The sequence below is a fragment of the Oryctolagus cuniculus genome, chromosome 18, assembly GCF_051225735.1.
Source record: "Oryctolagus cuniculus isolate XC-2025 breed Fujian yellow rabbit chromosome 18, ASM5122573v1, whole genome shotgun sequence".
NCBI classification, from domain to species: domain Eukaryota; kingdom Metazoa; phylum Chordata; class Mammalia; order Lagomorpha; family Leporidae; genus Oryctolagus; species Oryctolagus cuniculus.
This window is the reverse complement of record NC_142884.1, coordinates 4,776,138-4,899,101: the sequence shown is the minus strand read 5'-3', so window position 1 is coordinate 4,899,101 and position 122,964 is coordinate 4,776,138. Positions and strand designations below refer to the sequence as shown.

The 122,964-nt window shown below is 60.1% G+C and overlaps 5 protein-coding genes across 10 annotated transcripts; all 5 read left to right on the top strand.

Moving 5' to 3' along the window:
* Positions 1-25,000: 25,000 nt before the first annotated feature.
* Positions 25,001-32,200, top strand: MYADM (myeloid associated differentiation marker). Of its 4 annotated transcripts, none has more exons than XM_070061836.2 (3): positions 25,001-25,363; positions 28,626-28,713; positions 30,025-32,200. In XM_070061836.2, exon 3 carries the CDS (start codon positions 30,027-30,029, stop codon positions 30,990-30,992), a length of 966 nt encoding a protein of 321 aa, XP_069917937.1. In that variant the 5' UTR covers positions 25,001-25,363; positions 28,626-28,713; positions 30,025-30,026; the 3' UTR covers positions 30,993-32,200.
* A 3,079-nt stretch (positions 32,201-35,279) lies between these two features.
* On the top strand, positions 35,280-50,399 carry PRKCG (protein kinase C gamma). The gene is given in 18 exon segments (NM_001082273.1): positions 35,280-35,492; positions 36,319-36,350; positions 37,107-37,189; positions 39,812-39,923; positions 40,012-40,143; positions 40,481-40,637; positions 41,788-41,922; positions 42,189-42,276; positions 42,565-42,594; positions 44,344-44,496; positions 44,781-44,969; positions 45,792-45,883; positions 45,976-46,038; positions 46,137-46,275; positions 48,049-48,129; positions 48,905-49,012; positions 49,687-49,827; positions 50,006-50,399. Coding segments are annotated over 18 exon segments (2,094 nt in total). The 5' UTR covers positions 35,280-35,322; the 3' UTR covers positions 50,195-50,399.
* A 952-nt stretch (positions 50,400-51,351) lies between these two features.
* CACNG7 (calcium voltage-gated channel auxiliary subunit gamma 7) lies at positions 51,352-72,970 on the top strand. 3 transcript variants are annotated; one of them, XM_051828026.3, is made up of 6 exons: positions 51,352-52,159; positions 54,435-54,674; positions 55,297-55,383; positions 55,944-56,084; positions 71,541-71,686; positions 71,844-72,970. In XM_051828026.3, the coding sequence occupies exons 2-6, from the start codon at positions 54,479-54,481 to the stop codon at positions 72,099-72,101; spliced, it is 828 nt and encodes a 275-aa protein (XP_051683986.1). In that variant the 5' UTR covers positions 51,352-52,159; positions 54,435-54,478; the 3' UTR covers positions 72,102-72,970.
* Positions 72,971-87,691: 14,721 nt separating this feature from the next.
* On the top strand, positions 87,692-103,000 carry CACNG8 (calcium voltage-gated channel auxiliary subunit gamma 8). Its single transcript, XM_051828028.3, has 4 exons — positions 87,692-88,135; positions 95,937-96,020; positions 97,678-97,818; positions 99,328-103,000. Exons 1-4 carry the CDS (start codon positions 87,955-87,957, stop codon positions 100,101-100,103), a joined length of 1,182 nt encoding a protein of 393 aa, XP_051683988.2. The 5' UTR covers positions 87,692-87,954; the 3' UTR covers positions 100,104-103,000.
* A 1,074-nt stretch (positions 103,001-104,074) lies between these two features.
* CACNG6 (calcium voltage-gated channel auxiliary subunit gamma 6) lies at positions 104,075-116,486 on the top strand. Its single transcript, XM_002723346.5, has 4 exons — positions 104,075-105,168; positions 108,668-108,742; positions 109,623-109,760; positions 115,886-116,486. The coding sequence occupies exons 1-4, from the start codon at positions 104,856-104,858 to the stop codon at positions 116,122-116,124; spliced, it is 765 nt and encodes a 254-aa protein (XP_002723392.1). The 5' UTR covers positions 104,075-104,855; the 3' UTR covers positions 116,125-116,486.
* The last annotated feature ends 6,478 nt before the right edge of the window (positions 116,487-122,964 follow it).

The window sequence follows — 122,964 nt, the reverse complement described above, 5'->3', positions numbered from 1 at the left end:
TGATAACATCCCAAAACTCTGCAGGTTGGCACGTACACCCCCGTAGCTCAGACCCTGTACTTTCGCCAATCAATTTAAAAGGCGTCAACCCCAAAGCCATCCAACCACCTTTACTAGGTCCATTCCCACTGCTGGATGCACTAATCAGGTGTTTTTTTTGTTTGTTTGTTTGTTTGTTTGTTTTTACAGGCAGAGTGGACAGTGAGAGAGAAAGACAGAGAGAAAGGTCTTCCTTTTGCCATTGGTTCACCCTCCAATGGCTGCTGCAGCCGGCGCGCTGCGCTGATCCGATGGCAGGAGCCAGGTACTTATCCTGGTCTCCCATGGGGTGCAGGGCCCAAGGACCTGGGCCAATCTCCACTGCGCTCCCTGGCCACAGCAGAGAGCTGGCCTGGAAGAGGGGCAACCGGGACAGAATCCGGCGCTCTGACCAGGACTAGAACCCGGTGTGCCGGCGCCGCAAGGCAGAGGATTAGCCTAGTGAGCCACAGCGCTGACTTTTTTTTTTTTTTTTTGACAGGCAGAGTGGACAGTGAGAGAGAGAGAGAGACAAAAAGGCCTTCCTTTTGCCATTGGTTCATCCTCCAATGGCCACCGCAGCCAGTGTGCTGTGGCCAGCGCACCACACTGATCCGATGGCAGGAGCCAGGTGCTTCTCCTGGTCTCCCATGGGGTGCAGGGCCCAAGCACTTGGGCCATCCTCCACTGCACTCCCTGGCCACAGCAGAGAGCTGGACTGGAAGAGGGGCAACCGGGACAGAATCCGGCGCCCCGACAGGGACTAGAACCTGTTGTGCCGGCGCTGCAGGCGGAGGATTAGCCTAGTGAGCCGCGACACCGGCCACTAATCAGTTTTTCAAGATGTTCTTTGCGTTTCCTGCGGAATGAGATGATTTGCTGAATGGTGCTATAATGTATAGAATGTCTCTGAAAACCCTATAAAACCCCGTTAACTGAAGAGTCGGGGCTCTCAATTCAAATCCGTTGTGTCGGTGACGGTTGAGAGTCTAGACCCGGGCCTGTAATAAAACTCTCATGTTTTACAGTGGTATCGGCTCCTTGGTGGTCTTTGGGGACAATCGAACTGGGCATAACAGCTCCTGACTTCAGATTGGCCCAGCTCTGGTCATGGTGGCCATCTGGGGAGTGAACTCTCTCTCTCTCTCTTTCTCTCTTTCTTTCTCTCTCTCTCTGCCTTTCAGATAAATAAACAAATCTAAAGAAAAAAAGGAAGCAATGTATGCCCCAAGAAGCAGGAGCAGGCAGGCACAGAGGCACAGCTCCTGCAGATGGCCACTCAGCACCCCAGAGCCGCGGCCGCAGCCTGCTGCTGCCCTCACTGCCCAGGGCGCCACCCCTCCGGGTCACAGCCGCACCCTCGCCAGGTTCGGCCCAGGGCTTGTGCAACTTCCTCCCCTGTGATCTGTGTCCTCACCCTGACCGCAGACCCTGGCAGGAAGCTCCCGCCTGGCGCCCCTCCCCCATCACTCTAGGGACAGAGCCCAGTCTCACCCCCAGGCTCCACCCTGCCCTAATCAATCAGGAGAACTCAGCTTCTTGTGGATAATATTGAGGTTTTTTTTTTTTTCTTATCCTTTTTTTTTTTTTTTTTTTTTTTTTTTTTTTTTTGACAGGCAGAGTGGACAGTGAGAGAGAGACAGAGAGAAAGGTCTTCCTTTGCCGTTGGTTCACCCTCCAATGGCTGCTGCAGCCAGCGCACCGCGCTGATCCAATGGCAGGAGCCAGGAGCCAGGTGCTTTTCCTGGTCTCCCATGGGGTGCAGGGCCCAAGCACTTGGGCCATCCTCCACTGCACTCCCTGGCCACAGCAGAGAGCTGGCCTGGAAGAGGGGCAACCGGGACAGAATCCGGCGCCCTGACCGGGACTAGAACCCGGTGTGCCGGCGCCGCTAGGCGGAGGAGGATTAGCCTAGTGAGCCACGGCGCCGGCGAGGTTTTTTTTTTTTTTTTTTTTTTTTTTTAATATAAATTTATTTATTTGAGAAGCAGAGCCAGAGATAGACAAGTCTTCCATCTGCCGGTTCACTCCCCAATTGGCCGCAACAGCCGGAGCTGCACCGATCCGAAGCCAGGAGCCAGGAGCTTCTTCCTTGTCTCCCACATGGGTGCAGGGGCCCCAGCACTTGGGCCATCTTCTACTGCTTTCCCAGGCCACAGCAGAGAGCTGGATCAGAAGAGGAGCAGCTGGGACTAGAACTGGCGCCCACATGGGATGCCGGCACTGCAGGCAGAGGTTTAACCCAGTTCACCACAGCACCAGCCCCATAATATTGAATTTTTAAAAAAGATTTTATTTATTTATTTGGAAGACGGATTTACAGAGAGGCAGAGGCAGAGACAAAGAGAAATCTTTCATCTGCTGGTTCACTCCCTAGATGGCCACATGGCCAAAGCTGCGTAGATCCCAAGCCAGGAGCTTCCTCCAGGTCTCCCATGTGGCTGCAGGGCCCCAAGCACTTGGGCCATCCTCTATTGCTTTCCCAGGCCACAGCAGAGAGCTGGATCGGAAGTGGAGCAGCCAGAACTTGAACCAGCGCCCATATGGGATGCCAGCACTGCAGGCTGCGGCTTTACCCACTACACCACAGCACCAGCCCCGCCAATATTGAATCTTAACACCTGCTGTGGCCTGGGAAAGCAGAGGGAGATGGCCCAAGTCACTGGGCCCCTGCACCCACATGAGAGACGCAGAGGAAGCTCCTGGCTCCTGGCTTTGGATCAGCTCAGCTCCAGCCATTGTGGCCATCTGGGGAGTGAACCAGCAAATGGAAGCCCCCTCTCATTTCTCTCTCTCTCTCTCTCTCTGTAACTCTGCCTTTCAGATAAATAAAATAGACCTTAAAAAAGAAAACCCAGCAAGTTAAGGGCTATAGAAAAATGGAGAGGACAGTACAGGACCGCAGCCCAGGTCCCCTGCACCGGCGCATCAGTGTGGGCCATTACAGACGGGGAACCAGCATCTGCATTGCTGTTGGCTAGAGCCCGCGGGTGTCTCAGTTCCGATTTCACCTGACGTCCTCTGCCCCAGGATGCCCCTCCATCCGTGGCCGTCTCCTTGGGGGTCCTCTCGGCTCTGTCAGTTTCTCAGACCGCCCTGCTTCTGATGGCCTTCATGGTTTTGAGGCCACGCCCCCGGGACCTGTGGCTGTTGACCTTGACCCTCCGGCTGTCAAGTTTCCACCAACACCTTTGCCATCAGCTGTTTTCTTCTCTGTATTCAAGCATGGGTAAAAATAGCCTCCGTTGAAAAGCGCAGTGAGATGAGAGCAGTAGCGACCCCTTCACTGGTGCATCTGAGAGGCAAGCGCTGCCTCACTGCCGGCCATCTGGGGCCCAGGCAGTGGACTGGTACGGGGGCAGGGGGGCCTCTGCAGGGGTGACCCCTTCATGGCAGGCACCTGCCCCCTATGCACTGCAGAGGCAGGTGCAGGTACAGGTCGGTGCACAGCGGGCGCTGTGGCGGAGGAAGGAGTCTTAGAGTTGCCTGATCCATGGCCTGTTTTTTTTTTCTTCTTTTTTTAAAAGATTTATTTATTCATTTGAAAGGCAGAGTTACAGAGAAGCAGAGAGACAGAGAGAGATTTTCCATCTGCTGGTTCACTCCCCAGATGGCTGCAGGGCCAGAGCTGCGCTGATCCGAAGCCAGAAGCCAGGAGCTTCTTCCCTGTCTCCCACGAAGGTGCAGGGGCCCAAGGACTTGGGCCATCTCCCACTGCTTTCCCAGGCCACAGCAGAGAGCTGGATGGGAAGAGGAGCAGCTCGGACTTGAACCAGCGCCCATGTGGGATGCTGGCACTGCAGGCGGCGGCTTTACTCGCTACGCCACAGCGCTGGCCCCATGGCCTGGGTTTTCCACAAACAGGACACACCCTTGCAGCCAGCATGCAGATCATGGATAGCGCAGGACCTGCAGCCCAGGACCCCTAGGGTCACAGACTGCCCCCCAGAGTCACAGAAGGCACCCAGAAGAGAGTTGGGGTGTGGGCCAGCATGTGAAGCCAGCATGAGATGCCAGTTGGAGTCCCAGCTGCTCCACTTCCCATCCAGCTCCCTCTAATGTGCCTGGGAAAGCAGCAGATCATGGCCCAAGTGCTTTGGCCCCTGCACCCACATAAGAGACCTGGATGGAAGTCCTGACCCCCGACTTTGTCCTGGGCCGGCCCTTGGTTGTCACAGCTATCTGGGAAGTGAGCCGATGGGTAGAAGATGTCTCTGTCACCCTGCCTCTCAAATAAAATAAATAGCATGGGCCCCTCATTGCATATTTCAAAATAGCTAAGTAGAGGGGCCGGCACTGTGCTATAGTAGGTTAAACCTCTTCCTGCAGTGATGACATCCCATATGGGCACCGGTTCGAGTCCCAGCTGCTCTTCTTCCGATCCAGCTCTCTGCTATGGCCTGGGAAAGCAGTAGAAGGTGGCCCAAGTCCTTGGGTCCCTGCACCTGCGTGGGAGACCCAGAAGAGGCTCCTGGCCATTGCAGCCATTTGGGGAGTGAACCAGTGGATAGAAGACCTATTTCTTTCTCTCTCTTTGTAACTCTGCCTTTCAAATAAATCTTAGAAAAGTAGCTAAGTAGAGAGGGTTCTGAATGTTCGCACGGGCTGGAGGGACAGCTGGCTGATCGCAGGTGCTGACGGCTGTGCTGTGGCCGAGCCTGGGCTGGTGCTGGCGGCACCATGCCTTCCCCTACACACACATCCCTGCCCCGGAACTGCTAACGTGTGAAGACACAGGTGTTTTAGGAATGATTACCTGAGGCGTGGAGTTCATGAATGTGAAATTTCTAAATACAGATGCTTGCTGTGGGATTTGTTTTACTGTCTGGGATCCCTGCGGTAGCTCCCTCCCTGTGTTAACCAAATAGAAAACCAGAGTCCAGGCGGTTAGCCAATGAAAATAGAGAAAAGTTCACAAGCAGTCCTAGCTGTTTAAGATGTGTTTGTTTTATTTATTAGGGAGAGAGAGCGCGCTTTCACTCGTCATCCACAAATGCCTGCAATGGCTGGGGCTGGACCAGGCCAGACCCGGGAGCCAAGAATTTGATCTGTGTTTCCCACCTTTGGGTGGCGGGGACCCGAGCGCCTAAGCCATGCACTTTAGCATGGAGCTGGGCTTGAACCAGGCACCCTCTGATGTGCGATGCAGGCCTCTGGGGTGGCGTCTTGAGCTCTGTGTCGAACGCCCGTTCCGAGGAGTTGCTGTTTGAATGGTGGCTTCCGTGGATGGTGGGGACCAAATTCGGAATGATTTTCTTCCGGGAGGGTGCGAGGCTGACCTCTGTCTCCAAGGTCCTCCGAGAGCTGGCCTGTGGCTGCAGGGGATATGTGAGCCCACTAGAGGGCGCTAAGATACCAGACGAAGGATCAGGGCGCTGGGAAGCAGAGAAGGTGCTGTTCATAAGCATTTTTTGATTCATTTTATTTACTCATTTTTTTTATTTGAAAAGAAAAGTAACAAAGAGGGAGGGAGAGATCTTGCACTCACTGGTTCACTCTCACAACGGTGACTGCTGATCCCGGCCAGGAGCCAGGAGCTCCATCTGGGTCTCCCATGAGGGAGGCAGGAGGACTTGGGCCATCTTGCAGGTGGGTTAGCAGGGAGCTGGATGGGAAGCGGAGCAGCGGGGACTCGAACCAGACACTGAGAGCTGTTTCACGCCATTGGATGGAAATGCCTTTAACTGCTCGTGGAAGGAAGACGGGGAGGGAATCCTGACCTCGAGACTAATTTCCCGGGAGTCAGTCACAGGCAGAGACGGGGTTCAGGACATGCTACCCCAGAGCATCCTCCCGGGGTCTCCACAAGCACCGTGCGTACAGCTGTATCCAGTACATGATGCTTGGGGCTGATCACAAACAACAGCGTGCTTAGCCTACTATTCATCACTATTCAGCTCTCGCTCCTTTACCCCAGCCCAGCATGCCAGCCGCAGCCACACACGGAGAGGCCGTGTCTACGCTGTCCCAGTCTGTGTCTGTGCCCTCTGTGACGGAGTCGCTGTGGGTGCATTCTTAGACACCGTCCTCGCTGTCCAGTGACCCACGGGGTCCCGGGTGGGTCTCCTCGGACACACCACATCTGCACTCAGCCGGCCAGGGAGTCACAGCCCGCGGGGCAGCATTTGGCCGAGTGGCTAAGACCCGCATGTCCCACACCAGAGGGCCTGGGTTCAAGTCCTGGCTCCGCCCCTGACTCCAGCATTTCTGCTAATGTTCATTCCGGGAGGCAGCAGGTGAGGGCTAAGATATCTGCCCACTACGTGGGAGACCTGGATTCAGTTCCGGGTTCTGGACTTCAGCCTGGCTGCGGCAGGCATCTGGGGAGTGAACCAGCAGGTGAGAGCCCCCTCTTTAAACCTGCACCTGTTACCTCCCAGGAGGCTGGGTGGGAAGCGGACCTGTGCCTTAAGTCAGGTAGTGTATGTGGGACACAGGTGTCCCAAGCAGTGTCTTAACTGCTGTGACACACGCTTTGCCCCCTTTTTTTTTTAAGTATTTATTTGAAGGGTAGGGTGTGAGAGAGAACAAGGGACAGACCTTCCACCCACTGGGTCACTTTCCAAGTGGCCGCAACAGTGGTCCAGGCTGAAACCAAGAGTCCGGAACTCCAGTCGGGTCTCCCATGTGGGTTCAGGGACCAACCACTTGGGTCGTCTGTCGATACTTTCCCAGGTGCATTAGCAGGGAGCTGGATTGGAAGTGAAGCAGCTGGGACTCAAACCGGTGATTATATGGGATGCTGGCATCACAAGTGGTGGCTTAACATGCCAGCCCCCCAAATATATGTATTTTAAAGAAAGTATATGGGGCCGGCACTGTGGTACAGTGGGTTAACGCCATGGCCTGAAGCACCCATATGGGTGGCATCCCATATGGGCACCAGTTCAAGTCCTGGCTGCTCCACTTCCGATCCAGCTCTCTGCTATCGCCTGGGAAAGCAGTGCAAGATAGCCCAAGGGCTTGAGCCCCTGCACCCGCATGGGAGACCCAGAAGAAGCTCCTGGCTCCTGGCTTCAGATCAGCGCAGCTCCGGCCATTGCAGCCAATTGGGGAGTGAACCAGCAGATGGAAGACCTCTCTCTCTCTCTCTCTCTCTCTGATTCTCCTTTCTCTCTGTAACTCTGCCTTTCAAATAAATAAATAAATCTTGAAAAAAATAAAGTATAAAGAAAATAGTATCTTAATCTATTATATAAAATAGGATTATTTATGGTAATTAAGCCAATCCAATTCCCTATGTGATTAGATTATGTTCAATCTAAGATGTTTTGAAGGAATTGATAAAAACGTAGATCATCACTTTGCAAGAGTTTGTTAATCCTTCAGTTTGCGATTATCTTTAAGGTTTATTTGAAAGGCAGACTTACTGAGAGGGAGGGAGAAAGGGAGGGAGAGGGAGAGAGAAAGAGAGAGAAAGAAAAAGAATCTTCCATCCTCTGGTTCCTTCTCCAAATGGCTACAACAGCTGGGGATGGGCTGGGCTGATCCGAAACCAGGAGCCAGGAGCTTCCTCTGGGTCTCCCACAAAGGTGCAGGGGCCCAAGCACTTGGGCTATCTTCTACTGCTTTCCCAGGCACATTAGCAGGGAGCTGGATCAGAAGTGGAGCAGCCGGGACTCAAACCTGTGCACTTATGGGTTGCAGGCACTGCAGGCGGTGGCCTGGAGACAAAGGATTTTATTGCCCATGGCACAGCAGGCAGTACTGGTGTCCCTTGGCCCCCACATCCCACCTGGTGGACACAGGAGGGCCCAGAAGGATTCTGGGTATCCGGCTGCTGGCATCCCAGCTGAAGAACCCTACACGTGGGTGGCTCCACGGCTTCCACAGCAGGCCCGCTGTACCCTAGAGGGGACACCCTCTCATCTACCCGGTTTGCTTGTGGCAAACCCCACTCCAAGAAACAGCGCATCAAGATTGTTGGGACCAGGAGTGTCCAGGGCCCATGACAGAGTTCCCTTCCCAGCAGGTGCACCCTAGACACTTGCCTCCCTGGGCAGAGGGAGACCTGGTCGTGCACACCTGAAAGTCATCGAGAGACCTGACGATCGTGCTCGGGGGACGCTGTCACCCTCGGTTCCCAGATGGATCTGAGCTTCCCGGGCTGTCTGCAGCCCCTCCTGTCTGCTCTCAGAAACGACCTGAACGGCAGACCTGAGTTTCTCCCGGCTCCGGGGGAGCTGGGCAGTCAGCGTCTGACAAGGACCCTTCCCCGTAGACCAGGCTTTCTCGCTGCCTGGCTCTTGGAGTTCCTTTTAAGTGGGCAAATCCCAATCTTGGGGGCCCTGCCTCCTCCCCAAAGGCCCCACCTCTCCATGCTATCACACCAGGTGGGAGAGGGGGAGATTCAATTTCAACACATGAGCTTGATGGCGAAGCCCCCACACCACTCCCCTGGCTCCCCCAATCCTAGCAGCTCCACCCAGTACCAACCAGCTCCCCCAACAGGACTCGCCACCCTTGAATGTGTAGATGGCTATGTACCTCTCAAAACACGAGTCGGGGGCCTCGCCCTCCACAGCCTGAGTGGCAGCTGTCAGCTCGCTCGCCCCATCACACAGTTGCTCACGGCAGCCCGGGTGGGGCTCTCTGGGCTCCAGATTCCAACTACCTTTCTCCCGGCCGCTGCCAGTTCTCCCGTCTCGCTCTTCCCCCTTCTGCTCGCTCTCTGCCTGTTTGCTCCTCTGAGAATCGGCCAAGCTCCCTCGTCCCCAGGCAGCAGAGACTCCACCCAGCCAGGCTCAGGACCAGTGATGCAAGGATGTCACTTCCTGTCCTCCCCCCAGCAAGACTCAGGAACAGAGGTCCGATGATGTCGCTTCCTCTTTGAAAGCCTCTGCTTCCCTCTCCACGTAGGACAAGAGCCAGGCCCTTGACCGCAGCCGCCGACGCCCTCCGCCCTCCGTGGCCAAGCCCCATCTCACCGTCTCTCCCCATGAGCTGTCGGGGTCCTTGTCGTATGTGCAGGCAGAATTCCCTAACGCAGGCCCTTGGCCGAGTCTTCCTCTCGGCCTTTAGAAGCCTGGCTCGTGCCGGCGCCACGGCTCACTAGGCTAATCCTCCGCCTAGCGGCGCCGGCACACCGGGTTCTAGTCCCGGTCGGGGCGCCGGATTCTGTCCTGGTTGCTCCTCTTCCAGGCCAGCTCTCTGCTGTGGCCCGGGAGTGCAGTGGAGGATGGCCCAGGTGCTTGGGCCCTGCACCCCATGGGAGACCAGGAAAAGCACCTGGCTCCTGGCATCGGATCAGCGCAGTGCGCCGGCCGCGCCGGCCATTGGAGGGTGAACCAACGGCAAAGGAAGACCTTTCTCTCTGTCTCTCTCTTTCACTGTCCACTCTGCCTGTCAAAAAAAAAAAAAAAAAAAAAAAAAAAGAAGCCTGGCTCCTTCTCATTCTTCATTCTCAGCCTAAATGTCATATTTCAGCATCCTCGAAAGGGTAAAAATAGAACAGCTGGGGGGATCCAGCAACCGCACTGCTGCGTTTGGATGGTGCAAAGACAATAAACTCCATCTGCCGAGGTCTGCGCACCACGTTCACGGCCGAGCCGCTCACCCCCCCTCCCCCCGCCCCGTGCCTGTCAGCACAGGAGTGGATCGGACAGCAGCTACAGCTCAGCCTTCACAGTGCGATTCGGTCATTGGCAACTACACAGACTCAGAGGATAAGTGAAATAACCTGGGCACAGAGAGGCAAATACTGCCCGAGCTCACTTCCATGTGGAGTGGGCTACGCCTCCACCTGCAGTGCCAGCATCCTGTAGGAGTGCCCGTTCGAGTCCTGGCTGCTCCACTTCCAGTCCAGCTCCTTGCTAATGCACCTGGGAAGGCAGTGGAAGATGACTCAAGTCCTTGGGCCCCTGCACCCATGTGGGAGACCTGGAAGAAGCTCCTGGCTCCTGGCTTCAGCCTGGCCCAGCTCTGGCCACTGTGGCCATTTAGGGAGTGATCCAGAGGATGGAAGATCGATCTCTCTCTCTCTCTCTCTCTCTCTCTGTCTTTCTCCCTGTCACCCTGCCTTTCAAATAAATAAAATAAATCTTAAAAAATAAAGATGAAAACACTGAGTTGAATAGTGGTTACCAGAGGATGGCGGGAGGGGCGATTGGGGAGATGTTGGGGAGAGGATGAAAAATTTCAGCTGCGCTGGGGGTTATCATACAACACTAAAATATTTTAAATACCATGTACGCCATAAAGAAACACTTTAATTTTCAGTTAAAAGTCTGCTAAGTCAGTAGGAAAACTTATCCTAGAAGCAACAATCATTGCCTCCCACGCCCCTCCCCCACCCCATCAGTCTGCAGCACCCCGGACCCCACCCAGGGTGCTCCCCCGTTTGAAAACGTCTTATTCCCGGGTTTGCTTATTCACTTTCTCTCTCCCCGCAGGGAGTCCCGTCTGTCTCACCCACTGCCTTGCTCCCTGCACCTGCGCCATCCCCACGCAGAGCCCGTAAGTAGTTGCCGAATGAAAGGAGAATGATTGGCATTACCACAGTCGGGGCTGATTGCAGTTCCCATCACAGCCCCTAGAGGGAGACCTCAGCACACGGGAGCTCCCGGAGTGGGAACCAGCAAGAAGCAAGCAGAGGGTGGACAGGGCACAGGTTGGTTAGGAGGAAGGAGCCAGTTTGAGACGGACTGCACAGCAGGTGACTGACTGCGGCCAGCGAGAATGTGTCTTCCGTCTCCTTTTTCCAAGACTTACTTATTTAATCATTTAAAGACAGAGTTACAGAGAGAGCCCCTCCACCTGCTGGTTCACTCCTCCAGATGGCCACAATGTCTGTGGCTGGCCCAGGATGAAGCCAGGAGCCAGGAGCTTCATCCGGGTCTCCCACGTGGGTGCAGGGACCCAAGCACCTGGGCCATCTTCCTCTGCTTTCCCAGGTGCATTAGCAGGGAGCTGCATCAGGCAGAGCAGCCGGGATTCGAGCCGACACCCATGTCAGCGGCTTAACCCATTGCACCACAACGGTGGCCCCTGTATCATATATGTTGAAGTAGCTGACAGACTAAACTGCAAATGCCTCGCTACAACAAAACAGTCAGCAAATGAGAGGATAGATATGCTAATTAGCCTTAATTAATTAAGCCATTCCATATGATATACATATGAGGGATCTTCAACAAGTTCTTAGAAAATGGGTATAATGAAAAATCTACGTGTAGATTTCAATTTTTAAAAGATTTATGTATTTTTTTTTGACAGGCAGAGTGGACAGTGAGAGAGAGAGACAGAGAGAAAGGTCTTCCTTTGCCGTTGGTTCACCCTCCAATGGCCGCCGCGGCTGGCGCGCTGCGGCCGGCGCACCGCGCTGATCCGATGGCAGGAGCCAGGAGCCAGGTGCTTTTCCTGGTCTCCCATGGGGTGCAGGGCCCAAGCACTTGGGCCATCCTCCACTGCACTCCCTGGCCACAGCATTTAATGAGAAAGTTAAGAGTTACAGAGAGGGGGAGGCAGAAGCTGAGAGAGAGAAATCTTCTATCCATTGGTTCACTCCACAAATGGCCACAACAGCTAGGGCTGGGCTAGGCTGAAGCCAGGAGCCGGGAGCTTCTTCTGGGTCTCCCTTGTAGGTGCAGGAGCCAAAGCACTTGGGTCATCTTCCACTGCTTTCCCAGGCCACAGCAGAGAGCTGGATCAGAAGTGGAGCAGCCAGGACTCAAACCGGTGCCCGTATGGGATGCTGGCACCGCAGGCGGCAGCTTTACCTGCCACACACAGCTCTGGCCACAATCTCAATGTTTTTTTAAAGATTTGTTTATTTATATGAAAGAGTAGCAAAGAAGACAGACAGAGAGGGGTCTTCCATCTGTTGCTTCACTCCCCAAATGGCTGAAATGGCCAAGGCCAGGCCAAAGCCAGGAGCCAGGAGCCAGTAGCCTCTTCCGGGCCTCCTTGCTATCAAAGCATCATGTTTTATCCCGTAAATATATACGGTTGTGATTTGTTCAGTTAAAGTAGTGTTAACAAAAAAAGAAAGAAAACCTTTGCCTGGTTTGGGTCCCCAGTGGAACGCTCCTGCTTTGGAGCAAGGTGGCCCGTGCTGGCTCAGAGGATACAGCAGCGTGAGAGATGTGACAGGTGGCGCAGGGCTCGTGGCACAGGGAGTAAGCTGCCACCTGCGATGCCGGTATCCCATAGCAGTTCGAGTCCCAGCTGCTCCGCTTCAGATCCAGCTCCCTACTAATGCACCTGGGAAAGCAGCAGAAGATGACCCCAGTGCGTGGGTCCCTGCCACCCATGTGGGAGACCCGGATGAAGCTCCTGGCTCCTGGCTTCAGCCTGGTGCACCCCTGGCTGTTGTGGCCATTTAGGGAGCAAACTAGAGGATGGAAGATCTCTATCTGTCACCATCATCATCACATCATCATCATCATCATCTCTATTTTTTTGTGAAAGACGGAGTTACAGAGAGAGGTAGAGACAGAGAGAGGTCTTCCATCTGATGGTTCATTCCCCAGATGGCCGCAACGGCCAGAGCTGTGCCGATCCGAAGCCAGGAGCCAGGAGCTTCTTCCAGGTCTCCCACACGGGTGCAGGGCCCAAGGACATGGGCCATCTTCCACTGCTTTCCCAGGCCATAGCAGAGAGCTAGCTAGATTGGAAGTGGAGCAGCCAGGACTAGAACCAGCACCCATGTGGGATGCCGGCGCTTCAGGCCAGGGCGTTAACCCGCTGTGCCCACAGCGCTGGGCCCTATCATCTCTATCCATATATGTATGTATATTCCCTCTCTACCTTTCAAATAAACTAATCTCTAAGAAATAAACCGAAACCATGGGAGCCTGCATTGAAGTGAGGGTGCTTGGGGGGGGGATCACGTGGTGAGACAGGAAGCCAGAGAGAGACTGAGGGGCCAGGCTCGCTGTTTTTGTGACACCCTCCTGCCTCTTAGGAACTAACCAGGTTGCACAAGAACTACCTCCAAAAGACGGCACAGCCAGCCGGCATCGGCACAGGCAGCGTCCAGGGTGGCCGGCAGCCGCGGCGGCTCCCCAGCCCGGCTGTGGCTGCACGGGGCTTGAGGAACATTCTCTCTGCTGTCTGCTCCTGGCTCCCTGCCACATTCCTGGGCCTGCTTCCCAGCCTCCCTGGGTCTTGTCCTTCAGCGCAGCGCCCTCAGCTTGGGGATCCAGAGGCGGAGCCACAGCAGGCAGCAGCTGGCAGGGCCACGACAAGGACGCAGGAGACCCTCGGGGACCGCCCCCCCCTTCCTGCCGGCAGGGGCGGCTTCCTCTTCCTCACGATGCATTGCATTAACAGATGGTGACTTTTGTCATCCCGAAGCAACTCGGGCTGCAGTCTGCTGTTTTGCAGACGTGGGCTGCATTGGGGGTGGGGGAGTTAAGGAAGGAAATCTGATTTGTAAAAACTCCCCTGCCGGGGGCTCACTAGGCTAATCCTCCGCCTAGCGGCGCCGGCACACCGGGTTCTAGTCCCGGTCGGGGCGCCGGATTCTGTCCTGGTTGCCCCTCTTCCAGGCCAGCTCTCTGCTGTGACCAGGGAGTGCAGTGGAGGATGGCCCAGGTGCTTGGGCCCTGCACCCCATGGGAGACCAGGAGAAGCACCTGGCTCCTGCCATCAGATCAGCGCGGTGTGCTGGCCGCAGCGCGCCGGCCACGGTGACCATTGGAGGGTGAACCAACGGCAAAGGAAGACCTTTCTCTCTCTGTGCGTGGTTTTATAAAAGGATTGAGAAACCCATCCTGAGAAAAATGCCCAGGGTACAACCCTCAGTGAGAAAAGCAAGTTGCAGGATGGTTAGTGAGGATGGGAGCTTTTGTGTGAGAAACACACAAATATTTATTCCTGTTCTGTGGATTTTCGTGTGTGTGAACACTGGAAGGATACACAAGAAGCGCCCGGGCAGGAGGAGATGTGGGGATGAAGGCTTGTATTTTGAAAAGATTAGTGTACTGCCTGCTTGAAATTTTATCCAGGGGCCAGCACTGTGGCGTAGCAGGTAAAGCCGCCACCTGTGATGCCAGCATCCCCTGTGAGTGTTGATTCTGATTCTAGCTGCTCTGCTTCCAATCCAGCTCCCTACTGATGCGCCTAGGTGCTTGGGCCCATGCCATCCAGGTGGGAGACCTGGATGGAGCTCCTGGCTCCTGGCTTCTGGATGTTGCAGTCACTTGAACCAGCAGATGGAAGATCTCTCTGTGTGTCTCTCCCTCTCTTTCTGTCACTCTGCCTTTCAAATAAATGAAAATCCTAAAAAAAATGAAGATTGTTTAAAAAATGTAAAACTGGGGCCAATGTCGTGACATAGCAAGTGAAGCTGCCACCTGTGATGCCAGCATCCCATGTGGGTGGGCACTGGTTGGAGTCCCGGCTGCTCTGCTCCTAATCCAGCTCCATGCTAATGGCCTGGGAAAGCAGTGGAAGGTGGCCCGAGTGCTTGAACTCCTGCTCCCTCGTGGGAGACCTGAAGGAAGCTCCTGGCTCCTGACTTCAGCCTGGCCCAGCCTCAGCTGTTTCAGCCATCTGGGAAATAAATCAACGGGTGGAAGATCTCTCTGTCCCTCCCTCCCTCTCTCCTTCCCTCCTCCCTCCCTCTATATATCTCTCTCTGTGCAACTCTTTCAAACAAACTAATCTCTAAAAAACCCCCACTATTATCTATACATATATTATATGACACAATGCATTAAAAATACATAGAAAAATGTCATATACCAGTGCATGCTATTATACACATTCTGACGTGTGTGTGTGTGTGTTTGTGGATATTTCTAGAAATACACAAATCAGTAGAACGAGGGGAGGGTTACTGGGCAACTGGGATGGATGAGATTCCACTGCATCCCCTTAAATACATTACCAAGTCAAAACACGTAACCGAAAAAAACCCAAAAGCAGCAAACTGAAAAGCCCACATAACTTGGTGTGTTTTAATGAGCCTCTCACAATCTGCCAGCAAGCAGTCTTACCACAACAAATGAACATCACAGACACCCCCAGCCACAGGTTCGCCTTCCGCGGCTTCAGTCACCAGCAGTCAATCCCCGTCTGAAAATACTTCACGGAAAATTCCAGAAACAGCTCCTAAGTCTTCATGGCAAAGAAGCTGAGTACGAGATGCTACCTCACACCATCCCACCCTGTCCCACCCGGGACAGGACCCACCCTGCATATGCCGACGGCTGTCACAGTCCCTCATTGCTGACTTCTCATAATCCCCATCCCAAGCAGAGAAGCAGGCACACTGGTGATCTCAGTGTGCTGAAGAGAAGCCCTAAAGTGCTTCCTTTCAGTCTCATCTCACGTGACAAGGATGGTGAGTGCATGAGGCTGGCATCCCATAGCAGAGCGCCAGTTCCCATCCCGGCTGCTTCCCTTCCACTCCAGCTCCCGGCTCGGGAAAGCAGCAGATGATGGACCAGTGCCACCCACGTGGGAGATCCAGGTGGAGCTCCAGGCTCCTGGTTTCTGCCTGACCCAGCTCTGACCATTGTGGCATCTGAGAGGTGAGCCAGCAGATGTCAGATCTTTCTCTCTCTCCCCCCTCTCTCTTTCTTATTCCACCTGTCAAATAAATAAATACATATTCACATAAGTTCTATTGCAGTATATGGTTGTAATTGTTCTATTTCATTCTCAGTTATTGTCCATTTCTAATATGCCTCACTTATACGTTCATCTTTTTTTTAACGATTTTATTTATTTTTGAGAGGCAGAGTTATAGACACAGAGAGGGAGAGACAGAGAAAGAAAGATCTTCCATCTGCTGGTTGACTCCCAGATGGCCACAATGCTGGAGCTGGGCCAATCCAAAGCCAGGAGCCAGGAGCAGGTGCAGTAACCCAAGGACTTGGGCCATCTTCTACTGCTTTCCCAGGTGTATTAGCAGAGAGCTGGATCGGAAGTGGAGCAGCCAGGACTTGAACCGGCGCCCATATGGGATGCCGGCACTGCAGGTGGTGGCTTTACCCACTACGTTACAGTGCCAACATAAAGTTCATCATTTTTTTTTAAAGATTTATTTTTTATTTGAAAGAGTTACACAGAGAGAGAGATACAGAGGGATGGAGTGAGGGAGGGAGGGAGAGAGAGAGAGAGAGAGAGAGAGAGAGAGATCTTCCATCGTTGATTTATTTCCCAGATGGCTGCAACAGCTGAGGTTGGGCCAGGCTGAAGCCAGGAGCCAGGAGCTTCCTTCAGGTCTCCCACTGTGGGTGCAGGGGCCCAAGCACTCGGGCCACCTTCCACTGCTTTCCCAGGCCATTAGCATGGAGCTGGATTAGGAGCAGAGCAGCCAGGACTCCAGCTGGCACCTAAATGGGATGCCAGCACTGCAGGCGCAGCTTTACCCACTATGCCACAGCACCAGCCCCACCAACTTCATCTTTTATTTTTCTTTTAAGATTTATTTTTAGGAGCTGGCTCTGTATTGTAGTGGGTGGAGCCACCGCCTGCAGTTGCTGGCATCCCATGTGGGCACCGGTTTGAGTCCCAGCTGCTCCACTTCCGATCCAGCTCTCTGCTATGGCCTGGAAAGAAGTGAAAGATGGCTCAAGTCCTTGGGCCCCTGCACCCACTTGGGGGACACAGAGGAGGCTCCTGGTTCCTGGCTTCAGATCAGACTCCAGCTCCAGCCGTTGCGCCATCTGGGGAGTAGTGACTCAGCAGATGGAAGCCCCCCCACAACTCTGCATTTCAAGTAAATAAATAAATCTTAAAAACGAAAATATTTATTTTTATTTATTTGAAAGGCAGCATTACAAAGACAGACAGGCATCACCCATTGGCTGGTTCACTCCTAAAATGGCCACAACAGCTAGAGCTGGGCCAGGCCAAAGCTAGGAGCTCCTTCTGGATCTCCCACATGGGTGCAATGACCCAAGGACTTGGGCCATCCTCTGCTGCTTTCCCAGGTGTGTTAGCAGGGAGCTGGATAGGAAGTGGAGTAGTGAAGTCATGAACTGGTGTCCATATGGGATGCCAGCACTGCAGGTGGAGGCTCAACCTATTGTGCCACGGAAAAGGTTTGTCTGTATGGGGAAAGCTTAGTATGCCTGGGGCTCCGTGCTCCTCATGGTCTCAAGCTTCCCTGGTGGTACAGGAAGGACCCCGGGGGCTCCTCTGGCCGACTCTGCTAACCAACTGACCCTCGTCTCTCATTGTGAGCCTCTTTCACAAGGAAATCAGCCCGGCCAGCGAGAGATCCCTCCCCGTGAATCTCCACACCACCATCTTGCTCATAGCCCTGCAAAGAAGCCTGCTAAGCCGAGCCAGACCCCTCAGAAGCTGTGGGATAAGAAAGGCGTGTGGCTTTAAGCCACTCCGCCTGCATAGCTGGTTACACAGAAACAGATAAGTCAGACTGTTTTCTTGGTTCTATAAAAAGGAAGACAGGAGAGTGATCACTGGGATGTGCAAATTAGCGGGGGGAGCCTTGCAGGATCTGTTTCTTTCTAAAGGGGAGACTATTAAAATATTGAAAAGCCAATGAAATACATTTCCACTCATTTGTGGCACCTAGAGTAGTCAAATTAATAGGGACAGAAAACAGACAGTGGTTTCCTGGGGCTGGGGGGGTGGGGGCTGGCGGAGTTATTATTGTATTGGGACAGGGTTTCAGTCTTGCAAAATGCAAAACGTTCCCGAGACAGATGGTGGTGATGGTTGCATAATAATTTGAATATACTGCATGCCACAAAACTATAGAGTCCAAAACAATGAAGAGGGTAACTTGTAGGGTACGTGTATTTCACCACAGCTAAAAATAAACAGATTTTTATTTTTATTCATTTATTTGAGAGGAAGAGAATTCCCATCCATTGGTTCACTCCCCAGATGCCTGCAATGGTGAAGGCTGGAGCCACAGCCAGGAGCCAGGAGCTCCATCCAGGTCTCCCATGAGGGTGGCAGGGACCCAGCTGGCTGTGCCAACACTTGCGGCCTTCCAGCGTGTGTGTTAGCAGGAAGCCAGAGTCAGGAGCCAGGGCTGGGATTCAAACTCAGGGCTCTGATGTGGGATACAGGTGTCTTAACCCCTAAACGCCTGCCCATCAATCTAAACAGCTGATGAAGTGTTCTTTGGTAGACACCGGCTCTCCAAACAGGGAGAGCGATAGCAGTAATAAGGTTACCAGAAGAAGCTTCTCTATGAAAGAGCAGGGGCCAGCACTGTGGCATAGCGGGTAAAGCTACCACCTGCGGTGCCAGCATCCCATATGGGCGCCGGTTTGAGTCCTGGCTGCTCTACTTCTGATCCAGCTCTCTGCTATGGCCTGGGAAAGCAGCAGAAGATAGTCTAAGTCCTCGGGCCCCTGCACCCATGTGGGAGACCCGACAGAAGCTCCTGGGTCCTGGCTTTGGATTGGTGCACCTCTGGCCATTGTGGCCAACTGGGTTGTGAACCAGGGGATGGAAGACACCTCTCTCTCTTTCTCTCTCTCACTCTCTCTCTCTGCCTCTCTGTAACTCTGCCTTTCAAGCAAATAAGTAAATCTAAAAAAAAAAAAAAAGGATCAAAAAGACACAGAGGAGTGTGTGGAAAGAACACAACTTCTCTCTGGTTAGAACAATCCTGGAGATGCAGGCGGGCTTGTGGTCCAGGAATGGCAAAGTGGGGGCTTCCCAGTTGAGGGTCTGTTCTCCCTCTAAATAAAGAGGGCGGGTCACAGGGTGAGAATGACAAAGGTAGATGAAATCAAAGGTTGAGGATGAAAAAAAATAATAGAAGGGTGAGTGGCCCTTATGTGAAATGCACGGGACCAGAAGTGTTTCAGATTTCAGATTGCGTAATGAGGTATCTTGGAGGCCGCCTAAGGCTAAACACAAAATTCAGTTGTGCTTCCCCTTGGCTGAGGAAGCTGACCTGATACAATGTTTCTCACGGTTTGTTCGTGAAACAAAGGGTCCCAGGCTGGCACGGACTTCCACCTGGTGGTCGGTGGCACACTCAGGAGGGTCCTGTTTTTGGAGCTCCGGGGATTAGGAATGTTCCGCCTGTGCCTGCCCTTGGGGAAGGGGTTGGGCGGCGGATGGCCCAACCAGTGCCGAGTGCCCCTCGCCGGGAGCGCTCAGCGGCTTATGGGATGGGGGCTGCTGCTTGTCCAGTACTGGGGCAGAACAGAGGCGTGGAGCGTCCTGTTCTCTGGCGAGGCCAGGGTGCTACTGACTTCTGAGTCCTGGGGCGCAGTCGAAGTCAGGAGGAGAATGAGGACAGGAGAGGGCTGAGGACGGTGGGGAGGGGGCGCTGTCAGAGGAGCACAGGCCCCCAGGGAAAGCTGCTCAGAAAGCGAGGCGGGCGGAGTGGCAGGTGTGTGAGCACTGGTGGTGTGCAGTGGAGGGCGACAGCAGCCATGACCACGGCTCTCCTAAGTCAATGGCTTCCAGACTTTCTCGTGTCCTGGGGCAAAGGGAGACATGGTGAGACTGACAGCACATGGAGTATATGGATGATGAGACCACCAGCCTCACCTGTGCCCCGCTCACGGCACATCGGTCGGGCAGGTCTCGGGGGAACTGCAGTCTGGGGACAGCAGGGGCAAGTGGGGTCAGCAGGTGGGACTGGTGCTGTGGACCAGCTGCTGTCTAAGACATCTCACATCAGGGTACTGGTTTGAGTCCCAGCTGCTCCACTTTATATATATATATATATATATATATATATATATATATATATATAAAACGGATATATTTATTTATTTGAAAGTCAGAGTTACACAGAGAGAGCTTCTATCCACTGGTTCTCTCCATAAATGGCTGCAATGGCCAGGGCTGGGCCAGACAAAGCCAGGAGACAAGAGCTCCAGCCTGGTCTCCCACGTGGGTGGCAGGGGCCCAAACTCTTGGGTCATCTGCTGCTGCTTTCCCAGGCCATTAGCAGGGGCTGCTCCACTTGTGATCCAGCTCCCTGCTAATGCACCTGGGAAATAGCAGAAGATGGCCCAAGTACTTGGATCCCTGCAGCCCACATGGGAGACCCAGATGGAATTCCAGGCTCCAGGAATCCAGCTGGCCCAGCCCTGGTTGTTGTGGTCTTTCGGAGAGTGAACCAGCAGACAGAAGATCTCTGTCTGTTTTTCCTCCTCTCTCTGCCACTCTGCCTTTCAAATAAATAAAATAGACCCCTTTTTAAATATTTATTTACTTGAAAGGCAGAGTGACAGGGAGAGACAGAGAGAGAACTTCCATCCATTGGTTCACTCCCTAAATGGCCAGAGTGGCCAGGGCTGGGACAGGGCCAGGCTGAAGCCAGGAGCCAGGAGCTTCTTCCGGGTCTCCCAAGTGGTGGCAGGGGCCCAAGCACTTGGGCCATCTTTTGTTCTTTCCCAGGCACATTAGCAGGGAACTGGATTGGAAGTGGAGCTGCCAGGACTCAAACCAGCGCTCATATTGGATGCTGGCACTGCAGGCCATAGCTTTAACCCACTGAACCACAACATCTGCATAAACCATTTTTTAAAGTATTATGGCCCAGAAAAATACCCTTTTCAATAAAGGCAAATGGAAAGAGGAACTCTTAATAAATTGCTTTTTTTTTTAAAGAAAGATTTATTTATTTGAAAGGCAGAGTGGCAGAGAGAGAGAGAAAGAGAGGGAGGGAGGAGAGAGATCTTTCAGCCACTGGTTCACTCCCCCAGATGCCTGCAATGGCCAGGGCTGGGCCAGGCTGAAGCCAGGAGCCAGGAGCTTCATCCAGGTCTCCCATATGGGTGCAGGGCCCAAACAATTGGACTATTCTCCGCTGCTTTTCCCAGGCCATTAGCAGGGAGCTGGATTGGAAGTGGAACAGCAGAGACACAAACCAGCACCCATAAGGGATGCTGGCGTGGCAGGCTGCAGTTTTGCCCTCTACGCCGCAATGCTGTCCCCAAGAACTTGCTTTTCTGGGGAATTTCTTGCTGATTCTGGTGCAGTTCAGAGCTAGAGAGCAAGGGCTTCTGCAGACAGCAGCGAGGAGCTGAAGCAGGTGGGCGTGGAGACTGGGCGTCGGCTTCCAGCTGGAGTCTCCCTCCCTCTGCAAGGCATTGCACAAGCTCCTCCTCCAACTCCGCAGGAAACTCAGCCTCCCTGGGAGAACGGAGACTGGACAAGGAGGAGTCCTCTCTCAGAAACCCTCCCCCTTCCGCTGGCTTGGGACACCAGCGAGGTCACTCCAGATGTGGTCTCCTTACAGGAAGACGTCAGCCCGGTCCTGGGCGTCTGGCATGTGTCTCTGTCACAGAGAACAGAGGAACAGTCTGCCTTCCCCTGGGATGGGCAGTGCACTGAATGCCCGCCCCAAACATGTGTCCAGGGGCAGGCGCCGTGGTGCGCTGGGTTAAGCCCAGGTTTGCAATGCCTAGATCCCATATGGGAGTGCCGTTCAAGTGCAGGCTACTCCACTCCGTGCTAATGTGCCTGGGAGGCAGCAGATGATGGCTCAAGTGGTTGGGCCCCTGCCAGCCCCATGGGAAACCTGGATGGAGCTCCTGGCTCCTGGCTTTAGCCTGGCCCAGCCCCAGCTGTTGCAGGCATTTGGGGAGGTGAACCAGCAGATGGGAGATTTCTCTCTCCCCCTTTCAAGTAGGTGAAGACAAAACAAAACCCAGCTGTTGCCTCGTTTGCAAAAAGAGTCTTTGCAGATGTAATTAAGTTTAGGATCTCCAGGAGATTTTTATGGAATATTCAGGTGGACCCTACATCAAATGATAAATATCTTAAGGCAGGGATGAAGAGAGATTTGAGATACAGATGCACACAGAGGAGCAGGTGATGTGAAGATGAGGGGCAGGGACAGAAGTTATTGAAGCCACAAGGAGCGCCAAGAGGAAGGAACTCATTCTCTGCCTATACTCAGAGGCCATAGAAGGGGACCTCAGGGCTGGTGCTGTGGCACAGAGGGTAAAGCCACCGCCTGCAATGCCAGCACGCCATATGGACACCAGTTTGGCTGCTCAACTTCCAGTTCAGCCCCCTGCTAAGTGCCTGGGAAAGCAACAGAAGATGGCCCAAGTGCCTGGCCCTTGCACTCATGTGGGAGACCCAGATGGGGTTCCAGGCTCCTGGCTTCAGCCTAGCTCAGCCCCGGCTGTTGTGGCCATTTGGGAAGTGAATCAGCTGATGGAAGACCTCTCTCTCTGCCCTGCCTCTCTGAAACTCTGCCTTTCAAATAAATAAAGTAAATCTTTAAAAGAGGGTCACTTCAAAAATTTAACAGAAAATCAAGTTAAAAGATAAGCTCATTTTGCTGCAATTTTTCTTTTAAATCCATGCATACGAATGGTCCTCAAAATGCTCGTGGACAATGTACATTATGAAAAAACTTCATGTGGATTTCCCAAAACAAACTTTTCTTTTAATTCCACTCTTTTAAAAAATGTATTTATTTATTTGAAAGGCAGAGAGAGAGGTTTTCCATCTGCTGATTCGCTCCCCAGTGGCTGCAATGGCTGGAGTTGGGCCAGGCTGAAGCCAGGAACCTGCAATTCCATCCGGGCCTCCCAGGTGGGTGGCAGGGACCCAGGTACTTGGGCCGTCTCCTGCTGTTTTTCCCAGGCGCATGACCAGGGAGCTGGAGAGGAAGTGGAGCAGCCAGGACTGGAACTGGTGCTCTTATGGGATGCCAGTGGCGGTGCTGCAGGCCATGGCTTAACCAACTGAGCCACAGTGCTGGCCCCTTCATTCCATTTTTCCATGAACACTTTGAAGCCCTCTTGTAGATGGTGAGAGGTTCTTCTGACCCCTTGATTTCAGATTTTTAGCCCCCAAAGATGTGAAGGAATCAGGCCCTGTGGTTTGAAGGCTATGGAGTGTGGTGACCAGAAGCTCTAGCCCAGGGCCTGCCCCAGAGGGGTCCCTAGAACCCAGGATGACCTTTCTCTGAGTTACACAATACACTCTCCAGGAAACCTGCTCCTTCAGCATGTCCAGGTAGCAATGTGGTCAGCTGACACTATGACACTGATAAGACTCAACATCCCTGGGGCTGGTGCTGTGGCGCAGTGGGCTGAGCTACCGCCTGTAGTGTCAGCATCCCACGTGGGTGCCGGTTCCTGTCCCAGATGCTCCACTTCCGATCCAGTTCTCTGCGATGGCCTGAGAAAGCAGTAGAAGATGGCCCACGTCCTTGGGCCCCTGCACCTGTGTGGAAGACCCGGAGGAAGCTCCTGGCTCCTGGCTTCCGATCAGCCCATCTCCGGCTGTTGTAGCCATCTGGGGAGTGAACCAGGCGATGGAAGACCTCCCTCTCTGTAAATATGCTTCTCAAATAAATTAAATTTAAAAAGACTTAACAAGAGGGAAGTAAGAGATTCTCTCTTAAGGTGCACGAGTGCCTGAGCTTGGGTGCACACCCATGAGACCGCAGAGCTCAGCTCCAGGGGAGTGGCTGAGTCCTGGGGTTCGGGGACAGTGGGAGTCCCCACTGCAGGTGAACACGTCACTCCTTCGTGAGCCCTCTGTCACTAGCCAAAGAGATCAGACCCCCGTGGTGGTGGTGGTGGGGGGGGGGTACAAGGCCTATTCTGTTCTCTCAGGACATGATGAAGAAAACGTTCAAATGGGACCAGCATGGTTGGCACAGCGGTTACGCTGCCACCTCTGACAATGGCAACCCTTCAGTCTACAGTTCGTGAACACCTTTGGGGGTCAGTGTAGGGCCTGTAAGGCCCCCAGGAGGGTGTGTGGGCCATGGGTGGTTCTTAGCAAGTCCATGCAGATCTCCTGCAGTCAGTGTATATCTTGTTAATATTATGGAGGAGCTCTTTCATTTCTGCTCCTTACAGTTTCCAATCCAGCTCCCTTCTCATGTGCCCGGGAAGGCGGCAGACAATGGCTGGGCCCCTGCTACCCACATGGGAGACCCGGATGGAGCTCCTGGCTGCTGGCTTCAGCTGGGCACAGCCCCTGCAGTTGGAGCCGGAGGAACCTGTGATCAGGGAGATAGAACTGCAGGTGCAGCTCCCGGCCTGGCAGGAGGAGAAAGGATCTGGAGACTGAGTCCATTACCGATGACCGGTGATTTTACCCATGATTTCAATCTCTAAATCGCCCTGTGCATCCCCTCCTGCAGGCTCTTCCTGTCCTGCATCCCTTACAATAAATCAATGGTACAGTGACTTCCTGAGTTCTACCAGCCACTTGAGCAAATCATCTAATGCCACAAGGCGGGGTTGGGGGAGCCCCTGTTCCCAGCCAGATGCTCAGAGGTGCAGGGGGCTGGTGACTTGCAAATAGCATGTTAAGTGGGGACAGGAGATGGGTATTGAGGTGCAGGGGGGAACTGCATCCCATGCTGGGGAACCTGGTTCCAGTCCTAGCTACTCTGCACTTCCAATCCAGCTCCCTGCTGATGCACCCGGGGGCCAGCAGATGGTGGCCGCAGTGCTAGGGCCCCTGCCACCCACGTGGGAGACCAGGATGGAGTTCCTGGCTGCTGGCTTCAGCCAGGCCCAGTCTGAGCTGTTGTGGCCATTTGGAGAGTGACATAGAAATCTATCTTGCAAATAAATAAATGCTTCTTTAAAAAATAATAAAGTGGGGGTAGCTTGTGGGACGGAGCCCTTAACCCCTAGGTTCTGACCCTGGGTGTTGAGTGTGGGAATTCAGTGGAACCACCACACACCCAGTCGGCCCCTGGAGACTTGAAGACTTAGCTGCTGGTGTGAAAAACAAGACAAAGGAAGACTCCACGCTCTTGGTGTTAGAAGCAGCTCACAGCCTGTGTGCCAGACCTCTCCCCAAAACCCCTGCTGGAGAGAAAGTCATTTACCCCATCCAGAAGATGAGATGGCCATGGTGAGGCTCTCAGCCAGCCTCAGCCTGGCTTCCCAGGGCTTGCTGGGTCGCCCACAAAGGCCCATCCTTGGGGCAGCAGCGACAGTGTGGCCCCGTGTCCCAGGAAGGCCAGCCAAGTACCTGGGCGGCTGCGGGGGATGCTGGACGCCTCCCGCCACGGCCTGGGCAGTCAGTTTTCCCTCGCTGGAATCAGTAACTCTGCTTGCTGTTTATTTTTCTTGCCCTCTGCCCTCCTGCCAGACAGCAGCCTCTGTGTGTGCCTGAATGGCCCCATTCACGCCTCTCAGCCACACATGGTGGCCTCTGATCAAGGCACTCAGTGGATCAGGAAGTGTGGGAGGCTCCGCGGACCCCGCCACCCCCGAGCTGCAGTTTTGGCTTTCCTGGAGGACAGAGGTTTGGGGTACGGTGCCAGGTGGGAGGGGGCGAACACAGGACGGATCCACACCGGACCAGGGCCACTCACAAGATGACGCCGACAAAGCCTGCTGTTTCCCTCTGCATCACACCCAGTGACTCACTCTCCAAATGTTTGCCTCTGTGCCCTGCTTTCCTGGAACGCTAACCAGGCCTCCACCGCAGGGCACAACAGGTTGGCCAGGTGAGCTTTGGGCCACAGCGGCCGAGGAGGAGGCGGCGGCGAGCGGACCCGGGTGTCCCTGGGAGCCCCCACCACCGGGGTCCAGGGGCCTCCCTGACAAGGCTAGGCCAGGGGCGGGGAGCACGGAGGTGACCTCCCTGACGTAGGGCGCCCCGGGCTCCAGCCGACGCCCGCCCCTACCTCTGCGGAGCACCCGGCGCGCCAGGCCCCCCACCCCGCAGCCTCTCCCCGCTCCGGAGGGCGCGACCCCTCCCCCGGCAGCTCGCGCGGCTTCTGCAGGCAGAGGCTGGGCCGCGAAGTCTGCCCAGGCGTCCGCTGGTCGGTGCTCAGCGCAGCTGCGCGAACGGCGCCCGCGCCACGGCGTCGCGGAGCGCCCGCAGCCGCTACAGGGCCGCGCCCGGGAGCACTGCGGACGCGGTGAGTGAGGCGCGCGGGAGGGAGCCGGGCGTCCGGGCCACCCTCTCCGCCCCGGGGCCGGCAGCTTCCTCTTCCCGCGGGGCTCCGCTGCGCGCCTCTAGGCCGCACCGGCAGCCCCGCGCGCTTCCCCTCCGGCAGCGGCCCCGGGCTCCGGAGATGCTCAGGCCCTCCGCCCTGTCCGGGAGCCAGGAACGCCGGCCAAAAACGGCTTTGCCTGCGGGACCCAGGGGGCTGCTCCCGCGTCCGCGCTGCTAACGCAGGGGCAGGAGCCGCGGGCGCGCTCGGGGCCGTGCACCCGCGCCCCGGCCCTGGGCTCCACGGGCCGACCCGGATCACCCGGGCGCCCCTCTTGCTGCCGGTCCCCTGCACACACGCGCGGGGCCCAAGGACCACCCCTCCCCACCTAGCTGCTGTTTGGGGAACACCCAAAGTCCGGGGGGCGACACCGTCCACTCGGCCCTCTTGGAGAGACCCCCAAGACTGACCCCAGAACGCAGGCCCCCCAAACGCGGCGGCCCCAGGTCGTTTGCGTCTCCTGGAGGCCCACAAAGCGGACCCGGAGGTGGGGGGGGAGGGAGGGAGAGAGAGAGAGAGAGAGAAAGGGAGGCTGAGACTGGCGGGGTGGGGGGGAGTGCTCGGCCCTAAACAAACCCTAAACATGTGGGTTTCCGTGGCAACGGCCTCCTTTGGCCCACCCCCGAGACCTCTCCAGGGCTGTCAGGAGCCCCCAGTGCGCCAGCTGTTGTGTCTTCCTGTTTGGTCGCCATGGCAACGGTGACCTCAGCCCAGCCCCCTCCCCCCGCCTGGCGCACAGTCCCCGGCAGTTTTTAGCCATCGGGGGTGGGGTCCGGCCTCCGCCCCGCCCTGAGGGCGGGCTTGGGATAGCCCGGACTCGGGGATGTCCCTTTCCACGGCCTCAGCCCGCAGCCCAGCCCGGGGCTCCGGCCCCGCCCCCGGCCCCGCCCGCGCGGTCTCCCCAGCCCTACAACCCCACCCGGCCCGCAGACCCTTCTGGTCTGCAGCTGTCGCCCTCGCTTCGGCCGCAGCCGCCACTGGCCGGTGAGCTGAGGGTGCGGGGACCGGGAGGGCGGGGAGCGGCGGCCCGGGGTCCTGGGATGTGGACCGAGGAGGGATGGGCCAGGATTCAGAATGGCTGAAACCCTGGAAAGACTGAGGCTGGGCCGGGATGCTAGGGTTCTGCGAAAGAGCTGGCTGTACACCCACTCAGGTCTCACTCCTGAAACAGGACGGGTGGGGTCTGCACCCACCCAGATCTCACTCCTGATAGGGGGGGGCGGGGGTCTGCACCCACTCAGGTCTCACTCCTGAAACAGGACAGGTGGGGTCTACACCCACCCAGATCTCACTCCTGATAGAAGGGGTGCTGGGGTCTACACCCACCCAGGTCACACTCCTGATGGGGGGGAGCTGGGGTCTACACCCATACAGGTCTCACTCCTGATAGAAGCGGGGCTGGGGTCTGCACCCACCCAGCTCTCACTCCTGACAGAGGGAGGAGCTGCGGTCTACACCCACCCAGGTCATACTCTTGGGGGGGGGGGGCTGGGGTCTGCACCCATCCAGGTCTCACTCCTGACACAGGATGGGTGGGGTCTGCACCCATCCAGGTCTCACTCCTGAAACAGGACGGGTGGGGTCTGCACCCACCCAGGTCTCACTCCTGCAACAGGACGGGTGGGGTCTGCACTCCAGGGTCTGAGAGAGGAGGGACTGAGGGGCTGAATTCCAGGGTCTGAGGGAGGAGGCTAGTGGTCCGCACTCACGGGTCTGAAGAATGAGGGGCTGGGGGCCTGGACCCCTGGATCTGAGGGCAGGGGCTCCTGGGCGCCAGACGGAGGCGGCTGGGATCTGGTACCCAGAGGGCCACAGGAAGGGAGAAGTTTGGGGCTGGGGTCCCGGATTTGGGGGAGGGGACTGTTGCTGGCGTGCAGCATTGCCGACCCCTCCCCTTCCAGGGCAGCTTCGAACGCCGAGCACCGGGCAGGGGGTCCGCCGGGCGCGGAGGGTGTGGCAGGGCGTGGCGCGTGCGGGTGTGGCCGGGGCGTGGGGCCCCGCGCGGGAACCGCAGGCCGGTTTCCTCTCCGGGCGCGCGTCTCGGGCGCCGCATTCCTGAGCTCTGACTTCAGGCGGCGTCCGGGGCCCCGAGGGCGGGGGCAGACCCTCCCCTCGGCGTGGTCCCCTCGCCCCGCGTCCCGCTCCGGGGCCTCCGCGCTCGGCCAGGGGCGGCGCCCGCGAGCTGGAGGCGCGGCCGCGCCCGCTTCCTCTTAGCCGGCCCTGCGGGGCGCGGGGAGCGCGCGGGGCGGCGGCGGGCGCGTGGCTGCCCCGCGCCAGCCGGCGGGCAGCTTCCGGCCCCCTGCCCTCGCAGAGACCCTGCTGGGGCGCTGGCTTCAAGCCCAGCCCTCCGGGGACCCAGAACGCACGGAATTTTAAGATCCCGCCCCACAGTCCCCCCCTCCAAGGATCCGGGAGCTCACCCCCACCCCCGGAAACACGGAGAAGGCGGGGGTCCCGCCCCCGCCTCCCGATCGCCGCCGCCCTCGGGCTGGCGGAGCTGTCTGAAGGCCTTATAAGGCGCGGAGACGCCGGGCCCAGCCAGGCCACCCGCCCCCGCAAGCCGCCGCCCAGGGCCGCCCCGCCACAGCCGCGCGGCCTCGCTGCGCCGGGGCCGCGTTGAGACCCCGCCCGCCGCCCTCGCGGCGCGCCCAGGCCCTCCCCTCTGCAGGGAGGCGCCCTGGCCGCAGGGCCTCGCGGCCGGGCCGGCTGGGCCCGGGTGTCGGAAGGGAGGAGCCCCGCGAACCGGACGCTGACGTCCTGTCCCCCTCAGGTGCTCCGAGCAGCCGCTCAGGTGCGTGCGTGACCTCGCCGCCTGCGCCGCCCGGCAGTTCTCCGTGGGGCCTCAGCTAAGACCGCTGGTGAGTGCACGGGGGTCTGAGGGGGGAGGGGCTGGGGCCTGGGCCCGGGGTCTGAGGGGGAGGGGCTGGGGCCTGGACCCGGGGTCTGAGGGGGAGGGGCTGGGGCCTGGACCCCGGGTCTGAGGGGGAGGGGCTTCGGGCCTGGACCCCTCTGAAGGGGAGGGGCTTTGGGCCAGGACCCTTGGGTCTGAGGGAGGAGGGGCTGGGAGCCTGGACCCCGGGGTCCCAGCGGGGAGGGGCTGGGGCCTGGACTCTGGGATCTGATGGGGAGGGGCTGCGGTCCTGGAACCCTGAGTCTGAGGGGAGGAGGGGCTAGGGGCCAGGGGCCAGGACCCCGGGACCGGGACCCTTGATCTGAGGGAGGAGGGGCTGGGGACCTGGACCCCGGCGTCTGAGGGAGGAGGGGCTGGGGCCCAGGCCCCATATGAGTGTCCAGGGCTGGGCTGGGGCTGGTACTGGGGTACCCACTGCAGCGTGCAGTCTGTGGTCCTGCGCTGCTGTGTGCCTGGCACTGGAAGCAGGAAGTCCTGGTTGCCCCTGGCTGGAGAGCAGCCTCCTGGGATTGAGGCTTTGTGCTGGGAGACTGGACATTTGAGCACCTGAGGAAGGCCGGGCCCTGGGCGCTAAGAGTCTGGGCCCTCAGTTCTGCAGGGTCTCTGGGACAAGGGGGTGGAAGAAAGTGTTTACCCAGAGTCCAAAGGTGGGAGCTTGGCACGCTGAGCTGGGAGGCCTGGGGGTTTGGGTGCAAAGGGTTGGGCGCCCGCCACGGGGAATCTGCAAGCCTTGGGCAGACAATGTCCGGGCTAGGGAGGCAGGTCGCGGTGGGGAGAGTCTGGGTTCAGTTCTAGAAGGGAGGGGAGGACTCTGGACTGACTCCCTGAGCTGAGCGCTCTGAGAGGAGACGGGCGGACCCCGAGAGCGCTGAGACTGCCCCCCTGGGTGTGCGGAGGCAGACAGGAAGGTCACCGTTGGGGAAAGAAGGAAGTCTGTTAGCGGGGCCCACACAGAGGAAGCTGATAGGGGGGTCATGTGGCTGAGGCATTGGGGTTAGGAGGTCAGGGAGAGGGCCTGGGCCCTGGGCGTCTGTGCTGGGAGGAACCAGTGGCATCTCCACAGCAGCTGGGGCTCCAGGGAGAGGAGAGGGGGCCCAGACTCCTGAGCTCGGACACAGGTTGGGACGGGAGCAGCCAGTTCCTCCCTGGATGCCCATGCCTGTCCCCTCCCCAGCCCCGCGGCCCCACCATTTGCATCCCAGTGAGGTGCAGGCCAGGGTCCGGCTTCACAGCACACCGCGTCTCTCCCTCCCGCCAGCCATGCCGGTGACGGTGACGCGCACGACCATCACGACCACGTCAACATCCTCGGGCCTGGGGTCCTCCACCATCGTGGGGTCCCCTCGGGCGCTGACCCATCCCCTGGGCCTCCTCCGGCTGCTGCAGCTGCTGTCCACCTGCATCGCCTTCTCACTGGTGGCCAGCGTGGGCGCCTGGTCGGGGCCCATGGGCAACTGGTCCATGTTCACCTGGTGCTTCTGCTTCTCTGTGACCCTCGTCATCCTGCTCGTGGAGATGTGCGGCCTGCAGGCGCGTTTCCCCCTGTCCTGGCGCAACTTCCCCATCACCTACGCCTGCTACGCGGCCCTGTTCTGCCTGTCGGCCTCCATCATCTACCCCACCACCTACGTGCAGTTCATGTCTCACGGCCGCTCCCGGGACCACGCCATCGCCGCCACCACCTTCTCCTGCGTCGCCTGCCTGGCCTACGCCACCGAAGTGGCCTGGACCCGGGCGCGGCCCGGCGAGATCACCGGCTACATGGCCACCGTGCCGGGGCTGCTCAAGGTGTTGGAGACCTTCGTGGCCTGCGTCATCTTCACCTTCATCAGCGGCCCCGAGCTGTACCAGCACCAGCCGGCCCTGGAGTGGTGCGTGGCCGTCTACGCCATCTGCTTCATCCTGGCCGCCGTGGCCATCCTGCTGAACCTGGGCGACTGCACCAACATGCTGCCCATCCCTTTCCCCAGCTTCCTGTCGGGGCTGGCCCTGCTGTCCGTCCTCCTCTACGCCACGGCCCTCGTCCTGTGGCCCCTGTACCAGTTCGACGAGAAGTACGGCGGCGTGCCGCGGCGGGCCAGAGACGTGAGCTGTGGCAGGAGACACACCTACTACGTGTGCGACTGGGACCGCAAGCTGGCCGTGGCCATCCTCACGGCCATCAACCTGCTGGCGTACGTGGCCGACCTGGTGTACTCCGCCCGCCTGGTTTTCGTCAAGGTCTAAGACTCACCAGGGGCCCCGCTGTCCCTCGGCCGCCTCCCAGCCCTTGCTGCCTCTCCCGGCTCCTCTCCCTTCCTCACTGGTTCTCCCCTCCCTCTCTCTTCCTCTCCCTGTTGCTTTGCCACACACCTACCTTGTTCCTCTGCTACCTTCTCCTCTCCTCTCCGCTCTGGCTCTCCTCTTGCCTGTTTCCTCTGGAGCCCGGGGCCTTCTCTCCCCCCACCCCACCTCCAAAGGTGCTGAGTTCCACACATCCCACACCCCTTCTTTTGCAGCTGTTCATGCCACAGGCCTCCCAAGAGGCCTCATTGCCAAAGCATGCCTGCCCGCCCTAGCTGTGCCTTAGTCGTGTGTGTGTGTGTGTGTGTGGGTTTGGGGGGTGGGGGTCGGGGAGAACCTAGGGATCAACCCCTTTCTCCTGGGGGAGGAGGGTGTCCGGTGCACCTCCCCTTTCAGTTAAAAATTTTTTTTTCTGGAGGTCAGTGATTCCCAGTGGGCGGGAGGCTTCAAACACAGACCCCAGCCCCACCTGGCAATCGGCCTTGCCTGAAATTGGCTCCAGAAATTTTGCCAGGTTTCTTAAACAGTCCCACTGCCTAGCGGCCATCTCGAAGCAGGCTGGGGACTTGGGGGGATTGCTTTTCATCCCCACTATTTTCTGTGCTGTCAGAAAAAAAAAAAAAAAAACACAGAAGCACAGGCTCATGAAGCCAGCTGCCTGCAGCGTCCATCCATCCGGGGTGGCAGACCCTCCAGCCTTGGTGTTGAGACAACCAGCCCCGCCCGGGCAGGGGGAAGGTGCCCACTGCCTCGGCCCGCCGCTGCTGCTTCCCTGGGCAGAAAGGCCTGGGTGGCCCTGATCTCGATGAAGCTTTTTCTTTTTTCTTGTTTTCTCCTCCGGGTGGGTGGGCTGGGGAGGCGGGTGGGTGGGGACTGCGGCTGCCCTGCCGGAGGCGTGTTCCTTGCTTGTGTGCGTTTCCGTGTGCTAGTCGCTTCTTGCTGCTGCTACTACTGCCTGCTTCTCGGGGACTCACATGCGTAACGTGATATATATATAAATGTATAAAGGTATATTTTATTTTTTTTTAATTCCCCTGAGCTTTTGGTCCCCAAAGCTCCCGCTGTCCCTTGTAGAGAAAAGCCTCGTCCCCTCCCCCACTCCCACATTCATCTTTTTTTTTTTTTTATTCAACATAAAGATAAAAGAAAGATTTGTGTGTGCTGTTGTTACTGGGGCAGCTCCAGGAGTCGGCCTGGGGCCGGTGGGAAAAGGCAACCTTGACCACACCAGAAGATAGCAGTCGAGTCTGGATCTTCTCAATTCCGCCCTCCTTGGAGTCCCAGAAGCCCCTCAGAAACACAGGTGCAGCAGCTTCCCTGCAAGACGAACCCTCACTTGCAGGTCAGCGTTCGCTCCTGGGGCCGGGACCTCCCGCTCTGCCTCCTAGTTCCAGGTCGGCTCACCTGAGCGATGGCCCAGCCCACCTGGGCACCCCCCTGGGGGGGGAGGCATCTTCCCACATCCGGGTCTGATCCTGCCCTCCCCCCAAAATTGCTTACTCCATGGTTCCTGTGGGGTCCTGGGTTCAAGGCCTTCCGGGACCGGACCCTGCCTGACGGCACCTGGTCCACAGGAGACCTTGCTAGAGGGGACGAGTGGCTCCTGCGACCCACCTCTGCCCTGCCCGTTTCCCCAGCTTGGGGAGAAGCACAGGTGTGTTATCAGGCAGAGACCCAGGGTCTGCACCCCCTGCCTGCTTGCTTGCATCCACGCCGGCTGCAGGGCCGGGGAGGTCCCGCGGAAGGCGGGAGGCCAGCCAAGACCCGGAAGGCTACCTCTGGGCCAGAAGAAGCTCTTTTCCTTCCTGCCGGGCCCACCCAGCTGCTGGCACCCACACCCACTCCTGTCTTCTCGGCCACGCCGCCTCTACCCCAACGCTGGCCTGAACCCCTTTCCGGAAGGCGTCAGAAAGGACAGTTCTAGAACCAGGGGGCCACGGGTCGGAAACTCGGGGAAGACCCCAGGGAGCAGGACTAGAACGCGGTGGGGTTCCCAGCTCAGCTCTCGGGGCCACCGCCACCTCCTGACACTGTCCCCGGACACGACACACGCCGAGAGGTGGTCGGAAGGCCAGAGGATCCCACGTTAGGGTCCTCCCAAGAGAGGGCTCGGGTTCTTCCACTGCCTCCCTTCGGCTTCGGAATCCCAACCGGCCCTCCAACCCCACAAAAGTCCCAGAAAAAGCGTGGTGGCAGGGAGGTGTCTAGAGTCTTCGGCGCCGCCGTAGAGCCCCGCCCGCGTCGCGGTGCACTCTGGGAGTGGAAGTTCTCTGCCGCGTCCAGAGAGCGGCCGGGCCCCAGACTTTGGACTACAAGTCCCAGAAGGCACCGCGCTCCGCAGCCTGGGGCGGGCCGCGGTTGCCCCTGGCAACAGAGCAGTTCACGGCAGAGTTGGGATCCGGAAGCGGGAAGTGGCGGAGGAGAGCGGGGAGACCAGAGGATCCCCGAGAGCGACTGGGGTCGTGGCCGGGAGAATGAGAGACTCCCAGAGAGAGAGAGAGAATGACAGAGAGAAAGAGTGTATCCGAGACGCAGAGGCAGGGAGCGAGCCCTGGGGACCGCGAGCGTCGCAGAGCCCGAGAGAGAAGGGGTCAGATTGAGAGACACAGGAGCTGTGCAGGTTCCCTGAGGGAGACCCCACACCCACACACAGCGACAGGGAGCGAGAGGACAGAGCCACGGAGGGACAGACAGAGGCCCGACCAGGAAGACCGCAGAGACGGGCGGGGCCGCGAGGATGTCAGACATGTAGGGAGACGGAAGTGGAGAGGAGCGCGCAGACAGGGGACTGAGAAGAGATAGAGAGGGAAGGAGGGAGGGAGGGAGGGAGGGGAGAGAAAGAGAGAGAGAGAGAGAGCGAGCGAGAGAGAGAGAGGAGTGAGCTCCAGAGAGCGAGGAAGAGAGAGGAGGGAGGAGTGAGCCCCAGGTCTCCATTCCGAGGCCACAGGGAACAACAGCAGGTGGAATTTGCCCCACTGAAGTTCCTGTGCCGCAGAGGAAGCGTCTCGCGGGACAAGACCGCTCAGAGAACTAGCAAGTATTGGCGAGCACATGTCTGAGGGGGTTGATATCCAGAGCTTAGCAGGGACTCAGCAGCAGAGACGCACATCTTAGATCTAAGACAGTTCTCAGAGGAAGACAGGCACAAGGGGCAGGTGCACGGGACAAAAAGCCCGGCATCACGGGGCACCAGGGGAGGGCCCACCAAAGCGCCGAGGGGCGTCTGCTTCCGGGAGGCGGGCTGCTGTCAGACGCAGGTCGGAGGTGTTGGGGAGAAAAGCGGAGCTGCACCTGGTCCAGCAGCCCCACCCCGGGCGTGTCTCCCGGGAAGATGAACTCCCGCTGCGGAGGACACAGCCGCACTCCTGTTTCTCTCAGGCTGTTCACAGCAGCCGCCGGCCCCCCGTCCTCCCATGAGTGGACTAAGAAAGCGGGCTGCTGGAATACTACTCAGCCCTGAAAAGGGATGCGCTCTCGTCTTTTCCCACTGCATGGCTGGAACTGGTGGCCATTAAGTGAAGCAAGCCACGCACGCGAGTGTCACGGGTGGAATCTGGGGGGGGGGGTGACCTGGCGGTCTCATAGACCTTAAAAATGGATGGTGCTTCCCAGAGCCTGCAGAAGGGTGGGTAAACGCCCCTAGGTTACAGCCAAGGCGTTGGTTCCGGCGCTCGCCGCACAGGCGCGTGAGCAAGCACACACACACCAGCAGATAAGGTGGTGGATGTCGCCAACACAAAGCCGTGTTCGGTGGTTGAGATCCATGCCTGGCACACGTCTGCCGGTATCCCATGAACACGTGCAAGTCTTATCTGGCTGTTGGGAAGAACAGCTCTTAAATACAAAGAGGTCAGAGGAAGACCCCGGAGCCTGGATCCCAGCGCCACAGCAGCAGACCGAGGCCGAGGGACCCAGGCTGGGCGGGGGAGCGCGCTCCGGGGACGCCCCTCCCCGCAGCCAGCCCCGGGAGCGGGTGGGCGCACGTGCGTCGAGCCGAGGGCGCTTGTCCGGCGGCTCAGGGCGGGGGCGCCTTTAAGTCGAAACCCCGCCCCGCGGTCGTCATGGCAACGCCTCCCCCCAACCCGGGGCTCCCACATTTGAGCAGGTGCCGGAGCCCGAGCGCCCGCCGCCGCCCGTGCCTCCGGCTCCCCCGCCCGCCCGCTCCCCTTGGCGGAGCCGGCGCCGGGGCTGTGGCTCCCGGGCCGCTCCCTCGCTTCCACCTGTTCCCCTCCAAGACAGGCAGGATCCTGGTCCCCGCTACGTTCCTGGGGCCATGGCGGGTCTGGGCCCCGGCGGAGGCGACTCAGAGGGGGGACCCCGGCCCCTGTTTTGCAGAAAGGGGGCTCTGAGGCAGAAGGTGGTCCATGAAGTCAAGAGCCACAAGTTTACCGCCCGCTTCTTCAAGCAGCCCACCTTCTGCAGCCACTGCACCGACTTTATCTGGTGAGGGCGGGGGCCGGGCGGCAAGAGGGGCAGGGGTGCGGGCTCCGACTTCTAGGATGGGGAGGGAGTCCCTGACTCCTGGGTCTGAGGGAGGAGGGGCTGGGAGACTCCTGGGTCTGAGGGAGGAGGGGCTGGGGTCTTGCGGCTGTGGGAGGCAGATCTGGGGTCCCTGACTCCTGGGTCTGAGGGAGGAGGGGCTGGGGTCTTGCAGCTGTGGGAGGCAGCTCTGGGGTCCTTGACTCTCGAGTCTGAGGGAGGAGGGGCTGCGATCTTGGGTCTGAGGAGGCAGATCTTTGGTCCCTGATTCCTGGGTCTGAGGGAGGAGGGGCTGGGAGACTCCTGGGTCTGAGGAAGGAGGGGCTGGGGTCTTGCGGCTGTGGGAGGCAGATCTGGGGTCCTTGACTCTCGAGTCTGAGGGAGGAGGGGCTGCAATCTTGGGTCTGAGGAGGCAGATCTTCGGTCCCTGACTCCTGGGTCTGAGGGAGGAGGGGCTGGGGTCTTGGATCCTGGGTCTGAGGGAGGAGGGGCTGGGGTCTTAGGTCTGGGAGAGGAGGGGCTGCGTCCCTGACCCCTGAGTCTGAGGGAGGAGGGGCTGGGGGACTCCTGCGTCTGGGAGAGGAGGGGGTTGTGGTCCCTGACTCCTGGGTCTGAGGGAGAAGGGGCTGGGGTACCAAAATCTGTGGGTTCCACAAAGAGATGGTGGCTGGAGCTCAGACGCCCGCCCGGGTGTGGTGAGGCAGGGGTCAGAGGCCGCGGACCGCCTGTGGCTGGCAGCAGTGGGGGTGTGGGGCCTCCGTGGCTCTGACCTCGGCTTCCTGACCTGCAGGGGCATTGGGAAGCAGGGCCTGCAATGTCAAGGTAAGTGTGGGGCCCTGGACGCGGGACCCTCGGGAGGGTGGGGGCGGGGGCTCCACGGCGCAGGATGCGTGGCACACGTGCTCTCTGGTCCCCAGAGGCGCGGGGGAGCCGGGGCGGGGGGTGTGGCAGAGACACAGCCTGTGGTGGGGCCACCGCGGGGGTGGTGCCGGGGGCCCCTCCCTCGGCCGGCTCCAGGTGGGGACAGATATTTGGAGAATCTGTTGCCATGGGAACAGAAAGATTTTGGAAAAGGGGAGCTAAAAGGGGGGGAAGGGGGCCAGAGATGCAAAGTCAGAGCGAGCCCCCCAGGCTGTTGCCATGGCAACAGCAGCCGTCCTAGGCTGGGGCAGGCCGGGTGGGGTCACCCATGGGTGGGTGGGGCTGAGCGGCTGGCAGTTCTGGGGGGGCGGGAGAGGGGGCCGAGTCCTGAAGCGCAGCTAGCACTGCGCAGAACACCACCACTCGGGGCGGGGTGACCGGCAGCAGCGCCCCCAGACTCACTCCAGCCCTAGTCACCTCTCTCCCGACTGCCTGGCCTCCTGGCTCCTGGTCTCGGCAGGCCCGTGTCTGTCGGTGGGGTTTCTCCTTTCTTTCTTTCCCTCTGGCTCTGCCTCCCCGTCGTGCACCGGGGTCTCGCCTCTGGCTCTGTCTGTCGGGAGCCCTCCCTCTCCCGTGCTCTCCGATGAGTCCCTTGCTGACCATCTGTTGGGGCCTCCCCGTCTCTCCCCGCCTCGGTGTCTCTGACTTCCCCTCCAGTCTGCAGCTTTGTGGTTCACCGGCGATGCCACGAATTCGTGACCTTCGAGTGTCCAGGCGCTGGGAAGGGCCCCCAGACGGACGTGAGTGCCCAGACACCTGGTTCTCCCTCCTTGGGCCGCGCCCCCGCCCTCACCCCCTCGGCGGCCGTCCCAATTTCTCCTGCTATTTTTAAGGCCGGGCGGGGAGGGGGCTGGAGAGGGGGGGGGGAGCTAGTCTGGCCCAGATTCCTTGCCCTTGGCCTGGAAAGGGGGAACGTGAGGGGGACCGAAACAGGTTGGGGACACAGGTGAGGGACACGGAGAGAAGTATCCGCACAGGCACAGGGATGGCAGGATGAGACAGCGAGGGAATCTCGGGCAGACGGACAGAGCGACTGGTGCAGCAGCGGAGAGAGCAGCCCAGAGGCAAAACGAGGGCATCGCAGGCTCCGGGAGACAGGGCAGAGGGAGTCAGAGCCAGAGACACCGGGAAGGACTCAAAGAGAGGGGCTCAGGAGCCGCCGAGAGGGGCCCGCGAGACCCCGGGTGCACGTGCATACGGGTGTGTGGTGCATCTGCTGCACGCAGCCGCTGTACCCTCAGAGACTCGCAGCCTCCCCTCTGCCACGTACAAGGACCGCCGAGCCCGGGCCCTCCCTGTCCCTCCTCCGCTCTCTCTCCGAGCTGCCAGCTGCCGTCCCCTGCTCTGTAGTACAGGCCTGATGACTTAGCACGAGCCGGCAGAACAGGCTGCACCAACGGACGTGTTCTCCCCGGGCCCCCTCCAGCAGGTGGCCTGCAGGCTCACTCAGCTGGCAAGCCCCTGAAATGGGGCTGCTGGGCCCGGGGACAGAAAGCTGAGTTCCATTTCACCCATGTGGACCTGAGTTTCAACTGCTACATGGGGCCGGCGGCCCCGAGGCGGGCAGTGCAGGGCTAGGCATCACCAGGCTCGCTGTGACACAGTTCAGTGGAACTCAGGTGGCCTGGGTTTCGGCCAGGGGTGACACAAGGTGGGAGACAGTTCTGTGACGTGCAGTTGGAGCTAGAAGCTAGAGAGAGGCGGAGGAGAGAGGCACGGTGCCCGAGGCGTTTTGCCTGTTGTCAAGTCAAGAAAGCTGAAGTTTACGTAGAGGATGTGACATTAAAGGGACAGGCGTCTCCTGCCCACATCTGTCTGCACTATCAAGTGCTTGCCTCGGCTGCCCAGCTGCACCAGCTCCTTCCCAAGTGCTCTCTGCGAGGCTTATGGCCGGTGTAGGACTGGCCATGCCCCCCAGCTTACAAGGTTCAGTTCGGTGTTTCCCCGCCCCCACCCGAGCAGAGGCTCCGAGCCAGGGTCCCCAGCCTGGAGTCCCAGCCCCCCCGCACATGGGCTCAGTCTCCCTCTCTTCCTGGTCTGTGAACGGGGTTCAAGGGCTTACCTCTGTGTGGGGCTGCCCCGCAGCAGGAGTCGGAGCGCCGTGTGTTAGTCCCTGATAAAAATGGGAAGAAAAGAGTGCACAGCTGGCCTTGCTTCTGCATCGGCAGGGTCCGGCCAGCATCACTTTGATTAGACCCCGTTTAGGGCCCCCTTTCACTGAGGGGGGAGCCTGAGGTTCCGGAAAGAGGGCAGGCGTGCGGCGTTAAGATCTGCACCCGCACCCACGCTCTCTGGCCGGCAGAGCCCGGGGCTGCCTCCTTTCCAGTGCCTTGGCCTTTGAGACCGATGGCAGCAGCTCTGTGGGTGGCTCTGTGCTGTGTCAGGCACCTGGCTGAGGCCTTTGCCCACTTGGGCCAGCAGCCAGCAGCACCCTCCCCGCCCACCTCCCCAAGTGCACGTTTGAATCAGAACCCCCCCTAAAATAGAGCGGAGCTCAGGAGTGTCCTAAATGCTCCCGCGGTGACAACCAGCGCATCCTCAGACTCTGGCCCGGGGTGGGGGAGCCGGGACGGAGAGGGCAGAGGGCAGGCAGGCGGCCTTTTGCTGGTGTCCTGAATGGACTCTGGAAACACAGCTTCGCCTCAAGATGTGGACTGTGTGTCTGCACCAGGCAGGGGAGGACGCAGAGGCTCAGAAGCGGGGCCGAGCTGGCCCAGAACCACACGGCTGGGAAGCGACCTAACTCTTACACACAGGGCTCCGTGGGCACTGCGGTGACATCACCGATGGCGACCACGGCAGTGCTCACGGCAGGAGGAGGAGTGGGCGCGGCTGGCCTCACCTTTTCCTTTTGGCCTGCCCAGTGCCGGTGGCAACTCAGGAGCCGCTAGCCGCACCCCCTACCTGGGGCTCAGAGAAAGCCCACCATGCAGTGGGCAGAGACTGACAAAGGCCCTGTGAATGGTCCTGGGGTTCAGGGAGGCCCTCAGTTTCTCAGAGCTGTGTGTGGGGGTGGGGACTGTGGGATGTTGGTGGTCACCTCTGCCGTGGGCCGCTCAGGGGCACGTTGCCCTAGCTGCTGTGTTTCAGGAAGGCCCCTCCTGGCTGCTGCTCGCCCCAGCCCACCTCCGCCCATCCACTGCTTTTCCTTATTAAACCTTTGATGACCGTCTGTCCCCTCCCCTCCATTTGAGCATAAAGCAAAGAGCGTTGTGTTTTTAATTTGGCGAGTGCAGTGCCCAGCATGCCTGGGAGCTCAGGTGTCTGCCTCATGGACGGGGGTGTGGGGGGGCGCTGCGGGAGGGGGAGGCCGAGGGGAGGGGGCGCCGGCCCAGCGCTCAGCGGCGTCTCTCTGCGCCCAGGACCCCCGGAACAAGCACAAGTTCCGCCTGCACAGCTACAGCAGCCCCACCTTCTGCGACCACTGCGGCTCGCTCCTCTACGGGCTGGTGCACCAGGGCATGAAGTGCTCCTGTGAGTGCGCGCGGGGCCGCGGTTCCGGGGGACGCGCCGCGGGATGGGGTGCGGGGCGGAAGTGCGAGCCCCAGTTGTGCCCCGCCAGGCTGCGAGATGAACGTGCATCGGCGCTGTGTGCGCAGCGTGCCCTCGCTGTGCGGTGTAGACCACACGGAGCGCCGCGGGCGCCTGCAGCTGGAGATCCGGGCGCCCACGTCGGATGAGATCCACGTCACCGGTGAGGCCCGCCCCCTTCTCTAGGTGTGAGGCTGGGAGGCCACGCCCCTCTCTGGAAGGCCACGCCCCCAAACACGAAGCCCCGCCCTCTGCGAACTTTCCGTGCCTCTCAGTGGCCCTTGCAAGTGTCGGGATCCCTGCGAGGGTGGGCGGTTGGCCTGCCAGCCCCAAATCCCAGGGCCAGATGTGGGGAAAGGGCTGTGGGGCTGGTGGGAGAGGTTGTCCCGGGTACCAGGGAGGTGGGAGATCCGAGAGCTTGGGATTCCTGACTGCTGCTGGTGGGGGGGCTGCAGGCCTCTAAGGCAGGCTCTCCCTTCACGCCCGCCCGTCCCCTGCAGTTGGCGAGGCCCGAAACCTCATTCCGATGGACCCCAATGGTCTGTCTGACCCCTACGTGAAGCTGAAGCTCATCCCAGACCCGCGCAACCTGACCAAGCAGAAGACCCGGACCGTGAAAGCCACGCTGAACCCCGTGTGGAACGAGACTTTTGTGTTGTGAGCCTTGGGTGCAGCCTGGGAGGCCGGCAGAGGATGAGCCGAGGGCCCTGGTGGCCCGCAAGACCCCAGGGAGCAGATGGTGTGAGATGCTAGGGTAGAGGAGACCCCGGCGAGAGTGGAAGTTGCTGGGAGACAGGAAAGGAGTGACAGAGAGAGAGACCAGGTTCTGCAAGCCTGAGCTCCATCAGAGAGGCAGAGACAGGGGCATCCAGAAACAGATTAAGGGCCGGTGCCGCGGCTCACTAGGCTAATCCTTCGCCTTGCGGCGCCGGCACACCGGGTTCTAGTCCCGGTCGGGGCGCTGGATTCTGTCCCGGTTGCCCCTCTTCCAGGCCGGCTCTCTGCTGTGGCCAGGGAGTGCAGTGGAGGATGGCCCAAGTCCTTGGGCCCTGCACCCCATGGGAGACCAGAAGAAGCACCTGGCTCCTGCCTTCGGATCAGTGCAGTGCGCCGGCCACAGCGTGCCAGCCACGACGGCCATTGGAGGGTGAACCAACGGCAAAAGGAAGACCTTCCTCTCTGTCTCTCTCTCTCACTGTCCACTCTGCCTGTCAAAAGAAAGAAAGAAAGAAAGAAAGAAAGAAAGAAAGAAAGAAAGAAAGAAAGAAAGAAAGAAAGAAAGAAAGAAAGATTCAGAGGAGGTGGACGGACACACAGACACCTGGGGAGATGTGGGTGGGACAGGGGAGCAGAGGGCCTGAGGAGGGACAGACCCACAGAGGAAACTTGGATGGAGACAAAATTCCTCGAGGAGGAAGAGGTGGGTGGGAGGGAGTGCAGAGATAGACAGACAGCAGCTGTTACCCAGGGAGAAAGACCAGGAGGACGGACAGAAACCCACAGAGAGGCAGAGGAGAGGGTCCCCTGTGAGGCACAAACCCACAGAGACCCAACGTGGGAGGGTGGCAAGGAAAGAAACCAACTGATGGGAAAGACGGAGATCCAGAGGGAGGCGAGGAACGGACAGGCAGGGCGGGAGGGAGAGCTGGAGCCAGCAGGCCAGGACAGGGAGGGGACGCCATAGCAGGGTGGAGACCACCTTCAGGAGGGTCAGAGGCGGGCAGGGCCCCCACAGGAGGAAGCAGACCCAGGTCCAGGAGGGGAGAGTGCAGGGAGCGTGAGCCAGGCCTCTCGCCCCTTCCCCCAGCAACCTGAAGCCGGGCGACGTGGAGCGCAGGCTCAGCGTGGAGGTGTGGGACTGGGACAGGACCTCCCGCAACGACTTCATGGGCGCCATGTCCTTTGGCGTGTCAGAACTGCTCAAGGCGCCCGTGGACGGCTGGTGAGGAGGGGGCTGGGGCTGGGGCGGGCCTGCCTGTCGCCATCTCCATCTGTGTGTGGTCCCTCTCCTCCAGGCCACTCTCTCTCCCAGGACTCCCGCTCTCCTCCTCCTCCTCCTGCTCTCTTCTCTCCTTACCTCACTCTTTCTCTCTCTCCATCTCTGTGTCCGTCTCTCTGTGTCTCTGTCCTCCCTTCGGATGTCTCTGCCTCTCCCACGGGTGCCCCATCTCCCCACCCCGCCCGCTCTGGTCTCCGTCTGTATGTCAGGTACAAGTTACTGAACCAGGAGGAGGGTGAATATTACAATGTGCCCGTGGCCGATGCTGACAACTGCAGCCTCCTCCAGAAGTTTGAGGTACCCAGACCCCGGCTTCCCCAGGGGAGCCCAGCCCAGCACCCCACAGTTCAGAGCTGGGCATACCCACCATCCACCTTGTGGCTCCCTGCTGGTCCTGGGACTACAATTCCCAGGAGGCATTGGGGCTCCTTCCCCTGCTCTTCCAGGAGACTAGCCCCAGGGTCTGATGGGAAATGTAGTTCCTTTCTATCCCCATGGCTTGGGGGCGTTAGAGACCCTGAGCCCTGCTCCAGGGTGATCCCCTACTGGTCTTGGGGCCCTGACTCTGGCTTTCTTCTCCCCTAGGCCTGTAACTACCCCCTGGAGTTGTATGAGGTGAGTAGAATGGAGACACTGAAGAAGGCCGGTTCACCTTCTCTCTCTCTCTCTCTGACCCTCCCTGTTCCACTTGTCCCTCCCCCCTTCCTGTCTTCCGCTCCACACACACGGGTTGAGCACTCAGGTGCTTGCTTGAATAATCCCAGTGATGCTGAGGTGACTCTGGGCCTCCAGCTGGTCCCCGAGGTGGGGACACAGTCCCAGACTCTAAGTGACAGGCAGCCCAGGGAGCCAGGGAGCCTGGAAGAGGCAGTCACCCAGCCTGGGGGTTCCACGGAGGTCCTCTGCTCTGTCTGTGGTCTGCCTGCCTCAAATCACCGCGAGACCTCCCTAGTGACCCTGCAGAGCTACCAAGGGACACTCTGGTGGTCCCCGTGTCTGCGCGCTAAATTCCTCGCATGGTCGATCCTGAGAAAGGGCTGTCCTGGTGACAGGATAGCAAATGGGGAGGAAATGCAGGCCCAGAGAGGGGGTGCTTTGTCCGGGGTCCCCCAGCAGTTACGTAGAGGGAGATCGTCCCGTGCACCCGAGGGAGGCCTCAGGGTGGAGACCGGCCGGGGCTAACAGCACAGCGCTGCATTCCAACGCTTTGGAGTCTTCAGGGCGTCTCTGTGTGAGAGCTACTGCCTTGCACGTGAGGCTGGGGTCTCCTTTCAGGGGCCCAGGCTGAACTTCTCAAGGTCGTGAGAGTTGGTGACTATTGACCGAGACTCAACCCTGCCTCAGACTCCTGCCAGGCAGAGAGATTGAGCCGCAGATCTCTAAGATGGGCAGTGCGGGCGCTGTCCATGGTAGCAGAGAGGCGGCTGACCTGGTTTAAGAAGTCGGGAGGAGCCTCCGTGGGAAAGCGGTGCTGCATCCAGTTCTGAAGGAAGCTTGGGGGTGACTAGGAGGGAGGGGGAGGGGAGAGCTTTTCAGGAAGGAGGCACAGTCCTCCGGAGGCCCTGAGGCACAGGATGTGTGAGGCTGGGGCGTGGGCGGCGGGGTGGGGGGGTGGGGAGGCATCCCGAGACCTGCAGGGTCAGTCACGGCCAGGCCTTGCAAGCCGCACGCAACAAAATCTTAGCACAGACAGAAGCTGTTAGATGGTTTGCAAGCATAGGAGAGACATGACCTGGTTTATTTATTTTTAAATCGGTCCCTCTGCCCGCTGAGCCGGGAACGCATAGAAAGGACAACGGGGAACGCAGGACAGCAGTGGAGTCGCAGGAGCCCCCTCCTGGGGGCCAAGGCAGGGAAAGGTGGAGAAGGCTCTAGAACTTAAAGCCGAGTGTGGTTCCCGGACCAGTGGTGGCAGCAGCGCCCCCCTGGGGAACATGTGGGAAATGCAAGGTCCCAGGCCCTCGCTCAGGTTCACCTGGGAGTGGGACCCAGGCGTCTGTTCGTACCTGGTGCTTCGGGGAGCTGGCTCGGAGGCCAGGAGAGCAAGGCCCTCGAGCTGAGCTGCGTGGGTCTGCTGCTGGCTTGGCTGTCGGCCGGCCGTGTGACGTCTCTGAGGCCTCTTCTCAGAGGGAGTGCCAGCAGGGTTTCCGTGGGTGGTGTGTATTAAGCTGTCTGCATGTGCGCTGAGCGATGAACAAGCCCTCAGACCGTGGGGAGCCACACAAAGTTCTTAAGCCAAGGACGGGGTTGGGGGTGGCATCATTCCTTCCTGTTCCCGCCATCCCTTTCGTTCTCCTGGGGGCATGTCCTTGTGCCTGCCGGGGGTCTGACCGCCCCGGGGTCTGTCTCTCCTCTTTCTCACAGCGGGTGCGGATGGGCCCCTCTTCTTCCCCCATCCCCTCCCCTTCTCCCAGTCCCACCGACTCCAAGCGCTGCTTCTTCGGGGCCAGCCCAGGACGCCTGCACATCTCCGACTTCAGCTTCCTCATGGTCCTAGGAAAAGGCAGTTTCGGGAAGGTTGGACTTGGGGAGTTTTGGGGGGGAGGGAGGATGCCGGCCCGGAGGTGGGCGTGGGTGAGGAGAGACTGGGCTGGGAGTCCCAGGTGGAGTTAGGTTGGGCGGCCCGGGTTCCTGGAGAGGAGACGCATGAGGACGTGGGTACTTTCCGGGGTGCGGGGGTCCGCAAGGTCAGGGCGCCGAGCCCCTTGAGAGGGACAGGAAGGACCCCCGGCCCCCTCTCTCTGTGCCCCTGGAAGGGGAGCTCCCAGAGCAGACTGGCCCTGGGGGCCCTCCGTGCGCAGGTGATGCTGGCCGAGCGCAGGGGCTCCGATGAGCTCTACGCCATCAAGATCCTGAAGAAGGACGTCATCGTCCAGGACGACGACGTGGACTGCACCCTGGTGGAGAAACGCGTGCTGGCGCTGGGCGGCCGAGGGCCTGGCGGCCGGCCGCACTTCCTCACCCAGCTCCACTCCACCTTCCAGACCCCGGTGAGGATGGAAGCAGGGGCCTCCCTCAGCCCGGGGGCGCTGCCTTGGACTCTGGTGCTGTGAGGGGGCGTGGCTGAGGAGTGGGTTCCTTGGTGGGCGTGGCTAGGCAGATGGGCTCCTGAGTGGGGTCCAGAGATGCCTGTGTCTCAGACGAGCTTGGCCGTGAGTGGGTGCGGCCAGTGCTGTTATTTTAAGATTTATTTATCTGAAAGGCAGAATAGCAGAGAGAGAGAGATATCTTCCGTCCGCTGGTTCACCCTCAAACGGCTGTAACAGCCAGCGCTGGGCCGGGCCCAAGCCAGGGGAGCTCCTTCAGGTCTCCCACATGGGTGCTGGAGCCCAAGCACCTGGGCCCGTCTTCTGCTGCCCTCCTGGTGCACTAGCAGGGAGCCCAGTCAGAAGTGGAGCAACCAGCGCTCAAACCTGGCTCTGCGACGTGGGCTGCCTGGTGGTGGGGCAGGTTGGGGCTTACCCTGCCACGCACCGTGCTGGCCCCCCCCCCGCCCGCTCTGGCTTCGAGCAAAACAGTGAGCAGAATGGGCTGCCCCCAGGGGCTCTGTGTGGGCATGGCCAGCTGCCTGGATTGAACAGCACTAGTTACTAGGAAGGACTTTGGTCCCTGGGGGAGGCCAGACTTGCGGGTACGTGAAAGAGGTTCTGGTGTTCCGGATGCGGAACGCGTGGTGTGGATCCAGATCTTCAGTCCCAAGGAGACGGACGGATGTCAGCATTGCGACCTGGCGGCGCAGAGGGGCGCCCCCGGGGTGCTCTGGGCCGGAGTGCACACAGAGGGCCCCACCCTGAGCCCGCACTCCCTCCCAGGACCGCCTGTATTTCGTGATGGAGTATGTCACCGGGGGCGACCTGATGTACCACATCCAGCAGCTGGGCAAGTTCAAGGAGCCCCACGCAGCGTGAGTCAGCCCAGAGGGGAGGGCCGAGGCGTGGGCGGCGGGAGGGGCAGGGTCCAGCCTGGGCCCTCTGACTCCCTCGCTGGCCCCTCCAGGTTCTACGCAGCGGAGATCGCCATCGGCCTCTTCTTCCTCCATAACCAGGGCATCATCTACAGGTGGGCGTCCGCCCCAGGGCTCCCCTGCAGGGTGGGGGGCGGGCCCTGGAGGGGAAGAGGTCCCAGCCGGCCGCGCACCACGCTGCCCGCGCCCACAGGGACCTGAAGCTGGACAACGTGATGCTGGACGCCGAGGGGCACATCAAAATCACCGACTTTGGCATGTGTAAGGAGAACGTGTTCCCCGGCACCACCACGCGCACCTTCTGCGGGACCCCGGACTACATAGCCCCCGAGGTAAGGCCGGCACCTTCGGCGGGCATGCCCCGTGGGCAGGGCCGAGCCGCGTGGGCGGGGCCTGTGGAGGAAGGGTCTCAGGGTCCTGTTCCTGGGCCGTTCTAACTGGGCGGGGCTTGTCCTGGAGGCCTCCCGCATGGACACTCAGCAGGAAGTGTGGTGTGAGCGCTTTGACTAGGTCAGCTGGCTGTGTGTGTGTGGGGGGGGTGTGGGTGTGTGTGTGTCAGCCCTAAGAGCTTTGACTAGGTCAGCTGGCCATGTGTGTGTGTGTGTGTGTGTGTGTCAGCCCCAAGAGCTTTGACTAGGTCAGCTGGCCGTGTGTGTGTGTGGGGGGGTGTGTCAGCCCCAAGAGCTTTGACTAGGTCAGCTGGCCGTGTGTGTGGGTGTGGGTGTGGGTATGTGTGGGGGTGTGTGTGTGTGTCGGTCCCCGAGGGCTTTGACTAGGTCAGCTGGCCGTGTGTGTGTGTGTGTGTGTCAGCCCCGAGAGCTTTGACTAGGTCAGCTGGCCGTGTGTGTGGGTGTGGGTGTGGGTATGTGTGGGTGTGTCAGCCCCCGAGGGCTTTGACTAGGTCAGCTGGCTGTGTGTGTGTGTGTGTGTGTGTGAGCCCTGAGAGCTTTGACTAGGTCAGCTGGCCATGTGTGCGTGCGTGTGTGTGTGTGTGTGTGTGTGTGTGTCGGCCCCGAGGGCTTTGACTAGGTCAGCTGGCCATGTGTGTGTGTGTATGTGTGTGTGTGTGTGGTGTGTGTGTGTGTGTCGGCCCCGAGAGCTTTGACTAGGTCAGCTGGCCGCGCGTGTGTGTGTCTGTGTGCGCGTGTCACCTGCAGAAAACTAGAAAAACTCGTTCTTCTTTAGGGGAAAAAATGGTATTTTTATTTATTAGAAGGAGCAGAGAGATCTCCTACCTGCCAGTCCACTCCCAAATGCCCACACAGCTGGGGCTGAGGCAGGCTGAGGCCAGGAGCCAGGTCTCCAGCGTGGGTGGCAGGGACCCAGCTACTTGACTCATCACCCACTGCCTCCCAGGGTGCACGTTAGCTGGACGCTGGAACTGGGAGTGGAGCTGGGATCCCAGTCCAGATACTCAGATATAGGATGTGGACTTCCCGAGAGACAGCTTAGCCAGTGCGCCAAACGCCTGGCCTAAGTGCTCAGCATTTTTTTTTTTTTTGAACAGGCAGAGTGGACAGTGAGAGAGAGAGAGAGAGAGGTCTTTCTTTACTGTTGGTTCACCCTCCAATGGCCGCTGCAGCTGGCGCACTGCTGCTGGTGCACCGCGCTGATCCGAAGCCAGGAGCCAGGTGCTTCTCCTGGTCTCCCATGGGGTGCAGGGCCCAAGCACTTGGGCCATCCTCCACTGCACACCTGGGCCACAGCAGAGAGCTGGCCTGGAAGAGGGGCAACCGGGACAGAATCCGGTGCCCCAACCGGGACTAGAACCCTGTGTGCCGGCGCCGCAAGGTGGAGGATTAGCCAAGCGCTCAGCATTTTAAACTCCAACTCCAGCCTGTTGAGCCTGGAATTCTTCCAGGCGGGGAACTTCTGTTTCTTAAAGAGTCCCTCAGACGAACATGGTGTGCAGATGCACACCTGACATGGGCGGGATTTGTGCCTTGGCCTTTTGAGTCTCAAAGAATGTTCTAGATAGGTACACTTTTCCTTCCAAAGCTTCCAAAGAGTGGACCCCAGGCCCAGATCTTCCTGGTGGGAGGGCTCCATGGTCCCAGCTGTGTTGGGGAGCAACCATGACTCCCTGCCTCCCACTCTGCCCTCAGATCATCGCCTACCAGCCCTATGGGAAGTCTGTCGACTGGTGGTCCTTTGGGGTCCTGCTATATGAGATGTTGGCGGGACAGGTAAGGGAGATGGGCAGGAGCTGGGGGAGCCGCTCACAGCTCAGCAGGGGAGGCTGGGGGCTGTGCAGCGCTGTCCGCGGTCCTGAAGCTCTGTGGGCATCCGGGTTCTTAATCCCTATGGGGCGGGGGATGCTACTGGCCCCTTCCGCAGTCTGGTGAAGCTCATAACCCTGTCTCAGGATAGCACTGTCAGAAATAGCAGAACGACAAAAAGAAATCCCACGAGATATAGTTATCAAAACTTTAAAAAAATGATTGGCTCTAACTCGACTAAACGAATTTAAATGTATGCCTTTGCCTAAGTGTGGAGCAGTGAGGTGGGGACGCGTGTGCGACAGGAAGCAGATCGGGGCAGCCAGCAGCGCTGCTGCCACAGCAGTGCCCACAGCCCGAGCTGTCGGCAGCCTTGGGTCTGGTTCCCGTCCGTGACGAAGTGGGGAGTGCCAACGCTCAGTTAGAGGTTTAAAGAGGAAAGATGCACCTGTCCCACACTCCCATAGCTCAGGGCTCCCAGGCGCTCCACACTCATACTCAGAAGCCTGGCCCCAAGGCCTGCTGTTGCTAACCCGGGAGCCCGGAGCCGCCCATCGGCCTGGGAGAGGCCTTCTCCCTTCTCGTTATAGGACAGACTGCCTCATTAACACCCCGCTGATCACCCAGCAGATACAGGAGCACGTAGGAGACAGAAAGATACGGCCTGGGCAGTGCAGTGGGGAGGGGTGTGCGTGTGGCTGTCTCCGAAAGGCCTCTGGCCTTTATCCCTGCTGCGTTCTAGCCTCCCTTCGACGGGGAGGATGAGGAGGAGCTGTTCCAGGCCATCATGGAGCAGACCGTCACCTACCCCAAGTCGCTGTCCCGGGAGGCCGTGGCCATCTGCAAGGGGGTAAGAGCCCCCCGGGGACCCTGCTTCCACAGCCTCGCACCCCACTGCTGCTGGGAGCCTGCAGCTCCAGCGCTCTGCTCCCGCCTGCCGGGAAAACCAACACAGCCCAAGTCCCGTTAGAACGTTCTCTGCCCCACAGCCACGCCAGCTCCCGGCTGGCCTCGGCCCTGGGCAGCCCTCAGCAGGCTGGGTACATGAGCCCCGCGGCTCCCCCCTCTCCTGCACCCTGCCAGCTTCAGTCCCACTGGGCTTGTGCAGTTTAAGGCAGGACAGAGGGCCTGGCCCACGGCGGGTCTCCAACACGTGCTAGCAGCAGGCTGCTCCTGTCCCACGCCTCCTGACGGTCTCTCTCTGGGCTGTCTCATCCCTCTGCCTCTGTGTGCACGTGATGGGGCCTCCTGTGTGTCTGCACCTCTGTGTCACCCCACCCTCTGCTCCCTTCCTGCCCCTCCCCTCACACACGCTCTCTGGGCCTCCCCCCCCCCCCCCCCCGTCCTCTGTGTCTCTGCCCTCTCCTCTCTGAATCGCCTTTCCTTCTTCTATCTGGATCTCCAATATCTGCTCCCCACCCCCATCTGTGTGCCCCCCACCCCGTGCCTGTGCTCCTCGCTTGCTCTGGGTCTCCCTGTCGGGGGCTCTGTCCGTCCGTCCGTCTGTCTCTGTGTCTCCCACAGTTCCTGACCAAGCACCCTGGGAAGCGCCTGGGCTCCGGGCCCGACGGGGAGCCCACCATCCGTGCACACGGCTTCTTCCGCTGGATCGACTGGGAGCGGCTGGAGCGGCTGGAGATCGCGCCACCGTTCAGACCTCGCCCGGTCAGCCACCCTCCCGCCGCGTGACCCCGGTGCCAGGGGGCGGGCTGCCCGTGGGCGCGGTTCCTTGTGCCGAGGGCGCTCTGGAGACCTCGACGGGCGTGGGGAGCTCTGCGCGAGTCGGCAGCGGGGTGCGGTGGGACCGGGCCGCACTCACCTGCCCCTGCTGCGTCTCCCACAGTGCGGCCGCAGCGGCGAGAACTTCGACAAGTTCTTCACGCGGGCGGCGCCGGCGCTGACGCCCCCAGACCGCCTGGTCCTGGCCAGCATCGACCAGGCGGACTTCCAGGGCTTCACCTACGTGAACCCCGACTTCGTGCACCCGGACGCCCGCAGCCCCAGCAGCCCCGTGCCCGTGCCCGTCATGTAATGCCACCTGCAGCCGCCAGGTGGCGCAAGCGCCCCTCCGCCGCCACACCGCCCCCTCCCCACGCCAGACGCGGCGCCGCGGCGCGCCGGCCTCCCCCCTCCCGAGCGGCCCGGGCCACCGCCGCCGCCGCGTGCAGCCGCCAGGGCCTCGCCGCGCTCTAGGTCCTGCGGCGTCGAGCCGCTCTCGCCCCTGCATTCAGCACTGCGCCCCGACCCCCGGCGTCCCAGGCCGCGTCTTGGCCGTTCCCCGCCCCTCCCGCGCCCGCGCACCGTCTCGTGGGGTTGGCTGTGCCAGACGCGGGCTCCACCGCGAGCCGCTCCCCCGAGGCCCGCCCCCCCGGCCCGCTCCAGCGCGGCCCTCCCGCGCCGCGTGGCCTCCGGGGACGCACGGAGGAGGCGTCCTCCCAATGCGCTCCCGACTCCGCCGTCCCAAACCCTCCCCTGCTCACCTACCCGTCTGCCGGTGCATGGCTCCAAGTCCGCCTCGGAATCGGAACCTCCTGCCCTGCCCTGCCCTGCCCGGTGCCTCCCGCTCGGCCACAGCTGCTGGACAATAAACGTGGGGTGCTGATGCTCAAGTGCTGAGTGTTTCCTTGCGAGCTGGGAGCGCGAGGGGTGGCACGGGGGCAGGACGTGCGCGCCTTCAACCGGTAGTCTGGGGCGAAGTCCCCTCGGGGGAGACGAGAGGGGCTTTCTCTTGGGAGACCTGGTGGGAGGCGGAGACCCCACGAGAGGGAAATCGAAAGGGCCCGAGCACTGGCGACCTAGGCAGCCGGAGGTCTCACGCGCCCCGGTCCGCGGTGGAGCGGGCAGAGCAGGCGGACTACATCTCCCAAGAGACATCGCGGTGGACCCTGCCCCCCGAGAGCGGGCCCCGGCCACCAGGGCTGATGGGAAACGTAGTCCCGGGCCGGGGCAGGCAGGCGGAGCGGGGCGCGGGTGTCGGTGCTGCTTGGCGGGGATGCAGCCCCGAGCTTCGCAGGCTCCCTCGCGGGCCCCAGCGTCCCTTCCCCTCTTCAGGCTCCCGGGTGCTCCAGCCCCGTCCTGTTGGGTGCTGAAGCTGCTCCGTCCCGCGCATCACCGCCGCTGTCCCCCTTCGCCCCCGGTCCCTCGCCCCCAGGACCCCGCCCCCGCCCCGACCCTCGGCGGGCGGCTGCCCCTTTAAGAGTGGCCCCGCTGACATCACGGCGGGGTGGGGGGCTGGCCCGGCTCCCGGCTCCGCGGCGGCTGCAGGACCCGGCTCTGCTCTGCGCCCGCCCGCTGCTCCGGGGACCCCGGCCCGGCCCGGGACGCGCCCCCTCCCGCCTGCTCCGCCCCGGGCCTGGCTAGAGCCCCAGCGCTCCCCCGGGGGACCCCAGGCTTGGCCCTGCTGCCGCCCCTTCTCGGGGTCTCTGTCTCTCTCGGCCTCTGCCCCCTCCCCCCCGGCCCAGGGTCTCCGCATCTCGGCGTCCGGCAGCCCCAGGCCTCCGAGCGTCCGTCCGGCTCTCTGACCTCTCCACTTGCGGGGCCCCGAATCTCTGAGCGGTGGTGGGGGGTCGTAACCCCACCTCTGTCCCCGTCTCTGCCTCCGCCTGCCGCGTCCCCGGGTCCGCGGGCTGCGCGACTCCCTCCGCTCGCCTCTCGGCGCCCCTGCCCCTCTCGGGCTCCCCGCCTCCCCCACCCTCCGGGCCCGGCGCCCTCCCTCCCCGCAGCCCCCTCCCTCCCCGCCCCTCCCCTCCTCCGCAGCAGCCAATGAGCGACCGCCGGTCCCCGCTCCCGGCTGCGTCCGCCGAGTGAGGCCGCGGGCGCGGGGGGTGGGGGGTGGGAGGCCGGGAGGGGGCCGGTACGCCGGGCTCCGGGGCGGGGGCGGGGGGCGCGGGCACAGGCGACCCCGGTGGCGGCGGCGGCGGCGGCCGGGGGAAGCCGCGGGGCCGGTCATGCGGCTGCGGGGCCCGTGGCCCGGAGCGTCCGCCCAGCCCTGAGCGAGGTGAGCGCGGAGGGGAGGGTCCTGGGAGGAAGGGGGACGCCCCTCGGGGTGGCTGTGAGTGGGGCCTGGGACAAGAAGGGGCCCGAGGGGCTCCAGGGGTGGGCTCTTGGTGGCCAAGAGGCCCAGACGCGCGAGGCCGTGGGGGGATGGAGGGACAGTGGGGCCTGGTGATGCCGGAGGACGGGTCCCAGGGTCCCGGCACGCGGGCTCCGCACTCCAGGGTCCGAGTCTCCCAGGCCCTCGGCACTGGGGAGGGCAGGGCAGGGTCCCGGAGGAAGGAGAGAGACCCGGGGCGAAGGTGGAGAGCCCGGGCGGGAAGGCCGGGGTGGGAGTCTGGGGAGGGGGCTCCGCAGGACAGGGGGGAGTCACGTCTCCCCCAAGATGTAGTTTGAACTTGGGGTTTTAAGAAGGCGGCTTGGGGACCCTGGTGTCTGAATCCAGAAGAGACCGCGATAAGGAAGGGCGAGAAGGAGGCGCCAGGCGCGGGGAGGGTCCCAGAGGAGGACGGGCCAGAGCGGAGTGGCAGGAGATGGGACATGTAGGGCGAGCTCGGGCCGGGTCCCATCCGGAGTCCGAGGGCGGGCGGGGAGCCGAGGTCAGCTACCTGGAGAAGGCGGCCGGGACGACGGGCTTTAGCAGGCTCGACTCTGGCGGAGAGGACGGGGCTCCGAGCCGGCAGCTGGCGGGGGATGGGAGGCAGCACCGGCCGGGACTGTGCCTGCCTCCTTCAGGGGACGGGCGTCGGGTGGGGGGATTGGGAGATGCCGGGAGCGCTGCGATGAGTGGTGGGGGTCTTTCCTGAGGGGCGGAGCTCCCAGGGCTGCGCGTCTGGCTCGGGCAGGTGGGTCTCTACGTCTGGATGGGTTGCTTTGTCCGGGGAGCGGTTAGGGGGCCTGCAACTTGGCGGTTGAAAGGACGCCTGGGGTTCAGAGCTGTCCGGGTCCCTGGGGGAGCTACCCACGTCCCAGGCTGGTGTGCGGCTTGCCGAAAGTTTCTGCTGGGGGAGGGGAATGAGGGCTGTGGAGCCGGGATTTCCACACTCACGCCCTAGTTGCAATCGCTGGTGGTGATCTGAGAGGCCCCCAGCGTTGGGGGGAGGTCCAGGTTCCCAGAGGGGTACTGAAGGAGGTCATGGGAGATCCGGCGGGAGAACTGGTGGGTCATGTGGCTCTCCGGAGTTGGGGGCCTTGGAATTCCTGATCGGGATTTTTAGACTTTAGAGGATGGACTGCTTGTTTCTTTGGGGTGCCCTGGATGGATTGCTGGTTTGGAGGCTCCCAGCTCTTGGGTTTGACCTTAGGTCAAGGTCCCGGCTCCTTGTCTGTGGGTCCCCATGTTCCGGGTCATGGCAGGTGGAATCAGGATCTTGGAATCTTGGATCTGGGCTGTGAGCCTTGACCTCGGGCTGGGGCACCAAATTGAGGTCAAGGCCCAGGGTCAGAGTTCAAAAGTCGCGAGTCCGGTTCTTGTCTCTGTGGATTAGAAATCGGCAGGGCCGAGGTAAGAGCCCCAGAGTTTAAAGGTACCTTAAAGTCTTAGGTAAGCTTGGGCTCCAGCTTCTAAGGTTAGGGGTCAGGAATTGGGGATCCTGGGTCAGTGACCCACTTTGGGGACTGCTGGGCGCAGCTCAGAGACAGGGGCTAAAGGAAAGGTGTCGGGGCAGGGAGGAAGGACCGGGTGGACATGTCCCACTGTTCTGCACCCCATTCCCCTGGGATCTGGGTCCTGGCCCAGATTTGTTTTCCGGCCCTTGTTGGAGTCTGGTAACTCACAGCTGCGGCACAGTGGGATCAGGGCAGGATCAGGGCTGGGGTGCTGAAGTCATTGATATGCGTGACAGTTTCGGAGTCACTGGCCCAGGCTCAGGACTCAGGCTGGGGGGGTGGCATTGCCAAGGCTAAGCCCTCGGGTCACGGCATGAGGTTGGAGGTTTGGGGGCTGGGAACATGGAATTGGACTTCCCAGTCAGAGTCGTGGTATTTGGGACCTGGGGCACAGGCAGATAGATGGCTGGAGTCAAGATTCCATCTCTGGTGCTGAGCCGACAGTTCGAGTTGGGAACCTTGTTCTGGGTTTGGGGGCCCGGCGTCAGAGCTGGAAGCCCACTCATGACGTGTCTCTGCTCCGATTCCAGGACTGGTGTCATGCATTAAGACCACAGAGGTCAGACGGCAGACAGTTTCTTTTGGGGCTGGTGCCTCTGGCCAGGGTCCAATGCCCAGGATTGCCACATGGGCCTGGGACCCTGATCGGTGCCCTGGGCTCTTCACTACAGCCTCTGGCCTTGCAGGCCCCGCAGGGCGCCCCCCGCCACTGAGGATGAGCCACTGCAGCAGCCGCGCCCTGACCCTGCTGAGCAGCGTGTTTGGTGCCTGTGGCCTGCTCCTGGTGGGCATCGCGGTCAGCACTGACTACTGGCTGTACATGGAGGAGGGGACGGTGCTGCCACAGAACCAGACCACTGAGGTCAAGATGGCGCTGCACGCCGGGCTCTGGCGAGTCTGCTTCTTTGCAGGTACAGCCCTTACCCACCGTCCAGCACCTGTCCCTGTCCTGCCCGGGGGGCCAAAGGGCGCTTGTCTCTAGTCCCACTCCTCAGACCCAGAAATCTGGAAACTGACCCCGTTACTGCTGCTGGAAACACACTTCTCTGGTCTAGGAGCCCGGTGCCCAGACAAATCCAGGTTGCTGATCTTCCCCACCCCCAGCCTTGGAGAGCTCCTTAGACTCTGTGTCTGGGTTCAGCACCGTCCTCTGGACAGTTCCAGCTGGGCAGGAGGAAAGAGCCACTGCCTCCTCCCCCTAGGTCTTGCCCTCTTTTTTATTTAAGATGTGTTTATTTATTTGAAAGGCAAAGTTAGAGGGAGGGAGGGAGGGAGACCTTCTATCCGCTGCTTCATTTACCACATGGCCGCAAGGGCCAACGGGGCCAGGAGCCTCGTCTGGGTCTCCCATGTGGGTACAGGGCCCAAGCACTTGGGCCGTCCGCTGCTGCTTTCCCAAGTGCATCAGTAGGGAGCTGGATCGGAAGTGGAGCAGCCGGGACTGGAACCGACTAAACTAGGCCCCCCTAAACCCCACTGTCCATCCTGGGGCTCAGAGGCCTGGCATCCACTCTGCCTGTTTGTCCCTCCCAGGTCGAGAGAAGGGTCGCTGTGTGGCTTCCGAATATTTCCTTGAACCAGAGATCAACTTGGTGACGGAAAACACGGAGAATATTCTGAGTGAGGGGAAGCGGGGGGGCCTAGGCGGGAGAAGGGGCAGGACTAGTCCGAGAGAACCGGAAGGGGCGCAGTCACAGTGGGGCGGGGCCTGCTGTGGGCACGCCCAGAGAAATGGGTGGGGTCAGGAGAAGGGGCAGGAATAGGCCGTGAGGAACGGCCTGGAAGACGGCAGAGAGAACCGGAAGGGGCGGGGCCACCGCGGGCGGGGTCTGGTAGTGGGTGGGGCTTGCCATGGGTGTGCCTGGAGAAGTGGGTGGAGTCAGGAGAAGGAGCAGGACTAGGCCTCAGGGCTGGCTGGCAAGGCGACAGAGAGAACGGAAGGGGCGGGGCCTGCTCTGGACGTGGCCGGAGAAATAGGTGGAGTCAGGAGGAGGGGCAGGGCTAGGCCTTGAGCGCCTGCTGGGAAGACGGCAGAGAACCGGAAGGGGCGGGGCTGGCGGTGGGCGGGGCCTGCCGTGGGCGTGCCCGGAGAAGTGGGTGGAGGCAGACGGGGTGGGGTCGGGGCGGAGGCCCGGGGAGCCCTCGCTCCTCACCGCAGCCTGTCGCTGTCCCTCCCGCAGAGACGGTGCGCACAGCCACCCCCTTCCCCATGGTCAGCCTCTTCCTCGTGTTCACCGCCTTCGTCATCAGCAACATCGGCCACATCCGCCCTCAGAGAACCATCCTGGCCTTCGTTTCCGGAATCTTCTTCATTCTCTCTGGTGAGCCCGGCCGAAGGGCCAGTGGGCTGGGTGGAGGGGCCGTGGGGCTCCGCGCTGCGTGGCCTTGGAGGGGTGTGCGGCCTCTGCGTGCGCAGCCGGATGCCTGTCGGGTACCCATCGGGCACCGCGCGTTCTTGTTGGGTCACTCAGGACAGCCTGTGACGTAAGTGCTATTAATAGCCCTCGCCAATCCAGATGCTGACAGGCAGGGGGCGGGGTCATTTGCTCTGAGAGGCGGGGTCTCCTGGGGCTGTGTGTTGAACCCTGGATACTTGGGCTGTCAATTTGGCTCTTTGCGGCATTTTAATTTAGATTTTTTAAAAGCTATTTTATTATTATTATTATTATTATTATGTATTTTAAAGGCAGAGTTACAGAGAGACAGGGCGAGACAGAGAGAGAGGTCTTCCATCCACCGGGTCCCTCCCCAGATGGCCGCAATGGCTGGCCAGGGCTGGGCCAGGCCAAAGCCAGGACCCAGGAGGCTCTTCCAGGTCTCCCACGCAGGCTCAGGGGCCCAAGCACCTGGACCATCTTCCACTGCTCTCCCAGGCCACAGCAGAGAGCCGGATGGGAGGTGGAGCAGGCGGGCTAAAACCGTCGGGGAAGTGGTGGTGTGGGTGTTGCCCGCCCCGCCATGCTGCAGCACCGGCCCCTGTTTTAAAACGGAGAGTCAGAGGATGGTGTGAGGGACCCACAGAGCTGCCACTTGGAGTCAGCCAGGAGACTTAGTGTCATCTTCCATCTGCATTCCTAGCCATCCCCAGTGGCTTCCTTGTTGATTCTTGGACGCATTTCAGAGTAACTCCCAGGTATCAGTTCACGTCCCCCTAACAGCTGACCCCCATACTCCAGGGGCAGGGGTCCAACCTTAGCATGCAGAGTTGTGGTCGGCACTTCCTGGATGAGGCGGCCGCTACTGAGGCCCAGGCTCGTGCAGGGGCCGGAAGGCTGAGCGTCCAGCGCCGGGCGCAGCGGCCTCTTCCTGGAGCGTCACGTTTCTCCAGGTGTCAGCCCAGCGCTGAGCTCCACCCACCCGGCCTGGCGCGTCCCGACGCGTGCTGATCCAACTCTTCAATTCCAGTTAATTCACCAGAACTTAATTAAGCTCGAACCGGATCCCTGCGATGCTCGGGCTATTTTATAAGCAAACCCCGCCCTGTGTGCCGTCGCTGTTCTGCCCTGAAGCCTGCCCTCGCCTGGCTCCCTCTTCCAGTCGGCTGCGCACATAGCTGAGGGAGGCTCTTCAGCGCCCCCACCCTCCCGCCTCCCCCCTGCTCCTGGCCCGGCTTTCTCCAGGCTCAGCCTCCCCACGCCTTCTCCCTAACCCTCCGAGACCTTTTCCAAGGAAACCAGGGTGCAGCCTCTGTGTAGACTCCCATGGCAGTGTGTGGAGTCAGACACTGAGCTAAAATAAGACACGCTCCCGGAGTGTCAGAAAGTAGTGGCCTAGAGAGAGAAAGTGGGGCGGGAGTAGGCAGCGTGGGGGTTTTATTCAACCTGCCCCAAACATCGTAAGGAAAGTCCTTTTGATCACGGTGCGTGGCAGCGCTGTACATGGTCCGTGGCAGGGCCAGGGCAGCATGGAAAGTACCGGAAGCCTGGAGAAGTGGAATTCAAAGACAAGTTGATCGTGCCGCAAGGGAGTGAAACGCCAAGCGTAGTTTTCTCATGATGTGCATCTGCCGTGCGTTTTTTGGGGGGACCCCTTCTGTTCTCATTCCAAACCCAGCTTGCGCTCAAAGCCGCGTCAGGATCTGACTGCCCACGGGCGAGCTGAGGGCGGGGGCACAGTCAGGGCTGGACGGCAGACAAAGGGTGCCAAGGTCAGAAAGGATGATGGAAGGACAGAGACGTCTGGGACAGAGAGTGAACCCCAGCGCCTGATAGCAACAGTGCACCCCCAGGCACCCACTGTGTGCTCTCAAGCTCCTGGGGCACAGGCTGTGAACCTAGAGAGGCCTGGGTTCGAATCCTACCATCGTCACTGCCCATGGGGAGCCCACGCCTTCCTTTGTGGGGCCATTTTTTTAATTTCTTTTATTTACTTAAAAGGCAAAGAAAGGGAGAGAGATCTTCTATCCACAGGTTCACTCCCCAAATGTCTGCAACGGCCAGGGCTGGGCCAGGCGGAAGCCAGGAACCTGGAGCTCCATCCGGGTCTCCCCTGTGGGTGCAGAAGGCCAAGCACTCAGGCCTCCTCTGCTGCTTTCCCAGGTGCATTAGCACAGAGCTGGATCAGTGGTGGAGCAGCCGGGACAGGAGCACAGGTGGCTGTGCAACCTGCTGCGCCTCAAAGCTGGCCCCCTAAGTTAGGAGGTCGGGAAACCTTAGACCTTGGAGTGGAAGGGTCTGCTCCAACTGCCTCATTTTCCCAGTAGGGAAAGCAAGGCCCTGGGAGAGAGAGCAGTTGTTGTTGGAGGTCCGGTCGCTGGTGGTGGTGGTGGGCATCCAGTTTGGGGAAAGCTGAGAGAGGGAGAGGCACACCTGGGTGTTCAAAGCATCCCTCCTGAAGGGCAGGCTTCGTGGCCAGCAGGTTAGGCTGCCTGTTCCAATGCCTGCTTCCTGTATTGGAGTGCTGGGTTCAAGTTCCAGCCACTCCCTCCCTGCTTCCAACCCAGCTCCTGCTAATGCACCTGGGACACAGCAGTGATGGCCCACATTGCTCCCTGCCACCCACGTGGGAGGTCAGGATGGAGATCCTGGCTCCCGGCTTCAGCCTGGCCCAGCCCTGGCTGTTAAGGGAATTTGGGGGAGTGAACCAACAGGTGGAAGATCTCTCTCTCTCTCTCTCTCTCTCATTCTGCCTTTCAAATAAATACGTAAGTCTTTACACATCCCTCAGGGGTCTGTGTGGGGGATGGACTAGAGGGAAGGAGACTGGAAATGGATAAACGGAAGGGCAGCTTATGCTGAGGTTCGGGCAGTGGCGGATAGGGTCTGAGCCGGGGCTGCAGACGCGAGGACATTGTGACCGGGCAGCTGGGAGGGACGCCAGCGGCGGAATGCATGGAAGCAGATGATGGCTGGGTGGAGTGGGGAGAAGCTAGAGCGGCATTGATTTTCTTTTTTTGGAGTAGGAGGCCCGCCGTGCATGCCCCATTTCCCCCCTGATCCTCCAATAGGATGCGTGCACCTGCTTATTCGTTCAGTCGCAGAACTCCCGCCATCCCAGAGCCTGTCCTCGGCCCTCCGTGAAAGCCCAGGTGCAGTCAGCCAGCCACTCCGGTCAGAGCTGGCCACACCCCTGCTCTGACCCCTCAGCAGGTGTCCCTGCCCCAGCCCCTGTGCAGGGCTCCAGGCTGCCCACAAGGGCTTCTGCGGCCGGGCTGTGACCTCGCTCCCAACCCAGGGACACCCCGCATCACTGCACTGGTCTCTCTGGGTCTCACTCGGCCTCGCCCAAGGCCTTGTCCTTCTCTCTTGCCTGCGCGTTTCTCTCCCTGCTCTCCCAAGCCTCAGGCTTCCCTTGTTCACCTGCTGTTGCCCAGCCCCGCTGTGTTGTCCATCACATCCGGTCTTCTATGCTTTTTCCTAGCACTTATTGCTATTGTCATCTGTCTTTTTAAGGTTTATTTTTATTTTGTTTGAAAGAGCATGAGACACACACACAGAGAGAGAGAGAGAGAGAGAGAGAGAGATCTTTCATCCACAGGTTCACTCCTCACATGGGCTGGGCCAGGCTGAAGCCAGGACCCAGAAACTCCATCCGGGTCTCCCATGTGGGTGCGGGGACCCCAGTACTTGGGTCGTCATCTGCTGCATTCCCAGGCGCATCATCAGGGAGCTGGGTAAGAAGCAGCACAGCCAAGACAAGACCTGCACCCTGACGTGGGATGCCGGGCACAACGCCAGCCCATTTTGTTTTCTGTCTACTTCTCCAAGAGTATAAGTGCCCAGAGGACAAGCAGTCTTTCAGACACATTCTCCCTTCTGCCCTCAGGCTCTGGAGGAGTTGTTGGTATGAGGAGCACACTGAAAAATGCTTTTTAAAAAAATGTTATTTACTTCTTTTATTCAAAGGCAGACACACATATGAACAGAGAGAGACAGAACTTCTATCTACCCCCAAATGCCAGCAGCAGCCATGGCTGGGCCAGGCAGAAGTCAGGAGCCCAGAACTCAATCTGGGTCTCCCATATGGGTGGCAGGGGCCCCAGCTCTTGGCCACCTGCGTCAGGGTGCACCGTGGCAGGAAGCTGACACAAGTGGAGCCAGGACTTGAATAGGGTGAAGGCACCCAAGCAGTGGCTTAGCTGTTCTCCCCCTACCCCAGCACTGAACTGTCTGTAGAGGATGAGTGACAGCTCTGGTGTCCTGTGGAAAGGGACGAAGCATTAATGTGACACAGTTGGTAGGGTGGTGTGGTGAGGATGGGAGGACCTCCAGGAGGGGGTGACGTCTCAGTTGATGTTGACAGGGCAAGGGGGTAGTTTTTAAAGAGAAGAAAGGAGAGTGCCTGGTGGGGCGGCAGAGTTCACAGTGAGTGCTGAGGACACAGGAAGCCTCAGAGGCCAAGGCAGACCCCAGGGCAGCTCTCCATGGTGCTGAAACCCCATTGTTCTGAAGCTGTGTGCATCTTGTTCAGCTGGCCTGCGGTGCCCCAAGAATTACAAAGCAGTGTGGTTGGTGGGGTGCAGAGGGAGTAGAATTGGATTGCAGGACAGGGAGCAGGGGGAAGGATCAGGTGCCAGGAAGGAGAATGACTTACTAAAAAAGAAAAAAGAAAATAAATCTCTTCCTCCCTGGAAGTGTGTTCCCTTCTCAGCAAGCCCTGTCTTGGCTGCTTCTGGGGAGGGAGGCAGGAGCAGTCAGCAGGGCACAGACCTCTAGAGCCTGGAAACCCAGCTGTAGGAAGACAGGGCTCTGTGCTGTGGGCTGCAGGGGCCGTGAGGGGGTAGCGTCTGCCCTGGGGGCCAGAAAAGCCAATATCTGAAACACGAGTGCCAGGAGTTTTGAGTTATGAGGGATTCGGGAAGTAAAACAGACATGGAGGTGAGAGCGAGGAATCAAGACAAGTGGTTTCTTTTTTAAGCTTGTTTATTTGAGAGGGAGAAAAAGAGCTTCCCAAATGCTTGCCCCAAGCAAGTGTCCAGCAACTCCATCCGGGTCTACCAGGCGGGTGGTGGAACCCAAGTTCTTGAGCTGTCCCCTGCTGCCTGTCAGATGCATTAGCAGGAAGCCGGAGTGGTCATGCTCAAGCCGGGCACTTTTGTGTGGGGGGGAGGCGTTGCAAGCTGCAGCTTGACCAGCTGTGCCCCCTCCTCTGCATTTGACATAGGACCCGAGTGAGTGTGGTTTCTGGCTTCCTCCATCTTTCAAGACCTTCCTGGGATGGCTTTCCACCCTGTAAGATTTTAAGGGCACTCTGTCAAAATTGTGGATTGTTAGAACTGGAAAGCCCATGATGTTCAGAGCAAGGAGACGTTAGTTTTTAGAAGTGATAGAGGGGAAGTGGGATTTCTGGAGGATTAAAGAGTGGCTCACAAGCTATTCTAGAATTCTCTGCAGTGAGGCGAGTCTATTCCCCATCCAACTGGGATTTCTCATGTGCTGGCTGCTGTGCTGCACGCTGGGGTCTGCCTGCCCTAGAGCAGCTTGATGGGGTGAGGGGGGAGGAGCAGCACCGGAGCCCCTGCCTGGACCTTTTTCCTTTCCCTTCTCTCTTCTGTGAAGGCCACAATTAGTTATTGGAGTCTAACATGATGTGTTTTTTTTTTTTAATTTTTTGACAGGCAGAGTGGACAGTGAGAGAGAGACAGAGAGAAAGGTCTTCCTTTGTCGTTGGTTCACCCTCCAATGACTGCCGTGGCCGGCGCACCGCGCTGATCCGATGGCAGGAGCCAGGTACTTCTCCTGGTCTCCCATGGGGTGCAGGGCCCAAGCACTTGGGCCATCCTCCACTGAACTCCCAGGCCACAGCAGAGAGCTGGCCTGGAAGAGGGGCAACCGGGACAGAATCTGGCGCCCCAACCGGGACTAGAACGCGGTGTGCCGGCGATACAAGGCAGAGGATTAGCCTAGTGAGCCGCGGCGCCGGCCAACATGATGTTTTGATACATGAGGAAACTTTGAAAAAGTTCATAGAAAGTGACATCAAAAGATAAATGTATGTTGTTATACAATTTTTGAAATCCATGCATGGTATTTTCCATAATATGCACTTTCCATGAACTTTTAAAAATATTTATTTATTTGAAAGACGAAGTAATCAGGGGGAGTGAGTGAGTGAGAGACACAGAGAGCTCTTCCATCCACTGGTTCATTCCCCGGATGGCCACAGCAGCCAGGGCTGAGCCAGGCTGAAACCAGGAGCCGGGAACTCCATCCTGGTCTCCCGGTGGGATCAGGAGCCCGTGCCTTTGGGCCATCTCTGCTGCCTTCCCAGGTGTATCAGCGGGGAGCTGGATTGGAAACAGGCTCTCTGGGACTCCGGCCAGGGCTCTGACGTGGGATGCTGATGTTGCAAGCAGTGGCTTAGCCTCCTGTGCCGTGATGCCAGCCCCTTCCATGACCTTTCAAAGAAATTTCCATTAATTTTTCATTTATTTAAAGGCGGAGAGAGAGAAAGATCTTCCACTCACTGGTTCACTCCCCAAGCACCTGCAACAGCCAGGGCTGAGCCAGGCTGAAGCCAGGAGCTGGGGACTCCACCCAGGTCTCCCACACAGGTGGAGGGGTCTGTGTGCTTGGGCCATCGCCTGCAGCCTCTGGGCTGTGCAGTGGCAGGGGTCTGTGTGCTTGGGCCATCGCCTACAGCCTCTGGGCTGTGCAGTGGCAGGGGTCTAGGTGCTTGGGCCATCACCTGCAGCCTCTGGGCTGTGCAGTGGCAGGGGTCTAGGTGCTTGGGCCATCGCCTACAGCCTCTGGGCTGTGCAGTGGCAGGGGTCTGTGTGCTTGGGCCATCGCCTGCAGCCTCTGGGCTGTGCAGTGGCAGGGGTCTAGGTGCTTGGGCCATCGCCTACAGCCTCTGGGCTGTGCAGTGGCAGGGGTCTGTGTGCTTGGGCCATCGCCTGCAGCCTCTGGGCTGTGCAGTGGCAGGGGTCTGTGTGCTTGGGCCATCGCCTGCAGCCTCTGGGCTGTGCAGTGGCAGGGGTCTGTGTGCTTGGGCCATCGCCTGCAGCCTCTGGGCTGTGCAGTGGCAGGGGTCTAGGTGCTTGGGCCATCGCCTGCAGCCTCTGGGCTGTGCAGTGGCTGGAAGGTGATGGGAAACAAAGCTGGGACAGCTGGTCCCTGTACCCAGGCACTCCAGCGTGGGATGCAGCCATCCTAAGCAGCATCTTCACCCCTGGCCAGGTGCCCTGTGAACTTAATGTTCAGGTGCTGTTGGGTGTGACCAAGAAAGTAATGTGAGGAGAGGGCCGTGAGAGGGAGCCATCGTTCTGTTCCACCCATGCAGATCGCCCCAGTGCCCACATGCCCTGCTGTGCCCTCTCTCTGCCGTGTCTCCCTCCCCCTTCTCTGTTTCCACACACCACACTCACAGGCTTTCTGCTTTCCCGTTGGTAGTTACATTGTAGGCATCACAATACGTCGTCTCTTTGAACGATGTTAGTATGCTTCGTTTCACTTCAGGGACACTCTCCTGTGTGCCTACGGCACCTAGAAATCTTACAACACTGCCATCGCTGAATGTAATCCTCTTCCAGACGGTGCCAGGTGTTTCCCGAATGCTGCTCTAGCTCTCTGTGCAGCGCCAGGACTCAGTCGAGGCGCACACGTGGCCCTGAGTTACTAAGTCTCTTTCCATCCAGATTAGTTCCCCCAGGAATTTTATTTTTTACAACACCGACTTTTAAAATATATTTCCCTATAAAAACACGGACAGAACGGAGTACGGAGATCGCCGGCATCCTTCACTCAGCTCCAACAATCACCGACATATGGCGAATCTTTTCTTAGCCCTTCTGCTGTGTCCCCCTTTCTTGCACTTCTCTGCCTTATTTTAAAGCCAGTCTCGGCATCAGCCCATCTCATGCACAGATATTTCAGGGCCTCTCCGAGTCTCCAGTACTCCTCTATTTACTACAACCACAACGCCACTCGCAGGCCCAGACGAATAGCAATAATTGCTTAATATCGTCTAATCTCTGGTTAGTGTTCAGGCCTCCCCATTCGCCTCATAAATGCCTTTTTACAGTCTGTTTGTTGCACGTCAGGACCCAAATTCCACATGTGTGTTTCACTGATGGATCTCTGAAGCATCTTTTAGTCTAAAATAGTCCCTGTCCTTCTATTTTTTTCTTGCCATTTACTTTTGGAGAATCGGCTAAAATTCCTACATTCTGGGGTTTTGCCATCGTGGGCTGTGGTTTAATTTAAGTTCATCCATCCTGTGTTTCCCTGTAAACTAAGATATCAAAGAAGCTTGGATGGATTCTGGTCTGGTCTTTTTCTTTTTCTTTCTTTTTTTTTTTTTTTTTAAAGATTTATTCTGCTTGTTTGAAAGGCAGAGTTACAGGCCAGCGCCGTAGCTCATTAGGCTAATCCTCCGCCTAGCGGCGCCGGCACACCAGGTTCTAGTCCCGCTCGGGGCGCCAGATTCTGTCCCGGTTGCCCCTCTTCCAGGCCAGCCCTCTGCTGTGGCCAGGGAGTGCAGTGGAGGATGGCCCAAGTCCTTGGGCCCTGCACCCCATGGGAGACCAGGAGAAGCACCTGGCTCCTGCCTTCGGATCAGCGCGGTGCGCCGGCCGCAGCGCACTGGCCGCGGCGGCCATTGGAGGGTGAACCAACGGCAAAGGAAGACCTTCCTCTCTGTCTCTCTCTCTCTCTCACTGTCCACTCTGCCTGTCAAAAAATAAAAAAAATAAAATAAAAAAAATAAGAAAGGCAGAGTTACAGAAAGAGACACAGAGAAATCTTTTATCCACTGGTTCATTCCCAATGCTTACAACAGCCAGGGCTAGGCCAGGCTGAAGCCAGGAGCCAGGAACTCCCTGCTGTCTCCCCTGTGGGTGCAGGGGCCCACACACTTGGGCCGTCCTCTGCTGCCTTCCCAGGTGCCTCAGCCGTAGGACTGTGCGGGCTGGGGCCTTGCAGGTGGAGCCGGCTCCTTCTCCTCTGTCAGCACGAGCAGTTCACAGGCCGTGCTGCTTATGTCAGGAGACTCAGTCAAACCGGGTCACAGGCTCCGGCAGAATGCCTCCACGCTGGGAGCGTCTGGCGGCTTCCTCACGGCGTCATTCGACCTGCTGCTCTCTGCGTGTGTGTTCCGCGACACGGGAGTGAGGTGTGCACGCAGATCCCACGTGGTTGGGAGAGAGGCAGAGGTGCTGCGTGGCCTTGGTCCTCCGGTACCTTCCGGCAGTGGCTTAGGTCAGGCTGTCCACGGGGGCCTGCTGGTGAGATCTCTCCAGGGTTCTGCTCTTTGCAAGGAGTCAGTGACTTTCAGAGTCTGGCAGTTTGGAAAAAATCCTGTGTTGGAATACCTGCTTGATTGTCAAGTTTTTACTTGGAAAAAAATGTAAGCTTCCAGGGCAGTCGCAGAAAGCGTGCAGCGAATGCTCCTGGGTCCTGAGCCTGGATCGGATTTCTCGCATTTTGCTGCGTTGGGCATTCTCATCCTCTCGTGTTTGCGTGTACCAGGTACACGCACAGAATACAAGGTGCAGGTGCATGTTGGAGTTGACGTCAGAAAGCTCATGGAAAATGAAATCAAACGATAAGTTGATTTTGGTGCAAATTTTTTTTTAGATGTGTGCGGACAAGGAGGTGTTTTAAAAGTTTGTGAATAATGTGTTTCATGACAAAACTGTGCTTGAGGAAGGTGTGAGGCAGCAGTGTAAGCTGGTTTGGACCCCATTTCCAGTCCAGCTCCCTGCTAATGCGTCGGGGAAGGCAGCAGAGGATGGCCCGAGTGCTTGGGCCCCTGCACCACGTGGGAGACCCTGATGGAGCTCCTGGCCCAACCCTGGCTGTTGTAGGCGTTTGGGGAATGAGGCGACAGATAGAAGACCTTTCTTTCTCACCTCTCTCTGTATCTCTCACTCTTTCTAGCACTATGCCTTTCAAATAAATAAATACATCTTTAAAAAACTATACCTGGATTTCAAAAAATGTTTGCACCAAAATAAACTTATCTTTCAAATCTTTCTTTCTTTTCTTTCTTTCTTTCTTTCTTTCTTTCTTTCTTTCTTTCTTTCTTTCTTTCTTTCTTTCTTTCTTTTTTGACAGGTAGAGTTATAGACAGTGAGAGAGAGAGACAGAGGAAAAGGTCTTCCTTCCGTTGGTTCACTCCCCAAATGGCTGCCAAGGCTGGTGCTGCGCCAATCCGAAGCCAGGAGCCAGGTGCCTCCTCCTGGTCTCCCACGTGGGTGCAGGGCCCAAGAACTTGGGCATCCTCCACTGCCTTCCTGGGTCACAGCAAAGAGCTGGGCTGGAAGAGGAGCAAGTGGGACTAGAACCTGGTGCCCATGTGGGATGCCGGCACTGCAGGCAGAGGATGAACCAAGTGAGCCACGGAGCCGGCCCCTCTTTTTTTTTTTTTTTTTTTAAAGATTGATTTTATTTATTTGAAAGACAGAGTTACAGAGAGAGGTAGAGACAGAGAGAGAGGTCTTCTATCCGCTGTTTGACTCCCCAATTGGCCACAACAGCTGGAGCTGTGCCAATCTGAAGCCAGGAGCTTCTTTCAGATCTCCCAAGTAGGTGCAGGGGCCCAGGGACTTGGCCATCTTCTACTGCTTTCCCAGTCCATAGCAGAGAGCTGGATCAGAAGAGGAGCAGCTGGGATTAGAACCAGCACCCACAGGGGATGCCAGCGCTTCAGGCCAGAGCTTTAACCCGCTGTGCCACAGTGCCGGCCCCTCCATTCCACTTTCCTGCAGTTTTGGAAAATCCTTGGATACATGATATCTACATATGTATACATTTGTGTCTATATCCTTGGATATGTGATATCTACATACGTATACATTAGTTCTGCATGCCTACGTATACACTCACATAGATAACTTAGGTGTTGGTGGGACCACTTGAATAGTTTGGCAAGCGTCTCTAGGAACAGGGCGTTCTCTTGGAATCGACAGTTGACGCAATGCCCGTAGGTTGCCAGTGGTGCCAACCTTGTCTTCTGTGGCCACGTTTTTCCCGACTCATAACTGGGGCTCTGGCTTTGAGGTGTCATGCTGATGCTGGCTTGTCCAGTCCCCTCCCTCTCTTCTTCCTTTCCTCCATCCCTCCCTCCCCCTTCCCTCCTTTCTTCCCTTCCTCTCTCCCTCTCCCTCCCTTCCTCCTTTCTTTCTTTCTTTGCTCATTAACTTCTTTCTTTAAAAGGAGTTGTATACAGGGAGCTCACTGCTTCACAGTTAGACTAGAAAAAAACCCAACGAGGAATATGCTGCTGAGCCAACGTATTCCTCCTCCTCCTCCGCTGCCTCCACCGCCTCCTCTTTTTGCTGTGCTCAGCCCAGCCTCGACTCCGCGTTCCGCTCCCCGCTCCGTGTCAGGCTGTCCCTGGGCTCCGACTGTGGCGGCTTCCTTTTCTCACTTCTCCTGCAGTTCAGCGGCTCGGCTCTCTGTGCAGTGTCGCCCGTGGGGAGGCCAGCTTGTTTGCCTTTGATCTGGGGGCCGTTCTGGGAGTGGAGCAAGAGGAAGGCTGGAGGAGGCCTGCATAGGGATCCCGGAACTCTGCTTTGTGTCCCCTGCAGGAGGGCGCTCGCTGGCATCTCTTTCCTGGCGAGCCTGCCTTCGCTCTTTCCTCCATCTCCCACGTCTCTTTAGGAAGCTGAGAAGTTGGCGGAGGCCTGGGAGGGGGCTCTGGGGACCCCCGGGGTGCGTGCAGCCCGTTCCCCCAGGAGGGCTCCCCGACCCACTCAGTCTCTCCTGGGCACAGAGCCCTCCTCTCAGGCTTTCCGGGGTCCCTGGGCCTCTGGAATCCGGGGTGCAGCTGGCCGTTTGTCCGCCCCAGTGGCCTGGGTTACGTGGTGAGGCAGGGGCCGCCTGGCCGCCTGCTGCCTGTTATTGGTGAGGTCAGCTCCCATGGTTTGGCACAGGTGGCACCTGGCAGGCCCCCTAACAGCACAGGAAGCTCTTTGTGATTCATAGGCGCTCTGTCGTCGGCGATCTCACATGCCCTGGTGGTCGCTGCCAGAACCTGCCGCTGCTCCGAGCGCTGCCCAAGCTCCAGCTCTCCACCTGCACGCCACGAGTCGGCCCGCTAAGGAAAAACGGCCCCCTTTCTCCCGTGTTTAAACTTTATTTTATTCACCAGAAAGTCAGAGTTAGCGAGAGAAGGAGACACACACACACACACACACACAGATCCTTCATCTACTGGTTTACTCCCCAAATGGCCACAGCAGCCAGGGCTGGATCGGCCAAAGCCAGGAGTTGGGAGCTTCCTCTGGGTCTCCCACATGGGTGGCAGGAGCCCAAGGACCCAGACTGTCCTCCACTGCTTTCCCAGGCCATTAGCAGGGAGCTGGATTGGTAGTGGAGCAGCCCGCACGCAAACCAGTGTCCATGTGGGATGCGGGCACTGCAGGAGGAGGCTTAACCCGTGCTGCGCAGCTGGCCCCTCCTAGTTCTTTATTTACTTTAAACATACCAGTGTGGACTCATCAACAGACACATATTTAAACGTACTGTGTTGTGCAAGTCATTCGGATGCTGACGCTGCCCTCTGTGACAGTCAGGAACCTGGCTCCCGGGCCTTTTCCTGAGTCACCTCTGTCGCTTTTCGGGCACTTGCTTACCTGGGAGTGGCCCCTGCCCCAGGCCTCGGGGCAGGCTCTCGCCGCTTTTGGCACAGGTTGTCAGAGACCAAGAGCTGTGTGGCCAGGAGTCCCTGCTCCGAGTCCTTCAGGACGCAGCGCTCGGAAGACCCTACTCTTCCAGTAACAGGACTTGATCAGGAAGCCCGCACACCACAGCGCTTTCCTTGTTTGTGTATTCCTTCTTGCGGACGGCTGCACAAGGTGCACACAGACAGACACACACACACACACACACACACACACACACTTGCTCAAGCCTGTTGTATCCCCCGGACCGCGCCCAGGCACACCCTTCCCGAGCAAGTGTCAAGCTGTTTGGTCTCAGCCTGAGATCTGTAGTCCGGGTGCCGGCGCCGCCCCACCCCACTGTGTTTTATTATTCGTTCTCAGCCTTCGGGTTGGGATCAAGTGCGCGCCTGCCTGTTCTCCTCAGCTTCGTTTCATTCATGTGATGTGATGTGAGTGCCCCTCCGATCCTCGCGGCGGTCCTTTCAATCTGTACGATATTGGCATCGTTGCAGAGGGCAGAACCACGCAGAAACGGGCTGGGCTGCTCCCTCCCAGGCCCTTCCTCTTCTTCTCCCCCCTCCCCCTTGTTTATTTTCCTCCCGCCTCTCTCTGCACAAACAAGCAGGTGCACACACGTGTGCTCAGCTCCCTCCCTGGCCTTCGGGGACGCTTCTGCACTTCCTTCTTTCCTTTTCTTTGCGACACAGCCTGGCCCCATCTGTGATCTTCCGGTCAGTTCCCAGCCCTTCCTCCTCCCTGTTCCACACTGGTAGGGGGGCGCTCTCTGGTGCACATGTCGCCGCTTGTCCCACCAGTCCCCTCTGTAACGGCATTTCAGTTGCTGCCAGTGTCTTCCAAACTCCAAATGGTGCTGCAATCTGTTACCAGTGCATCTGCAACTTTGTGTCGATGGAGGGATGCCTTCAGGACAGATCCCTGGGAGTGGGGTTGCCGGGGGAACTTGGGACAGGAGAGCACGTGCTGCAAGCCTTCCACCTTCCAGCTGACGGCTGAGAAATGAGATCTGGTCACTCCTCTCGTCAGCACGTCTCTTCTTTCCAGTGAGGGAGCACATTTTAAAACAGAGCATAGAGGCCTCTTCAAAGAGGTGGCAAGCGTGGGGAGACCTAGCTACAGCAACAGAGGTGCCCTGGGAAAGCTAGGAGTGGGGGCAGCATTCCAGGTTGAGAGAACAGACAGCAAGCACAGGCCCTGAGGCAGAAGCGACCTTGATGGGTGGAAAGAAGAGGGAGGAAGTTGGTGGGCTAAGCACAAGGACAAGCAGAAACGGGACATGGACCAGCCCCGTAGACACTGTCATCTCAAAGGTCAGTATTTTTTTTTTTAACATCAGCTAATAGATACTTGTCCAAATGCCGTCCTTCTTTTGGTCAGCTATGTGGGCATGGACCGTGGGTTGCTTATCCTTTCATCAGCTGATGGGCATCTGGGCGGATGCTGCCGCAAACACTGGGGCACCGCTCTGTGTCCGTTCTCCCGAGTGTTTGCCAGGGCGTGGCACTGCTGGCTCACGCCGGAGTCCTCCCTTCAACTCATGGAGGAATCCCGGAATGAAATCCCTGTACTTCCCACGTGCTGCACAGCTCCGCTCTTTGTAACTTTGCTTGTTTCCCTTCGTGTAGCTATTTGAAGGCCGCCCTCGGCTGGGCAGCAGGCTGGACCCTGCCCTGGCCAAGGCCTGCGGACCTCTGCTGTGGGACGGGAGGATTCCGGGTTTGCTGTGGGCGCACGCACGTTCACTGTAGGACTCTGGCGGGAACATGCTGATCAGGAATGGTTGGCTTAATTTTTTTTAAAGATTTATTTTATTTAGAAAGGAGAGGGAGAGAAGAAAGAAAGAAATCTATCTGTTGGTTCCCAACTATAGCCAGGGCTGGTCTAGGCAGAAGCCAGGAGCCTGGAGCTCCATCCTGGTGTCCCACATGGGTGGCAGAGACCCAAGCACTTGGGCTGCTGCCTTCCCAGGTGCACCAGCAGGGAGCTGGATCAGAAGCGGAGCAGTCAGGACTGGCACCGGCGCCCGCACATGGACTGCCTGCGTTAAACCGCTGTGCCAGCGCCGGCGGCCCCTGCTTGGGCTGTTTTAAGGCAGGAGCTTCATAGCTCCAGAAGTCCCTCCCTAGGGGAGGCTCACCTGGAGGAGGTGAGCCCTCCCTCTTACAGTCTCCGCCCCCTGCACAGTTTCCAGTCCTGGCTGGGAATGGGTGGCCGTGAGGCTCCAACGGGCTGATGCACACAACACAGACCCGACCCATGCGAGTCCTGGCTGTTATCACGCACAACCCCAGTGGCGCCCCTCCACCCAGCCCCCAGTGGACCTGCCAGCACCCAGGCCTGGCCCTGGGCGCCCTCTGCCCCAAGCCTCCCATGACTGCCTAGTGCCCTGTGCCCTGCTCATCCCAGGCTCATGATGGCCTGGGCCATGCCCCGCCCCCTTCTCCGGCCTCCTTTCTCGTGGCTGCCTCCCACCGTGGGCTGCGCAGGGACCAGCCCAACGCCGGCCCTCGAAACCTTTGCAGCGCGGGTCCCTCTGTGGGGCACTCCCTGGGCCTCCCCTCTGCCCCAGGCGGGTCTGGTGAGCTCCCTGCACCCAACCAAGACCCTGCGCAGAAGGGGTGAAGCCCGGAGGAGGGGAAGGCGCCGGCTGGGGCGGGGGTGGGCTGGGCCCCCGCTTCTGATGCCGAGGGCGCCCCCTCTGCTCCCCCTCCAGGCCTCTCCTTGGTGGTGGGCTTGGTTCTCTACATCTCCAGCATCAACGACGAAGTCATGAACAGGCCCAGCAGCTCGGAGCAGTACTTTCACTATCGCTACGGCTGGTCCTTCGCCTTCGCCGCGTCCTCCTTCCTGCTCAAGGAGGTGCTGTGGGTGCCCAGTACCGGGTTTCGAACGGGGACGGGCGCAGAAGGAAGGGGAGGCCCGGGGTTGTGAGGGGGCGCGGCCGAAGGTCTCCCGAGGGAGGACAGGGCGGCGGGACCCGGACGGGCGCCCCCGCGCTGACCAGGCCTCGCCGCAGGGGGCCGGCGTGATGTCCGTGTACCTGTTCACCAAGCGCTACGCGGAGGAGGAGATGTACCGTCCGCACCCGGCCTTCTACCGCCCGCGCCTCAGCGACTGCTCCGACTACTCGGGTCAGTTTCTGCAGCCCGAGGCGTGGCGCCGCGGCCGCAGCCCCTCGGACATCTCCAGCGACGTGTCCATCCAGATGACGCAGAACTACCCTCCGGCCATCAAGTACCCGGACCATCTGCACATCTCCACCTCGCCCTGCTGAGCCCGCGCGCCCCGCCGCCCCCGTCCCCTCCTCGCTGCCTCCACGCCCTCCGCGTGCACGGGGAGGAGGCGGTGCCGTCTGTAGGCCCCACCCCGTCCCCCCTCCCTTATCCCAATGACCCCGCCCCTCGCCGATCACCTCTTTCCATTGGGCCCTTTCACTTCCAAATGACTCCACTCCTTCACTGCCCGCCCCCTTTCCCCTGGGGCCCCGCCTCCCCAGGCAATCCGCTCCTCCCTCGTCCCCGTGCGCCCCGCCAGCCTGGCCGCAGGGCCGGTAAGTGGGCTCCGGCCCCTCTTCTCTCTGCCTGGGCCTCTCTCCTCGCTGGCCCGTCGGGCCCTCCGGAGCAGTGCGGGGCCACAGCCCAGGGAGGCGTGGGGGTGGTCGACCCGCACTTGCCGCCCCCGTCTCTGCTCCGTGGGGGCGGGGGACATCCTTTCGCGCCGGAGGGCTCTTTGCCGCCTCGTGGGGGCTCCGTCTGACGGCTCCGGCTTCCTCCTCGTCCCCCTCCCCTCCCAAGCCCCAGGTGCATCCTGCCTCGCACACCGAACGCCCCGGACCGGGACCCCAGGTGGAGGGAATCCCCCGGCCCTGCCCACACCTGTGCCCGCCTCTCCCCCCTCGAGGCCCCGTCGGGGGAGGGAGGGGCAGTAGCGGGGGTCGACGCCCCCCCAACCTCTGTCTTCCATTTTCTGGCAGTCTCCTCCTTCCCGTCCCAGACCCCCACCTCTGGCCTCTCTCAAGGGCCCGTATGCCCCTTTGGACAGATGCGGGGGTGGGGGAGGTCCCCAGACACCCGCCCGCCCCCTCGTTAGGGGAGGAGGGGCGAGGGAGCACAGTGCTGTACACGGAACCGGGACGGCCCCCGGGGTGGGGGGTGGGGGGCAGGGGCGGGACGGGGGCTTTTAGTTTGCGTCTTAGGTGGGAGGGGGGAGGGGAGCGCGCAGTTAACCCGTCTACGCAGCGATTTTTAACGAGGCTGGGGGGTGGCGCCGGGGAGGGGGAGGGGTGGGGCGGGGGGCCTGGCTCTGTTATTTACCGTGTATCATATGTAAATACGGACAGAAACTTCAATAAACTTTATTTCAAACACGTGTGCGCCTGCCCGGAGGAAGCGGATTGGATGGGGGGAGGAGCTCAGACGGGAGTCTCTGGCCCCCAGGGTTGGGGGGCGCCGCGGAGCGACCTCGATTTGTAGTCCCGGGTCTGTGTGGCTCTTCCCAATCCTGTCCGTTGCCTGCACCGACCTGGAACAATGCAAGCAAAAGCCCAGGCTATTTTGCCCGGTGGGTGAAGCCGCGCTGGGGATGCCCGCAGCCCATGTTCGAATCCCAACTCCTCTGCTTCCCATGCAGCTCCCTGCTACTGTGCCTGGGAGGCAGTGGGTGCCTCCAAGTACTCGGAGTCCCTGCCTCCCATGTGGGAGATGGAGAGGGAGTTCCTGGCTTCTTCCTGGACCCGCCCTGGCTGGTGTGAGTGTTTGGGGAGTGAAGCAGTGGGTGGAAGACTTCTCCCTTTCCCGCCTCCCTCCCCTGTCACTCTGCCTTTCAAATAAATCTTAGGAGTTCTGGGGCCCACGCGTTGGGCTTTCGTAGTACACATTTTCCATAAGACCAGAGAACTCTGAAGAAGACCAGAGGTGGAACTGATGCGCCCAGGATCCCACAGCAGAGATGGGCAGAACCGTGACACTGAGCTCACCAGCTTCCCAAGCTGGCGCTTCACCAGGGCTTGCCTAATCCTTTCTTTTTTAAAAGATTTATTTATTTATTTGAAAGGCATAGTTGCAGAGAGGCAGAGGCAGAGAGAAAGGTCTCCCATCTGCTGGTTCACTCCCCAAATGGCCACAATGGCCAGGGCTGGCCCAGGCTGAAGCCAGGAGCTTCATCCAGGTCTCCCACATGGGTGCAGGGCCCAAGCACTTGGGCCATCTTCTGCTGTTTTCCCAGAAGCATCAACAGGGAGCTGAACTGGAAGTGGAGCAGCCAGGACTCAATCCGGTGCCCACACGAGATGCCGCATCACAGGCACCAGCTTTACCTGCTGCGCCACAGCGCTGGCCCTGGGCTCCTCTAACTCTTGGCTCTGTCTGTCCTGCCATTTGTCACACCCCTACCATGAGCCAGATGCGCTATTTGTGATCTCATCGGACACTCCAGCAGCCCTGCCTGCGGCAGTCATGGCCCAGTTCCCACAGGTGGGGGAAGGAGGCTCCGGAGCCGTTCTGGGACAGGCTGTCTCACCCACTAAGCGGCACTGAGGGTCGCCAGAGAGCCCAGTGGTTTCACAGGCTTGTTCTTGGTGTGCTGTCCTGGCTCTGCCTGGATGTCACCTCTTGAGAGGTAGTCAGCAGCCGTAACAACCGCAGTCATGGCGTCAGACGCTCCTCGCCCCTCCCAGCCAGCCCATTTCATAGATGAAGGAACCGAGGCTCAGGAAGTGAGATCGCCCAGCTGGTAGGATGCACTGGAGAATTCCTGCCCGGGTCCAACCAAGCCAGAGCCACCTCCCCTAACTGCCATGTGTTACTGCTGTAGATTTGCTGCCGACTCATTCTGTGACCTTGAGCAAGCCTTTTAATCTCTAGGGCTTCAGTTTCCTTTCTGTTAAAAAAAAAAAAAAATGAGGGGGATGGTTTGGAAGGATTCCAAATCCCTCTGGGATGGGGAGGGTGGTGGGGGTAGACTGGCAGGAAGGAATTCGTATTCAGCAGGATCAAACTCCCTAAGGGAAACAATCTGAGTCATTTTCGATGATTCCAGGAATTTCTGGAGGTCATGCTTGAGATTTGGGATGGCAAATATTTCGGCTTCTTTGTCAAGACTAATTGATTCGTTGTGGCTTCTGGGAGCACAGTATTAGGAAGATTCTGAACATCTGCTCCCTGGGAAAGAATGTCCCTATCGATTGGTGCTGTCTGCTTTGCTGATCAATTGGTGCTGTCTGCCTGGCCAGCAGCATGTGTGGTGGTGGCGCAAGTGCTGGATATTTGCTGAGTTTGTCCAGAATTTAAACTGCACGTCCCACAAGTTTATGTTCTTTTGAAAACCTCAGCTGGCTTTCTGTGTTGCGCTTCCTGCATTTTGAAAATGGAATGGAATTCTATAGCTAAAGATTAGTTGTTGTAGTTTTTAAGAAAGGCTGTGAAAAGTTGGCACATCCTGGCATTCAGAAATCCATTCCACTCTCCCGAAGAGTTACCGGCTTTAATGTATAATTTGAGGAATACTCTATGCATATTCAATTTTATGCTGATGTTTTTAGATGTGTTTATTTGAAAGGTAGAGTTATATAGAGAGAGGTGGGGAGAGACAATCTTCCATCCACTGGTTCACTCCCCAAATGGTCACAATGGCCAGGGCTGGGCCAGGCCAAAACCAGGAGCCAGGAGCTCCATCAAGGTCTCCCACGTGGGTGCAGGGGCCCAAGGACTTGGGCCATTCTCTTCTGCTTTCCCAGGCCATAGCAGGGAGCTAGATCAGAAGTGGATCAAACTGGCATCTATATGGGATGCTGGCATTGCCGTCGACAACTTAACCTCCTACTCCACATGCTGGCCCCTATGTATATGTGTTGAAATATCGCACTGTACTCTGTAAAAATATATAATTATTACATATTAATCACATTTTTTTAACTTTCAAAATAAGCTTATTGGGGCTGGCATTATGGTGTATTGGGTTAAGCTACTACCTGTGATGGAGAGAGAGAGAGAGAGAGAAGGAGAGAAGGGGAGAGGGGGAGGGAGGGAAGGAGAGGGAGAGGGAGAGGGAGAGGGAGAGGGAGAGGGAGAGGGAGAGAGAGAGAGAGAGAGAGAGAGATCTTCCCAAATGGCTGCAATGGGAGGACTTGGCCGGGAACTCCATCCAGGTTTCCTTCATAGGAATGTGGCAGGGTCCCAAACACTCAGGCCATTAGCAGGAAACCAGATCAGAAGTGGAGCAGCCGGGACTTGAACCAGGGCTCGTGTAGGATGTTGGCATTGCAAGTGGCAGCTTAACCCACTGGCAACAATGCCGGCCCCTCCACAAAGTCTTCAGGTACCCTTTGAACATCTATACAGGTTTGACTTCCAGGAGAAGCCCAGGGTCTCAGCAGCTCGTGCCTTCACTCAACTGTTCCCACTCCTCACAAAGCCTCCAGACTCACCAGGGAGTGTGAAAGGGGAATAATATCCTGGTACTGTGTTAAAAATGATCCTGACCTTGTGCACTGTGTGTGGTCCTGGGCCATGCTTTGGGAATGGCTGATGGAGAGCACAGTCACATTACATTAGGTCCGGGAGGTGCGGTGGCCGATAAACAGGTGGGACTCTGGCCTCCTGTCCTCAGGGGTGCACAGCTGAGCCACCAAGCATGGCAGGCTCAGCAGCAGGCGAGAGTTCAAGACTCGGCAGCTCCGCTTCCAGTCCAGCTCCCTGCAAATAGCCTGGGAAAGCAGCAGAAGATGGCCCAAGTGCTTGGGCCCCTGCACCCTTGTGGGAGACCCAGATGGAGCTCCTGGCTCCTGGCTTTGGTCTGGCCCAACCCCAGCTCTGTGGACATTTGGGGAGTGAACTAGCGGATGGAAGATCTCTCTCTCTCTTTCTCTCTTTCTCTCTTTCTCTCTCTCTGCCTTTCGAATAAGTGAGCAATCAGTCTTTATAAAAAACATATCAGAGCATGAGCCAAGCAGATCAGGCACTCAGTGCTTCCGGTTCCTCTCCTTTGAGTTTGGAGCCTGCCAGGTCCTTGGTATGCAGTGCATCGCGGGGACTGCAGTCACCCCTGTGCTGTGCGGGGCCGGGACTCACTCCTGCCTAACTCTGCTTTGGTGCCCAGTACCCAGCACCCCCAGTCTTCCCAGCCTCCAGGAATCACTATTCTGTGTTCAGAGAGAAATCCTCCATCTGCTGGTTCACTCCCCAGATGCTCGCAAGAGCTAGGGATGGGCCGGATGGAAGCTGACAGCCCAGAACCCATCTGGCTCTCACACACAGGTGCGGGGACTCCATGCCTTGAGCCCTCACTGGCTGCCTCCCAGGGTGTGTGTTAGCAGCAGGCTGAGTCCGGAGTGGAATTAGGGCTCGAACCCAGGCACTGCAGTGATGGTCGATGCCATGGCGGTGACTTAACTGCTGAAGTGCTGAACAGCTGCCCCCAGAGCTTGCCTTTCAGTTCCACGTCCCAGGGGCAGCACAGCAGGTGCAGGGCTTTGCCTTATTATTATTATTATTTTTTTAATTTTTTGACAGGCAGAGTGGACAGTGAGAGAGAGAGACAGAGAGGAAGGTCTTCCTTTGCCGTTGGTTCACCCTCCAATGGCCGCCACGGCCGGCGCACCGCACTGATCTGATGGCAGGAGCCAGGTACTTCTCCTGGTCTCCCATGGGGTGCAGGGCCCAAGCACTTGGGCCATCCTCCACTGCACTCCCTGGCCACAGCAGAGAGCTGGACTGGAAGAGGGGCAACCGGGACAGAATCCGGTGCCCTGACCGGGACTAGAACCCGGTGTGCCGGCGCCACAGGCGGAGGATTAGCCTATTGAGCCACGGCGCCGGCCACCTTATTATTATTAAGATTTATGTATGTATTTGAAAGGCAGAGATACAGGGAGAGAGAGAGAGAGAGCGAGCAAGTGAGCTGTCTTCCATCCTCTGGTTCACTCCCCAAATGCCTGCAGCGGACAGGGCTGGGCTAAGCTGAAGCCAGGAGCCTGGAGCTCCATCCGGATCTCCCACGTGGGTGCTGGGTCCCAAGCACTTGATCCACCTGTCCCAGGTGCATTAGCAGGGCGCGAAGCAGGGCAGCTGTGACTCGAAATGGCATTGCTTGCCTCACTCCTTTTTTTAAAGATTTATTTATTTGAGAGGCAGGTTACAGACAGACAGAGAGACAGACAGAGAGGTCTTCCATCTGCTGGTTCACTCCCCAAATGGCTGCAACAGCCGGAGCTGGGCTGATCCAAAGCCAGGAGCCAGGAGCTTCTTCCAAGTCTCCCATGCAGGTGCAGGGGCCCAAGGACTTGGGCCATCTGCCATTGCCTTCCCATGCCATAAGCAGGGGGATGGGTTGGAAGTGGAGCAGCCAGGACTTGAACCGGCACCCATATGGGATGCTGGCAACAGCAGGTGGAGGCCTAGCCTACTACGCCACAGTGCCAGCCCTCGCCTCATTCTTCTAACAGCCATGAAGTGGCCCATTGAACAGAGGTATGTAACGGCAGACTCATTTTTTTCTACATTTACTACTTATGACAGCTTGTAAATGAATTTGTTTATAAAGGCAGAGCAGCTGTCAGAGATCGTCCGTCCTCTGGTTCACTCCCCACACACCACGACAGCCAGGCCCCAGCCAGGCTAAAGCCAGGAGCTCCCACCAGCTCTCCATAGAAGGCAGGGCCCAGGCGCTTGAGCCGTCGCCTGCTGCCTCCCAGGGTAGCACCTGCAGGAAGCTGGACCTGGGCCCGGGCCCTCTGACGTGGGTGCAGGGTCTTGTACGCTGCGCCCAACACCCGCTCCGTGGTTTAGAGTTCTGTTTTTCCCATTTGCTCTTTCCCCCTCTGTACCCACCCCTGCCCTGAAAGGTTCAGTGCTAAAGGAGAAAGTGACATTCCCGTTCCTCTCCCCGCTGCTCTCTGTCCCAAGTCGTCCCAGAGGCGGCACCTGCTTCCGTGGCCCCTTCCAGGCGGTGGCTCTCGCCTGGGGATGACTTAGCACAGCGTGGCTGGGGGAAGAGGCGCCGAGTACAAGCTGGGAAAGCCAGCTCTGGGTGCCGGCCACGCGTGGGGCACTCTCCCCTGCCTCGGTTTCCCTTTTTGCTTTTATTTTAATGACTACAACTGGCATTTTTGCTAAATCGATTTATAAGTGGCGTAGGGGTTTCTGGCCCCCTATAAGCATCAGCCCAGTGGGCTCGCTTTGTGACATAGCGGGTAAAGTCACCACACAGCACCAGCATCCCATATGGGTGCTGGTTCGAGTCCTGGCTGCTCCACTTCCCATCCAGCTCTCTGCTATGGCCTGGCAAAGCAGTAGAAGATGGCCCAAGTGCTTGGGCCCCTGCACACACGTGGAGGACCTGGAGGAAGCTCCTGGCTTCAGACATCCAGCCGGGGATGTTGCGGCCATGTAGGGAATGAACCAGCGGATAGAAAATCTTCCTCTACCTCCCCACCCCCTGTAACGCCTTCAAATAAAAAACAAAGTCACGGCAACATTTTGGAAGCAGTTACAGAAGCTTTGCTGATGTCCCCGGAGCTCCAGCAGGGTCCTGTGGCTGTGCGAGTTTGAATCCCAGCCCCACTCCAGGGGTCACCAGCCACGCCCCTGCCCCTCCTTTCCCAGAGGAGAAGATGGAGATGGGGGCGGAGGCGGCACCAGCGCCTGGCTTGGGGCCCCTGGGGGAGGCAAAGGAAGCAGGAGCTGAGACAGGCCGCCTGACTCCCGGCGCTGGGATATTTCCACTTCAGCCTGAATGAGGACGTTTCAGAAATGCTGATGTCTCTTCCTGGAGCAGCAGGAAGACGGCATCGCCACACAAAGCCCCAGCTGCTGCCGCCACAGGCAGCCGGCACCTGGGAAAGCAGGCTCTGGGGTGGGTGGCGGCGAGCGGGTTGGGCGGGGACAGGAGGTTGGGGTAGGGACCCTCTCCCCGACTCATTCGTCCCCTCATTCATTCATTCGGCCTCTGCGGACTGAGGTCTGCTGGCCACCAGGGCTGAGCGGGGCTCCGGGGCACGTGGAAGCGAATCAGACCCAGCTTGGACAGCATAGGGCATGGAGGAAGCACGGATGGAGCCCCGGTGTAGTGGGGCAAGCTGGCAAGGTCGGGGGACTTCCTGGAGGAAGAGGCATGTACCCTCAGTCTCTAAGAGCAGGTGGAGGCTTTGGCACATGACTGAGAGATGGAGAATGCAGGCAGGGGAGCCACAGGGGGAAAACCCACCAGCGTGAGGGAGCTGGGGGGGGGGGGGCGGTCTCAAGCAGGAGCCCAGTGTGGCCAAGGCGAGGCCGGTGCCCTTGGTGACGGGCCTCTCAGGGAAGGGGCTGAGCTCCCTCCCCAGGGTAATGGGAGCCACACAGCATGCTAAGCAGAAGAGGGACGGGGTCAGCAAGAGCCTGGCAGCACCACCGGGTGACCGAGAGAAGAAGGGGTTTGCGCAAGGGACAGCCGGGGGGCAGGCACTGCCGCCACACTGGCCTGAGCCTGGGGGCCTGCACGGAGCCATGGGGGTCTGCAGGCTGTGTCGGGCTGTGTAACAACCACCACACACACCTGGACTCTCGCAGCTCCTGTGGAGTCCGGCGCGCGCCCCTGGACCCCTGCTCAGGGTCGCAGGAGGCCTCACGCCCAGACATCAGCTGCCGGGTTGTATCGGGGAGCCCCCTGCTGTGTGGGGTGTGCTTCTTCTTGCTCTGACCTGCTCTGACTTTGTCATTGTTGAAAATTTATTTATGTATTTGAAAGGCAGAGTTACAGGGAGGGAGGGAGGGAGGGAGGGGGAGAGAGAGAGAGAGAGAGAGAGAAAGGGAGGGAGGGAGGGAGGGAGGGAGGGAGGGAGAGGTCTTCCATCCCCTGGTTCACTCCCCAAATGGCTGCAATGGCCTGGACCAGTCCTGGCCCAGAGCCCAGAGCTCCATCTGGGTCTCCCATGTGGGTTAAGAGGCCCAAGGCCTTGGGCCATCTTCTGCTGCTTTCCCAGGTGCTTTAGCAGGAGCTGGATCAGAAGTGGGGCAGCCGAGACCCCAGGAAGTGCTCCTAGGGGATGCCGGTGTTGTAAGCAGAGGCTTAACCCACTGGGCCACAGTGCTGGCTCCTTGCTCTGACTTCTTGACGATCGTTTAAGACATCACCTGATTAGCTCTGGCCCACCCGGGACAGCCTCCTCTTTGAGCTGAGCCAGCTCCCTGCTAAGGCGCCTGGGAAGGCAGCGGAAGATGGCCCAAGTATGTAGGGCCCTGCACCCACATGGGAGACCCGGATGGAGTTCTGGGCTCAAGTCGGCTGTAGCTGAATCACAGGACAGACCCACATTCTTACAGACATGGCCCATAGCCAGGGAAGGGTTTTTCACCAAGTGTGGTGGGTGTGCAGCCCCACAATCCCACCCCTGGCTAAGTACCCTAGAGGGAGGGTGAACAAATGCGTGCGTGACTGTCCACAGCAGCTTGGGCCCTGCACCCACATGGGAGCCTGGAGAGAGCTCTGGGCTCCTGGCCTCTTCCTGGGCTAGTCCCAGCCATTGTGGCCATCTGGGGAATAAAACAAGATAGGGCCGGTGCCGCAGCTCACTAGGATAATCCTCTGCCTGCGGCACTGGCACCCTGGGTTCTAGTCCTGGTTGAGGCGCCGGATTCTGTCCCGGTTGCCCCTCTTCCAGTCCAGCTCTCTGCTGGGGCCTGGGAGTGCAGTGGAAGATGGCCTAAGTCTTGGGCCCTGTACCCCATGGGAGACCAGGATAAGTACCTGGCTCCTGGCTTCGGATCAGCGCGGTGCGCCGGCCACAGCTGCCATTGGGGGGTGAACCAACGGCAAAGGAAGACCTTTCTCTCTGTCTCCCTCTCTCACTGTCCACTCTGCCTGTCCAAAAAAAAAAAAAAAATCAGAAGATGGAATATTCCCTCCACCCCCCATCACTCTCCCTTTCAAATAAATAAATCTTTAAAACAAAGTCATGGGGGCCAGCGCTGTGGTGCAGCGTGTTAAAGCCCCATCCTGTGGTGCCAACATCCCATATGGACACTGGTTCGAGTCCTGGCTGCTCCCCTTCTGATCCAGCTCCCTGCTAATGTGCCTGGGAAAGCAGTGGAAGATGGCACAAGTGCTTGGGCCCCCACACCCATGTGGGAGACCCAGAGAAGCTCCTGGCTTCAGATTGGCACAGCTTCAGCCACTGTGGCCACTTGGGGAGTGAACCAGCAGGTGGAAGATCTCTCTCTCTCTCTCTCTCTCTCTCTCTCTCTCTCTCTAACTCTGCCTCTCAAATAAGTAAAACAAGACCATGCAGTCATCCTGTATCACTTCTCAGCACAAAACTAACCAAGAGGAGTGAGAATGCTGAGATGAGGAGGAAGCGGAGGAAGCCGTGAGGTGCACAGGAGCCACGTTACCTATCCTAGAGGAGTCTGGACAACGGACGATGTTGACGCATCCAGAAGGGGTCATAATTTAGGGAAGGCAAGGAAGACGAAAAACAGCAGAAAACTCAAAAAGGCTTTTCCAATAAGGAACAGGCAGGAATGTTTTTTATTATTACTGCTTGTTTACCATTTGATTGTTATATGATTCTATACTGACCCGATTAAGAAGTACATTTCAGGAGCTGGCACTGAGGTGCCGTGGGCTAAGCTGTCCCTTCTAACGCCAGCAGCCCATGTGGGCACCGGTTCAAGTCCTGGCTGCTCTGCTTCCGATCCGGCTGCCAGCTAATATGCCTGGGAAGGCAGCAGGTGACGGCCGAGTGCCTGGGCCCCTGCAGCCACGTGGGAGACCCGGATGGACTTCCGAGCTGCAGGCTTCATCCTGTGCAGCCTTTCAGGGAGCCGGCAGATGGAGGCTCGCTCTCTCTCAACTTATATATAAATAAGTCTGAAAGCAGAATACATTTTGATTTACAATAAAAGAAAAGTAGGTTCCCACAGTTCCTCATTAGCTTCCTTAAAATTACTTATTGGTTGATTGGACAAGCAGAGAGGGAGAGACAGAGACAGCTCCTGCCTGCTGGTTCTCTTCCCAGCGCCCAGGCCAGGGTGGAAGCTAGGAGCTGGGGGTGTCTCCCAGGAGCAGTGCTGCAGGAAGCTGCAGTCAGAAGCCAGAGCTGGGACTCAAATGTGGGCACAACTATCTTTTTTTTAAGCTTTATTTATTTATTTGAAAGCTGGAGTTACAGACACACACAGATCGGGGCGGGGGCACTTCCATCGACGGCCACAGTGGCCGGGGCTGGGCCAGGCCAAAGCCAGAAGCCAGGAGCTGCTTCCAGGTCTCCCTCGGGGGTGCAGGGACCCAAGGGCTTCAGCCGTCAGCTGCTGCCTCCAGGATGCATTAGCAGGGAGCTGGATGGGAAGTGGAGCAGCCGGGACAGGAACTGCTGCCCCTGTGTGCTGTGCCGGTGTCACAGACAGTGGCTTTACCCGTCATGCCACAGCCCCGGCCCCAGGGGCACAGCATCTTAACCAGCAGGCTAAATGCCAGCTCCGGATTCGCCTGCCCTAACGGCTCTGGGCCAGGGGACACTGGGTGATGTCTGGAGACTCCTTGTCCCTGCTGAGGGGCACAGAAAGCAGCCTGCAGGCAGGCGCCCCCCAACAGCGCCATCCAGCGGCTGCAGCCGCTGGGGCCCGGGGCTCTGAGCCCCCAGCACCACTCCCAGGCTGTGCTGTGTGTTTACCTCTCTGCCTCAGTCTTCACATCTTGAAAATGGGGGTGGGGGCTGAAAGCAGTGCCTACTTCCTGTGTTAATTGTGCGTCTCGCTGGGGCTAGCTAGAGAACCCATGCATTGTGGGGATGAACAATGCGGAAGGGAAGGGGACACAGGCCGACCCCGGGAGGGAGGCAGCGTCCACCGAGTGCCCTGGCTCTGAGCGTCCAGCTGCTGCTGCCCGCGATCCACCCTCCAGAGCCTCATCCCTAAGCAGCTCCCTCATCCCAAATCCTGATTTTGGTGCCCTGCGTGATCTTGGGGCCTCAGTCTGTTCATCTCTCAGATGGGCGCATGGAAGCTGGCGCTGGAGGAGCCCGTGAGAGTCCTAGGAGGCAGCGGGGAGTGCGTGGGTCCCAGTCCCAGGCAGCGCACGCGGGGCTGGATCTCAGCTTTTTATAGCATGTGCGTGAGGACAGCGTCCTGAGGAGCTGCGTGCCTGGGGCTGTGTGCAGAGATCTTTGTCTCACCAACCGGCTCATCCCGTTGTCCCTTTATAACCAGGAACCACTGAGTGTTGCAGACAGGAAGTGCTCTGCCCAAGGTCACCCTGTTGCCAAACTTTGTGCCTCTCCTCTGTCCGGCCCCCTGCTTGCTGGCCGCTTCTGAGATGGGAAGATCTGTTCTTCGCAAAACTGTTGCACAGCCTCCCTCCGCCCCAGGCAGGTCCCTGCCTCCTGCTGTCCCCGCAGCGCCAGCCCGGCTTGGAGGAACCACTCTTTCCCTTTCTCCCCGCTCGGGCTGGAGCTTGGGGTTGGCCGGGGGCAAGAAGCAAACAACACAGCCGCTGAAGCCCAGAGGCCCAGCGCCCTGGTGCATTTAATACAGTTTTATTCCGGGGGGCGGGGGTGGAGGAGCCACATCTCTGCCCTTTGTGACTCAGGGTGGGGGCAGAGAGAGGACCCCAGGAAGGAGCACTGTCCCTTGGGTTTCAGAACTCTGGGGCGCATTCCTGGGGTCATTTCAAAAGGCCCTCCCCTCATTTCCGGCCGCGGCTGTCAGCCTTGGCTGGGCGCCTGGATCCTGTTGCCATGACGACAGGAAGAGGCGGTGGCGGCGGCAAGCGATGCTGAAGAGAGATGGAGGCTGGTGGGGGAGGGGGCAGGGGCCGGGGATACGGGTGGGGGAGGGGGCAGGGGCACCCTTTGTCTCCGACCTCCTCAGTGTGTCCGAGCCTGGCCCTTCTCCCACCACCGCCCCCCTGGCCCCCTCTGGGTGCCTGCTCGGTCAGTCGCGGGGTCTCAGGGTCTCCGGCTCCCAGCCCCATCTCTCTCCATCTGCCTCTCTCTTGGGGTCTCTCTCCCTCCTTCTCCTTTCGGTCTCCAGGGGCCTTGTGCCACCCAGACCCTGCTCCCCTGAGCTGCGCTCGCGGTTTCCTGCCTCGGCCTCCCTGTCTCTCCCGCTCTCTCAGGACCCTCTCTCTGCTGTGCTCACGCCCCTCCCCAATTCCCGCCCCTCCCTCCCTCCCTGGCGCTGCTGTCTCCCTCCTGGTCTCTCTCGCTCTCGCTCTGTCTCTCCCCATCTGTCTCTCCTCCCCCCTCTCCGATGACTCTCTCCCTCGCTCCTCTTCCCTTCTGTTACCCAGATCCTGACCCCCCCATCCTCCCCCTCCCCCCGGCCCTCCCCGGCCCCACCACTGCCCGGGGGTCCCCTGGCTTCTCTCTTTGGGCTCCTGTCTCGGCCCCCTTCTCTCTCTCTGTCTGGATATTTCTCTCTGGGTGTCTCTCCAACTTCCTTCTACCAGCCGCTGCCTCCCCCAAATTCCTGCCTCCCCCAGTCTCTGGGTCTCTCCCTCTCCGCGTCTCTCTCCATCTCTCCCCTCCCTCTCCAGATCCCTCCTCCCCCAGCCCCCCCTGCCACCCAGCCCCTGCCCCCCCAGTCGCTCCCTTCCCCCACCCCTCTCCTGCCGGTGGCTCCCCCATCCCTCAGCGGCTCCCCTCCCCCTCCCTCCTCCCTCCCTCCCTCGTCCTCCAGCGCCGCACTTTGCCCAGCGACACGAGAACCAAATTGTCTCCTCACCTTTTTTTTTTTGCATCCCGACCCTCACTCCCTGGGGGCCCCCGGCACAGTGCTGCCCCAGCCCCCCCACCTCCACATCCCCGATCCCCGCACGCCGCCTCCTCTCCCCCCCCAGCCAGGTCGGTCGCCTGGGTCCCTCACGCTGGGGGAGGGGGAAGCAGCGAGAATTGGGAGCCATAGGGGTTTTTCTGGGGGGGGTGCCGGCTGGGGGGGCTCGACGTCCCCTCCGCAGTGCCTCGGAGAGTTGACCTGTCGTAACCAGAGGTGAGACAGATCTTTTTATTAATTGGAGGTGGGTGGATGTAGAATTAAGGTTCTGTGAAGCCCCCTCCCCCAATTCTGGAGAGGGGACAGCGACCCCTCTCCTGCGGGAGCTGCAGGATCAGGGGTCCCGGTCCCAGCGTGGCCGCAGACAGAGGGTCTCTAAGAGTAGGGCTCTGAAGCCTAACAGATCGTCCCCGAGTCTCCCTCTGAGTCTTCTCTCCATGCAGAATCTGCCTCCTTGCCCTTGCCCTCTGGCCCCAGGTTGTAGGGCCCAGCAGGGGCAGGCACATCCCGGGGTCACAGGTCCACCTGGGGGCGGGGTGGGGGGAAGCAGAGGCGATGGAGGTGGCCAGGCTGGTGGCGAGGGGCACGGGACCGGGCGAGGAGGCCGACAGAGCAGCCAGCGAGAGAAGAAACTCGGAGCGGGGGGGGGGGGGGGCTGCTCGGGAGAGGGAGGCTGGGGGCTGAGGGTCCAGGGCGCTCACCAGTGGCGGCCCCTTCCTGGGCCATGAGTGGGCAGCGGGAGTTGAGGTGGAGGAGGGAGGAGCTGTGTGGGGCACTAGGCCTGGTTGCCATGGAGACACCCCCCAGCCAACCTTTTTCCACAGCCCCTTCTGGGAGCAGCCCTGGTCTGGGACCAGCTGGTAGGGGGCGGGAAGGAAGCGGGGCCAAGGTCACCCTGGCCTGGGCCCCAGGGTTTTTCTGGTGGTTTTCTGAGGCTTCCTGGGCTTCTCCCTCGGAAGGGATTTGGGGAAGAAGTCAGGGAAGAAGTGTCAGGGAGCCGGTAAGGGACACCTGCCGGGAAGAGCCGGGGCAGGTAGGGGGGCATGGGGGTGTAGACGTGGGCCTTTGGGGTGCCGAGCAGCACCTCCTGGTGCTGGACAGGAGTTGTGGTCTCGCGGGCTGCGTCTTTCTGAAGGGCACTGTTAGTTGGGGGAGTTTTTAAATGTGGAGGAAGATGTGGGCTCCTGCACAGGGCAGGGGCACTCCTGGGAAGGGGAGAGCCCAGGAGCTACAGTGGGTGGAGGAGTGGGCCAGTGAGGGGCTTCTCCCCTCCTGATGGGGAGGGCTCGGGAGAGTGGGGGGCCTCTGCGCGGCAGTGCTAGGCAGAGCGGAGTGGGGGTGCAGGTCGGCAAGGGGGGGCTATTCCCCAGGGCGAGACGCTGGGGTCGGGAGGCAGCAGGTGCTGTGAGTGGAAGAGGCGCACCAGGAGAATTTCCTTAATGGAGGAGAAAGTGGTGGTGATGATGAGTTTGCCCGAGGCGTAGAGGCGGCAGGGACCTGATCCGCCGGAGTTTGTGCTAAGCGGAGGGGAGAGAGTGGGGATTCTCCCTGAGTCAAAGGCAGAGAAGGCGCTGGGGCTGGGGTGAGTTATGGGAGAGGGCAGGGGGCACGGAGGCTCCCCGGGAGCTCCTGGTGGGCAGCCCCTCTAAGCCAGGCTTTCTTGGGGGGGCAGCAGGACTCCCCGGGGTCCTCTGGCGAGAACTTGGCACTGCAGACCAGCCTTGGCCCCCCCCCCCGCGCCCCCCTCCCGCCCTGAGCGGCAGGGGCTCCCTCCCAGGAGATGCTCGGATGTCTGCCCCAGTGGCAGAGACTGTAGGACAGTTGGGGTCTGGACAGTAAGGGCTCCTGGTGTGAGTGGGGGTCTTTCTGTGGTGGGATCTGCGTGAGACAAGACCTGGGGGTGGAGGGGGACTGGGCTGGACAGGGCGCCCCAGTGAGGAGCAGGGGGCTCAGGGACCCGAGGAGGGGACAGCTGGGCCGGCTCTCCAAGGCAGAGCCGGGGGCCGAGAGGCCAGCACGGTGGGAGTGGGCTTTGGAGAGGTGGGTCCCGCGCGTCCTGTCTAACCCCTCTCTCTCGCTCCCACCCCCCACCAGCCGGCGACCATGGCCGCCCTCTGACCCCCTCGGCGCCGCCGCCGCCGCTGCCTGCCCGCCGCGCCCCCAGCCCCGCCGGCCGCCGGCCCCCCGCTTCTGCCTGTGCTGCGACCCCCCCCAGCCGCCGGCACGGCCCCGCCCCCGCTGCCCCGGTGGTGGCCCACGGCCCCCCGGCTGCCCGTGGTCAAGCTGGAGTCGCTGAAGCGCTGGAACGAGGAGCGGGGCCTGTGGTGCGAGAAGGGCGTGCAGGTGCTGCTGACCACGGTGGGCGCCTTCGCGGCCTTCGGCCTCATGACGATCGCCATCAGCACCGACTACTGGCTGTACACGCGCGCCTTCATCTGCAACACCACCAACCTCACGGCCGGCGAGGACCCGCCCGCCCACCGCGGGGGCGCCGGGGGCTCCTCGGAGCGCAAGGACCCGGGCGGCCTCACGCACTCGGGCCTCTGGCGCATCTGCTGCCTGGAAGGTAGGCGCGCGCCGGCCAGGCCCCCGCCCCCGCCTCAGCCCCTGCTCCTCCGCGCTCCCCCGGCGCCCTGCGGTGCCACCCCGGGGCTCCCTCCCCGCCCGTGGCCGGCATCTGTGCTCCCTTCCTGGGCCTGCCCTGGCCCCCGTCAGCCTCCTGCCTCCCTTTGGCCTCCTCTGTGGCCCGGAGCTCCCACAGCCCTGTCCTGTCCCGTCTCTGCTGGGGATTCCTCCCAGAGTCGCTGCTGGCGCTCCCCTCCCCCCCTTCCCCTGCTTCTGCCTCCCCCACCCCACCCCAGGGCTTCTCCGCTGACCTCCCTCCTTCCCCTCTGCTCCCCCCTCCCACCCTGTGCCCTCCCTCTCCCTGTCTCAGCCCCAGCCTGGCTTCCTCGTGTGTCTGGGAGGGCTGGCTGGCAGCAGAGCCCGGAGTGCTCATCCTGTCCATCTGTCTGTCCACCCTGGGTGACCGCTCTCTCCCCACCTCCCCGCACCCCACAGCAACACTCAGGAGTGGGAGCAGCGTCCCCAGAGGCCGACAGCCTCCCTCCCCGGGCCCTCTTTCCCTCTGGCCCTTGCTCCTCCGTATTGCTGGGCACACACATGCTGAGCCGAGGAGACCGTGGTCTCCTTGAACTCTGAGGAGGGTGAGGTGAGGAGAGGCAGGCCCAGAGAAGTTAGGCCACTCGCCCAAGGTCACCCAGCGCTGGAAAGGGCAGAGTCCAGAGGGCAGCTGGGGGGTCTGGTGGGTGGGGCTTGCTGGCCGATGATGCTCTGGGTCTGAAGTGTGGCATGTTTCAATGTGAACCCCTAAATGTGAACCCCCAAATCTGAGTCAGTGCCAGCATTTAAAGGTAGGGAGAATTCACCCTGAAGATCCCGCTGTTGGCTTCTTTGGAGCCTCAGGGTGTCTGAGCAGGGCGGCTGGCTGCAGCCAGGGGCAGGTGCCCGTATCAGAGCCACCCCCGCCCGCTGCCACGTCCCACCCCTCCCTTGCCTCTCGGGGGGTCGCTGTCTTCCTCCTGCGGCTGTTTGAGCTCAGGGCCGTGAGTGTCGGCCCCAGCCCCGCGCACGGACCCGAGAGTCCTGGGGGCGGTGGTGTGGTCACCCCTGCTCTCGCCCATTTATCCACTGGCAACGGGGTTTTCCTGGGTGCATACGTGTGTCAGGCAGCATCCTCCGGCCTGGGGCTGCGGCAGAGGAAAGACAAAAAGGCAGCCACAGACAAAATCCCTGTCTCTGTTTATCTTGTATTCTGGAGGTAAACAAATGAAACCTTTATGGTATGGGATGGAGTTGGCAGGATGGGCGGGCAGGGAGCAGAGGTCGTTTGGGTGGGGTCTGAAGGAAGTGAGAGATGCAGCTATGTATGTGGGTGTGTGCAGAGCAGAAGCAGCACGTGCAAAGGCCCTGGGGTGGGAGTGTGGCTGGGCAGAGTGAGTGAAGGTCTTTGCCTCTGCTCTGAGATGGGAGCCATTGGAGGCTGTGGAGCAGAGGAGTTCCTTGAGGCGACTTCCGGCTGTGACGGGGTGGCTCTCGCGGCATGGAGAGGTGACGGCGGGGCGGGGGGCAAGGGGAACAGAGCAGGTGGCATGTATGGCAGGAGCGCAGCACTGGGGAGCTGCACAGATTCATAGTGGGCAGGAATCGCTGATGGAGCGACTTTGGGAGAGAGAGACAGAGACAGAGAGAGGAAGTCTGGGTGTCTCGAACACACAGCTCCCCAGCCTCCGCTTGTTGGCTGTGGGGAGGGGGCGTCTCGGGCCACAGGGGGTGCTGAGTGGCATCCTCGCCCCTCCCACCAGGTGCCAGCAGCCCCCTGCCCCTGGCTGACGCCCGGGTGCTGTGTCCCGGAGTGAGAACCCCTCCCTCTGTGGGGCCTCAGCCTGAGCACCCGAGCCCGGGGAGCCGCAAAACATTCCCTCTCGTTCTTCTCTCTCTAACGTGTGATTCTTAACGCACATTCACGTATTTCATTTGAAAGGCAGAGAGGTGCAGAAAGAAAGAGTGAGAGACAGAGACCGCTGGTTCCCCCCAGTGCCTGCCACAGGGCAGGGCTGAGCCAGGCCCCAGCCCAGAGCCTGCCACTCAGTCCTCCAGGCTTCCCACGTGGCGGCAGGGCCCCGAGTGCTGGAGCCCTCACCAACAGGCAGCCAAGCCGGCACTCAAACCAGGCCCTGCGAGAGGGCTGTGGGCACCCAAAACGGCGTCTTAACCCCTACGCCAGACCCCCAGCCCCATCTGGTTTCTTACTGAGGAGAGAGACCACGGGCTCGGCGTGGGTCGCGCCCTGTAAAGCTCATGCTGGGAGGCTGCGTCCGGCAGGGGGGTCAGCACAGCCGTCTCTGCTCACTGCAGCCTCGCTGCCTGAGCGAGCGAGCGAGCGAGCGTGGCTGGGCTGTGCACGCGGAGATGTGAGATTCCCATCCGTCCTGCCTGTCGTGAGATCGCCTCCTTAGGTTTTCCCAGTCATCACAGAATGGTGAAGCCCGGTCTCGGGTGGGTTTGGCCAAGGGGCCCTGGTGTTCCGACCGTCGCCGCGGGCTGTGGGAGCTCTGATCTCCCAGCCGACTCAGGGAGGCGGCAGCCTGGAGGGGATGGCAGCTGACGGACAGAGGCTGAGCCTCCGCTGGGGACCCCCGCGCCCCTGCTGCTCCACGCTCAGGGCCAGCTCCCTGCTGGTGAGCCCAGGGAGGCAGCAGGTGACAGCACAAGTCCTTGGGTCCCTGCCACCCCCGTGGGAGACCCAGATGGAGTCTGTGCCTCGTGGCTTCAGCCTGGCCCAGCCCTGCCTGTTGGGGACATTTGGGAAGTAAACCAACAGATGGAAGATGTCTCTCTCCCACCCCTTTTCCCCCCACCTTTCAAATAAATAAGTGAATCTCTTTAAAAACAAACTGTGAGGCTGACGAGAAGCAGGCAGGAAAGGTGGCTGAGAAGGCACTGGTCACAGCCGTCTGGGGGCAGCCAGGGAAGCGGGTGGCCCAGAACCCCGGGGGAGGTAGGTGGAGGCCATGCCCTTGTCACTGAGCGCTGGTGACAAAGGCTGGGAGGGGCGGGGTGACCCGCCCAAGTCACAGGGCCAAAATGCAGACCGACAGCCCATCCAGGTACAAGGGGTCTCTGGAGAGAACAGAGCAGCCCTCGCTCCGGCTTCCAGCCCGTCAGGGACACAGGAGTGTAGACACCGGGCCCCTTGCTCTACCCAGAAGGGAGGAGGTGGACCCCTTGGCCACAGCCCCCTGGGGACTCCTGGGCTCCCTGTGTCTCTGAGCCACACTCCCTGACCTCGGGCCCTGCACGTGGCCTCTCTTCCCATGCCTTGTTCCATCGCTGGGGCAGTGAGGATCCGGGTGCGGGGCTGGGGACGTCACAGAGGTTGCAGGACATGGAGTTAAAAGATCAAATTCACTGGGTTTGAAATTCATGCCCAGCTCTTTGCGTATCACACACGGTTCATGAAATTCTTGAAGGCGTGCTATTTAAAGGGCTAGCAGCAGGGACTGAGGCCCAGAGGACACAGTTTATTTTCTTGTCACCGTTGCTACTGTTCCTCCTCTTCCTCCCCGGAACCCCAGGAGCCCAGCCCCCAGCCCAGTACCGCCCGACGGAAACACAGCTCCAGCCACACGTGTGCCTTGACCCTTTCAGTCTCTGCATTAAAACACAAAGAAATGAGTGGGCTTAATGCTAATATCACACTTTATTTAACCCAGTATAGCGAAAGTGGTATGTGTCAAACAGGTAATCAATATAAAAGTTATTCCAGGATAGTATGCATTTTCTCGCTGTCTCTTGCCTCTCTCTTTTTCCTGCCAGGTCTGGAATACACAGCTTAGCATCTCTCAGGGCATAGCAGGGGGTGCTGGGGAGCTGGGGCCCCCCTCCTGGGGAATCTCAGGCCCCCAGGCCCCCAGGGCTTTTCCCACCACAGGAAGCCCTGCTCAGCTTGGCACCTGCCTTGTTCCCCATTGAAGCCACACAGTGGCCAGGGAAGGTTTTACCCCCACTTTCCTTGTTAGGGCAGACAGGGGAAGGGGCTCAGCATGGGCTGCCCAGCCTTGTGAGGGGTGCACCTGCTCCAGACCGATGTCCTCGCTGTCCCCAGAGCTGCCCGTTACCCCTCACCTGCCCGCTTCTATGGAGCCCAAGCTCTGTTCAGAAAACTCCCGGCCCGTTCCAGGCCAGCGGCACAGACACCGTGATCCCGTGCTTGAAGTTGCCAATGAGGACATGGAGGCTCTGGGAGTCCCCAGAACCATCAGGCAAAGACGGGTGCACCAGGTGGTGGGGCTGGAGCACAGAAGTAGTGCCTTCGACTCCCCACCCTCCATGCCCTCCTGTGTAAAGCGGAGATCCTGGCTCTGCCCATCTCCAAGGCTGGTCCCAGGGTTTTCCTTGAATCCACTCCTTCATGGTCACGGATGCCAGGGGAGGAGCCCTCAGCGTGAGTTCTGGGAAGGTCTGGGTCCTGGAGCAGTGCCCCGGGCAGCACTGCTGCTGCCTCCCTCGGCCTGCAGGCACTCCACACCCCGCAGCCCAGCAGTCCTGGGGGGCTTCATCACCCAGGCTTGAGTGGCCATTAACCCACCCGCCAAACCCTCTCCCACTCCCCTCAGTGAGCCTCTAATCACGGCCCGGTTCTGTCTGATGACCGAGAGCTGCCTCACCGGAGCGAGAGGCGCTCCTGCTGTCCAGGGGACTCCAAGGGGCCGGGGGCAGAGACTAAGGATGCCCAGAGTTCTGAGTGGCTTAACTCGCTACCTGTGAGATGCTCCAAGCAGTGCCCGGTGAGCAGTTAGCTCCCAGCAGGAGCTGGCCGGCGTGGTGACTGTCACCACTCACCTGCTGGAAGGCTGTGGGTGCCCAGTGCTCCTGCACGCTCAGCCTCCTTGCACTGTGCTGACTTTGGAGAGAATCACCCTGATCCCCGTCAGGGAAGGAGGGAACCTGAGCCCGCGGTCTTAACCCAGCACCCGTGATGGCTGCGCCGACAGGTGAGAGTCTGTGCGTGGAAATTACGTATCCCTTCATTCTTTTTGCAATTGTGTAATGGACATAACAGACATCAATCATCCCAATGCTTTTAAGCGTGCATCCAGTCTCCGAAACGGAGACTGTGCACCTGCTAAACGGTTCCCCACCCCCTCCTCCAGCCCTGGCTACCTGTCTCGGCGAGTTTGACTGCTCCAGGCACCTGGGTATGTTAGGACACCCTCAGAGCACTTGTCTTTCTGTGACCGGCTTGTTTCTCTGGGCACCACGTCCTCTGAGTTCGTGTGCATCGTGGCAGGCGTCGTAACTCTCGGGATTCCCTCCTGTGCGGTCCACGTTGTGTTTATCCCTTCATCTGTGACGGGCGTTTGGGTTGTCTCCACCTGTTGGCTCTGGTGAAGAACGCTACTACAACCCCAGGTGCACAGGCGTCTATTTGAGTCCCTGGATCCGGTTCCTTTGGGTACACACCCAGAAGTGGAGTTGCCAGATCATATGGTGGTTTTATTTTTAATGTTTGGAGGAGCTGCCACGCTGTTTTCCGTAGTGGCTGCACCGTCGCACGTTGCTACCAGCAGTGCACAGGAGTTCCAACTTCTCCACCTCCTTGCCAACACTTGTTATTTTATTTCCTCTGTGTGCGTTTCTCTTAAATAGCAGCCATCCTAGCGAGTTTAAGATGGTATCTCATTGTGCTCGGGCTTTTTTTTTTTTTTAAGATATTTTGTTTTTATTTATTTAAAAGGCAGAGTTACGGAGAGAGGGAGAGAGAGGCAGAGAGAGAGAGAGAGGCAGAGAGAGAGAGAGAGGCAGAGAGAGAGAGAGAGGCAGACAGACAGGTCTTGCATCTGCTGGTTCACTCCTCAAATGACCATAATGACCAGGGATGAGACAGGTGAAAGCCAGGAGCCAGGATCTTCTTCCAGGTCTCCCACGTGGGTGCAGGGGCCCAAGCACTTGAGCCATCTTCTACTGCTTTCCCAGGTACATTAGCAGGGAGCTGGATTAGAAGTGGAGCAGTTGGGACTCGAACCGTGCCCACAGGGAATGCCGGCACTGCAGGCGGCGGTCTAACCTGCTGGGCCACAGCACCGGCCCCCATTGTGGCTTTGACTGCTTTTAGGGAAAGCCCAACCACTGTTTCATGGAAAATGTTTATTAAGCACCTGTTATGTGCATGGCCTCGCCCTGGAGCCTGGGCTGCAGGGGAGAATGGCCCAGGTGCTCGGCCCAGGCGCGGTGGAGTCCTGCTTCCACTACCCAGCAGCTCCGACTCCATGCGCCCTGTTGGGGCCTCAGTCTCTGCATCTGGGCAATGGGGACAATGTGCCGACCGCTGTGAAGGAAGCACGTCACTGTGCACCAGGCAGAGCGCCAGGTCTCTAGCTGCACCCCGCCCTTGCATCAGCCCTGCAGGTGCGGGAGCAGAAGTGGCTGGCCTAGTCAGCGTGAGAGAGTGCAGGAGTCCGAGGCAGTGGCTCCGACACCCAGCACTGGCCGCCACAGGTCACCCACCACACTACCTGTTTCTCTGGACGCTGAGAAGCCGTGGCCCCGGCGGCCTCGCAGCCTTGTGGGCATTCTCCCCACGCCTCTCCGGCCCGTTCCTTCCCTGCTTCCTCGGCCTCCGCTCTGCGCTCCTGCTATCCGTGTGTCCACTCATCCACCCAGTGGCCCTTCCTTCAGGCCCCTGAGTGTTGGGCCCAGTGCCACGACACCCTGGGGATGCACAGAGGAGTCAGACCTGTGCCCCCCCTCCAGGGCCTCCCAGGCTCATAAATCAACCCAGAGCTGTTGTGGCCCAGAGAAGTGTTTGAGGGCACGTGCACATGTGTATGCGCTGCATGTGCGCACACGTATGTATGTGTGGTGTATTGCATGCACGTGTGCAGTGTGCTTATGCACACACGTGTGTCTGCATGTGTGTATGCACACGTGTATGTGTGTTCGAGTGTGTATGAGCATCTGTATGCATGTGTAGGTAGGTGTGTGTCTGTATGTGTCGGTGCATGAGTGTATATGCATGTATGTGTGCACACGTGTATGCGTGTTCATGTGTTCATGTATGAGCATGTCTGTACATATGTATATGTAGGTGTGTGTCTGTATGTGTCGGTGCATGAGTGCATATGCATGTATGCGCGCACACGTGTATGCGTATTCATGTATTCGTGTGTGTATGAGCATGTCTGTACATACATATGTAGGTGTGTGTGTAGGTGTGTCGGTGCATGAGTGTGTATGCATGTATGTGTGCACACATGTATAGTGCACACGCGTGTATGTGCACGTGTGCATATGTATCATGCATGCGCGTATTTGTGTGCGTGCATGCGTGTGCGGTGCTTCCTCTGTGAGGCCCCCCAAGCGGCCCACTGCGGGCCACCGCATCAGCTCAGTGCGTGGAGGGGGGCGGCCCCCAGCTCAGGCAAAGCCTGCGAGCGGCAGGGCGCTCGGACAGGGCAGGCAACCAAGTGTTGGCTCGGATGTACTTTTCTCTCCAGCTCTGGGCGAGAGGCAGACAGCGGAAACTGTCCCCGAAGAGAAGGCTGGGGGTAGGGGCTGCAGACCCCGCGGGGCCCCGGGCGGGAATGGGGGTCCTGGCCGGAGACAGGAGCCCGCGGGGGTGCAGGGCTCTGCGCGGGCTGCAGGGCCCCTGGGGTCTTCCCGCCTTTCTCTCTGCCTTTATCCCCAAACAAGTGAGGAAGCTGACGCTGGAGAAGGCAGGAGTCTGTCCCAGACCCCGCACGGGCCGGGGCGGGGAGGGTCTTTCGTCACGGGTGCCCCACCCCCACCACCGCGTCCCCCTCCAGGGTTGAAAAGAGGCGTCTGCGTGAAGATCAACCATTTCCCGGAGGACACGGACTACGACCACGACAGCGCGGAGTATCTGCTCCGTACGTGGGGATGCTGCGGCCCGGGGGCGCGCGGGGCGGGCCTGGGCGGAGGCGCGGTGGGCGTCCTGGCCAATCCAAGTCCAGGAGCTGAGATGCTCTGGTTCCCGATTGGCTCAGTGCTTCCTGTCCCGCCCCCTCCTCTCACCTCGGGGCGGGATGAGGGGGGATCCTGTGTGCTGATTGGCAGCGGCGGCAACTCCGCTCTGTGACTGGCGGTAGATTCCCAGGCTGAGATTGGTCCCTGCGCCGCGGGGGCCCGCGGGGAAGTGGCCACTCGGAGGAGCCGGCTGGGGAAGCCAGTGTTGTGATTGGCAGCCGCCCCGAGAACGCGGCAAAGCCTGAATCCCGATTGGCTGCTGCCTCAGCCAGGCTCAGAAATCACAAAATCTGTTTGCTTGCGATTGTAGGGGTGAGGAGAGGGCTGGAGAGGGAAAAGGGAGAAAGATGGAGGAAGAAGGAGACGGATGAGGGAGCAAGAAAGGAGGGAGGAGGGGAAGGAAATGGGGGCGTGAGAGAGAGAAGGACCCAGGAAGACGGAGGAGCCAGGCGGATGGGGGACAGAGACCCCTGGAAAGATGGCGGACATGGGGGACAGAGACCCCCAGACAGATGAAGCCAGGCGGACATGGGGGGACAGAGACCCCCCCCCAGACAGATGAAGCCAGGCGGACATAGGGGGGAGACCCCCAGACAGAAGAAGCCAGGTGGACATAGGGGGGAGACCCCCAGACAGAAGAAGCCAGGCGGACATGGGGGGACAGAGACCCCCCAGACAGAAGAAGCCAGGTGGATATGGAGGACAGAGACCCCCAGACAGATGAAGCCAGGTGGACATAGGGGGGAGACCCCCAGACAGAAGAAGCCAGGCGGACATGGGGGACAGAGACCCCCGGAAAGATGCAGGCAGGCGTGAGGGGGACAGAGACCCCCGGAAAGACGGCGGACATGGGGGACAGAGACCCCTGGAAAGATGGAGGAAGCCAGGTGGACATAGGGGGGAGACCCCCCAGACAGAAGAAGCCAGGTGGACATGGGGGACAGAGACCCCCGGAAAGATGCAGGCAGGCGTGAGGGGGACAGAGACCCCCGGAAAGACGGGTGAAACCAGGCAGATGGGGGACAGAAACCCCCAGACAGATGAAACCAGGCGGACATGGAGGACAGAGACCCCCTGAAAGACAGAGGAAGCCAGGTGGACATGGGGGGACAGAGACCCCCGGACAGAAGAAGCCAGGCGGACATGGGGGGACAGAGACCCCAGACAGATGAAGCCAGGCGCGGGGGTCAGAGACCCCAGACAGATGAAGCCAGGCGCGGGGGTCAGAGACCCCCGGAAAGACGGACATGGGGGACAGAGACCTCTAGACAGATGAAGCCAGGTATGGGGGGACATAGACCCCCGGAAAGACGGAGGAAGCCAGGCGCGGGGGTCAGAGACCCCCGGAAAGACGGATAAGCCAGGCGCGGGGGTCAGAGGGACCCTTGTGTGGAGTCGGGGTCCCGGGGAGCGAGAGCAAGGGGCGGGGACCCGAGAGGAGCGACCTGGGGAAATGAGGGGGGGAGGAAGCCGGAGGCCCCAGAAGAGCGAGCCCGTGATTTTCCACACCCACCCGCGAGCCGGGCGCGGGCGGCCCATCCCCGTCTCCCCTCCCCGCAGGGGTCGTCCGGGCCTCCAGCATCTTCCCCATCCTCAGCGCCATCCTGCTGCTGCTGGGGGGCGTGTGCGTGGCGGCCTCCCGCGTCTACAAGTCCAAGCGGAACATCATCCTGGGCGCAGGCATCCTGTTCGTGGCCGCAGGTGAGAGGCAGAGGGAGGGGGCGGCGGGCGCGTGGGTGTGTCCGCGAGGCGACCCCGCCCCGAGCGCCCCCCCCCCGGGGGTGCGGGCCTCCCCGGCTCCGCCCAGCCGAGCCAGGTAGGCGTGGACGGAGCGGCGCGCGGCCCCGGTGACGGAGGGGAGGAGCTTGCGAGGGGGCGGGGCCGGCGGCCGAATCGGGACCCTGCGCGTGGGGGCGGGGCGCGGAGGAGAGATTTGCATGCCGGTGGGGCGGAGTCTGCGTCCGGGGGCGGAGCCTCGCGGGTGCCGCTGGATCGGGGAAGGCGCTCTTCCTGTTGCCCCTTGGAGGAGGGGCGGTGCCGCAGGAGACTTGGAAGGGAGAGGGTGGCGCCATCAGGGGACAGAGAGAGAAGCCGGGCGTCCCAGGAGGCCAGCGCCAGGCGGGTCCCAGAACAGGCCCGCCGAGGGGCGAGGCCCTGAGGGGGAAGACCAGGTTTCCTTTCTTTTTTCCAATTATTTATTTACTTATTTGAAAGGCAGAGAGGGAGCGGGAGAGCTCTTCTGTCCGCTGGTTCGCGCCCCATGCGGCCGCAGCGGCCAGAGCCAGCAGCGTCCTCCGGGCCTCCCTCGTGGGCGCAGAGGCCCAAGCATCCCGGCCGCCCTCTGCTGCTTTCCCAGGCGCATTAGCAGGGAGCTGGATCGCAAGTGGAGCGGCCAGGACTCGAACCGGCGCTGAGGCAGCGGCTCGACCCCGCCCCACGCCCGTTTTGCACTCTGAATGAGCCTGCTGGGGGCTCCACGAGGAGCTCCTCCTCGAAGATGCGGGGCGGGGCTGGCTTGGGAGGCCTGCAGGAGGCCCCGCGCCGATAGGAGGGGATCCAGGGCTGCAGGGGCGGCCGGGGGCTGGACTGCGCTCGGAGGAGCGGGTCGGGCCTGCAGTGGGCAGGGCCGCGACGGTCAGACAGGTTCTGAGTGGAGTCAGCGCCTGGACCCAGGCGGGGCCTCAGTGGCCAGCGCAGGCGGGCCAGGGGCTTAGGCCATCTGTGGGGCTTAGGTCCGTCGGGGTGGAGCCCAGACCACCTGGGGCAGAGGGGCGGCCAGCCAGGGCACAGACCAGCACCTGAGGGTGGAATATGGGCTGTCCTGAGGTGGGGTTTGAGGTCAGCCCATTGCCATTTGGGGGCAGGGCCTGGACAGCCGCGGTGCCTTAAGGGATGCGTGCTTGCCCACCTGGTGCCCAGTCTGTAGCCTGGGGCCCCGAGCAGCTGGAGAGGGCCTTAGGCCGGCAGGGGCAGAGTTTAGACCAGCAGGGGCGGGGCCTGGGGCCGATGGGCAGGCTCGGATCGGCAGGGGCGGGGCCTGGGGCAGCGGGGCGGGGCTCGGGCCGGCGGGGGCGGGGCTCGGGCCACCGGGGGCGGGGCCTGGGGCAGCTGGGGCGGGGCCTGGGGCCGATGGGCAGGCTCGGGCCGGCGGGGGCGGGGCGCCGCCGACCCGGGGCGGCCTCGAGGCTCCCGTCTGACGTCCCCGCCCAGGCCTGAGCAACATCATTGGCGTGATCGTGTACATCTCGGCCAACGCGGGCGAGCCGGGCCCGAAGCGCGACGAGGAGAAGAAGAGCCACTACTCGTACGGCTGGTCCTTCTACTTCGGCGGGCTGTCCTTCATCCTGGCCGAGGTGATCGGCGTGCTGGCCGTCAACATCTACATCGAACGCAGCCGCGAGGCGCACTGCCAGTCTCGCTCGGACCTGCTCAAGGCCGGCGGGGGCGCGGGCGGCAGTGGCGGGAGCGGCCCCTCGGCCATCCTCCGTCTGCCCAGTTACCGCTTCCGCTACCGCCGCCGCTCCCGCTCTAGCTCCCGCTCCAGCGAGCCGTCGCCGTCGCGGGACGCGTCTCCCGGCGGCCCCGGCGGCCCGGGCTTCGCCTCCACGGACATCTCCATGTACACGCTCAGCCGCGACCCGTCCAAGGGCAGCGTGGCCGCGGGGCTGGCGGCGGCCGGCGGCGGCGGCGGCGGCAGCGCGGGCGCGTTCGGCGGCGGCGGCGGCGCGGCAGGTGCGGGCGGCGGCGGCGCGGCGGGCGCCGAGCGGGACCGCGCGGGGGCGCCCGGCTTCCTCACGCTGCACAACACCTTCCCCAAGGAGGCAGGCGGCGGCGGCGGCGGCGGGGTCACGGTCACGGTCACCGCGCCGCCCGCCGCGCCCGCCCCCGCGCCGCCCGCGCCCGCCGCGCCCGCCCCCGGGACCCTGGCCAAGGAGGCCGCCGCCTCCAACACCAACACGCTCAACAGGAAAACCACGCCCGTGTAGGGCGCGGCGCGGGGGGCCGGGGCGTCCGGGGCGCGTGCGCGGGCGCGCGTGCAACGAGGCCGCCGGCGTCCGGGCGCCCCGCTGCTCCCCGCGAGCGCGCCGGACGGAGATGCGCGGCCTCCCCGCGCCCCGCGTCGCCCCCCGCACCCCGGGGCGCGCTTGCGGGGGCGCCCCCCTTCGCCCTCCCGAGCAGGGACCCCAGGGAGGGCGAAGGGAGGGGGCCGCGGGCGGGGGCGCGTCGTCGTTTTATTATTTTGGGGGGGCGGGGGGAGGGCCGTGGCGTTTTTTGCAGTTTTGAGGTGTTTCCTTTCTAATGTTCTGCTGTGTGCATGTGGGGGCGGGGCGGGGGGAGGGGAGGGAGGGACTCCCGGCCCGGCCCGGCCCCCACGGAGGGGCGCATAGCACACGAATCCGTAGTCCCACCCTCACACCACACTAGACGCTCTCCATAACGCACAGGGAGCAACGAGCCAGGAGGGCGCGGGCACTCACTCACTCCTTCACTCAGCAGTGCACAAGGGCTCATTAAGCACCTGCTGTGTACCAGGTACACAGGAGGCGCTTGGGGAGGGGGTGGGGCCGCCTTGCGGGGTGGGGAGCGCGGGGCCGGGGGTGTCCACCCAGGGCTCCTGAGTGGTGCCTGGACAGAGCAAGTTTCGCTCAGGATGCAGGGGAGAGCTGAGCTGTCACCGCGTGGCTTTATCCCTGGGGCTTACCCCAGGTTAAGAGAAAGAGCTATCCTAGTGCCGCTGACAGGCGAGGCTGGTGGGCAGGGAGCAGCCTGGGGCAGCGGGGGAGGAGGCTGGAGACGCGGCAGGGCCGCAGGGTACAGGTGAGGTCAGGAGTCTGGTCGGATTTGACCTGAGGGTCTCTGGGGCCTTGGGATAGCCTCTTGTGCACGGCGCTGAGAGGGAAGACAAGGACCCAGAGACCAAGGCGGAGACGCTGGATACAGCACCGAACCCTGACCTGCGCCACTCACTCCTGTGGGAGGGAGCCCGGCAGGTGCACAGACGGAACTCGGGGTCTAGAGACACACATTTCATTCATTCACTCACTCACTCAGGCAGCCGTTCACCCCCCAACACTTCTCAGCATCTGCTTACCTGGACACTGGAGGCGAACGGGTCCCTGGCCCTGGCCCCAAACCCCATTGCTGGGAGGGCGGTCCCCAGGGGACGCCCAGTGTTTGAACAGTTACGCAGGACATGAAACACCAGGGCAGAGCAGGCGCCTGTCAAGAGGTGCTTCCAGAAAGCCCCGCTGCCAAGGGGACAGAGACGTGGGCTGGGCGCAGGGCAGGGACAGGAGAAATCTGGAGGACAGGCATCCGGTCACCCCAAGGCACAAACGTCCTGAGAAATGACAGGTTTCTGAGGGCCCCACGCCTGTGCGGAGCGGGGTGGGGGGAGTACTTCAGCCCTGGGGAGAACTAAGGAACTGTATTCCAGACCCAACAGCCAACCCTTGACAGGTTTTTGAGCACAGGCACGCCACGATCCTACTTTTATTTAAGCCACGCCAGATAACATCAGAATCACACTTCTGTGCGGAGGTCAGATTTCGGGAGTGCCCAGTGCTCTCGGGAACACAGAATCCACAGCAGCAGGGGTGGATGTCACGGCAGGGGGAGCCAGAAACCACTGTGGCACTGGGCTTGCTCATCGTGGTGGCCGCTGCTGTGACCGACCAGGAAGGGGGACGCTGGGGAGCAGAGAGAGGACCTGGGGGGAGGGGCCGAGGGTGGGGAAGCCGAGTTGGGGTATCAGGTAGCCAGCTGGATATGCAAGACAAGCTTGGGGGAGAGGTCAGGGCTGGAAACATAAGTTTTCGGAAGCGTCAGTGTGTAAGAGACCTTTAGAGCCACAGGACTGGATGAAGCGACCTTGGTCAGAGCCTTGGGGGCACCTGTGGCAGAGGAGAAGAGGGAGGAGGTAGCACAGCAGAGCTGAAAAGTGGGGGGGGGGGGCAGGGGAGTCCCAGAGGGCAAAAGCACAAAGCATTCCAAGAAGGGGTGTGGCGGCCAGGGCCAAGGCTGGGGAGGGGGGACCCGGAGAGCAGTGACCATGAGACTGGATACCCTGGGCATGGGTGACATCATTTCAGGCGAGGGCCGGATGGAATTCCTGCTGGAGGAAGGGGGGAGTGAGGGGACGACAGGAGGAACCCAAGTCCAGCATTTTTTGGGGGAGGGCATGGAAGTGACATGGACAAGTGAGGGTGATGGGCGGGTGGCGTTAGGGCCCGAGGAGGTGCTGCTGTAAGACAGGTACTAGGGCATCCCGCCCGTCTGCCCGGCTCCTGTCTCCTGCGGCCCCTGTGGATCCCATCAGGTGCAGAGAAGAGCAGGGAGGCGCTGATTTATGGAGGCTACAGGGCATTTCCTGAGGACGTCCCTCCCCACCCCCCCTCCAGTGCCTGGCCCTGCAGTCTCCGCCCTTGGAGGAGAGGCAGGCACCACACGGAGGGAGGGGGGCCCTGGCGAGGCACGCAGCAGGCTTGGGACACGTGTGGTGTCACCATCTCACTCCGTCCACTCACAACACCTGCTCCTTCAACCATTCATCCATCCATTCATTCATGCAGGCCAGGGATGCACACTTGCCAAGGCTGCCTGGGGACCCAGTCTCGCGGTGGGTGCTGCTCCCCGTGTCTGGCCTCGCTCTGGACACAGCGGCAGACCCCGTGCCTCGCACAGAGGGGCCCAGAGCAGGGGCAGGGGTGGGCGGCGCAGGAGGAAGTGAGGAGAGGGGGTTCCACCTGGGCTGGCTGCCGAGGGCTGGGGGACGCCCTGCTGCCCAGCCACACAGCTGCCCTGTCCCTGCCCCTGGGGGAGCTGGAACTGCATGGACGGCCCCCCGGGGTGCCCGGTCTAATAAAGCTGATGAAGAGGCTGCCCTCTGGCTCCGTGCCGCCCGCCAACCCCGCCTGCAGACCCCGAGTGTTCCTCGCTCAGACCCAGGGCTCCGGCCCCTCCTCCTGCCTCAGACCCAGGGGTCAAGGCCCTCAAACTCCTCCTCCTTCACACTCAGGTCCAGGGACCTCCAAGCCCCTCCTCCCTCTCCCCAGTGTCCAGGCCCCCCTCCTCCCTCAGACCCAGGAGTCCTGGCCTCCAGCCCCCTCCTCCTCCCTCAGACCCAGGAGCCCTGGCCCCCAGCCCCTCCTCCTCCCTCAGACCCAGGAGCCCTGGCCCCCAGCCCCTCCTCCTCCCTCAGACCCAGGAGTCCTGGCCCCCAGCCCCTCCTCCCTCAGACCCAGGAGCCCTGGCCCCCAGCCCCCTCCTCCTCCCTCAGACCCAGGAGTCCTGGCCCCCAGCCCCTCCTCCTCCCTCAGACCCAGGGGTCCTGGCCCCCAGTCCCTCCTCCTTCCTCAGACCCAGGAGCCCTGGCCCCCAGCCCCTCCTCCTCCCTCAGACCCAGGAGCCCTGGCCCCCCAGCCCCCTCCTCCTCCCTCAGACCCAGGAGTCCTGGCCCCCAGCCCCTCCTCCTCCCTCAGACCCAGGAGTTCTGGCCCCCAGCCCCTCCTCCCTCAGACCCAGCAGCCCAGGCCCCAGCCCCTCCTCCCTCAGACCCAGGAGTCCTGGCCCCCCAGCCCCCTCCTCCCTCAGACCCAGGAGTCCTGGCCCCCAGCCCCCTCCTCCCTCAGACCCAGGAGCCCAGGTCCTCCTCCCTCAGACTCTGGAGTCCAGATCTTTTTCCTGGCCCCTCCAGTGACCTGGCAGTTCGGGCCCGGGGCCGCCTGCTGAGGTGGGAATTCCAGGCTCACCGCCCTGGCCCAACTCCTGTGGCTGGGAAGGGGTCTAGAGTGCTCGCCCCTTAAGGAAATTGAAGTCCCTCGGGCTCCGGCCCCTCCTCCCCGCTCGTCCCCTTAAAATACCCGGGATCCCTATGGCAACCGGCGCCGGGCGACAGGTGTGGGTGTTATTTACGGGGCGCGCCCGAAATAGCCCGGGCCGAGGGTGGGCGGGCGCCGGGCGCGGCGAGGCGGCGGGGCCGGGCGGAGCCGGACGGGTCGCAGGCGGCGCGGCGCCCAGGCAGGACAGCGCGGGGGCCCCGGGCCAGGGATACCCGGGTGGGAGGCCCGGGGGCGGGGGGTCGGAGGGGACTGACACCCCCTTCCGGGCCTCAGCTGTCCTGTGCGGCCTCCTGAGGACCTCAGCTGCCTTTGCGGGACTCCCCTCCGTCCCGCAGCCACGGCCGGCAGCCGCGGTGGACATCTGCTGGCCTCTCCGTGCATGGCCCCTGTCCCCTTTGCCTGAGTGCCCGCGGGTCCCCAGCCTGTCCCCCGTCTGTGGGTGCTGGCGCTGCCGCTGCCTCTTGACGCCCAGAAGAAAGCCCACCGGCCCTGGGGACCCTAGTTCCTGCTTCTCCCAGCCCGAAGGGACCCAGACCCCGAGCCTGGCCACATGTCTCCAGTCACACAGGGAGCCCTCGCTGCTCTTCCCGCGTGCCCCAAGCTCTGAGCCTGGTGGGGCGCTGGCCACGTGCTCTGGGTCAGCCCACCCAGCTGTGGCTCAAGCCTCCAGCCTCCAGTTCTCCAGTCTATGGGATCGGGTTTTTCTTCTCCAAGCCCCAGAAGCCGCCTCGACCCCTCTGTTTGAGGTTCCAGCCAGGTCTGGGGCCTTTCTGCATCCTAAGAAAGGAAACCCAGCCCCACCCACTCCCTGCAAGCCCTGCGGCTGGGCTCGGGCTGCCCGCCTCGGCTCTGCCTCCCTGGAAGCCGTGCTGCGCCCCGGCCCATCCCGGAAGGACGATGATGTGGTCCAACTTCTTCATGCAGGAGCAGGGCCGGCGTCGGCGGGCTCGGGGGCAGCGGAGGCCCGGGCTGACGCCGGAGCGTGAGGGCAAGGTCAAGCTGGTGCTGCTGCTGGCCGCCGTGGGCGCCACGCTGGCCGTGCTGGCCGTGGGCACCGAATTCTGGGTGGAGCTCAACACCTACAAGGCCAACGGCAGTGCCGTCTGTGAGGCTGCCCACCTGGGGCTCTGGAAGGTGTGCACCAAGAGACTGTGGCAGGCCGACGTGCCCACAGACAGAGAGACCTGTGGCCCCGCGGAGCTGCCCGGAGGTGAGCGTCCAGGGTGGGGGGCCCGAGGACAGCACTGGCACCCTACAAGGAGCCTGTGCTCCAAGGAGCGAGTCAGCTCCCAGAGCCTGCAGAGGGAGAGGTAGACAGAGACTTCCCAGAGTGTGTGACTCTTGCCAACCCCGAGAGAACCTGTGCTTCACAGCTTGTTTGCGGTTACAGCGCATACCCCAGCTCAGCCTGTACCCCAGCTATAGTCTGTGCCCCAACTACAACCTGTACCCCAGCTCAGCCTGTACCCTAGTTACAACCTCTTCCCCAGCTCAGCCTGTGCCCCAGTTATAACCTGTACCTCAGGTCAGCCTGTGCCCCAGCTATGACCTGTACCCCAGCTCAGCCTGTACCCCTAGTTACAACCTGTGCTCCTAGCTGAACCTGTGCACCAGCTATAACCTGTACCCCAGCTCAGCCTGTGCCCCAACTACAACCTGTGCCCTAGCTCAACCTGTGCCCCTAGTTACAACTTGTGCTCCCAGCTCAGTGTGTGCCCCTAGTTACAACATGTGCCCCAACTACAACCTGTACCTCAGCTCAGCCTGTGCCCCAGCTATAGCCTGTGCCCCAACTACAACCTATACCCCGGCTCAGCCTGTGCCCCTAGTTACAATCTCTTCCCCAGCTCAGTGTGTGCCCCTAGTTACAACCTGTGCCCCAGCTCAGCCTGTGCCCTAGTTACAGCCTGTGCCCCAGCTATACCCTGCACCTCAGCTCAGCATGTGCCCCAGCTATAGCCTGTGCCCCTACTACAACCTGTGCCCCAGGTATAACCTGTGCCCCAGATCAGCCTGTACCCTAGTTACAACCTCTTCCCCAGCTCAGCGTGTGCCCCTAGTTACAACCTGTGCCCCAACTACAACCTGTGCCCTAGTTATAACCTGTGCCTCAGCTAGCTTGAGCCCCGAGGACAGCACTGGCACCCTACAAGGAGCAACTCAACTTCCTGAGAGCCTGCAGAGGGAGAGGTAGACCCCGAGAGAACCTGTGCCTTACAGCTTGTCTGCAGTTACAGCGTGTACCCCAGCTCAGCTTATGCTCCAGCTATAACCTGTACCCCAGCTCAGCATGTGCCCCTAGCTACAACCTGTGTCCCTAGCTCAGCCTGTGTCCCTAGTTACAACCTGTGTCCCTAGCTCAGCCTGTGCCCCTAGCTACAACCTGTGCCCCAGCTGTAGCCTGTGCCCCAGTTACAACCTGTGCCCCAGCTCAGCCTGTACCCCTAGTTACAATCTGTGCCCCAGTTACAACCCATTTTCCAGCTCAGCCTGTGCCCCAGCTCAGCCTGTACCCACATCCCCGAGCGGTGTGTGGTGTCCATGCACCAGTGTGTTTCCCTAGAGAAAGCTTGGCTGTGTCCCCAGACCCAGCTGGTGCTCTCAAGCTGTACTCACCCCGACAGCCTGCACTCCCGAGACGGCTGTGTGCCCTGTGCCCGTGCCCAGGGACCACCTGTGCCCCTGTGGAGGCTGCCTGCATCTCCATCCCGTGAGCCCTGGGGAGAGAGACCACCCTGACATCCGCCCAGGGAATAGTCCCTACCTCTCCCCCACGTACACAGTCTACCCCACGAAGCCGTGCACAGACAGCTCCCGGCATCCCAGGACGGACCTGGTGCCTGTGGAGCAGCGCTCATTTCCTCTCCCAGTCCCCTCGAAACGCCCAGAGTGTTTCTCTGACCCTGACCCTCTCGCTGTGCCCTGCTGACACCCCATATCACCTCTTTCCTGCACCATGGTCCTTTCATCCCTTGGGCTGTCACAAAGGACCATAGCCTCCTTGCTGAGCCCTCACCTCTGCACCCCCCAGCCCATCCCAACCTCCTGAGGCCACCTCCCAGTCCCACTTCAGGGTCCAAAGACCACCCCTCGGCTGCCCAGGGCGATGCCCACCTTTGGGCTTCTGCAGGGGGATGCCACATCCTTTGGTGCCAAGATGCAGGATGTCCTAAGCAATTAGCAGCTGGCGAGGGATGCCAGGCAGCCGCCTTGTTCCGGGGCGGGGCGGGCGTGGACCCTGCGTCCCCTCTGACTCTGAGATCCCCTGCAGCCTCACAGCTGCCCCCTGCACCTTCCCCGCCCCCCCGCGCCAGCAACTGTGCCTGTGTCCTCTGCCTTCCTGTTCCGCTTCTGCGTGGGGATGTCCTTTGGCTCCTCCACAGGCTGCACGCCCCTCCCCGGCTTCCATTGCCCCTGCCCTCTGCCTGCCTTCTCCAGTGCTGTGCCTCAGTTTCCCCCTGTGTAGAGTCAGAGGGTGGCTCAGACTTGGTGGCTTCTGCGGGAACTTCTGGCTGTAAAACCCAGCTTAGAAAGAGCCCTTTTTGGAATGGAGCTTGAGGTTTCTTGGGGTTAAGTATACCTAGTTGAATCCTCAGGTTATACAGCAAAATCTTGTGCTTTGTTTTGTTATTTTTTTTTTAATTTTTAACTCAGCTCTTTAATCTGTTAGACAAATGTGGATGTGTATTGTGACTTGGATAAGATATAGTGTTAGTTTATGTGCATATGGTTTTTGAAAGATTGATTTATTTATTTGAAAGGCAGAGTTATGGGGGGGGGTGCCTTCCATCCACAGATTCACTCCCCAAATGGTGGCAGTGGCTGGGGTTGGGACCAGGCTGGAGCCAGGAGCTTCATCCAGGTCTCCCACATGGGCGCAGGGGCCCAAGCACTTGGGCCATCATCTACTGCTTTCCCAGGTGCATTAGCAGAGAGCTGGATAGGAGGCGGAGCAGCCGGGACTTGAACCAACGCCCATATGAGATGCCGGTGTCACAGGTGGCGGTTGTACCCGCTACACCACAGCAGCGGCCCCTGGGAAATACAGTTTTCTGGCCCAGGCGCGCACGTGTGTGGCCATCATGGGCTGAAATGCTACGCGATGGCTGTGAATGTGCTGCCTCTCCCTGAGCGAGTGCGAGAGCTTCCCACTTCGGCTAGTTCCAGTTCCCAGTCTCGGCGGTTCCCTCTCATCTGCCGCCCCTTCTGCCAGCCTCCCTGGGCAGGGGCAGCCCCTCCCCGCTGGCTCCGGCGCGTGCCTTTGGCACCTGCTCTCTGCATCGCCATTCATGTCCTGTGCCCACTTCGCACGGGGTCAGTGCTGTCGTCCTGCCAGCCCTTTATGAATTGCAGACGGGGCTCCCTCCCGAGAGGGAGCTGTTCCCAGCACGCAGCCCTCAGTCTCCGGTGTCTGCGTGTCCTCTGCTGAATAAAGCGAGTGTCCTGTCTGATCCCAGCGGGCCCTCAGCTGCTGGGAAGAGATCACCGTCTCGTTTTTCAGGCGTTCGGGCAGCCACAGATCTGGACCTCAGAGCTGGGAGCTGGATCCCGGCTCCCAGATGGGCGTGGGGGCAGGTGGCACCCGTGTCTGAGTGTTTCCAATGTCTCCTTTTTAGGCTCCCGTGAGCCTCATTCAGGGTCCAGCCCTGAGCTTTCCCAGAATGCCACTCGTCACGGCCTCCCTCCCTCCCTCTCTCTGTCCCCCACAGAAGCAAACTGCAGCTATTTTAAATTCTTCACCACGGGAGAGAATGCCCGTATCTTTCAGAGAACCACGAAGAAAGGTGAGCACCTCCGTGGGGGAGGGGTGGGGTCCCGGCTCTCCTCCCAGGGACATGGGCTGAGCATCGGCCTCTGCAGAAGTCACATCTCTGGGGAGCAGTGGCACAGGGTCAGCAGCAGGGGGCGTGGTTCTCCAGAGCCTGGTGCCCTGGGGCTGTGCCCAGTGCTGTGCGACTGCAGGCGAGCCACAGCCCCGTCTGTGTCTGTGCACGCGAGCATCTCACGGATGCGCCCTCGCCACAGGCAAACCGGGGTCTCTGTGCTCCCCGTGCCTTGGTGTCCCCGCCAGGATTCCATGACCCAGGGCAGAGCCTGGGCTATGAGGCCCTTCCCTTCCCTGCCCCTCCCTTCTCTTCTGCCCTGGTGCCATGTGAGCCCAGGCAGGCCCCCGTGCACCTGTGAGGTAGCGAAAGAATCCTCGTGCACACCCAGGAGACACCTGCTGGGTGCCGGTGGGTGCCCCGTACCTCCTATATGCCTATATGCTGGAGAGAGATTTTGATCCCGACTTTATGGGGAGGGAGCTGAGGGCTGAGGGAGTGACTGCCTGGATCTGCAGGTGGGAAGTGAGAACCCCAGCCCCGTAAGGCTCCACCTTTGCACGGCCTTGCGTATGCCCCACTGACTTAGTGTCTCCGCTCCATACATAAATTAGAGCCCGATGACGAGTCACAGTCAGTCATTCCCGTATCTCTCCAACCTGCCTGGCCCCTCTTCGCTCTGCGGCCCTGCCTGAGCCTTAGTTCCAGCAGCGGTGGACGTGGACGCCCCGGGCTGGATGGCGTAGGGAGCTCCCCTCCCGTCCGGAATCGTCCCCCCGCAGAGGAGCCCTTCATTCCCTCCATCCCACGTGCTCCGCTTCTCCCCCTGCCGCCCTCACAGAGGTCAGCGTGGCAGCTGCGGTGACAGCCGTGCTGGGCCTGGCAGTCATGGCCCTGGGGTGCCTCTCTGTCATCATGGTGCTCAGTAAAGGTGCAGAGTTCCTGCTCCGAGTGGCAGCTGTGTGCTTTGGCCTCTCAGGTGAGGGCTGAGAGCTCGAATGGATGATGCGAGGTGGGATGTCCCAGCACCGTTGCATGCTGGGAAGAGAGACGTCCACGCACTGTTGCATGCTGGGAGGTGGGAATGTCCAAGCACCATTGCATGCTGGGAGGAGAGACATCCAAGCACTGTTGCATGCTGGGAGGTGGGATATCCAAGCACCATTGCATGCTGGGAAGAGAGATGTCCCAGCACTGTTACACACTGGGAGGTAGGAATGTCCAAGCACCATTGCATGCTGGGAGGAGAGACATCCAAGCACTGTTGCATGCTGGGAGGTGGGATGTCCAAGCATCATTGCATGCTGGGAAGAGAGATGTCCCAGCACTGTTACACACTGGGAGGTAGGAATGTCCAAGCCCTGTTGCATGCTGGAAGGAGTGTTGTCCAAGCACTGTTGAATCCTGGGAGGTAGGGAAAGCCCAAGAATTCTAGGAGGGTCAGAGATGGGAGAATTTCCAAGCTCTGTTGCTGGCTGAAGATGGGAGGATTTACAGAGTTTTAGGTCTGGATCCTTGCATGCTACTGGAAGGCAGGCTCTCCAAGCACTGTTGTAAGATAGGAGATGGAGGAAGCTTGAGGACCACGGGAGTCTCTAAAATGGGAGCGTTCTAAGCCCTGGTGTTGGCTGGGAATTGGGAATCCAACACTTTCTTGGATTTGGACCTGGAGTCTGCAAGCACTGTTGCATGCTGGGACGCAGGGGCAGATCTCCAAGCACTGTTGCATGCTGGGAAGTAGGGGACAGTCTCCAAGCACTGTTGCATGCTGGGATGCCAGGGAAGACCCAGGGCTGTAGCATGGTCGGAGACGGAGAGTTCCAAGTGTCGCGCTGATTGGGAGAGGAAGTGTCTCCAGTGTTTTTGGATTCAGACCTGGACTCTGCAAAGGTGTTGCATTCTTGGAGTTGTGAACAGTGGCGCTCAGCGATAAAACTTGAGTCCATGCCAGTCTAGCTCAAGTCTGTATAGTAGCTTTACTAGGTGTAGACGACTCCTCTTCACTGTGGAGATGAGAAAATCAAGGCTCAGAGAAGTGAGATTGAATCACTCGTGGTCACAACCAGTGATGGTGGAGATGGGAGCTGAAACTAAGTCTCCTTATTCCAAAACATGCCTCCTTTCACTGCACTCGGGGGCTCTGTTCCTGTGGGATCTCGGTAGGCTCAGGGCGTGGGTGGTGGGGAACATGCTGAGCTAGCAATCAGCTGGGCTGGGTTCTGGCCCAGGCTGTGCCTGAATCACTGTGTGACCTTGAATGCAAGGTGCAGCCGGGGCATTCAGGAGCAGGCTTGAATGGAAACCAGCGATGAGCACATTCTTACTGTTGTCGCCCTGGAAGGAGGAGAAACCCAGTCACCCCTTTTCCTTTCGTTCAGTTAGCCATTACTGCACACACGTGTGCATACATGCAGGCAGTGTGCATGTAGCATCATCAGAGTGTGCAGGGAGGGAAGGCTGTGCCCTCGGGAAGACGCAGGTCTGGCTGAGAGCAGAGGACTGCCACCGGAAGTCCCAGTTACAAGCTTCAGGAAGGGCTGGGGAGGAAGTGAGGCTTCTGGGGCGTGCGGGGTTCAACACGGGGTTCCCTGGGGGCAGTCGGAGGAGGCCTCTCCGCGGCGCCGGGGGCACCGGGGATCTCAGCACCAGCTCGGTGGATTTGACCCTGAAGGGAAACCAGTGTGATTGGAGCATGGCCCAGGGGATTCGGCAGAGAATCTGGAAGATCCGGGTTGGGGTCCGATGCCTTAAGAGCTGTGTGATTTGGGCGAAACATTTTCCCTGTTTGGGGCTCAAATCTCCTCCCATTCGTGAACCCATTGACCCAAAAGTCCATTCATGTGTCTTTCCAATGATCCACCGGTTCCCTCCCCTGTTGCATCCCCTTCCTGTCTTCCTTTTGTCTTCTCTGCTACCCTCTTCCCCTCCCCACCCTCCACCTGCTCTATCCATTGTGTGTCCCTCCGTTCATCCAGCAAGCGTCCCTGTAACACCTAAGTCAGCCTTCGCAGGCACCTGTTCTCGGGCGTGTACGCACGGTAGGAACTGGGTGCCAGCGTCATTAGCAAACTCACACCTGTGTCACTCCTGGGAGAGCCGCAAAAGTGTGGCCATCACGGTGGTTTCTGAGTGTCTTGAGCACGGAAGCGATGGTGGATGCCAGGCGGCCATTGCTGCGGTGGTGTTGGGTTTCAGGGGCCAGGCTGGGGACCTGGGGTCTCCCAGATCAAGGGGCTCATTTAGGTTAGGCGATTGTTCCTCTCCAAGAAACAACCACCCGAATAGCAGGTTCTCTTGGGAGAGAGAAATTAGGTGAGTGGACAGTAAGTACGTGGACCAGCGTATGTTAGGACGATGCGTGCTCTAAGCGGAACGTGAAGAGGTCATGAGAGCGAGCTGGGGGAAGAGGTCAGGCATGGGCTTAGGAGGGAGGGTCACCTGGGCAGGCGCTGTTTCATCCAGACCGCTGGCCCTCAGGCTTGGAGGAACCGGGTGCCCCCTGAAGACCTGGGAGCAGTCGTGGGGGCAGCTGCTCCTCCTGGTTCGGGGGCAGGCAGGGCCTGTGTGAGTGACACCAGGAAGTCGGGTGCACCGGGTGTGGCTGCAGCTCCGCCGTGGAGTGGGGGTCGTGACAGGTGCACCTGCCGCACAGTGTCACAGGGAGCCGGCGAGCTTCGGAGGCATTGGGTAAGATTCCTGTGTGGTGGAGGTCAGGGGTCAGGGAAACGCTGCCCCCCACCCACTTTGCTGTTCGCCCCATGAGCTCAGCGGCAGGGTAGGCCACCAGGAGAACTGGCATGGAATATTTAAGATGCCAGGGCCGCATGGGGCTTTCCTGGCGCATGACTCGCAGAGCCATCAGCACCCTCTGCGCCGCCCCAAGGCCCTATGTTTCTGACTCAGGCCTTGGGCCAGAAATGAGACAGTGCCCTTGGTTCTTCGGCCCCTCCCCCACTGTCAGCCACGCCCACCCACAGGCCCTGGGATGTGATTCTACCCCTCCCACGCGACCCCACCTCCTCAGGGCACCACCCCGTTTTCCTGTGGCCTCCTGGCCTCCGCCTGCGCACCCCACCCCCCCGTCCTCCTCCAGGCCCGCAGAGCAGATCACAGGGGCCGCTGCTGCCCGTGAATCCCCACCTGGCTCCGTCCGCATGGGCCATGCGGGGCTCCTTGCTGGGGCCCAGACGCTCCAAGCTCGTGCCTCCCTCGGAGCTCTGCGCCCTGCTGCCTCCGGGGTCTGGAACGTTCTCCCACCATCTCCCCATGTGGCCCGATTCCTGCTATCAGCCCGTCACCGGTCAGAGGGAGCAGCTCCAACCTCCTGGTCTACCGGAGGCCCTCTGGGTGGGTGTTGCAGCACAGGGGGTGAAGCCGCAGCGTGGGACACCCACGTCCTTTATGTGGGTGCTGGTCCCAGGGAGTCCCAGGTGCTCTGCTTCTGACCCAGCTTCCTGCTAAAGTGCCTGGGAGGCAGCAGGCGGTGCTCAAGTCCTTGGGGCCCTGCCACCCACGTGGGAGACCCGGATGGAGCTCTTGGCTCCTGCTCCTGGCTTTGGCCTGGTCCATCCCTGGCTGCTGCAGGCATTTGGGGAGTGAGCCAGTGGATAAAAGTCATCTCTCTCTGTGTCTCGCTCTTTCTCCCCCTCTCTGTCTCTCTGTCTCTCTCTCTCTGGAGCTCACTCCTCTGTCTCTGCCTCTTCTCTGTCTCTCTCTATCTCGCTCACTCCTCCCTCTCTCTCCCCCTCTCCCTCCCTCCCTCCCTCTCTCTCTCTTTCTCTCCCTTATAGCCAGCTGGGCCCTTACCTTGTCTTATTTGTTTAAGATTTATTTATTTATTTGAAATGCAGGATCAGAGAGAGAGAGAGAGAGAGAGAGAGAATAAGATCTTCCATCTGCTGGATGCCTACAACAGTCAGAGCTGGGCCAGTCCAGACCCAGGAGCCCATCTGGGTCTCCCACGTGGGTGCAGGGGCCCAAGCACTCGGGCCGTCCTCCACTGCTGTACCAAGTGCATTAGCAGGGAGCTGGATCGGAAGCAGAGCAGCCGGATTGTGAGCCGGCACCCGCATGGGATGCCAGTGCCACAGGTGGTGGCTTGACCTGCTATGCCACAGCACCGGCCCCTACCTTGTCTTATTTTTGTTCTTAGCGTTGGTCAGTACCCAAAGTTACCCGTCACATCTGCATTCCTGTGCTCAGGCTGCAATAATGAATGCTGGGAGATGGTGCGGAACAGAATCGAGGGCCTCACGGTCCGGAGCCTGAAGTCCCGGCCGAGGCTGAGGCTGGGCCGCTTCCTTCTGAGGCCTCTCTGTGGCTTGGGTCCCTGAGGCCTCACGTGGTCTCCCCTGCCCACCCCGGCCTGTCTCCCTTCCAGTTCTTTTGAGGGCCCTGCTGCCTGCGGGCACACTCGCACGCCCTCGCTCTAACTCAGCAACCTGGTTAAGGGGCCACCTTGGAATCTGGTCTCCTGACCAGGCATCTCCCTGGCGACCATCCTGCACCCTCCGCAGAGGGATGTGGCCACTCTGGGCCCTGTCTTTGCAGCAGGAGCCCAGTTAGGACCTGGTGAATGGGTCAGGACGGGGCGCTGCAAGACCGCGAGAGCCCGCCCTGGTCAGAGGGTGCATGGTGCCGCCTCCCGGTGCCGGTTCTGTGGTCTGAGCCACAGCGCAGGGTCTAGGAGGCTGGGTTCTCAGGGCAGCGGTGGCGGGGGAACGGGGCTGAGGTTGGGGCTGGGCTGCGGGGTCCGAGAGGAGGACGGGGCGGCATCAGTCAGAGTGCGGCAGGCGCGGCCCCGCCCCTGCTACGAGTCCCTTTACCCTTTCTGCCCTCCCGAGGTTTCTCAGATGACAGCGATCTTGTTAACATTTCTGCTTGTTCTGGGGACGGGAGGGGGCCTGGCAGGTCCGCTCCTCTGGCCCCTGGTCACTGGTGTGCGCTGGCCTGCGCCGTGCCTCTGACCCTGCTCACCGACCCCTGTGGTGAGCCGCTTCCGTCTGTGTGTCCATCATCCGTCTCCTGCCACGGAACAGAAGCCCCACGGGGAGGGCTGTGGCTGTCTTGTTCCTTCCTCTCCTTCTCTTGTGCCGTTTTCTCTAAGAACCAACGTGCACTGCGCCTGGCTGCTCCTCTTTCTGCCTGGCGATCCTCACTCTTCAGGGGACGCCTGTGTGTTTCTTGATTCCCGATTCACTTTCTTAAAATAGGCTGTGAGGAAATACGTCGAATGTGACGTTTACCACTGTCACGGTCTTTATTTTTTAAAGATGTATGTGATGTATTTGGAATGCAGAGAGGGAGGGAGGGAGGGAGGGAGGGAGAGAGAGAGAGAGAGAGATCTTCCATCCACCTCTCAAATGGCCACAAGGGCCAGGGCTGGGCCAGGCTGCAGCCAGGAGCTCCATCCGGGTCTCCCATGCCCTTGGGCCACGTGCTGCTGCTTTCCCAGGTGCAGAGCAGGGAGCTGCCTGGTAAGGGAGGCCCTGTACCTCCTCAGCTCCACTTTCCCATCCCCTCCCTGCAGCCCCTGGCCGCCCCCACCCCACGTCTCCCCTCTCTGTGGGTTTGTGTCTTGCTCTGAGTTTACCTCCTGCTCCCAGAGTGACCAGCGACATAGGAGGTGTTTAGTGAGCACAGGTGTCCCTTGGTATGGAGGACTCTAGGCTCCGGGACTCACCCCCACGGGCACCCCTCATACTTTCAGTCATCACTAGATAACTTGTCATTATGTATGTAAGCCGTATTAAGTATGTAAATACGAGAGGACTTCAGTTTGTGAGGGTGGAATTAAGCGATGAGTGTATTTGGGTGTGAATGAGGTAGAAATCCGTGTGTGATGCCAGACACGCCCGTTGTGAGAGAGCTGTGCTTTTGCACCCCAAGACTTGCCCTGAGGCCCCCTCCAGCCTCTGTGTTCCTTGGGGGACCTGGGACAGGGGTGCACAGGCTGCACCTGCTAGGAAGAGACGCAGCCAGGTTCCTGAGGTGTGGGTGCACCCACCAATGGATGCAGGGGTGCAAGCGGCAGGGGACCTCGCCGGCTCCGTGGTGGCAGGGAGGGGAGACCCTGAGCCCGGCTGCCCCTCTCTCTCTCCGCAGGCCTGCTGCTGCTGGTGAGCCTGGAGGTGTTCCGCCATTCCGTGCGCGCCCTGCTCCAGGGGGCCGGCCCCGAGCCCCCTGCGGACCCACCGCTGGCCTTCGAGTACTCGTGGTCCCTGGGCTGCGGCCTGGGCGCCGGCCTCATCCTGCTGCTGGCGGGCGTCTGCTTCCTGCTGCTCACCCTGCCCGCCCAGTCCTGGGGCTCCCTCTGTGTGAAGCGGGGGCCGGGGGCCACCTAGAAGAGCCAGCGGCCTGCTTCCTCGAGGCCTCCTCTTCCTCCTGTGACCCTCCCTTCGGGGACCCACCCATGTTCTCCTCTTTCCTCTGTGACCGTGGCTTTCCTCTGTGGCTGGATTGGAGTGGCTTGCGCGTGGGAGGGGCTGAGGCTTTTTGCAAACGAGGGTCCCCAGGGAAGGCCGGTGGGGACCTGACGTGGGTGATGGGGGTGGGGGCGGGGGATGAGGTCCGGGGTCTCGGGAGGGGAGTGGGGAGCCCCCCTTGGGTTTCCAGGCCTGGATTCGCCACCCTGCACCTCAGGGTTCAGAATCCAGATCTGACGGAACTGTGATCTGATTTGGGAATTAAAGGTTTGGAAACGGAACCGCTGTGATGTGGGGTACGTCTGTGATGGGGTTTGCGTCCTCAGGCAGAGAGAAAGGCCCCGTGTCTACTCCAGAGCCCACCACGGGCTTCTCGTCCATCGACCGGGACCAGCAGAGGGAGGCCCCACGGAGGGCAGACAACCCGGCACTGGGCCGGGCTCGGATACGGCTGCCTGTGCAAGTTCCCATGTTGGGGCTGGAGCCCCGTCCTTTCTCGGGGCGGCCCCGGTGTCACCGCAGTCTTTGTATGCAGGGGACAGCGATGAGACTCTGCACAGTCCTGGGGCGGAGCAAGCCCGGCCCAGACCATCTTGGACTTCAGCCTCCAACATTTTGGGCTCCCTGGGCTGAGCCAGCACCAGTGCCTGGGTCGCAAAACCCGGAAGTGGGGTGCATCTGTGGCAGCCGCCTACAGACAGCGCTGCAATTGGGTCACAGTGAGAAGCCAGACAGGTTTTGAGGTTCATGAGGGAAGCAGCCGTTGGACAGTGTGAATCTGTTCCCTGTCGCAAACCCACAGAACCAGTGGGAGCCGCCCTTGCGTGGGGTCCCCCAGTCGCTAAGGTGGAGGACAGGCCCAGCACCAAGGATCAGGGAAGTGAAGTGACCTTCTCAGGCGTGCGGTGTAGAAGGCAGGATCGGAACCCAGGCTGGCGGCACCCATGCCCTCGACCAACCGCGGGGCAGTGTGGGAGCCTCCCGCTCAGCCCAGAGCCTGTGGCCTCGCAGGGTGTGCGTTAGCGGGGAGCAGGACTCAAACCCACACACCCCGAGTAAGCAGGGGTCCCGGAGGACAGCTTAACCACCTTGCCCCACGCCCTCCATGAGTCGTCTCCTTCCTGAAATGATACAACAGGACAGAACAGGGTGGGTTGGGAAGGCAGATGGTGTGGCTGGGGGTGTCCTGGGACCGAGGGCCCCCAGAACCCAGCTCTTCTCCTGGGTCACCTGTGTCCTCCCTCACCTGGGCCCTCACCCTGCCTCCTCCTCACCCCCACCCGCCTCTGCCCCCCACTTCGGTCAGTGATGGACACTGGGGACTGGGCACTGTCAGGAGACTTCTCTGGCCCACCAAGGGTGCTGCTGGCACCCCACCCTGTACAGGGCCATCCAGCAATGGAGAATTAGCTGGTCCCAAATGGCAGGAGTTCCAAGTTGAGAAATCCTGTGTTATTTTTTTTTCTGAAATAAACTGTCTGCTGTTATTTTTTTCCAGCTTTATTGAGGTGTAATTGACAGATAGCAGATATATTTAAGGGGTTTGACATTATGTTTGAAACAGGTGTACGTTGCAGAGTAATAAAGCAAGCTCATTAGCATAGCCATGGTCTCACAAGTTTTTGTGTGTGTGTGTGGTGACACTGAACATAGATACAATGTCTCAGGGATTCTCAGCTGTTCCCTACTGTTGGCTGTAGTCACTGAGCCCAGTGATAGCTCCTTCTAACTTGCCCCTCCTGTCTAAATGACACTGTGTATCCTTGGATCAGTAATGCTTCTGCACTTAATTATAAAGGCAATTGCAGAAGCTCTTTAACTTGTCACGGAGTTGGGTCCCAGTGAACTCGGGTGAACTGGAACACCTGTCCCCTGGGGGCCCAGGTACAGCCCGAGTTGCTCCCCACAGGACCGCTGGGGAGACCTGGAGCTGTGTCCTCTGCCCCTGCCCAGCGACCCAGGGCACAACCCCTGGGAAAGAGTCACCCTCGAAATCGGGTGTGGAGTGTGCTGACTCAGTTTCACAGGGCAGTAAAACGTGGAGAAATCATGGATTGAATCGTGGTAAGTCGGGCCCCATGTGCCTGCACGATGCATCACACATGTCAGGTTAATACTACAATAAGTATGTACATTATTTTCCAAATGTGTTCATGTCCTATTATATAAATATTCTAACATGTTTGAAAGATTTATTTGAAAGACAGAGTGATAAAGAGATCTTCCATCTGCTGGTTCACTCTCCCAAAGGCGCACCAATGGCCAGAAGTTGGGTGTCACCAAAGCCAGGACCATGGAACTCCGTCTGGATCTCCCACTTGGGTGCAGGGGCCCGAGCACTTGGGCCATCTTCTGCTGGCCTCCCAGGCGCATTAGCAGGGAGCTGGATCAGAAGTGGAGAATCCGATATGAGATGCCGGTGTCATGCCAAGCAGGGCTGAACCCACCATGCCACAACACCAGTCCCCAGTGCGGGGCTGGAAGAGGCTCCCTCACCGAGGAGACAGCTCTGCCATCCAGGAAGTGTGGGGCGACCCTTTCTTGGTGAGCTGGGGCTGCACCCCGGGTCTCCAGTCCAGGGGTGTAACTTCCTCCTCATCCCTTTGTGCTTAGCCCTGGGCTGGGTCCAGATGGGCTCCCCTCCTTCCAGAACAGGTCCGGAAAGTCTCTGGCAAGGGTCAGGAGCTGGATTGAGAGCGGCCGCAGGGTTACCGTGGGAGCGCTGTGCCAAACCTCCTCTTCCCTTCCCCTGCAGACACTCCTGGGCTCAGCGCAGCCCTTCCTCCTCCTCACTCATCATCTTGAGGAGCAAATGCACTGGTAATCCCCGCGAAGCTCCCGGAAGCCCCCTGGCGGGCCGCCACGGCCACAGCCAGCTCCCCAGTTCTCAGCCTTCAGGGAGCAGACGGAAGCAGGTGTCAATCATGCAGCCGACAGAAGGAGCATGTAATTATAAACCGAGATAAGCGCCTGGGTGGCAGAGATGTCATCGTGTCTTGTCCGGCCAGCCCAGGGCAGGCACTTCTGCTGGGGGATTGCAGCGGGGTGGGGTGGGGGTTCTGGTCTGGGGCAGTGGCTCTCTGCCCAGCGGAGTCTTCACTCTGCAATCTCTGGGGTCAGGACAGGAAAGGTAACAGAGACAGGGGATCTGGGCGTAACCCTAACCTGACCGCAAGCACCCACCTCTTCTGTGTCCCACAGGCCCGCTCTCAGCTTCCATCCTGGGTGGGGAGTGGAGACACCCCTCGGGGACAGAGGCAAGGGCCAGGTCCGTCTGGCATCCCAGCCTCAGCCGGCCCGTGCTCCCTGCAGTGCGGGAGGACTGAGGCCCCTTGGGGTCCACAGTCCTTCCTGTCCTGCTGGTGTAGATTCGTAAGCTCCTCTGAACATCAGCTCAGACTTACAGAGAAGCTGCAAGAATACACAGGGGCTTTGCTCACAGAAGACACACACGCCCTGTATCAGATTCAACACCATCGGGGCAGAAGTGCTCTCTCGTTCTCTCTCTTTGCTTCTCAGAACAATAATATTAAACCTGGGGTCAGCACTGTGCCGCAGCAGGTTAAAACCCTGGCCTGCAGCGCTGGCATCCCATATGGGCGCCGGTTCTAGTCCCGGCTGCTCCTCTTCCGATCCAGCTCTCTGCTATGGCCTGGAAAAGTGATAGAAGATGGCCCAAGTCCTTAGGCCCCTGCACCCATGTGGGAAACCCAGAAGAAGCTCCTGGCTCCTGGCTTCAGATCGGCGCAGCTCCGGCCATTGTGGCCATCTGGGGAGCGAACCAGCGGATGGAAGACCTCTCTCTCTGTCTCTACTTCTCTCTGTAACTTTCAAATAAATAAAATAAATCTTTAAAAATAATATTAAACCTAGGAATCCATTTTTAAAAAGCAAAAGGCAGAAGGACAAAGAAGAGGCGCTGACCCCTTTAGCAGGTTCAGGCTGGGCCATCCCTGCTCTCTCCCCACCCCTGCCCTGAGTCCGACTCCAGCACTCGGGGCTCCCCTTGTCTCTGATTCGCTGCACAGTCCTGGTCTCCCCAGCATGAATCCCTCCCGGGTGGAACCCAGGAGGGACGGACGACAGCCGCTCTGCGCGCTCATTCCAGCCCCAGCCGCTCTCGGGGGCCTGGTCTCTGCCGCTGTCCAGGGCCTGTGCCGTGCGCCGGCCCTGGGGTGCGTACAGGGACCTGTGCGGGGGAGGGGGGCTCCAGGTGCGCGCGCGTCCTGTGCACCTGCGGGCTGCCAGGTGCGCTTGCCCGGGCTGCGCGCCGCACTCCGCACCGCACGGTTTTGCTCGCTGGTTTCTTGCTGGGCTTGTGTGTGTCCTGTGTGGGTGCCATCTGTGCGTGTGTTTCTAGGCGTTTGTGACTTCTTCCTCTGTGTTTCTGAGCGTGTGCGGCTCGGCGCGCGCTTGTTTGGGTTTGCGTGTCTCCGAGCGTCTGTGCCGCGGGGTTTGCAGGTCTCCGGTGAGTACCCCCACCCGTCTGCGTCTGTGCTGTGCGCACCTGCTGTCGATGGGCGGGGTTGTGTCTCGGCAGCGGAGCTGTAGGTGAAAGGGAGGAGGAGGCGGTCCCGGCTCAGCGAAGCCACTCTTCCTAGCTGGGTGGCCTTGGACAGGTGGCCTGGCCTCTCTGCGCCTCTGTTTTCTCACCGGTGAGAGTGGGCAGAACACGGCCCCCTCCGCCAGGTGGGGAGCATCAGCGAGTGAATCCTGGAGGAAACTTCCGGAGCAGTGAGTGCTCCCTGATCGTGGGCCACTTAGGATGCTGTTGGGCCAGGTGCCACTGAGACCTGGCGAGGTGGCAACACCCATGGGCCCTGTGAACACGGTGCGGGAGGCGTCCAGAGATTCCAGGGACAAAGCAGAGCCAGGGAGCGCAGGGCTGGCGGGGAGGGACTCCTGACCCATGTCGAATTTCCTCCTGGGCAGGGACAGGGCTGGAGCCAGACAGTGGTGATGGCCGCACAGTATTGCGAGTTAAATCATTTTTAAATGGCTACAGTGGCCGGCGCCGCGGCTCACTAGGCTAATCCTCTGCCTTGCGGTGCCGGCACACCAGGTTCTAGTCCCGGTCGGGGCGCCGGATTCTGTCCCGGTTGCCCCTCTTCCAGGCCAGCTCTCTGCTATGGCCAGGGAGTGCAGTGGAGGATGGCCCAAGTGCTTGGGCCCTGCACCCCATGGGAGACCAGGATAAGCACCTGGCTCCTGCCATTGGATCAGCACAATGCGCCAGCTGCAGCGCGCCGGCCGCAACGGCCATTGGAGGGTGAACCAATGGCCAAGGGAGACTTTTCTCTCTGTCTCTCTCTCTCACTGTCCACTCTGCCTGTCAAAAAAAAAAAAAAAAAAAAACAGCTTTAAAAAAAATAAACGGTTACAGTGATAAAGTTTTGCTTGCTGTGCATTTTGCTGCTATACGAATATAACGTGGGGGAGAGACGCATAAGGGGCAGGTCTCTTGTTTTATATTTGTATTTCAAAAGCAGAGAGAGAGAGAGAATCTCTCATTCTATAGGTTCACGTCCCTAAATGCCCACAGCAGCCAGGATGCGGCCGGACCAAAGCCGGGAGCCTGAGCTCCATCGGGGTCTGCCATTCGCCCCCAGTGCTTGGACATCACCTGTGCCCATTAGCAGGATCTGAGCTGGGGCTCCCTTGGGGTGCCTTTGCCTCCAGCTCTGACCTGGAGACGTCCGCTCCCAGCTGCTGGGGCGGGTGTTGCTCCCCTCTGGAAGACAGAGGCGAGAGGGCGCCCCCTTCAGCCCGAAAACGGCAAGGCTGGAAGGCTGGAAGCCTCACGCCGCAGACGCCAGGGCGAAGGGCTGGGACCTTGGCTCACCCTTGAGATTTCACTCAAGCCCTTGCTGTGAGGCCGACACTAGACGCTGGCGTCCCATCCTGGCTGACCGTCGCCTGCCGAGGGGTGGGCTGCGAGCGGGGACGGTGCTGCCCGAGAGGGAGGAGAGCAGGAAGGAGGAGAAAGCTGGGGGGAGGGCTGCTTGGGGGGCCACGAGAGGGACGGTGAGGAGTCGGCACCAGGTCTCTTCCAGGCTCTGCAGGTGGAGGGGGTCTCTCATCCACCCCTCTCTTTAAAAAAAAAAAAATAGACTATTAGGCCAGCGCCAAGGCTCAGTAGGCTAATCCTCTGCCTGCGGCGCCGGCACACCGGGTTCTAGTCCTGGTCAGGGTGCCGGATTCTGCCCCGGTTGCTCCTCTACCAGTCCAGCTCTCTGCTGTGGCCCGGGAGTGCAGTGGAGGATGGCCCAAGTGCTTGGGCCCTGCACCCCATGGGAGACCAGAAGGAAGCACCTGGCTCCTGGCTTCAGATCGGTGCAGTGCACTGGCCGCAACGCGCCGGCCGTAGTGGCCACTTGGGGTGTGAACCAACGGAAAAAGGAAGACCTTTCTCTTTTAAAAATAAAAAAAAAATAGACTATTTACTTATCTTCAAAACTAATTTATTTGAGAGTCAGGGGTGGGAGGAAGAGAAAGAGGTCTTGCATTCCCTCCTCCCAACACCAACCCTACAATTTTGTTTTAAGTAACTTGTTGCAGTGTATTGCTGTACTTGTTCTACTTTGTTATCCACTGCGGGGCCTGCATTGTGGCACAGCAGGTTAAGCAGGTTAAGCCAGCATCCTGTATTGGAGCTGTGCTTCAAGTCCTGGCTGCTCCACTTCCGATCCAGCTCCCTGCTAATGCACCTGGGAAAGCAATGGAAGATGGCACAAGTGCTTGGGCCCCTGCACCTATGTG

Bases quoted from the DNA above. Each gene is read 5' to 3' on its own strand.
- CACNG8 (XM_051828028.3), top strand. From the start codon at position 87,955: ATGACGATCGCCATCAGCACCGACTACTGGCTGTACACGCGCGCCTTC. The intron at 96,021-97,677 runs GTACGTGGGGAT...CCCTCCCCGCAG, and splicing joins CAGCGCGGAGTATCTGCTCC to GGGTCGTCCGGGCCTCCAGC. The intron at 97,819-99,327 runs GTGAGAGGCAGA...GTCCCCGCCCAG, and splicing joins CATCCTGTTCGTGGCCGCAG to GCCTGAGCAACATCATTGGC.
- CACNG7 (XM_051828026.3), top strand. From the start codon at position 54,479: ATGAGCCACTGCAGCAGCCGCGCCCTGACCCTGCTGAGCAGCGTGTTT. The intron at 54,675-55,296 runs GTACAGCCCTTA...TGTCCCTCCCAG, and splicing joins GCGAGTCTGCTTCTTTGCAG to GTCGAGAGAAGGGTCGCTGT. The intron at 56,085-71,540 runs GTGAGCCCGGCC...CTCCCCCTCCAG, and splicing joins AATCTTCTTCATTCTCTCTG to GCCTCTCCTTGGTGGTGGGC.
- MYADM (XM_070061836.2), top strand. From the start codon at position 30,027: ATGCCGGTGACGGTGACGCGCACGACCATCACGACCACGTCAACATCC.
- CACNG6 (XM_002723346.5), top strand. From the start codon at position 104,856: ATGATGTGGTCCAACTTCTTCATGCAGGAGCAGGGCCGGCGTCGGCGG. The intron at 105,169-108,667 runs GTGAGCGTCCAG...TGTCCCCCACAG, and splicing joins CCCCGCGGAGCTGCCCGGAG to AAGCAAACTGCAGCTATTTT. The intron at 109,761-115,885 runs GTGAGGGCTGAG...CTCTCTCCGCAG, and splicing joins TGTGTGCTTTGGCCTCTCAG to GCCTGCTGCTGCTGGTGAGC.